Source organism: Sturnus vulgaris, chromosome 3 (assembly GCF_052056855.1).
Source record: "Sturnus vulgaris isolate bStuVul1 chromosome 3, bStuVul1.hap1, whole genome shotgun sequence".
NCBI lineage: Eukaryota > Metazoa > Chordata > Aves > Passeriformes > Sturnidae > Sturnus > Sturnus vulgaris.
In genome coordinates, this window is record NC_142245.1 from 111,009,502 (window position 1) to 111,153,680 (window position 144,179).

The window sequence follows — 144,179 nt, forward strand, 5'->3', positions numbered from 1 at the left end:
CCTTATTGTGGAGTGGTGGTTTATCTTTGAATCATCAAGGTTGAAAAAGATCTCCAACATCATCAAGTCCAGCCTGTGACCAATCCTCACCTTGTCCCCCAGTCCAGAGCACTGAGTGCCATGTCCAATCCTTCTTTGGACACCTCCAGGGACAGCCCACCCCAATCCCTGGGCACCCTTTCCATGGAGAAATTCTTCCTGATGTCCAACCTGAACCTACTCAGGTGCAGCCTGAGGCTGTTTCTTCTTGTCCTGTTCTTGTAGCTTGGGAGAAGGGTGTGACACCCACCTGGCTGCAAACTCCTTTCAGGGAGTTGTAGACAGAGATAATGAGAAGGTTAAGCTCAGGAAAGGTGGTAAACTTGAAGATGTTATCCAAGAAAGAAAGTAATAGAGACAATGGAACACAGAAGAGAAGCAATTGCTTGTCAGAGTTTCAGTAGTTTAGGGGAAAAGCAGCCATGTAAAGCACCAACACATAAAACTCTGTCCCGGCAGGGCCAGACTGGTTGAGCAAAGCAGATTGGCTCTGTCATGCTTTATTCCTGCTCCACAAAGTGGCAAGACAGTGAAAATATTAATCTGGTTACTTCTAGAGCTATAAAACTAATTTAAATAACAATGATAAACAACACCCTCACATTGCCAGAAAAAAACCTGGTCTTCCCTTTCCTTGCTGAACTGAGACTCTTGCTTAATAGCAAAGAGGGATTCAGGGAAACATGGCAGCAGCTAGAATTGTTTGTTTTCCACTATAATATTAACCAAATGTTTCTTTCAGGCAAGGTATTTCTCCAAGGACATTGCTAGAACTTCAGACTATTTTCAGGAAAGTTTAAAATAGTCAAAACTGAAATGTAAAGAAGAGAGAGATGAATACAAATACATTTGGGCTGGTTTTGCTCAGTGGCAATCCCTCTCACAGCTGGACCAGAGTTTTGTTCTGCAGCCCAACAACATCTTGAGGCTGCACTGTGAGTGTTTGAGCTTCAGTTAAAATTTGATGAAGGGGTGTACTGACTCTCCTTTATATCTTTATATATATATATATATATATATATCTTCAACTGCAGAGGTTCACAATCTGTTCAGTGTGATGGAGACAAAGCATTGAGGTTAAAATTCCAAACAAAACTTTGCCAAACTTCTAACGATGTCTAAGTAAAACTTGGACTTTGATTTTATAGCATGATATTAATGTTTGAATATAAGATTAATTTTGTCTTGCTAGGAGACATGAATTTTCCTAGGGGTGTAAACCAAGGGAGAATGTGCCCTATTAGTTGCTTGGGACATTTGAACAGATCAATGGCTCATGTTGGTCAGGTTTAGTGTGACATTCAGCTAAGTGTAGATGTCTACAGTTCAGATGTCTAATGCAGATGTCTGTGTTGGATTTGATTAGATCTCCTATAATGGAAGCAGGGAGGAGACCACTCTGGTGTGGGATGGTTTGCATCCTTAGAAAGTGAGTGATGTAATCACACTCTTAAAACTGTTTTTAAATTTTTGTTTGTTTGTTTGTTTTTCCATTGAAAGGAAGGGAATGTACAGGAAGAAATTTGGAAGTACAATGCAGACAGCAAAAAGTAGGTGAAATGTGTTTGAGTGTCTTTTCTGAGATTAGCAAGTTTGGAATATCCTAGAGGCAAAGTAAAATCTGTCTGGAAATTTGCTTTCCTCTTTTTTATTTTTGTTTGTTTTGTTTCTTCCTGGGGACAGCTGTGAAGAACTGTAGGGAACAGGAGGATATTAATAAGCATGATTGGGAATGTGTTTGTGGAAGGATTGAAAATACACAGGTGAAGCAGGGAAGTCACTGAGGGTTACTGAAAGAAGCAGCAGAACAACCATGGGGTATCAGCATCCCATGTGCCAGTTCTTTCCAGTGGGAGTGAGAAGTTTATCCTGCAGCACAAGAAAAAAAGAGTGGCTGGAGATGTCATATGAAATTTCTTCCCATAAGAGGAAGACAGTGAGGAGAGAGGAAAATAGAGCATGAGAATACCAAAGATAGAGTTGGGAAAAAGTAAGAAATTAGCATACATTGATAAAATAACAAAGATAACTGGAAAAATTATTTTTGTATGGCCAAAGACTAGTTCAGGCTCATAATTTCAGGATAATCATATGTGCACTATCCATAGCTTGTGGTGAAGGCACCTTTTATTCCTAAAGGATATAAAAGAAAATTTAAATCTACCTTATTTTTTTCCATGAATATTACAGTCAAAGCCTTGCTCAAAGACAACTGTCTACAGAGTTTCCAGTGCAAAAAAGGAAACGTGAAGATCTCAGCTTTGCTGTAAGATTCCAAAACTTTTCAGTCCTGTAGTATCCCCTCATAAACAGAACATAGGAGGATCCGTCTCATGTCTGGGGTCTTCAGCTTGGACATGTACTTTCCCTTTTATCTTTTTTTTAATCTTTTTTGCGTTTGAGGTTGTTAGGCACCTAAGAGGCTCTCTTTTTTATTTTTTTAATTTTTTAAATTTTTTTTCCAGCATTCAGTGGTACCTCTCTGATTCCTACAGAAGCAATTCACCCTGTGATTCCTGCAGCAGTGTGTGCACCCTTGCTTCTGCCTGGGGTTTTATTCATTTGCCTTGGGTATAAATAGGCAGCACCGTCGCCAGCTCAGTGTACACAAGTTTACAGAAGTAATCCACATAATAATCCAAATACTTTCAGATTAGTGCGACAGGCACTTTTTACTTTTCAGCATTGCTAATCCTATCTTTTCACTTCCCAAACCATTATGATCATTCAGCAAGATAAGGGTTAGCAGGAATAGATATATTCTCTTTTAAGTGCTGTTTCCAAGTTAATCTCATTGCAAAGCTCTCCATAATTTATTTACTGAAGATGATTTGAAAAATCAGATCAGGGGAGGGTGAGGATGATGCCTAACTTGTGTGCATGGAATAAATAAGCATTCTTATTTTAGTATCTTCTGGACAAAAGTTGATATGACAAAAATAATCCCTGTGACTGGGAATATGAGGGGCCCTTTCTGGCACACCCATCTACAAAGCCAAAGACTGAATGAGGATATGAGGGCAAGGAACTGAGATATTCTTTGATCCTAAGCACCAGGATATAAGTGTAATATTTTGGACAATGTGGGAAAGATGATTGTAATTGCTTCCCATGTTCTGTGATTAAATAAGGGCATCAGTCCCACAGGCAGACAGTTTTATACCTTTCTTAACTTCCTCTGGGGTGGTTGTGTAAAGCAGAAAATATATATTTGTTTCATGGTCGTGAGCTATTGAGTGAATATATTCATTAATGGTTCGTGGCAGATAATTGTTGGGTAGGATGATGTGTCAAAGAGCACCCTGAAAACATTGAATGAAAGTTTCCAAAAATACTCAGTGTAATCTTTTTCTGACTGAGCTTTTTAACACTGATTTGACTGGGAAGAGATTTGTATATCTCTCAGATATTTATGTGAATCACATCCACAAGAGTAAACTTACCATCTTAGATGTCAACTCTGGGCATGGCTTCATCGCAAGAAATTATTTTTAATATTAATATTACAAAAGAAAGGACATTTTACAATTTCTCAGGAGGTATTTGATGATTTTTCAGAGTAAGGCTCGATATGTTATGCACTGTCTCCTTGTTCTCAGTAAGTTTCCCATGTTTACAAATGTAAATGGTCATGCTATTTTAAGGGCTGCTCCATATTTATAATTTTAATGACAAAGATCATAAGAAAGAAAAGCAACTGTTGAGGCTACTTTTCTACCATGTTAATGAGACTGAGAAAGCAGCTAATGTCCAGTCAGAGGTGTTGAAGTTGCAGGATAAGATCTGTGCAGTCACTCTAAGGCCTATTGGAAAAGGATAGAAAATGATTCATCCTGGATCCTAAGTCTCCTCCAAAACAACATTAAAAACAAAAAAGAAGGTAAATTCAAAAATATGTTGCACAACTAGAAGAGTTCGAGTGACAGATTTGGAAATGAGAAAGTATTGCCCTACTGAATTATCAGGTAGATGGGGTATTTATCATGGTTGTTTGATTATTTTTGGCATTTTCTTTTAAATTTCAGATTTAAAACCTTTTAGGTAACTTGTAAAAAAATATTTAATTGTATTTATTTTGTAAGATCTAGACCATCTCACCATTTGGAGGGAAGGTCACATTATTAGCACGTATTTTACTGATATTGTCTCTGCATCTCCTTTTTTTCTGTCCCTATCCTTTCAGATATAAATATAAGCCAATGAGAGCAAAATGCTGCAACCCAAATCCAGAAGATTTTTCTCAGAAAAATAGCATTATTAATATTTAAATAAATGAGATAGACAATAAAAATAGAGACAGTATGATTACAGGTGAGTAGTTAAAACAGAGTAATGAAATATTCTGTGAAATGTCAGAGGCTTATAGAGCACAGAAGAATGATTGCAAATGGGACTCCATTGGGCTTTCCTTTTTTTTTCCAAAAGAAATTAAGCAAAATAAATCAGAAAAGGAAAAACTGACCCACGTGATTGTGAAGATCATTATTATTGCATTTTTTTACATTCCAGATTTGATAAAAGTTTCTCCAAATGAAACTGGATGCTCCTAGCACTGTCCTGGCTTACCCATGAAACGTGCTGGGGCATTGTCTGAGAGAACAGAAGTTGGCAGAGGTCACATCCATGCAAGGGAGTGTCATAACAATTGAGTAGTATAGAAACACAAGGACCCTGGATTAAGCCATGTCCAAACCCTGTTGAGTTTATCAGTCCAGACAGAGCTGAAAAAAACTGTAATCTTAGAGCTAAACAGATTTCTGTTATGGAAATAAGAGCCTCAAAGCTTTACAATGCTTTCTCTGGGTCAAGTTCTGTCTCTTCAGGAAGGAGTAAAATTACCCAAAGGATTCTGGTTGGAGACAGAGTTACTCAAACTATTTTTCTTGCTCTAGTACCATGACTCAAACCTAGGAAGAGCTAAAAGGATCCCCAGCCTTTGTGGGGTTCTGGAAGCAGCCTTTGTATCTCCATAAAATAGGACCTTTTAAAGCTTGCCCATGTCCACAGGAACATTCTCCCATCCACCCCAAGAAATGTAAAATCACCTGCTGTCTGTAAAGGCCAAACATAATTTTTTGCAACCAGTAACACTGCAGAACAAGAGTGGGTGATGCAGTGTCAGCTCCTCGCTGTAGACAGGCTGGAGCTGTGCTGCCCCAGCAGATGAGGACAGGATGATGACCAGGAGCCTCCATTTCTCCCACTGTCTGGAGGCAGTGAAAATTTGCTGTACCACTGGAAGAATAACACTTCTGCATTACCAGGAAGATTTTCCACTTGGTAGAGATTCCTGGAGGAGCCACATTTTAAGCTGCCTCCTATCCCTTCTTTCTTCTGCTCTGTTCCCATGACTTGGGAATGACTGGCAAGGGGTGATTGTGCTATTTAGGTCATGGATTTGTGCAGACAACTTGCAGTACTTGCTTGCTAAGCATTAAGCAAGCTGTATCCCATAATAATATTGTTCTATCGTCTTTGTCTAAATGTGTGTTTAGAGGAGGAGTTGTTTGATTTTTGGAGGAAGAATAAGGAAGAGAGAAAATGCCTACAGCATAATTAAAAAGTTGTTGCTCTAATTTTTCTCCTCACTTTAGAATCCTCTGTTGGCTTTAATTAAGTGCTCGAATTAAGATTGTAAGGCAAACACCATTTGATGTTTTTTTCTTTTTCTGTTTTTTTTTCTTTTTTTAAATGAATGCAAGCTCACTCACCAGGTGGGTTTCTCCTCAGGTGCTTGTTGCTCTAATATAGAAAATCCACATGGGCATCTCTGCAGGCAGTGTGCTTTCTTCCTGAGTGCTCGGGGGCTCCAAGGAGGTGCCTGTCCCTGCTGTCCCCAACTGTGTGGTGGGAAGATGTTGGCAGTTCTGTGAGCATTTGAAGGATGTGTGCAGCGAGGAGGGACAGGGATCCTTGAGGGTGGCTCACGGATTCATAACTGGGGGCAACGAGATGAAATTGAGCAAAAGCAAAATGAGGTTGGATATCTCGACAAACTTCTTAAGTGTCTGTGAGATCATTTGTGAGAGAGAATCCCAGAGGTACCCACAGATGCTCTGTTGGTTGAGTCATTTAAAAGTTTCTGTCTAGGTCATCACATGCTCCCTATTGCTGCAGCGTCTAGAAAGCAATCACTGAGGCTTAGGAAATTGGGCCAGGAGGGACTTGGGGAGGTCATTTTGGCCTCAAGAGATGAATGATTCTACTTAAAACATCCCCAAAAGACGTTTTTCAAACAATAACGAGCAATACAGCCCCTCAAGGGGAAAAGAGCTATTATTTTTCCCATAGTAAATATGAAAAATCAAAAATAAAGGGAAGACAAGTTTTTACCAAGTCACACAGAAATTATAGTGTAGAGATGGGAATTGAAGTCAAAGCCTTGCAGAGTAAATTCAGCACCAAAAGAACATTCTTTGGTCTAGCTGGTCTGTACGAGACATCTTTATTTCAATCAGAACTGTTTTATTCTGTATTTTCCACTAGGCATGCGGACTTCTGGCTCTCCACAGTCCAGACAAAATTTCTTGTTTCCTCATAAATTCTTAAAAAAATTTAAAAATATCATTATTGGTAATTTGCCAATTGTAGCAAAAAAATCATTTATTGCAAACATAATTAATAATTTATGCTTGTGATCTTTTAGGCTTTGTCACTTTAAATCTATTCCTAGGGATGTAGATGTGGGCCTTGCTGGTTTGGTGGCTGGACACAATGATCTTAGAGGTATTTTCTAAACTTAATGATTCTGTGATTCTATGAATTGCCACCTACCTTGCTTTCCCTGACAGCTGAACACTCTTCATTCCACAAGAAGGAAAATATTCCCAGGCAAAACTGGGAACCTGAAAACTGATATTAACTGGCTGATCTTATCCATCTCTTGTTCCTATTCTAGCCTAGCCATACTAGGAAGAAAATCAAAAACACTGGACAATTTCTAAATGAGATTTTGTTCTTCTTGGGATCTCTCCCAGATCATTTAGTGCTACAATAATAGTGAGGTGTTACAAACATTGCCCAAGGATGATGAAGTGTAAACTCTTGGTGGTGGACCATCTAGCCAAAGAGAGAAAACAATGTAAATTGTTTGCTGAGACATCTTTTGGAAATTTAGACGAAACATTTGAATATTTAAAACTTTATTGAGACTTATCAATAATCGTATTCGGAACCTGGACTACTGGATTTGCCAACAGTCCAAGAGCCAGCACCTGTTTTGTCAGTGGAACTATTCAAGTTATTCTGGAATTACACCAATGGCATGAGCTGATGATATAAGCTATGGCTTTTGAAAATCTATATTTTAAAACCAGTTACTTTGGGTGCCTTTGGTTTCTGGTAACAACTTTGCTCTACTTGCTTTGGTGTGGGTTAACATGTGTGATCATAATTTTATGCAAATCAAGCACCTGTTTCACACTCGACACTCAAAATATCACAAGGCCAAAGTGATTCCAAATCTAGATTCCCCTGGTTGCCAGCTTGTAACATGATCTGTGGGGGGATAATATGCATGCACTGATTGCAGCAGGACAGGAATGAAGCACTCAGTCTGTAGGTTGGGAGAAGGAAGGTGCAGAAGCTACTCAGGTTGGGAGACTTGACTGGCTTTTCTTGACCCTGCCTGCTAATTCCATTTGAATTAAAGGGATTTTTTTTTGTTTGTTTGGTTTTGTTTTTTTTTTTTCCTGCTTGTTTGTTTATTTTTTTTTTTTAGGATTCATCTCACCCAAATTTATGCGTCAAAAAATTAGATTTCCATGAGATAGTCACCCCAGACTGTTTAAGACTGATGAAATAATGATCTTTGAAAACCCATTTGGTAACTTGTCTACTATGGAGAAACAAGGCTCTCCAGGAACTGCTTATTTTCATGTGTTGATTCTAAACAAAGTGGTCTAGACTCGACAGAAACAACTAGCTTTTAGATCCCTAGCTCTGTGCAATGTAACTTTTCTGATTTTAGGAATCTGTTTATCTCTTTTTGAGTTAGAGATGTCAGTTTTGAAAACATGGTCAGACACTATTTCTCAGGGAATGAGTTGAGCAGCTCTAATAAAAATACAAGTATAATCCATGCCATCCTCAAAGGCACTCAGAAAATGCAAGCGTGTCTGGTCCTGACTTGTTAACAACCATAAAGACAGCACTTGGAAGTATTTAATACAGCTGTATGAACCATGCACTCTCAAAGAGCTTCATCTGCTATATTTCCTCCCAGTGGCAAATAAAAAAAAATCCAGTATAATTAGGGCATAATTCTGTTAAATTTGTGCAATAAAAGCATTATTAAAAGAAAGAAAAGATTGCCCTAATAGGCTGTGCTGCAGTGGAATCAAGCATAGCTTGTTAGAGTTATTTTTGTTATTATTGCATTACTTGGCTATTGTGTTACCCCTGAAATGCTGTAAAGGAAGGAAAAGGCTGTGTAGATGGAATTTCAAAGTGATTCCTTTATTCAATATTAAAATTTCATTGGCTACATATGTGCAGAGTGAGGTCTTGGAGAAGTTGTTTGCCATGTGTGTTAGTGAAGCTCAGTTCCTTGAGACCAAATTTCCCACTGACATAACCTGCCCACAGACTCCATCAGGACCTGAAATCTGAAAAATCTAAAAAAAAATTGCTTCAGCCAGGTTAGTGATTTTTTGAGGAAGTTAAATTAATCTCAAATCTGCCCCAAGTATAGTCTTTGCAGAAATACAGACACAGACGTCCTGCCTATTAAGGGCAGAGATAGAAAGCTTTGAAAGGCACTGATGCTCATCAGGATGTGACATTTCCTGGGGAGAATAACATTTTACCAGGCTACAGAGAATGTCTACACAGCTCTTCTCACCCCTTCTCTCAGAGAAACACCTTCAGTCTGTTGTAGATACACTGAAGAACACCTGAGTCACATGGACTCAAGTGACTCAGGCATTAATTACAGGAGCATGAAGTGGGATATGCAGAATCTACTAGAGAGGAGAGCCCTGCTGAGCCCTAATGGTGCAGATTTTCCCCTCCCCTCCATTCTTGTGAGACCCCAGCATTCAGCTGTGGGGTCCCCAGCACAGAGAACACATTGGGCTGTTGAACTGAGTCCAGAAGAGAGTAAAATGATTAAAGGGATGCAGCACCTCTCTATGAGGAAGGGCTAAAAAAGAATTGGGATTATTCAGCTTGGAGAACAGGGGGCCTTAAGGTGACCTAATTTTGGCCTCCCAGTACCTGAAGGGAGATGACAAGAAAGATGGAGAGAGACTTTTTACAAGGGCCTGGACTGACAGAACAAGTGGGAATGGTTTCAAACTTACAGACAGTGAGTTTAGATTTGGTATTAAGAAGAAACTCATCCTTGTGGTGGTGGTGGGGCCCTGGCACAGGTGGCTCACAGAAATTTTGGATACCCCATCCCTGGAAGCTCTCAAGGAGAGGTTGGGTGGGGCTTGGAGCAGCCTGGTCTAGTGGAAGGTGTCCTGGCCCATGGCAGGGGCTTGGGATCGGATGTTCTTTCAGATCCCTTCCAAACCAAACCATTCTATGATTCTATGAATCTGCAACAGAGCCCAAAGAGAAATCCTCTTCTGAGCTGACCAAACATGTCATCCCTTTCCATGTTATTTGTGTGTGAGTGCCTGAGAGACCAGTGGGAATAGAGGAGACTTTACAGTAGAGATGCTCACTCCTAAACTCTGAAGAGGAGATTCATCCAGCAAACACTGAGCTTCAATTCAGTTTCAGAGCCACATCTGTCAAAGCAGTGCCTTTACACGAGCTGGGAACTGATGCTCCCATTAAGTCAAGGGAAATTTTATCAGTACAGCCAACAGAGATGGGGCAGGTAACAATCTCATCTTGGAGCAGACACCTCTGTCTGCCCGGGGAGGTTTTGAATCCTTCCTCTCTGGAGATAGTCAAAACTACCTCTATGTGCTCCCAAAGTATTTTGCTTTAGGTGACCATGCCTTGGCAGGGAGGTTGGACTGGATGATCTCCAGATGTTCCATCCAACCCTAATTATTCTGTGATCTGATCATCTGGACAGGCAACTAGACTGTTGGCTATGTTGGCTATGCTTATCTATGACTAGATAAAAGATTCATTTCATTACACACATTGTGCCACTTCTGGCACTGTAAGTTTTTCCATTTGGCCTCCAGTTTCTGCTCCAGACCTTGTGGGTCTCCTGTAAGGCTTCTGCCACATCTGCCAGTGTTGTGCAGATGTCTCAGGAATGTTGGAGCATCTCAAACGTCACTAGCAGCCTGTGTTTAATAACTGAATCTGGAGCTTTGTCTAAATCTGAAGCTGAATCCTATTAGAGTAGCAGAATTCAGTTGCCTTAACACAGGCTTCTCATGCCATTGGAGGCACTTCTGGATATCCAAGACATCTGCACAGCACTGACAGATATGACACAGGACTGATGGAAACCAGCAGCCTTCTGGAGTGGCAGCTGGAGGCCAGAGGGGAAATCTATGAGGTCTCAGATGGCACAAGCTGCTTGTGAGTGAGTGACTGAACAGATCCATAAGTGCTCTACTGGAACCTGTTTCCTCCAGTCCCCTTTTTAGTCAAAGGAGAGAAACAAGGGGCACAACTTATCTTCCTAAATTAAGCTTGTTCTCCCCTGACCAACTGTTGATGATTTTGGAAATGGTTACCACTTCTCTGATACAGTGGCCTTGCATTAGGAAGTCTCAAAAATAGGACCTGCATTTCCATTCTGAAAGGAAAAAAACTTTGCAAGTTTTTCTAGTATCAAAGCCAGACAATCCTGAAATTTGATTTGAAATGTAGTCATTCTTATGAGGATAATAATAATAATAGTAATAATGATAGTAAGAATAATAACAACAATAATAATAATCTGAAATGTTAATTTTAATTTTATATTAGCAATTCAAATTGCATGCTCTGCTTTGAAAAGAGTATATTGCATTATATAGTAATTATAATGTAATAATTAAATAGTAATAATGTTAATCTTTTAATTCATCATGAATTTAAAAGAAAAAGAAGCATGATCAATAGGGATTATTCACTTGAGGCTTGATCTAAATGCAATGTAACTTTTTTCCAGTTTTAAAATTGAATTTATTTTCCACTGTTGATTTGTGTAAATTAAAGCAGGCACATTTTGCACTTTTTTTAGGATTTTCCACCATGATTCTTTGTGGCTTGGCTTGTATATCCTTTACTTCCAAAGCTGTTTCATGGCTCTGCATCTATTTGCAGATGAAGGGTGAGCTAGACCTTGCTGGCCTGGCCTGTGATGGGATTCTTGTTTTAGACAGGGAAGAAGAACTGCACCTGAGCCAGGTTAATGAAACCACATCTTCCCCTAGCACCAGTGGTTCACAGTGATCTGTTTAATCATGTGCTGGATTCCCAGCTCAGTTCTCTCCTCTCCCAGTTTTCACCAGCCCTGTGCAAGCAGGGAGGATGGCAGAGCAGATTCCCTGAGCTGGACAGCCTGGCCAACAGTTCTAAAGTGTAATTTAATGTTTCTCTCTCTCTCTCTTTGCATCTGCCAGTTCTCATGGTGCAGCCTTTTGTTGTGCTACCCAGGCTGAGAAGTGTCCACAGCTATCAGCTTTCACCAAATTGCTGAAGGGTGAAATTTCACCATTTCTGCCAGAAAAAAGCAGGTTTTTTTTTCTTTTTTCCTTCCCCACCACCCCTTCATCAAAGCAAACGGCATCATTTCCCTAGAGAATCAGATCCTCTGTAAGAACAGAAGGACTTTTTAATTCCTTTAACTCAAATGGAAATCTGTTGTACCCTCTCTTGCCTTTTCTCCCTGATACACCCAGACTATTCAGTAAAGAAGCAAATCCTTTCTGAAGCCAGGATATATCAGTGTAAGCACATGATTGGAGGCAAAAGATGTTACCAAGAGGCTGAAGCTCAGTCCTGAGAATCAGGACACCTGGTTTCTCTCCATGGCTCTGCCCCTGTGTCCCAGCCAGACATTTATCCTCTATGAATGCTTATTTACCTTTCTGCATTTGTATTTAATTATAAGCCATTTAGAATTTTCCAGGCATGAATTAACATTTAGTAGTCATTGGATGACTCAGACAAAAAATTATCTGTGCTGTAAAATGGAAAAATATTAATGGAAGTTATTAATATTGATGTAATGTGTTACAGGTATCATTTAATTCATTATTGCAGATTTCTTTGGAGGCTTGTTGCTGAGCTATCATTTAATTTTTCCCAGTTCCCCAGTAGACTGAAGCTGCTTTCTTTCTTAATCCACAGCTTTTATCCAGCACGAAAAAGTGATTTTTTCCCTTTAAGCCCCCTTCCCACTACATTACATTTCAAACTATATTACAAGGGTTACATTATGGGTTGCTGCACATGCAGGCCACGATGTAATTCAGCATGACACATGACAAGCAAAGATGTGTTGAAATACCTGAGACTATTAGATCCAAACAGCCCTCTGTTAAAGTTTTTTATTACCACATAAATATTCTCCTGGCTGACCAGTGTCTCAGAGGAATAAGTATCCCATTAGAGGAAAACCAAAAGCCCAGGTATTGCCCAAGTATGAGGTTGTTAAGAGAAAAAAAAAAAGGAAAAAACCCTGGTTTTGTACATATTCTTCTCATGTTAGAAATAACAAAACCGAGTAATAATGCAAAAAAATTGCACAAGCCTATCTAATCATGCTGAAAATAGATAATAGAAGATACAGACATTAAAGACATAAGAATTTTTCATGAAGAGAAAGCAGATGAAAAAATGAAGGGAACTTGTTGAAGGAGTGTTGGAAGACTGGCAGGGCTTTTGGAATCAAGTTCAACGTACAAAATCAAAACCAGGTGTTACCAAAACAGGATTTTTCACTTTTCTGGTATTAAACTGTAGAAATAATCTGATTTAAGATGAAATCAAGGGAGTCAGGTGGAAGGACTGGGGAAAAAGCAGTGCAGCAAGTCACAGACAAGGAATGAGATGGTGCCTTGTGCTAACCAAAGGTGTGGAGAATGGCTGTGGAAGTTGAAGGGCTGGGAAGGTGCCAGAAAACAAAAAGGAAAAATAAATTATAGGGAAAGTAAATCTTGTTTTAAGCTTTGGAGCTGATAAATGTATTCCCAATGAACAATTATGAGAGACAACTGAGATGATGGGAAAAGTGCTATGTGGAAAATTGCTTTTGTGGGAAGGTTACAATAAGTTAAAAGTTCGTCATCAAAAACAGGCTGGAAAAGACACTAAGAAGCAAATTATTTGAGCAAACAGACCTTTCCACGTGAAGAAATAGGGTAGGGAAGATGCTTGCTTAGAACTTGAGATGTGCAAGTAGCTCCACACTCTTAATTGTATTAGAAGTACTAAGTTGGTTGGAGATAAGAATAAACTATGAGATATTTAAACTAGATTTCTCTGTTCAAAGATCTGCAAGTACAGATGGCCAGTATGATAAACCCTGTCTGTTCTAGGCCAGAAGGACCTAAGGAGTACAAAAATTTAGAAAAAAAATGTGATTTTTTTCTGTCTGCGCTACTTATGAATTGAAAGTAAAATGGTGAGGGCTGGATGGTTCCCAGAACCTTTGCAAGATAAGATGCTCTTTCTTGCAGATGAGAATGAATGATTAAAAATGCAGGAAAGTATGGACAAATTTGTTCAGTTCTGTCAGCAACTAAAGACAATCTCAACCATGAAAAATCTAGGAACACTTCACAGCACACCTCTGTGGTGTGCTTCAGTTTGCCAGTGAGAGATGACACAACAGCACCATGAACATTAACTTCTGGCTGTAGTACAAACTCCCAGATCTTTTAGAAAATGTTGCTGTTGTGTGTTCTGAAGTAAATTTATGCCATTTTAGATTTACAGTTTCTGGAAATACTGGTGTATTTTACTACACCAATTCTGTCTTCCTTTCTCCTCTCTACTGCTTTCCCCCCCCCCCTTAAGATCTCAAGTGACAGAAAAAAATAAACCAAGAATAATGGTGAGCCATGTTTATTATGCACAGTGAGCATAGGTCTCTGACAGGATACTTTGGCCAGATGTTGGTCTTTGCTGAGGCTGTTTTTCAGTTGGAAAACCAGCTTAACCATCCCCTTGGCAGTTCCTTCTGTGTGGGTTAATTCCAGATGGCGAAGAGCAAGCTTAGCAGCTCCTGGATAAACAACTCTTTGGTGTCAAGAGCAAAAGTAAAATAACACTATTTGGAACATTTCTTCAAGCCACATTTTCCTTGTCATTAGAACAAGTTCCTCGTTGTACAAACATAATGGGGCAAATTAGGTAGCTTTGGAGATACTCTAATTTTGGGTCGGGTCCTTGGTGACATGAGGCATTTGAGACTGTTCAAACAAGGAGTCAGGAAAAAAAAATTTATAACTGTCCTGTACTTGGACCAGGCAAGTATCAGACTGGAAAAGGCAGTGCTCTGAACTGTGAAGGTATCCCTGCAAGTTCATGTTTTACTGACTGCACTACCTAAACAAAATATGGTGATGCCAGTTCAGAAAAAAAATCAGAAAACAATGCAAAACCAGTGGACTGTGTCACCCATTCTTAACCAATGGTTCTCTTTTTGTGTGTGTGCATTTGTGGCTGTGTCTCCCTAAGATGAAAATTAAACAATGCTGATGTCCAGTTGATTCTATGGGAAATGTGGTTGCTGATGAGAAACTTAAAAAACATCACCTAAAATGTATTGGATTGAAGTAAAGGGTAACTAAAATAATAGGATTAAACTAGTGAGGCAGGATCCCATTTCAGCACTCTTAGTAAAAAAAAAAAAAAAAGCTTTGATTGTGCAAAAGGCTTTTATTTGATACAAGAACCATTTGATAAAAAGCTGTTGTGAAACACTGGAATGATTCTGTTGTACTTTGTATAACTTAGGGCTACCCCTTCTTACAGACAGAGTTGGAGAGCTGACAGCTGTCCTTGTTAACAGAGGTGGAAAGGAAGATCAGTTTTAGATTTCCTGAATGGTGCGTTCATATTGTTTTTAGCAAGGAGAGCAATGTTTTGGGCCACAGGCTGCAAAATGTGTGCAGCAGCCCTGTTATACCTGAGGTCACACTGGAATGGCCCTTCTAGCTCAGAAAACCCATGGGGCTACAAAACATGACATATTTCTCTGCATTCATCAATAACATCCCATAAGGGTCTAACAGAGAATGAACAAATCTTGCAACCATGTTAAAATATGCTGTTTTTTTGAACCTGGTTTATTGAGATACTTAGGATGCTCTGTCGAGTTGCTTAGCCCAATCATTCTGTGCTTTAAAATGTTGATTTTAACATACTCTAACAGCATTTATTTTATACTTATTTTCAGAATAATGAAATTATTGAGAAACCAAATTAATCTGAAACAGATTTTATTCACTTCTTATTCCTCTATCAAACCTATGTTTCAAATATTTATTGTCCTTTTCTTATTCCATTGAATGCTTGTTTTCTTATAAAAGAATTTCCTTAAAGTTCTTAGTGGGCTTTTTTCTTTGGTGTGTGTTAGAATATGTGGTAGCAATTTAAAATGCCTTCTGAAATATTAAGTTACCTACAGTCTATCAAGTGATTTTTTAATCTTATCACAGAATCACACAGTCAATCACTGATAGTAATTTTTAACAATATTGGCATAACAAAGAAATTCTAGAAAAGGAAAATATGCTGGTGTCATATCAGTATATTTAAAAACAGAGATAAATGAACTGACAAGAAGGATAGATTGATTGCTTTGAAGTTGACCCTAGAAAAAATACTAGAAAAGTTGCCACAAGACTAATTTAATAATGACTTTTAAAATTACAGGATATAGAGCATTCCTCAGTATATAAATTCTTTGAGGATGCAAATTGTTCAAGCCTTATTAGATAAACAGAAACGTATGGAGACCTGACCCTTCACTGTAGGGTTTAAACAGTTTTGCAGTTTCCATTACTAAATGGTTTTATGCTATTTGTAGGATTTAGTTTGTTCCTAATTACTCCTAAAAATTAAGTTCATTGTCATTAATCCTAGTAACCATGGGAGTTTCTTTGATGTCTTCAGCTTCCCTTATCAATTTTCTACACTTTATAATGTTTAATTTATATTGCTGTATGTGTTCGGATCTCTTTCTTTCCAGTTGTCACATGTTGCATTCTTATTTCTAATTAGTGCATTTCTTTTGCCTTTGAACAAAGTTTAACTTTCACACAACTTGGTCTCACAGATTCATAAACTCATCTTGAAAAATCCCAATGTTCATTCTTATATTTTGGATTTTTTCCTACCTTCTAAATCTCTTTGTAGTTTCCCAGTTTTGAGAAATGAATTACTTTGGAGAGTCAAGTGTATTTATTACTGGTTTGTCCTGTCCTCTCTCTGTATGGAGTGCAATCTAATAATAACAGTTGGTCCCTAGGCTACGACCAACTGCCAGCCCATAATTAATTCATCTTTATATTTTTCTTAAATTTGAAGAGAAGTTTACTGCTGGTTGCATATGTCTCCCAAATTGAAGCCTCCCATTAAAAGGATATTTCCTTCTGTTATTTATTTATTTTTTTCATTATGGATAGCTGCTCAGGAAGTAACTCAGACTGTTTGAGTCACTGATCTGTGACATCTCCTGCTTTCTCAAATACCTCAGCCAGGCTTCATGAGACGACAGATAAACACACACAGCCATAACACATTTGTGTGATCAATAGGTGAGACCCCCAATTCCTAAGCTTTCAGAAATACCAAATAAAAACCATTCCAAATGGAACAGAGCCAATGAAGCTCACACCCTGTCCCCCTCTATCTCCAAGAACGTGGTCCCACTTCCCACGTGGCCCCTGGCAGTGTCTGGTTCTTTTCCTGGCCACTGTCCCCCCACATGGCAATCCCAGCTTGATCCCAGTACCTGATCCTTGTCATTCTTCAGCTGGTCTGGCAGCTCAACCAGTATTTGCTGAATTTGGCTTGATTTGGGAATATTTTACGTGATTGGAATATAGAGATTAGCTTTCTCTTATTTTCTTCTCTTGCTACCACTTGATTCAAACAGATGTAAGAATTATAATTAATAATAATTATCATTAAGGATTCCATAGGCTGCTGCTGGAGGTGAGGACTAATGGGCAGGTGACACTTATGGGGCTGTTATGTGAACCACATCTCCTCATGTACTTCCCTGTAGGAATGTGTTTAATAAGAAAGTCACTGTTATGTACCCATAATACCTTCCCTTGTTTACTTGCTCCTTCCTAAACTGGTTATAACAAGAAATTTTAATACACAAGAGAGACAACAAGATTTCAGTACAAGAGATTTTAATTCATGTGCAGTTCTGCAATCAGTGGGAGCTATTGGTTCCTTACCTAAATTCCTTCTAGAGATATTATGTAAAAAAAATAAACTCTGGCTCTTTATATTATCACAGACTTTGCCTAAACACTCAAGTTTGTTAACAGTGGAATAAAGTTCAATATATCTCAGGTCAGTATTTCTCACATCTTCTTCTCACCGATATTACTCTTGCTTTAACTACCTCTTGATTGCTCCAAAAAACCTCCTAATAAAAGTTAGCTTTATTCCTGACATCAGTTATCATCTCCCTAAAATTATACCCTATTTTATATACAAATGCAATCCTGTAATGACAGAACCCAGGCTTCCATAAACGCCAGATCTCAAACCCAACCTGTTGTTCACCTCCTGCTGTTTCTGTCTCCAGCCTGAGGCATGAGGAATCCTGAAGTGAAGTCTGGACAGCAACTGATGCGAATCAAGCCCAGCCTTTGCAAAAATGAGCTAGGGAAAGATTCTGAGTAGCCCTGGGGCGATAAAGCTTTCCTGTGTGAAATATAGGTGAAATCCTACAACCTCGATGACATTGGGTGTGCTTTCCTAGGAGTTTCTGGCATGGCTCTCAGACAAAAGATGAAGAGAGAGTGAAAAGCTGTTAAAAACAAAAAGGCAAAAGGGCTCCTCTCTCAAGTTTATAGCATATGCATGTGCACTGTTACATTAGGAAGAACTCTGGAATAACTGTAATTTGGATCAAAGTCGGTGTTGGCTGTCTGCTCCTTCACAGATCTATAGCCCAAATAATTTTATGCTTTGCTTCCCTGTGGAAGAATCCTTTTGGACTGGTTTGGAAACCTTTGGAGGTTCAGGAATTGTTTACATATGTTTTCTCTTTCAAACTCATCTCTTGACTAATCTAACTTCACTGGAGGTGGCCTGAGCAGTGAATTAGCCTGTAAATCATGTTTTTACCTCACACTGAGATCTACTCATATGGTTTTGATAGCTGGGAGTTTGTATAACTGCAATGAATCCCTTCTTCCCATCTATTCTATATTTTTATTTACTATCAGAAAATCATGGATGTAGGGACAAAATCTAGTGGAGCAGCTCAGCTTGCATTGCTGTAGATGTAGTCCAAAGTTTCCATTATTGCATTTGAAGGAAGCATAAATAATGATGTGTATAAATGTAATTTTGAAAGGACCTCTTACTTGCCACTGGCATCCAGCCACACCACTGTCAGGTTTTAATCTTAGAATTGTCAGGGAAGTAAAGTATGGGAGATCTCTAGAGAATAATTTAGGATGGTACAGTGTGTCTCTGGGTGTATTTCCTGTCCAAATCAGTACCCAAAACATTTCCTAGTGTAACATTAACGAACTCAGTGATCTCTGTGCTACTGGAAAAAATATGGGTTTTTTGTAGGAGACATAACCCCAAAGCTGGGGCTATTTGTGCTGATATGCCCTACTGTGTGTGTTTTTATTAATTTGGTATATGTCTGTTTTACTATTCTGTTTTATGCTTTAAGCACTGAGTACTCATGAGACCTTTACTCAAGTCTGCAATACCCTAGATTCATGAAGCTGTTTCCAGCAGATCAGAGAATTTCTCCAATTCTCTTTTTCCCTTCCTTTTCCTGTTGCTTTAGTTTCTTTGCAGGTGGGGGATTAGAAGATAAACACTACATTGTGCATGCACAGCACAGTGGGGCTCTGACTTCATTCAGATCCAAGCATGGCAATGACAAACAATAAAAAATAATGCTGCACTATTTGACACCTCAGTTTTAACTGAGGCTTTCTGTGCCTTCTCTTCTCTCTCTGGTGGCCAGCAATAGGGCCCAAGGGAAGGGCTGGAGCTGGGTCAGGGGAGGTTTATGCTGGATATCAGGTTCTATCCCCAGAGGGTGTTTGGGCACTGAACAGGCTCCCCAAGGAATGGTCACAGCCCCGAGGCTGCCAGAGCTCCTGAGGTGTTTGACAACACTCTCAGGCACATGTGATGTGGGTTTTGGGATTCAAGAGTGGGACAGATGATCCTTGTCAGTCCCTTCCACCTCAGGATTTTTTATGATTCTGTGGTTCTATCTCAGAAGTGGAAAGAGCACAGTAGTGGTCAACCAAAGGGGGCAAAGTAAACCTCAGGGGCAAGACTGGGGAGTTCCCAATAGCTCTCACCCTGTTTATTAAAGATCTGCACTAAATCCTATTCACTGGTATTTTGCTCTTTCACCTGGAGGCAGAGACTGCAGGCAGATTGTAATTTATTACATCATTGTACTTGCCATGTCTTTTCTCAAAAAAGCCTGAGATGATTCCTGCCTTCTCTGTTTTCAGAACCTGTGGCCCTGAATTCTGCACGAGAGATTTTAGCAGGGATTATTCATTCCAAATTTCTCCTTTAAATGCATTGAGATAAAATAAAATAAAATAAAATAAAATAAAATAAAATAAAATAAAATAAATGGAGCTCCTACATATGGCTTTCCTCTTCTTCTCTAGTTTTTTTTTTAACCTTTTCTTTTTACAGAGCCATTCTCATCTCTGAGCCTCCTTTTTCTTGAATTCTGCTGGTTTAATTCAGTCATTTTAATATCATGAGCAGTAGAGAGAATAGGAGCAGGAATCAGGTTTGTGCTGTTGGATTGATAAACAGATGCTAAGCCGATGTGACACAGATGCTACTGCTGAGCCAGGAAAAGCAGGTCAAGGTTATTAGGAGAAAGTGCAGCACTGTCTCATAGCTGTAAGCAAAAAGGCCCTGCATGGAGCCAGCTTTTTCTCTCTTCCCATCTCTCTCTCTCTCTTTCTCACTCTTGATTGTCTGGTGGCAGAGCATGTTTCAGGATTTTTTTTTAATTAATTCCTATGAAAGCAGGAATTAACACTTCGATTTCATGATATTTGCAGTTGCCCTCACACAAGAAACAAGTGGCTGGCTCCTTTACTTTTTAGGGGCACTGAGTTTCTCTTCTAGAACACAATACTGGGGCAATAATTTCCTAATGCTATCTTGAAAAATTTGAAGGTTCTGTGGCAATATTGGGAAAAAATCCTTGGAAGAAATGTTCTGGCCAGGAAAGATTTCAGGCAAAAATAGAACAATGTATTTGAACTGAAAAAATGGATATATTTTTTCAATAAAAACAACATTTCATATAGATAAGGTTTAAAAATATGTTCTGCACCACAAAGGGGCAATGCAGAATTAGAAACTCTAAAAATAGTTTCCATTCCTGTACAGCTATTCTTCAGGTAAAGCACTAAATATTGGGTTGGATGTGAAAATTCACTACAGGTTGCTGTCTGGTTAATAATAGAGTCCCAGAATGGTTTGTGTTGGAAGGGACCTTAAACATCCTCAATTCCACCTCCTGCCATGGGCAGGGACACCTTCCACTATCCCAGGCTGCTCCAAGCCCTGTCCAGCCTGGCCTTGGACACTTCCAGGGATCCAGGGGCAGCCACAGCTTCTCTGGGCACCCTGTGCCAGGGCCTCCCCACCCTCACAGGGAAGAATTTCCTTCTAATATCCAATGTAAATCTGCCTTCCTTTGATTTAAAACCGTTTCCCCTTGTCCTGTCCCTCCATCCCTTGTTCCCAGTCCCTCTCCAGCTCTCCTGGAGCCCCTTTAGGCTCTGGAAGGGGCTCTGAGCTCTCCTTGGATCCTTCTCTGCTCCAGGTGAGCACTCCCAGCTCTCCCAGCCTGGCTCCAGAGCAGAGGGGTGGAGCAATGGAGACCTCGGAGCAATTTATATGTTTGTATAGGAAACAAAAGTCCATATAAAGTGTAAGAATGATGTTAATCTGCCCTGCATGTGTCCACATCTATCTTATAGAATTTAATGCAATATTTATATTATCAGTCCTGTTGGAACAAAAAAATTCCTGGAATGATATATACCTCGGTGCCCATTTTTCTGGAAACATTAAGTGGTTACATTTGGCAAGAAAAGCAGCTACGCAATAGAATGAGCAGGGATCATTACAGACATCTGTATTATTTCAGCAACAGATTTGTCCCAGACATTATTCATAAATTCAAAAGCTTTAACCTGGAAGAGTCCATTAGATAATTTAGTTTCTCCTCCTGCGTTCTACAGGTCATTGCATTTTGTCCACTTTTCCCTATGTCAATACCAGTAATTTGTATTTGGCTGAATTAGTTCACATTGAGAGACAATTGGACCTAATCTGAAGACATCAAGAACTAGAGGCTCCAAGAGTTGTCCTGGTTGTTTATTTTGGTGCTCAAAAGTCATGACTGCTTTCTGATTTCCATTTGTCTCTCTTTAACTTACAGTCAGTCTTGTTATGTCTTTCTCTGCTGGCTCAGATTGATTCATTTTCTCTGTGCTTCAAAATACATAAAAGTGTGCTTGTGTTTTTCTTTTTTCTCAGGGGTCCTTTTCATTCTTGATATATTTTTCAATTACTGTACAACAGAAAATGATGTGATAATTCAGTATGGAGAATCCGTAATTGAATCACAGTATCACAGAATTTTTAGGGTTGGAAAGGAACTCCAGAGAACATTCAGTTCAAACCCACTGCCAAGGCAGAGTCACTTGGAGCAGGTGAAACAGGAATGCATCCAGGTAGGTTTGGAATGTTTCCATACCAGGAACTCCACACTCTCCCTGGGCAGCTGTTCCAGCCCTCTGACACCCTCAACATAAAGAATTTCTTCTTCACATTGAGGTGGAACTTGATATGTTTTAGTTCATGGCCATTGCTCCTTGCCCTTTGCTGGCACTTCTGAACAGACTGTCAGCATCCTCTCAACATCCACCTCGGAGATATTTATAAGCATTAATTAAATATATAAGCATTAATTAATATAAGCACTATATAATAAGCATTAATTAATATAAGCACTATATAATAAGCATTATATAAGCATTAATGAAATCCTCTCTCAGTCTTGCCTTCTCTATACTAAACAGGCCCAGCTCCTCTCTCCTGGAGAACAGGACTGACACTGAGGAGTAATTAAGCTGGAGGGATGAGCTGGCAAGGACTTCCAGAAATTAAACAAACACACACTCAGAAGTCTGCACTCAGGACAAAGAGATTTAATGAAATTCTGTAGGCTGGGGATTTAATGACTTTGTGGCAGTTCTGTGGCAAGGGATGCTTGAAGAGCAACAAGCCAAAGATGAGTGAGCAGTGCAGCCTCATGGTGATAGAGGCCAGCTTTGTACTGGGTACATTAAGAAAAATGTAACAGCAGATTGGATGGAGTGATTATTCCTCAGTGTTTGTTTTCGGGAAACCCGATATTGTGAGACTGGAGTGTGTCCAGTGAAGGCTTTTAAGGGAGCTGGAGACTAAAGCACATTTTGTGGAAGGCTGAAGGGATTCCACCCTGAGAAAGGAAGGACAACAGGCAATATAATTGCTGTCTTCAGCCTCCTAAGGGGAGTTTGCAGAGATGTTGCCACCAGAGTGTCATCTGAGATGCACACTGAAAAGATAGAAGGCTAACATTACAATAAATGCAATTATAATTAGATATTTAAAAATAATAATTTAAAGAGAGAGTTATCAGGCAGTAGAACTTCACCTTTAGAGATATGAAAATCAAACTGGACAAGACCTTGGTCATCTTCATGAAGTGTTGAAGTTCATCCTGGTTTGAGCTGATATAGCACTATAGCCCTCCAGATATTCATTACAAAAAATAGTTCAATTATTTTGTTGTTTTAATTTTTAACTTCCTTTTCCTTTGGTGATAATAAAGGGAAGAATAAAACTTAAGTAGTGACTGTGAATCTGCTCCCCATTTTTATGAACCACACCTGAAAAAGTGAATTGACATGTTTAGTATTATCTATGGCTGTGTGACTTTTTCTGGGATTTTTCTTTTCTTAGTAGAATTGACTGGAAAATGGAAAAAGAATAAAGTTAATTATTTAGAGTACTAGTCAAAACCTGGATGAAAATCAGCTTGTTTCAGCTGGGGAACACTGTTGTAGTTCTCTGTGTGATCTGTGGAACAGAGGCTCTTCTCTCAAATTAAGGGGCACTGGGCATGTCTTGAGGTCCTACATCTTAGAGTGCCAAGAGAGATTCAATGGGACTGGGAAATGCAAATCTTGCAGGAGGAAGACATAAAAGCCAGAAGCTGCAACCTCCAACAGGGCCCCACAGGCATTTTCAGAGTCAAATTATTATGGGAGGGTTGGTTTTGCTACTTGTTTTTTTTTTTTTCTGCAACTTTTCACACTGATTTCTTGATTCAGAATTTTCCAGTCTTTTAAGAACCTTGTCTGTTCATTTTGTTAGGGATGAGTTTAATATACCAAATCCATTTGCAGAATTGCAAATGTCTGAGAAACAGAATTTAACTCAGTACCTGCTTACCACCAAGATCTAACTCAGCTTTACTGACAGTCAAGTCCATCACCAGACTAAAATCAGTAGGACTTGCAGGGATCTGTTGGCTCAGGGAGATACGTGTGCAGTAAAGCCATAAAATTCCCAGTTCTTACATTAGACAGTAGGTTTTATAATCTTAAAGTGGCAACATTTGAATTCAGGATGAGGGAGAATTTTAGAAAAACAAAACATAAAAAAAAAATAAACTTCCACATCTTCTATTCACCCCTACCTCAGATTTCCAGTAATTCTTTTGAAAAGTGATGTTTGCAGTTTTTCCAGACTGCATTTATCAAGCCTCCTGTATTGTATTGCTGTTGCACTAATGTGATAGTTAACTGTTTTGAGTTAATTGTTAATCCAGCCCAGAATAGTCTCTTCTAAAGAGTCATTAAATGGAGGTGGAAGAGAGAGAGAGACAGAGAGAGAAAAAAAAGCAAATGAGAAAAAGAAATATTGAAGAATGAAAGAACAAGAAAAGAATCAACATAAAGGCAACTTAATTGCCTTTATTATGAAAAAGAGAAATTAAAGAGGATTTCAATTTCAATGATTGGAGTAGGCTCAAAGGCAAAACTGTAGGAACTAAATATGACTTTTCAGACACTTTCTTTCACCTATTAAAAGAGAAGTGGATCGTGGATCCACAACATAAACCTGCCCCCTCTGTGTGGATTCAAGGCTTTAACTCTTGCACCAGCATGTTTCCAAGGACACTCACTGGTTTCTCAGCTGAGCCATTTAACCAACAAATTATCAAACCAGTTAGATGAAAACACAATAGTAGTTAATCAGCTTTTACAAGCTCACACATTGAACCCCAACTGTAAAAACACTTCATTAGTAGCTTCTCATTTGTGTGGCTTTTCTCTACATCTCCTGTGTTCCACTTCGAATATTTCTACGAGATACAAACCAGTCAATAAATGCTTGAACTCCTCCGTGTCTTTACTGAGGGACCCCTCTAGAGCCTATTAACACCCGTTTTATGGAAAACAGAGCAGGTAGCTACCTCCACCATGTGTTGGCACTCTCTAAAAGGCTGTTAATGCTTGTGTTTCAGGGCATAACAAAGTGAGGCATTTCCCAGGGAGGAGGGGAAAAAAAAAAAAAAAACAAGCCCAATGGGTAAAAAGTAAATATGTGAAGATATCTGTCCTGCAGAATAGAACTGAAGAGAAACTGGAACATCTGAGAGAGTAGTTTTGCCAGTACACCAAGAAAAGAAATCATTGTATTTTTGTTGGTTTAGCTTATATGTGTCAGTGTAGCTTCTATATTCCTCAGAGAGAGGAATTACACCAAAGAAAGAGGAACTGTACCAAAAATAAGGTATGACTTGCTTTTGTAAGTCCACCTATTCTAGAAATTTTAGCAGGCTTCACAGTGGGAGGAAAAATATGATTAGTCTAATTTTAAGGGAATATGTCCTGCCCAACAGTGTGTGCAGATCCTCTTCTTCCTCCCTCAACTCATTTTTGAACATCTGGGTTGATTTTAAGCACATTTGACTGAGAAGAATAGATGTCTCAGAGATACGATGTCCTGACAAGTTTTGTGGAAGCTGGCAGCCAGGGAAAGGAAAGATAACCAACAGTGCCCTCACCATGGGAAAGAGAGTTTAAATCTCTTCTTTGCTTGTTCCAAGGAGAAAGCAGCCTGCTGGCCCACCAGCACATGCAACAGCTTGCCCAAGCACATAGAAGTAGGAGAAAGTACAAGATCACATACAGAAGGGTGAGTAGATGGGAAAAAACAAAGTGAAGGTAGGCAAACACAGAAATCAAATTTAATTCTTGGGTCTAGAAGATATTTTACTTGTGAACAGTTGTGATTTTTATAGTAAAACTTTCTAATATGTTCTTTATATTTCAGTATAAAGACAAGAACTGTGTTTCCACATCTGAAGTAGCTGGCAAAGGATATTTGGAGGTACTGGAGGTACATAAAATCAGATCTGCAGCTTGGAGAAATAAAATATAAGCTTCCCAGGGTGAAATTCATGTGCCTTAAGTTAAATAACTGCAAGCAAGTTGCTTAAACCTGAATCTGCCACCCTACAGCTCAGTTTATAGTCACAGAAGAGCAACAAGTTCCTCTTAAGGTGATTCATGTATCCTGAGATAAATAGAATGAATCTGTCTCAGAAGGCTTCCCTCCATTGACTCTGACAGGAGCCTGGGGTAAGGAGCTCAGATGAGGTGTCTGACTTCTCTCTGTCTAAAGTGAAGAGATGCAAATCTTAGCCCTGATGACACAAATGGGTTTTGGTTCACTCCCTAAGTCGACTTGTGGTGCAATGGAACTGACTTCAAACAGGCTGGGAGAAAATAGTTCCAATTTACTGCAGAGGAGAAAAGAACTGTTAATTTCTTGTCTCAGAGCTGCCTATTGTGCAATGTTTCACTTATTGAAGGAAATAGAAACTTGTTAAGGACTTGACTGCTAACAGAATTACACTTCTGCCTAAATGGAGTTTGGTTTTTGCCTTTAATGTCTGTGCCTTTGTGATCAGTGTTTAGAAAGAAACACATCTCTCTCTTCTCCCTTCAAAATATCCATTTGAATAAAAAATAATAATTAATGAATAACCTAAGAGAAGTCACCTTGTCTTTTCTCACAGGAACCCGAATCCTCTAGTATTTAGTGGGTCAAGCAGCAAAAAATGAGTTTAAACCTACAGTATTCTAATATTGAGGGCTGGTGAATTTTAAAATTGTATCTCTTTGCAGTATTTGCCCTTTTGAAGCTGTTGGTTACATGCATCAAATATTCAGCCAGGAAATAGCAACACAACAGCACAATCTACAGTGAGCTGCAATCACAGAGCATTTGAATGACACAAATGCTGGTGATGCTTTCAGTTTCTGTTATGGATGCCAGCCAAATGCTGGAAGGCTGTGAAACTGTGCCAGGGGAGGTTTGGGGTGGACATTAGGAAAAGGTTTTTCCCCCAGCAGGTGGCTGGGCACTAGAACTGATAGGATCTTCTGCAGTTTTAACCAAGGAGAAGTTAAGAATCCAGCCTAGGTTAATGGCTTAGATGTGCCCTGGAATCAGCAGAAAGAGGTAGGTGTCATCTGCCTTTCATGGACTAGAGAGGACTAAATAGCTTTATGGAGGTGCTGATCTGAATTCATTGGCCTAAACATGGCTTTTTAACAGCAAAGATTAAAAAGAAATTAATTCCAACCTGCAAACAGACTTTTGTAATCTTTCTTAATACAAATACTATTTTTATACCTGAAGTCAGGGTGCAAGAGGGACAGAGACAGGCTCTGTGCCAGGTCCCAGTGCCAGGACCAGAGGCCATGAGCACACAGGGAAACCCAGAATGTTTCTCTGAACATCAGGAATTAATTGTTACTGTAAGGGTGCCTGAGCACTGGCACAGGTTGCCCAGGAAAAGATTGGATGTCCCATCACTGGAAGTGTCCAAGGTCAGGTTGAATAAGGCTTTGAGTAACCCCTATGAAATAAACCTCTAATCTATCAAAACCAGTTTTTTTAAGAAAGGACATATTCAAAACTTATTGTAACCAAACAACCTGGTCTGTGGTAGGTAAAATCTGAAACAGGAAAATAAAACTAGAAAAGGTGACTATTAAATAGAATTTTTCTACAAAATACATCTAAATGGCTTTTTCCCATCTGCTACAAGACCTGTACATTCCAATCCAGTGCAGTTGGGTATGATGCTGGCTGCTCACATTCCTTCCTTCTTATTGTGAGGAAGCTGAGAGGGATGACCTAGAACTTGTAAATGACTTCTCTTAAATGAATGTGCACAGTCAAAAGCTACCCAGGCAAAGCAAGATGGAATTCTCTGAAGAAAGGGAACAAGCAAAATAAGTGTATATCTTAATAATTAAGTTAAAAATATAGAATTTTTATTGCAGACTATGTAAGAAAATTTAGTTAATTAATCAATTTTCTTTTTTTATATTCTCCCTGGTTTTAATCTGCACTGATTTGATTACAGCCATAAAGACATTAATTCTAGAGAACCACCCCTAAAGAGAAGCAAACTTCCAAAAACAGTGGGAACATTATTCTATAATGCCCTTTCATTACCCAACCATCTTGCAAACTCTCTAAAGAGTTATTCTGAGGTGTCCAGGGGCTCCCAGGGATTAGTTTGGGGAAATTTAGGGTTGATCTAAGATGTTACCACTCTGGTTTTCCATCCTGCTCCCCCATCAGATGTAATCACCTCCCTTGCAGGGCTGGTGGAATATGTGTCCAGCTGTCTCCACTGCTTGTTTGCAGTCTGGTGAATAAGCTGCTAATGAAGAAATGTTTCAAAGGTACCTGACCAAACTCCAGTGGATAATTACACTCATGAGTTCTGTTCTGCTGATTTTAGTCTAGAGCTCTAGTAGGATTAGTAACTTCTGGTAACAAGGTGGCAATAAAAACTTGGGAGATGTCAGCAACTCTTTACAGCTCAACTGATGTGATGGGAGCCCTCAACATATGAATCTAAATCTCTGTGTGGACTGGAATGGCTATAATTCAATTTGGCTTAATTTACTTTGAAAGTTAATTCAGTTAAATTGAATTAAGCCTCTTTAATTTCAAACAAGGGTGTCCACATTCGAGTTTAAAGTAGTTTAATTAATCCACTTAGAAAAGCTAATTCAGATTAATTTTGGTGAGCATTGTTATGTGGATAGGCCTGTAGGTTCAGTTAAGTAACATCAATTAAGGTGTTTGCTTTCAAGGAACATATTCCTCCTGAGAAAAGGTGGGTGAGCACAGCCTGGATAAGTTGTAAGATGGAGCAGAAATGGAGAGGGAATGGTGGAGGAGTAAAAATTTCTAACAGGGAGAAGTCCACACTTGGTTCTGCTTGGTTTGGACTTGCTGGCTGGGAGCAGAAAGATGAAAAAGCTGATTGAGTGCAAGAGTCATCATCACCAGTTCTGTAAGAAATAACAAGGGCTCAGGGAACAAAGAGTTGAAACAGACCTCAGAAATACTCTGCTTTCCAGGAATTTTTAGTGACAACACATTTAATCTGTGAAGTCATATCAGGAATTTAAAACCACCCCTGATTCCCTAAACAAGTGTACAAATTAGCATGGCCCACAAACACCCCCTTTCTGGGACTCATGGAATGGTTTGGGTGGGAAGGGATCTTCAAGATGACTTAGTTCCAACCCCCTGCCATGGGCAGGGATACCTTCCACTAGACCAGGTTGCTCCAAGCCTCATCCAACCTGGCCTTGGACACTTCCAGGGATGGAGCATCCACAGCTTGTCTGGTCTTCATCAGACCCATCCCAGTATTGCCTGTTTTATGGAACACTCTAACACCAGCTCAATCCAACTGTCCCAGATGGGGGAGTGCATCCCTTATCAATGTCTTTACACATGAAACTCAACAGTGTGGCTGTAGATAAGCAAGAAAATTTGCTGCTCTTCTCCATCCCTTGCCCTCTTTCCTCATCACTTTTCTCAGTGGAGCTGCAGCCACACGTCCCCGCAGGGAGAGAAAGGCACACGCACAAGATGGTTTTCATTGAGCACTTTAAAGGTCCGTTTAGGCTTCACAGGTGGAGAGTTTTTACATTTCCTCCCCTCTGGGTGTGTGAACACTGGGCCAGACTGAGAAGTGTGATGTGGGAAGCTGGGATGGGAGATAGGTCAGTCGGTGAATGGAAAGTGGTGTAAGGGGCTGCAGCTCAGTGGGATTCAGGGCTAACCTCAGTAGGGAAGGGTCTGGAGTTGATGCCACCAGTCTGAGAGAGAGTAACACCTTTTCTCAGCTCAGTCAGCATGAGAGCTCCTTGAGGCTGCCTTTATTCCACTGAACACTCTCACAAATGAGTAACTTAACCACTGAATGCATCATCTCCAGTCTCTTGTCCTTTTTTTTCTGTGCCTCTGTACATGTAGTCTGCTTAGAGACATCCACACACTCACATGCACATTGACTTTAAGTAAAATTATGTTTCTTCATCTTTTTCTTCTCTAACAAGCCCTGGTGATCCTGTGAATGTAAATCAGCTGTATTTCTGGTCTAGCTGTAATGTCTGCTGTATAACTGAGGTCTGTTTGATGTTCTTTAAGTGGTGGAATTGAAAGAACATTTCACTGCTAACTGGAAGAGCTACTAGTTTATTAAATCCTTGATTTGAAATCTTGCTGTCAAAGAAAACACAGTCAGCTGATGCTGTGAAAGGATTGCATTGTCAGTTCTTGCTGAGCCTTAAAACTGGCATCAAGCATGAAGTGACATTAAATGAACTGACAATCTGAGGTTTTGAGTGTAAACCTCCAGGAAATAATAACTCGGCGTTTCAATGTGAAAAAAGAGAGCTTATGGTTAAAAATAAAATAAAGGAAAATAATAAAAAAATAATAAATTGTTATAAAGCAAAACCCAGAATACTATTTTAGAGGATCTTTTCCTTCCCCTTCCCCCTCTTTTCAATTTAATGTTAGCAAAGCAGAGGTGACAGAAAAGATTTATGAGAAACATTTTTAAAGGTGGGTTCACTGTGTGTGTAGAGCAGACAGTGTCTGAAGGGCCTGTAGCATTTGCACTTTACAGAAAATGACAAAAAGTGACTATTGCAGCAACAACCAGCACAGCAGAGGTGGAAATTGATTGCACTGAGGGAAATCTGTAAGAGTGGTGTGTGATAGGCAGCTACTGGGCTTTAATGTCCAGCTCTGAAAAGTTCAGAGGTGAATTAACAACTTGAATGATTTTATTCTGGATTGAATTTAATGAGTTTGAATTGAAACAGGTCTCTTTGTGAGTTAGATGCAGACTGGGGAGAGAGATGAGAAAATGCCATTGTGGAGCAGAAGCCAAATGAAAATCTTGCCACTGAACAAATTGTGTGGTTGTCACAAGGATCCAGACTGGCACTGCTCATCCTGGAAAAGTGAAGGTTCTGGGGACACCTCATTTTGGCCTTCCAGTAAGGATGGGGGGCTTATGAAAGAGAGAGAGAGTAACTTTTCACACGGGCAGATAGTGACAGAACAAGGGGTAACCATTTCAAACTGAGATTTAAATTACATGTAAGGGAGAAATTCTTCTTTGTGAGGGTGGGGAGGCCCTGGCACAGGGTGCCCAGAGAAGCTGTGGCTGCCCCTGGATCCCTGGAAGTGTCCAAGGCCAAGTTGGATGGGGCTTGGAGCAACCTGGGATAGTGGAAGTTGTCCGTGCCCAAAACAAGGGTGGAACTAGATGATCTTTAAGGCTTTTTCCAACCAAAAACAATCTTCTATTTTCTGATTCTTCTGATTTATCTTTCCAGGGTCTACATAGGCTGTAATGAAGTTAAGTCTGGGTATAAGGAAGCAGTAGGTGGGAAGGCGTTTTCAGTTTTTTTGGTTCTACTGTGTAATCCACTGGCAGTAAATTAAATTAATATTTCTCGAATTGAGCCTGTTCCATCTGTGAAGGTGATTTATTGACAGTTCTTCCTGTTCTCATCTTGACCCACCAGCTCTTTTATCCTATTTTCTTCTTCCTTCTTGTGGATGGAATCAGGGAATCCAAATTGGTTTGGGTTGGAAGGGGCCTTTAAGCTCATCTCATTCCAACCTCCTGCCACAGGCAGAGACACCTCCCACTGGACCAGGCTACTCAGGAACCATCCAAGATCAACATATCACATTATGGATGTGCTACTTATTTATTGAATAATCTTGTGCATTTTGTCCTTTTTTTATCTCCTCTTTTCTCATATTCAATTAAGATCTACTTTTGCACAGTGGAGGGAAGGCACTTGCTATTTCAACAAAAGCGTTCCAGATGAAATGCCAAAGAATATTCCATAGGAGTGAGAAGCCGTTATTATTCTGAACAAGGTGTAAGTCTGATTTTTCTTTTTTTACAATGGCTTTTCCTAAATATGGTTTCAAGTCCTTTTCAATTTAAGGTCAAATTGTCAGGAAATATAAAAAAAGTGCCAGTTACCTCCTCCAGAAAACACATCTCCTGCCCACTAGCATTTTAACTTGTAATGAAGGTCCTTTCCTTCTTGAAAATGTCCTTCAAGATTGTCAAGTTCTTTTAGAACAAAGAAACACATGCCTGAAACAGGCTGTGGTGTTTCAGAGGCAACAGGACAGGCTGTGTGTATGCATTCGGGGCTCCCAACTCTGTTTCAGCTTTGTAAAATTCACTTTTCATTTGTTTTATGCCAAGAACCCACTCCTCCTCTGCTATATTCAAAGATAATAGAATGGCTACTTGTGGATATGGGAAGAGCCTGTCTGAGAGCTCTACCTTTGCAATCAGGAGAGAAGCAATTGGATGGAAATGTTCAAGGCCAGGTTGAATGGGGCTTGGAGCAACCTGGGATAGGGGAAGGGAAGGTCCCTCCGTGGCAGGGAGTTGGAATGGGATGATCTTGAAGGTCCCTTAGGATATACACTATTCTACAGCTGGGGGAGCCACTCAGAGAAAACTGTGCCACCTCCTCACCACCCTCACAGTCAGGGATTTATTCCCAATATATCCCATCTAGCCCTGTGTGGAATTTCTGTGAGGAAAAGTATGAGCAAAAGAATCTGTTTTTATGACGGGACTTGACAGGTTCACAAAAGGGCCATGACGTGGGTCTGCTAGACCTGACACTTCCTTCTATTTCTGAACTCCTCTAAAGTGCTGGAATTCAGGGGGTGAATCAGAGATTTGGGATTTCCTACACTTATGTTTTTAATGCAGCATAAAATGCCTTCAGGCTCAGCACCTCTCAGGACTGAGATTTGGGGTTTCTGTTTGGGTTTGGGACACCCCATAGAGAGTTACCCAAGTGGAGAGTTGACTTGTTAAAGATCTTGTCAGTGGCCTGTGGCAAAGCCATAAACTGATCCCTCCTGTCCCAGTCAGAATATAATCCTTGTTTGAATGTGTTAATGTCTGTGTTTAACCAGCCTTCAGTAACTAAAGACACTCAACTTAGTCTCATTTGAATTTTCATTTGTCACGCAGGTCAAAGACTGCTCATTATTGTTTGACCATCTCAGAGAGAGCGTTTGAGCCAAGAAGTCCAATGGGAAGTCAAGTACCCTGTATAATCGGATTTTAAATTGTGTACTGACTCATCTGGATGTCTCAGAAGTGTTTATGTGAAAATAAGTCAGAATACACTGGCCAGGTAGTTTCGTGGGGATATAAACCTTTTCTCAAAGCTAACTCTATATTTGGATCTTACTTTAGATGAAAATATAAATGCTAATTTTTATTACAAATTGCTCATTTAATTCCTCATAACTATTCTGTCCCTGAACTGTAAGTACCTGAGCTCTCAAGCATCTTAAATATACTTTTATTTTGCATTAGCTCCAGGTTTAGATTAAACTACACGATGAGAAAAAGAAGTGATTTCTGGTAAGATAAGTGGAATTAGGCCAATTTACATTAGATGGGAACCTTTTGTCTTTCCCTTAATTGCTCTTTTCTCCCTGGTTATATATAGAAACTCACCATCAAGATGGTTATCAATTTTAGAGAAAGGGGAGGGAAGGGAAGGGAAGGGAAGGGAAGGGAAGGGAAGGGAAGGGAAGGGAAGGGAAGGGAAGGGAAGGGAAGGGAAGGGAAGGGAAGGGAAGGGAAGGGAAGGGAAGGGAAGGGAAGGGAAGGGAAGGGAAGGGAAGGGAAGGGAAGGGAAGGGAAGGGAAGGGAAGGGAAGGGAATCTCTAGCTGAACTCCTGTCTTGTTTGAATCTTTAAGTAAAAGATAAAAGAAAGAAGTAGTTAGGACGTGTTTCTGAGAGTCAGCTTGTGGGGACGAAAGCTGCATTTAACATATTGCTCTTATTTAATTCAGCCAACTTTCCCACCCTGACTTCAAAACGAGCAGGCTTGATGGATGGAAAAGGGGAGTAATTTATTGTGAGCCTACTGCTCTGAAACAGGAGCACTGATAAACTTGGCAGTGGTTCTGAAAGGAATTTTGATTAATACTTTGGGCTAGAGGATAAAGCAATGGATAATTTCACAGAAATTCAACAGCTGAAGGAAAATTGCAGTTAGTCAGAGGCAAACACTCTCATTAGTATTTTTATTTGTATAACAGAATGTGCACCAGTGAATTGAAACATAAAGGCTTACACATAATAGAAAAGCAAACATTATTTATGAAGCTGATTTATATATATTTTGCCCTTCTCTGGTGTTATGAGCGTTCAAAATATTGCACTTTCTCCCCTAAATTCTGTGATAGCTAACAGTATTTTTTTGTTTTGATTTACATGGTTTAATCTGTAATATTTATTTACATCTTGTCTTCCCTACTTCATTTCAGTTTACAGCATTACTGGTTTCTAGATGAACAATCATTTTTCAAAAATCAGATTATTCACAGAATCAAGGAATGTTTTGGGTGGGAAAGGACCATAAATCTCATTGTGTTCCAATCCTGCTGCCATAGGCAGGAACACCTTCCACTAGGCCAGGTTGCTCAGAGCCTTGAATCATCGTGGCCATCTCTGTTGCCAATAGGGAAAAATAACAGAGGAGGCTTCATCTCAAGTGAAACATCTAAAATACCATCAGAATTGGAAATGTCTGGTGAAGAAAGGTCACAGCTGAGTCTCCTGACAGCCTCAGACCTCAAAGGAAGAAGGACTCTGTAATACCAGTTTTGAGCCAGACTCAGATGTTCCTTTGAAGAACACAGCTCTCTCTGCATGGAACATCCCTGAGCCTTTTGGAAATGGATCTTTCAACAGAGACACACTAAAAAAATATTTGACTGAGCAATGTGCAAATAAGACTTTAGCTGTGTTTTCACTAACAGAAATTTGTGCTTTGCATATGGCCTTTCTTTTCTTCAGAAAACAGATGGAAGAAGATATGATGCTAAAAAAATGAGTTTATGCCCAAACATAATATCTACAGATTCTAAGTACACGTTTTTACATGTACATATCATAAATCTTACTTAAGGCAAATTTTAAGATCTTTATTTAAAGATGAAAGAAAAAGAAATTTTGTTGCATTAACCATGTTTGCTATTAACTGCTATATTCATTTATTAGAATGCTTAAAACATGGAATTCTTAGATGTATTTACAATTTATTTATAAGTAAGACTATAACTTATTGATAAGTGTTTTCACAAATTTATTTATTTATAGTTACCCTGTTTGCAATGCAGTCAGAAAGAGCCGTAAAACCAAATTCATCCAAGAACTGTTGCTGGTTGTTAACTGCAAACCTCAAAGTTTGCAATTTAACCATGATCAATAAAAAATTCTGTAGTTACCTTTCCCAAGATGTTTGAAATTAAATATTAAATGATCATTTTTTTCCTAAATGCTGTGGGGAAAAATAAAATCAAGCAATTTAACTACTGATAAGAATTTGCCTGTTCAAATATCTGATCAGAATTATTTAGCAAAACACTGAGGTGCATTGCACATTGCAGAGTCATAGAATGGCCTGGGCTGGAATGGAACATTAAAGATCATTCAGTTCCACCCCCTGCCATGGCCAGGGACACCTTCCACTATCCCAGGTTGCTCCAAGCCCCGTCCAACCTGGCCTTGGACACTTCCAGGGATCCAGGGGCAGCCACAGCTTCTCTGGGCACCCTGTGCCAGGGCCTCCCCACCCTTACAGAGAAAAATTTATTCCTAATATCCAAACTAAATCTTCTCTGCCAGTTTAAAGCCATTCCCCCTTTCCCTGTCACTCCATGCCTTTGTTGAAAGTCTCTCTCCATGTTTTTTTGCAGGCTCCCTCATGCACTGGAAGGTAGATATTGTGTGGCAGTATCTTCCTTGATATTTTTACAAAAAAAGCAAGAAGAAAGAAAGGTGAGATTTCACTTGCAGATTAAGATACTTCATCAAGTATTCAATTGCTGTATTATGTTTCTTAAAAGTAGGTTCAAATGCTATCTAAGATGCCCTAAGGCACACCCTTGTCTCCCAAAGGTGTTATAAAGCTCATCTGTCCCAGGTCTTTTGCTGTGACTGCAGTGTGGAAGCTGTGGGTGCCCTGTGGTATCTTAAACTCCAATCACCCAAGTTTAGGCAGCTGAATCAGGTTGGTCAGTTCAGCAGGAGTTACACTGCAATCGATCTCCAGTGGGCACCACGCTGTGGGGTGGAACTCCACAGACTGGCTCAGTTTCTTGTGAGTGGGTTGGGACCCATGTTCTGCTGCATAGGTCTGGTCGAAAGTTCAATGCTCACAAGATATGGCAGATCCAAAAGTTTCATCTGCCAGCTCTTCAGCTCCCAGAACAGGCAAAGGAGAATGGAAATAGAGTTTCTTCCCACATATGTTGTGTATTTTATGAAAGCTGTAAAATCTGAGATGTTTTAAATCTGAGCTCAATGAAGTGTCATTTTTGAAATATAGGTGTTTTTGAGAGTTTTTCAACTGTTTGTTATTACTTATCCATTAAAAATTGCTTTGTTTGACCAGTTCAGAGTCTGCTTTGAGAGATCAGCAGTCTGCTGGCTTGTGCTCTGTGTTGGGCCATGGAAGAACTTACAAGAAAAGGTGGAAAAACCTGATGATGATTATAGAAATGTTATATATAGCACAACCTCTCTGCACTGTCTTTTAACAAACTATATTTGAAGACAAACCTAATGTCATATGTTTCCAAAAAACATGGGACAACAGTGAAGACTTGATTCTGTCTTTATAGAATCATAGAATCATGGCATATTTTGGGTTGGAACCTTAAGGACAATCTGGTTCCAACCCCTCTGCCATGAGCAGGGATACCTTGCACTAGACCAGGTTCCTTAAAGTCCCAGCATTTGTATATTTTTAAATTCTTTTTGGTCAATTTTTTTTGGTTTACTCAAGAAGGATAATGAAATCTGAAGGTTATAGGTACTTGTATGAAAATCAGATGGTCTTAGAGTTCACTTTGAAATATGCAAACAACAGCTGGCCCAATATCAAAGGCTATAGACAAAGTAGCACATTTTTCTAATATCTCTTTAGGGAAACTTTGCCCTACACTACTATTAGGTGCTATCATTCAGGGACATAATTTTAGCTAACATTGTTATGCTGATTATAGTCAGGTTTATGTTTCGATCTCAGCTGACCCTAGGGAATTAATTTCTGATTCAATTAAATGACTAGGTGACATTCAGTCTGAATTTTTACCTGAAATTAAATCTGAGTTCATCTCAGATTGCAGCCATCTAACTCCTGAACTATGCTTCAGTACCTTGATGAGAACTTCATAAAGCTGGACATCCAGGTTTCCAACCTTGAGACTGTCATTGCCAATCCTTGGGAGGTTGAAGGGTGACATCCAAGAGAAGCTGTGGATGCCCCAGGATCCCTGGAAGTGTCCAAGGCCAGGTTGGATGGGGCTTGGAGCAACCTGGGCTAGTGGAAGGTGTCCCTGGCCATGGCAGGCACTTGGAACAGAAAATCCTATAAGGTCACCTCCAACCCAAACCATTCCATGATTCTATAATCCAAAAACTGCATTCTATCATCCTCTTATTTCCTAAGTGTGTGACAAGGGTTGTTCAAAGAGGATGAGTCTTGTACGTTTATCTGGATAGTGTCTGGGCTGCTTATAATTAATTACTTCCAAAATAAATCAATTTACCTGTTTACAAAAGTTGCTGTTGAATTTTTACAGCAAATGTTACCATTTAATTCCAAGGTCACCATTTATTTTTTTTTTCTTCTTTCTTATAGCACAGACATCATATCTCAACAACCTTCAAGAATCCAGAAAAGAAAACAATTATGAAATCAAAATTCCATGCAAATAAAGTCTCACTGGAAAAATTGCAGCTATGGCAGACAATTTTTTAAGGTGAAGAGTTACTTTTCAGAGGAACTTAATCACAGTTTCTTCTCCAGAAGTCTGTAGAAGTTGAATATCATATATTCAGCATCATTAGAGCATGGAGAACCCTCATTTATCATCTGGAATGACAGCAAGTACCCATATTTGGGCAGCTGAATCAAACCCTGAGAGCCTTCACTAAAATGGTGTACACATGCATTTCTCATTCTCATCTCCCTCTATAATCAATAGAGGGGAAAATCTCATTTCTAGGTGACAATTAAACCAAGACTGTATGCTTGGCCACATTAATCCAACTCAAAATATTCCAGAAGGAACAAGTAGAATAAGGTTATGTTCTCTTCCAGATGCTCGAGTTAAGTTCTTTTATTCCTCACCCTCTGGACTCACAGCTGTGAAATTTTGTGTACTCAAAATCTGGCTTTGACTGGAACACCAGGAAACAATTCTTTTTTTTTTTTTTTTTTTTTGGTGGTTAGAACACTTCTCCTCAAGAGGGGAAATGCAAGTTCAAACTCCACATCTGAATGACCCAAATGTCCCTTTTCTCAAATGAATACTTTCGACAACTCAAATCTGCTCTCAGCTCAAATCTGCCTCAGTTCTCAGGCTCTGAATCCTGCTTTCCTGGCAAGATCTAATCCTAATTTTAAAATATGTGTCTTGGACACTGAAATTCATGCTTTCCTTTCTGGTTTTCCATTTTTTCCCAGTATCTCCTATTTCCTCTGCATTAGCTAAACATGTTGGCTGTTAGTCCTCCCAGTTTCAGTGCCTAATTCTCTATCTCAGAGAGAATCTTTATACTCCAGGTATAGATGTTGGAGTGACAGAAAAAAATAAATCTCTCAACTCAATATTTAATACCTCAGAAAATCCAAACTGTTTATCTACTGAAGTAAGGAGTTACATTGCCCTCACATTCAGATTCCAACCCCAGCCTTCATCCCTGTCCTTTTTTTGATGGCTGCTCTGCAGAACAAGTAGCACATTCTTAATCTGTGTATGCAAGCACCCACAGCAACTTCAAAGATAAGTTGAGCACATGTTAATCCATGATTATCAGCCACAAATTTTCAAAAATCACTGCAGATGCCAAAGTGTCATGACAGCCCTAAAAAATGAGATTTCTAGTTATTTAAAACTGAAGTAATTTTTCTGGTTTTTCCTTGTACTGTTCTTTTTTGTGCCCTAAGGGTGTTCCAGGTTTTTTACATTTTATTTTCTTTACCCAGTAGCCTTAAAACTTAAAATAATAATGAGTAAAGGTAGCACTGTGCAAGGCTGCGATTTAAATATTTCTGCTGATTTTGGTAGGTTTTGTATGAAAGTCATTACTATCCTTGTGTTTCATTCCTTATTTAAAAATGAGGACAACAGCTCTTCTGTATTTTAAATGAGTTTTGTGAGATTAAGTTAATTAATGTCTGTGAGGTCATCTCTTTTAATGGAACATGGGAGGTTTTCAACAGAACTTGTGAATTACTTAGAGGATTAAGAGTAGAATGGAGGTGTAAAATACTCATTATCATTCAAGCTCAGTGTCAGAAGTTGTTTGATTATTGCTTGTGTTACACTGAGTTATTTTGCTCTCATCTTTTCCCTGCAATTCATAGGAGTTTATGAGTTTTTTCAAGGTACTGGGTCTTAATCAGTCTGAGGAAGTTTCTCAAAATTTGATCTTGTTCCTTTCTGCCTGAACACCATTGTGATGTCCAAACTCACTTCATCCAAGGGTAAGGAATTACTTTTCTTCTTGCTCACTCTAAATTCCTGGAAAATAAAATTGAGGGGAAGGCATAAATTTAACTCAGTCATTCCTATTTTTATTACCCATTGCCAAGCTTTAAAAAAATAATTTAAAAGTATGTTGTTTTCAGCTGAGAAAAGTATTTAATCACAAACTGAGATTTAAACGTATACTCGGCTACTCTTTATGAAATTCAGGTGCATGTTTTGCTGAAAAGGTTTTTATTTAAGCACAGACTTAAATACAAACTTATGTGCAAGACAGCTCAAGGCAGAGACTAAACAAATGCCTGAGTAAATGCATGCTTGAATTTATGCATATGCTTTAATTTTAAAATGGAAGTATCATTAAGAATAAACACACTTTAAACACATCATACCTTAGTAAAGGAGGGCTTTGGAACCTACTTCTACCTGACAACTGAACGTGCTTGTCCTTCTGTTTTCCATGGCTCAAGCCTGGCAGTTTCTGCAGGCAGCCTGTGTACAAATGTGTGGAGAAAGGACTTTTAATGAATATTTTGGCAGATCCTAGAAAATGATCCCCTAATCAATCAAGACCAAAGCTGTTTTATCACTGGCAATTGAGCAGCTATAGTTAAAAAAGGTGTTAATAGTGATAGTGACAGTGAGTGATACTGATAGCAATAACAGCAACAACAATAATAACAGAGAAAGAAATCCCACCAAATGGCAGCACAGCTTTCAGTTGATGCCATCCATTTTTATTTCATGTACACTATGGAAAATTCACTGATTTCCAGTCCATTAAAACACATTTCAGAGCTGTGTTGTTTGAAGTTACCTTACTTCAGAAACAGCTCTTTTCAATTAACTCTGAAACCTCTTTCAACAGCCTTTCATAAATAGGCCAACATCAATGGCATGCTCGGAGTCAGTGTGTATCTCTAATGGAAATGCACAATGGGCCACGCTCCATGCCTCCAGGGAGAACATCTTCCATTTCAGACAGATTCAATGAGAAGTTTTGCCAGCTATTCTGGGTCTCTCACTTTTTTGTCTCAGGTTTAGCTCATAGCTGATCAATGGCTGTGCTTTTTAATTACACTGTATGGTCTGTAATGATTTGTCACTCATTGAACCTGGGTGTTCTTTTTAGGCAGCAGAGGGTAAAGAAAGGAAGGAGAAAGAAAGTGGCATTAACCCTGTCAAAGGCAAGAGGTTGGGATGTAACACTACTATTTTTCTTGGCAGCTGTTTGCATGGAAAAGGAGGGAAGTCAAAGTTAGAAGCCAGGTTATGAGAATTTTTCAAAATCTATGACTTGCAGTAAACATCTTCCACTTAATTTAAATGAATTAAGAGTCTAATATATGTTTGAAGCAACATTTTATATTAATATTGATGTATATTATACTTCAGTATAATATTTATTGCATTAAAACAGTTAATTGCCATACATGTGGCTCACACTGACTGCATTCTCTGGAAACATGGAGTAAACTTCTCATTCCCTTGCCCAAAGAGCAGGTTGGTAGCATCCTTTGTATCAAGGAAGGTGTATTAACAAAGGCACAATCACACCTATATAAATCAAACATCTTTTATGTTGGTCTTGTCTTCCACACTTCTGTGTAGAGTGTGGACAATGACAGTACGTGGCTTCCCATGTGTTCCAGATGTATTTCACACATCTGGAAACGTGCTGAAATGCATCTGCATTATCCAGAGGAGCACAAAGCAGAAATTCCCAAGCTAAAGCAGATTTGAGCTCATAAGTCCCTACAATCCCTGTCCCTTTCCTTCACCTTGTCACATCTCCCTTTAGCAGAGGTTTGCATTTAACCATTTGAAAATTCACCCCTGGGGCTTCAAATTCTTATGTCTCCCCCAAATGTGATAATTTTTCGTCTAAAAACAGCCTTTCAACAGACTTTTTTGCACTTAAATGTGAAAAAATACATGCTTACTTCTTAGCCATAGGACTATAGGTGTTCTGGGATTCCTTAGTAGGTTTCTAACTAGAAATGAAACTTGGAACAGCTTCCCCTCAATAAGCTCAAAAAGGCAGATAATCATGTATTTAAGTGCAAGACCTGTTTAGAAAAGGTGCCAGGTATTATGATTCAGTGGCAGAGCAGGAGATTACAGCTGTTGATCTGGGGACAGGATCTCTTTCAGGCCTTTGCTCCTGTGAAATTCAGACCATTTTAATAAATGCCAGAGCACAGATACAGGAATCCCAGTTTCAGCTTTCATTTTGGAACCTTCCTCTCCAAAGACACCTTATCTGATGATACAGGGTGAATATTTGCTGCTATATTCCTTGAAAATGTACTGTGCCTGGCACATTCAAAATGAAGCAATATCATCTGAGTGATTTACCTGTCTCTAATCTTCATTTAAACACTTTTCTCTTTTCATTTCTGAACTCTCAGATAATGACTGGCAAACATTAAGCCCAGTGCAATCCCAGTTTCTGATTGCACATCTAACATTATGTTCTAATGGCAATGATGATCCTAATAGTGGATAAATTAGTGTTTCAGATTTCAATTTGCATCTGGATATTCCAGTGGACAATTTAATATTTTAACAATTCAGAAAGTCTTCACATTAAGATCAAAAAATACTACTTTTAGGATTTTTTCAAAGAATGGGTAAGATTGAATTATATCACAATGGATCATCCCACTTGTCCACAGGAGACAGGACGGGGAAGGAAGAATGAGAGTCAATTGCTTCTAAAACTTCATTTCCCATTTTATTTTAAGTTGCAGGTTTTTAATTGCGAAATAAATTAAGAAGAAAAACACATATAAAAATATATAAATACAAATTAAGAAGACAATACATAAGGAAATGAAAGAAGCATAAAATGAGATACAATGTAAAAAAAAAAAAAAATAAAATTCTGCTTCCGAAAACATGATTTTCAAGAAAATTTTCTTTTGCGGCACTGTCTTGGGGTGACTCCTAAACCAGGACAGGCACTTTAAATTAAAGACAGTTTTCTAGCTCTAAAATCTGATTTTCACTGTATTTCACAATGGTTTTTAGTTCATTTTGTCATTGTTTTCTCCTAGATTATATTGTATGTACCTGAATGGAAGACGAAATTTTTCTGTCTATGTGAAAACCTGAATAGTGATTCATATAATGTTATTTTTTTCCCTGGCCCCAACGATTTTGCACCTCCTTCTGCCGAATACTTGAGATATAAATGGGATGGAAAGCCCCTGATTTCTTACAATTCTTTCTCCTCCTGTCTTCCCTACTTCCAGATCCTTCCTGTGCCCTTAGAATGAGAGCCCAAGAGTGCCCATGGATAAAGCCACATTTCCAGGGAATGGAAGGAATTAGTTTTGATCGAGCCAGGCTTTGCATTCCCTGATGAAGTGCTCCAAGTGGTTTGCAAATATCTTACCCAAAAAAATCTGAGATATAGATCTGCTATTACCCAGTTTGTAAATCTTAACTATGCTTAGATGTGAATCCCAGTTAAAGGGAAATGATTTTCAGAATAAATTCCCTGTGCTGGCTCCAGAACAGGCACACAAAATCACAGGTGCCAGTGGAGGGACCTTTGCTTTGAGGCAGAGCTTGTGGATCCCTCACCTGGACTTGGCCACATAAATCTAACCTGTGTTGTACTTCTATCCTTTGAGGGATCTGGATCTAAATAATTTCAATGAACTTTCAGATATAACATAAATAACACTCCAGCACTCACTATAATTCAGCTGTGGCCATTATGAATCAAATATATCCCTCCAGGCCATGCATTTACCCCAGAGATGGAGTTGGCCTGCAGTTGCTGGAGCTGTGTTAGTCTGAATACATCAGCTTACATGAGAGAGTGAAAATATAAGTAGTTTTGCATGTAAAAGCCTAAATAAAAAAAAAATCTGGTTGCAAGTCTTCAGTTGATTTATTATTTTTTTTCCCTTTTTTGGTGTCTTGGCTCATGATCAAATTTTGAAATGAAAGAACAATATCTTCCATCTGAATCCCAAACCATCAAAACCCAAAAAAAAAAATCATTCAGGACAAGGTAGCTACTCAAGAATGCACCTAAGCTCATTGTAAATCCTGAAGGCAAGCTTAAATTTTGCTAATTTCTATGGAATTTAATCACAGACTTAAATAAAAATCAAGCACATGATTAGGTGCTTTCATGAGTCATTTTCATGAGACAGATCATTAAAGTTAAGTATAGATTTCAGTCTCTAATGAAGAGAAAAATTAAAATGTCTAATTTTATCTAAGTAGTTCCAATTATATACTTGGGTTTCTGTGGTATTTCAGCCAACATGAATGTGAAAGTTTTCTGGTTTGGGGTCCATCATCTTTTTCAATTTAGGCACTAAAGATGAGATGCAATATCTCATACGGGAACTCTGAGAAATTCCTGATTCCCATCCCATTAGTTGGATGGGCTCACAGAAATGCAAATGTTGTGTTCCATGGGAAATTCTTTTAACTTTAAACGGCATTTTTTGTAATTTTTAATACACTAAAGTATACTTGTTCAGGCAGCTTCCTCATTTCAGTTTTATCCTTTTCTCATCTATTAACACTCATAATCTAAAGCTGTCTGGATCACCTGTTCTGCTGAAGTTACATAAGACAACTTTGGAACCAGTTCCTGTGTCAGTGAAAGTGGATATTAATGATGAAAGCTTGGGTTAAAGCTGACAGGTTTTATTCACATCCTCAGAGACAATCATTAAAGAATCTGAGCAGCCCTGAAAAATAATTATTGTCAGTTTACATTGTATTCAGTTAAATTCACTGTTACTACAATTATTACTATGGCTACTATTATGACTAGTGCTGTTACTGCTACTGATGGCAATGATTATAACGAAAATTTTAAAATATTGAGCTTTTAGATATAAATTCTAATCCAAAACTTCAATAAGGTCAACAGGCACTGGCAGGTTGCCCAGAGAAACTGTGGCTGCCTCATCCTTGGAAATGTTCAAGGCCAGGTTGGATAGGGCTTGGAGCAACTTGGGATAGTGGAAGGTGTCTCTGCCCATGGGAGGGGGTGGAGAGAGATGAGCTTTTAGGTCCCTTCCAACCCAAACCATTCTATGATTTTATAATTTAGAGAAATTTAGAATTAATGAAAAAAAAATACAAAGATCAACCTAAAGAGCATTACAAGGTAGGGGTAGGGTGTATATATATTCCTTAAATCAGTGGAATAGCTAACAACAAATAATGAGTTTAGAGATCTAAAATTTAGTTCTGTAAGCAGCCAAGCAAAAACCCACATCAGTAAATCTCCTGTATTTTAAGGTGATAAGTTGAATCGACCATTTTTTATTAGATCTGGATAAAACCCAGTATTATATTCCTGGTATGCCTTTCTAAATCCTGCACACAGAAAGGGCATTAGACATGAAAAATGTCCTTGAAGTAGAACTGTCAGTTCCACTGTATAAACTGTGCTTTTTCTGAGACCATCCAGGCTTTGGCCAGCAACAAGATTTTTTCATCACGAAGGAGCTCACATTTAGTTAGCAACATGTCTGCATTTCCCCATATGGTTCCTTCCAAGGTGTTGTGTCATATACAATGATGTCACATTCTAGAGGAAGAAGGAGAAAAGGCCTCAAGCTGTTTTCTTCCTTTTTTAAAGCTTCACCGATTATGTGGTCGCTTTAAGCAGCCTGCTCATCTCTAGCGTGCAGTTGGTTATCTGCTCTCCTTAATTTGAGCTTGCATGTATTCACACAGCTTTAAAAGAAAATGAACAGCATTTCTTACCAGAGATCCAGTGATTATCTACCCACATTTTCAGTCCAGTGTGTTTCCACTGGCTTCTGAAGTGTGAGATTTTAAAGGGTGCAGTGTAAGGGTTTACATCTTTATCCAAGCTGCTATATTTACATGCCTCGTAAACCTGTGCTGCTTCAGGCTTTCGGCAGCACTGCTTTGATTTCATTTGTGGTTTTATAATTATTGTTTTATTCTCAGGCATATTATTCTTGGAGCACCAGCTTTGTAATGTAATGGGAATGTCCAGGAACATCCTTTGTTCTCTCAGTAAAACTACTTACACATGAATGTGTGAGTCGCACACGTGGCTTACACAGGCCGTTTCCTGAGATGTTTTTTGTTGTTGTTGTTTTAATGTATAAAAGATTTTGTTTTATTCTTGGTCATTATTCATGCACCTCTGCAGTAACAAAATACTTCTTAATTTTTCACCATAAGTTAATTTCATAGAATTGTGGAACGATTTGAGTTGAAAGGGACTTTAAGACCTCAAAGACCTTAAAAATTAATCTTGTTTCAGCCCCTTGCCATGGACATTGCTTATTCAGTGCCTAAAAATACCCTAAATTTTTTTTTAAGAGGTGAAGAAGAATCATTTTGGTGGGAGTATTCAATCCATTTTGAAATCAAGCACAATTAAGTTTTCCTATATTAAGCAGAAATTGTTCCATGTCACATATGAAACATCCCAAGTTTCTTTTTCTGTAAAAGTTATAGGTTCCTTTTACACAGAGGCACTACTAGAAATAGATGTACTGCCATCTGACTGGTGGTTTCAGCAAAAGGACTCTGGTCAAACCAACCTTGTGATCTTCAGGTCCTCCTCCTGTTGTGTACTTTCAGGAAAGTAATTTTAAGCCCTGTGATTTCTTTTGCCATTATTAGTTCTGCATAAACCACATCTTTGTGCAATTTAACAGAACTCTGAAATAGGATGGGTTGGATTTATGGAGCAGAGGTCTGTGCTGCAGAGCTACAGACAGTCTGACTGTCTGTAGTCCCCTAGGAAATTAAAGGAGAAAAGAGATGGTATCTGGGTTCAATACAGATAATCCTTAAATTCTTATCAAGTAAACTGCTCTAAAAGTGACATGTTTTCTAAAAGACAGAAAATTCTTCATGCTAGCTGATTTGGAGATATTTTCACTGCAGAGGTCTATGGTATGGACTGCTGAACACTGTTCCCATCCTCCATGGCTGAGAAGCTCTTGCAGGTTTTTCTACACATGATTATCAACACACATTTTTCATAATTCATTTATTACAATGACAGGGTCTTGTTAACTAAAAGAAATGAATTTTCTGTTTAGACATATGTTAACCTCCAGGTGTGCAAGCTTTTCTACAAGGACAGCTGCATGAATTCACCTGGAATACAAACTGCATAGACTATTTAAGTAATATTTATATCATTGGATATATTGGTCAAACAAGAAGATACAACATGACTACACACAATCAATAGGAATGGAGCTCAAATTGTGGATATAGTGCATGGGATCAAAGCAAAACTGTATATTTTATATTTGTGGTGTAAATAGTGATGTACAGCCAAAAGGGTTAGAGCAAGAACAATCACAGTTTGTGTATTGGTTGTGCAATAAATCCACATGATCCAACAATCCACATGAGATATTCTTTGCTTGAGACAAATCTTTTGGCACCTACCTTGGGGCTCGGAGAGTCTGAGGTAACAACAGATTTGATTCTAATGTGCAAGATCGAATTTATCACTTTTACTGCTGTTTAGCTCTTAATTGTCAGGCTGTAAGAGATATCAGATAGGAGGAGCTGCCACACAGCATGTCAGAGCCACAGCAGCACCAAGCATCTCTCCAGGGGGTATCCAAGGATGGCACAGGTATAAAAGATTCATCACAAAAGTCCACTTGCATCTCCATACTCTTAGCATCCAACCTCCCAACATTTATGACATGTTAAACTCCATTCCTACTCTTTGTCCACTTATTCTTAGCTAGAGCATGCCTGGAGTCCTGTCTCCAGCTCTGGGATCCCCAGCACAGGAAGGACATGGAGCTGTTGGGTCGAGTCCAGAGGAGGCCACTGAGATGATCAGAGGAGTGAGGCAGCTCTGCTGTGGAGCTGGGCTGGGACAATTGGGATTGTTCAGCCTGGGAAAGAAAAAGCTTGGGGTGACCTAATTGCAGCCTTCCAGTACCTGAAGGGAATCTACAAGAAAGAGGAGGAAAGACATTTTACAAGGGCCTGGGGTGATAGGATGAGAGGCACCAGCTTCAGACTGAGTAGGTTTAGATGGGGTTTTGGGAAGAAATTCTTCTCTGTGAGGGTGGTGAGGCCCTGGCACAGGGTGCCCAGAGAAGCTGTGGCTGCCCCTGGATCCCTGGAAGTGCCCAAGGCCAGGTTGGATGGGGCTTGGAGCAACCTGGAATGGTGGAAGGTGTCCCTGAAACTCATAATCAGACTGGTTGTGGAGACTTATATGGAAGATCTAGTTTATTTTGTGGATTAATGAACTTATTTTCAAAATCTCTAATATATATTCACTTCTAACATTTATTGACTGTTTCTGTGTTCGCTTTATACTCAGTTGATACTCATGAATCACCACTGCTGCAAAGGTAAATCATGGAATCACAGAATGGTTTGAGTTGGGATGGACCTAAAATATCATCCAGTTTTAGCACCCTGCCAGGGGCAGGGACACCTTCCACTGTCCCAGGCTGCTCCAAGCTCTCTCCAACCTGGCCTTGAATGCTTTCAGGGATGGGGTAAATGCCACATCTGTCTATTTGTTACTCTTTCCTGCCTTGGAATAAGCATGGAATGCACGAAGCAATCAGCTCCTTCTTTCATCTGTCTGATAGAGAAGACACCCAGATCCTGTGAGCTGCAAGTCCTCCTTTCCCCATCCAGCCAATGTCCCGAGGCAGCCACCGTGCCCGTGTTAGACACACCTCCCACTGCAAATGCATGATTTTCTCATCTGGGTCATATGAATAATAATAGACACTGGTCCTTTTTTCAATTTTTTGTTCCCTTCAATCTGACGTTATTTCAGCATTAAATGGCTGAATTCACTGGAAATCCACTGAAATTTGTAACTCCTTGCAAACCAGACCATATCCCAGGGCTCTGCTGTAGCAGGTTTAAGAGCTGCCATTTGGCTCGGAGATTCTTGGCTCCCCTTGGCTCAGACTCAAGCAGCACTTCCTATAAATCCCATGAATAGAAGAAAATTCCCTTCTCATTGCAATCTCATAAAATTAATTGCCTTATATTTTTATAAAATTTTCTTCCACAAATGACATATTTGACTAATTTTTTCTATTTTCCATGAGAGGGAAGGGGTATCACCACTTCTTTTTAGCTTGTTCTGAAATATTCATGACAAAAGGAGAAAACAGAAAAGAGCAGGCTCTAAAGAACAAGAAAATTGTCAACACTTTGGCCTTTACAAGCCCAGAGAAAGAGCTGATGCTTCACACTTTCATGGAAATGAAAATGTTAATGAGGAAACAGAGTAGAGAGTGAGAAAGGGAAACAAAGAATGTGGTTTCTGGGCCTTTATTTTGTAAATATTTGGACTCGCACAAATTTGTTAATTGAGGCAATTGATTTTTGCCTGAAAATGGTCTCAATGTCTAATTCATTAAATCCTAAAATAACATCCTTTGGGCTAAACGGGGTCATTTCATTTGTAACCTTTTAGTGACATATTAACAATTTGGAAGCATTTCTGTGCATATCTTAAAAAGTGCCACATTAACAGGAATGGGCCTGGAAGAAGAAAAAAAAAGAAGTTACAAACACACACATGCACACACACACACACAGAACACATGGCCTCCAGCCCCTGTCCTTCCTCTTCTGCAGCATTTTAAGGGCTGTGTTTAATATTGCCAAGCCTACTTGAGTGATAAATGCAACTGTATAAAAATTACTTATTACAAGCTGTCATGTTGCCTCACTCACATCGCAGGGCTAGAGGCACTGTACATAAAGCTCGAATCTCCACCTTGACAGCATCGGCAGCGCTTTAAAATAAAATGCTTTCAGTCATGAATACAAAACATAATTTACCTTTTCATAATACTTCAGTTTGGAAACACTTTGGAAAGCTCATGTTACCGTCAAACCTTTACCTGAGCTCTGCCAGCACCCAGTTAATTCCGAGTTGTCAATTTACTTCAGCAATGCTTTCCATCACTTAGCCTTTGAAGAAACATTAAGCTGTTCAAATTGCCATCCCCTTAATTTTTTTTTTTTTTTAAGTTAAATTTATCCTCAGTTCTTTGGCGGTGGGTAGCTGACACAATAGGATTATTCCAAGCATTAAATTACAATTTGGGAGAGTGCCTGCTTGCTATGTTTCTTTTTCAGAGCACCCCTCGCTTTGCTGTGTGTTCACAGAGTCAGAAAATATTCCTGATGCTCATCTCCTACTTTCCCCCCACCTTTTCCATAGAGTCTGGTTACACAATTCCCCTTGTATTGCTCCTCCCTTCCAACGTCTGGCTGAGATCAGAGGTTTAATTCCTTGCTGCAGTAGCCCAGCCACCCATTTTCTCCTGCATTAATACTGTACTGATGCTGGAACATAAAAGCTCACTGTAAGCCGTGAATGTCAGCGAGACGGAAATTGGAAGTGAAGGTTCCAGGGAGACTGGCCGGGTAAGAAGTGATGCGTTGTGACTGTTTTTATAGTTGGTCATGATGCATACAGTATGTGAAGTTCCCATCTGTACTGGTGTCTGCCCACCAGCCACCCTGCCACATTGGCAAAAGTGGCTCCAGCACGGAGCGCGATCGGAACAGAGCTGCAGATGCCTCCCTTTAGCCCAAATTTCTTTTGACAATGTTCACATCCAGTTAGGGCCCAAAGTGCTTGTACTTGTCAGGAGGGATAAGGAGTGAGGAAAGTAGTCCCTTTTCAAAAGCAAAACAGAATCGCCAAAGGAAATATTTTCTCTTCTTCCCCCCTCCTCTCCCTCCTCAGCTGCCCCCGCCTTTGCAACTCCCTGTCCTCCCCCTCCCTCCTCCAGAGATGCAATGTCCAAAAAAAGAAAAGAAAAAAAAAAATAATTAGATTGGCATCTCTGATACAGTTCTACAGCAATCGTCTTTTCTTTTTTGTCCAGCAATTGGTGGAGGAAGGAAATACGACTGGGAGAGAGGCAGGGAGGGAAGATTTTGGATTTGACAGGGCTGACTACAACAGCCCACAGGAGACATTTCGTGCCCACGAGCTCTGGGATTCAGCTACAGGGGGATGTGCTGTCCCTAGTGGGTTGCCTAGCTAGGTGACAGGAATGGGTGCATTTCCTATGCTATTTGAAGATATTTTGATTCCACCCATACAGATATGATTTGCTAGAAACAAAATCTCTTTGCCTTCATAGTCTTATCTTTGTCTCTTTTTAAAAAAAATTTTCTTGATTTTAATTTATTAATGGGTCGTTTAGCAAATAAAGGCAATGATACTTTTGTTTATGACATAGAACTCAAAGGTTTTCTGGTTCTGATAGCTGATGACAAGTCCATGATCTTCAGCTTGCTCTGGCCACATGTCTGTGCCTCAGTTTCCACAACTGTAGAAGAGTGGAATAATGCACAACTGTCTGTAAAAGGCTCTGAAGATGGGTTCATCATCCTTTATTGGGGCTTTTTTGGTGACTGATGCATTAGAGATCAGAGCAGGTTTCAGTAGATAAAGCCATATTAGTGCAAAGGATCACAGAAGAACAGAATGGTTTGGGTTTGAAGGGATGTTCAAAATCTTGTTCCAACCCCTTCCATGGGCAGGGACACCTTCCACTATCCCAGGCTGCTCCTAGCCCATTCCAGCCTGGCCTTGAACACTTCCAGGGATGAGGAAGGCACAACTGAGCAGCCTGTGCCAGGGCCTCACCATTTTCTGACTCAAGATGTTATTTTTAATTTCTAATCTAAGCCTGTTCTTTTCCAGTTTAAAGCCAGTCTCTCTTGTTCTGTCTCTCCAGGCCCTTGTTCAAAGTCTCCCTCCAGCCCTCTTGTAGCCCCTTAAGGTACTGGAAGGTTGTAAGACATTAAGAAGTGTTTCTCATCAAGATAATGGTGACAGCTGTGACATTTCCACTGTACTCATCCTGCAAACTTCCCTCAGCCCAACCCAGTGCTCACACCTGGGCAAACCTCATGTAAAAGGAGCTTCACCACTAAACCCAGAGGACTTGTAGAGATCCTTTCCAACCTGTTTTACATCAGCAGAAAAAGGATGTTAAGCAGAAATGTCCTGTTTACATTAGAATGAAGATTATTTGACAAAGGCTCTTAATTCAGCACCTAAATAAATGACCTTCTTATTAAAAAGAAAAAAAATTAATTTGGACTACAAATGTATCTGACATACTGTCTGATCTCCCCTTATCTTTTAAAGTCAATAAGAATTCAATAGCAATAAATATTGCATTTAAAATATATATTACATATACTGCTTACAGAATTGAAAGTCAACAGAAATTACCTATTAATAAGTAGATACCTATAAAAATTATCCTTATATGTTTAAGCACCGTAGTAAATTTGGATTTTTCCATAGTTTGGTTTTGAGGAAAGTGAGAAATTCAGGGAAATTTAGGCATCCAAGCACTTTAAATATCTTCCCACCACATAAATAATGCTTTCAGTTCTGGTAGGTGTATTCAGCAAACTGGCTGAATTGAGATTAAAAGAGCAACAAAGCCAAGACCACTCTGGTTTCGATATTGAATTACAGCATCATATCAGAAAAAAACCCAAATTTTATAGGAACCTTGAGCTGAATTCAGGTTGGTTAGCTGAAGTCATGGTTATTTCCATGTTATTTTGCCCCTTGTCCAGGGTAGGTGCAGTGTAACCTCTGGAATCTCTGGCATGTGGGACAGCAAGAACACGTTTATTGACACTGCATGTTCTGAAAAAACTTTTGAGCAAAGTAGGCTCAGCTTGACTTTCATTCACTGCCAGCTCCTGAGGACTCAGTTGTGTTTTCCTGGTTCTTTGGGAAGAATTTCAGTTGCACAAGGCAGTCGAAGGATTACATCCAGCCTGTTGGCATGGTGTAGGAACCTGACTGTAAACCTGGAAAAAATCCAGAGGGAATGAAAAAGGGGAGGAGTTTCCCCCAACCACCCCATGCAACTCAAAACAATCCCAAACAACCCAAATCTCAAGCAACCCAAAACAACCTTAAGATCTGGAAGACAGTTATGAACAAACTCATTTCCCAGGTAGTCCTGAAGCCCTGGATTTAGCTCCTGGAATAGCTGAATGTGCTTTTCCTACATGTTCTCTCCACCTCACATTGGATCTGACCCCTGTAGCCGTTTCATGGTCCTCGAGAGGAGACAGAAAAGTTCAGGGAGGACAGAAAACAGAAATCCATGAATCCATATTTAATCTCAGCATGTGCAGGGATGCTCAGCACATACCTTCATTCCACTTTGCAGAGCAACCATCTGGTGGGTGGAGTACAGCTAATTTATCCCCATGGGACTCAAAGGGAAATGAGGCTGCAGAATGGACAATGTGTGGACTGGCATCACACACACACACACAAACAAACAAACAAACAAACAAACAAACCAGAAATAAAGGAAGGGGAAAAAAGTTTAATGGGGTTAGAATAACTGAGATTTTACCTTTGGTCTTAATGATAAATTAACAAGGGTTGAGTCATCTGATTACAAAATTTAATGTACCCAAATGCCATTGAATAATTAATTTTGATATAGTACAAAATCAGTCAAATCCATACCACCCTCACAAAACTATCACCATATATGTTTCCTTCATTGGGAGAACACTCATTATGATGCTGGAATTCCAATATGTGGAGGAGCTGGTGCAGTCAGGTCAGTCACTGGCATTTGGAAAAACTTTAATTAGCAGTTTTCCCTCTTCCTCTGTGGTTCACTGAAGGAAAGGATTGATGGTGAGTGGAACAGGACATGATCACATGGAAGTTCTCTGAGGTCTTAACTACAACCTTGGTTTCCAAAAACATGAATATTCATGACCAGTCCACTGCTCCTTAGACATAAATAAAGTTTTGAAAAGGAAGATATTCTTGTGTTGAGTTATTGAATAACAACTCCAATGGGTCCTTCTTAGACTCCCTCTGCAATCTCAGGGAAGTAATTTTGGTCCAGCTATCTTAAATTTTGATACATATTCTAAAATTATTTACTGAGCTTCCTTCTATGGACAGTGGAGAAGGCAGGAACTGTGGAGTGGCTCCTCACTCTTCCTGTGCTTGCAGGTGAAACAGGGCCAGGAAGTTTTCCTTGCCTCTGATAGAGTTGCCGTGATCCAGCCATCCATAACTAAATTTTTTTTACCGTCTAAAAGGGAGAGACTGCACACAAACTGCCTCTTAGTGTGTTATAAACCAGTTTCTGGATAGCAGCATGGATTTCTTTGGGACAGTGTTGGATGCCTTGGGCTAAATACAGTACAAGTCACTGGCCATTCTAATAGCAAAAAACAAACAAACAAACAAAATTAATAAGTTCCTATTATAAATGACTGGACATCAAAACAAGCAATTGTAAATATTTCCAGACCCTTGAGCAGAAATGAGCAGTGAAATTTCACATTACAACTACACAAAAGCTCTTGTTACAGCACACAGCCAAATGGTGAATTGTTTCTTTAAATTTTACTGGGAATTTTTAGGAGAATATTAGAAGCTGATAACTACCAGGGAATCTTGAGAGGAAGAAAAATGAAAGCTGTGTTTGCACAGGTTTGTGCAATTGGAAATAGCTGAGTTTCACATGCCTCTGGCTCTTATGTTGGATTCCAGATACTGCAGTTTAGTACTTTGTCTTTTGGCTTAAGTGGAGATGTAGGAACTTTTCCACTGACTGCACAAAAGGAAAATAGTGACCCTTCTTGTGACACAATCTCATTCTTTACTGTTTCTTAATTTCTTCCAATGACATCCCCGTTGCTTTGGTGTGCCAGTTTAGTCCTCTGTTTTCTTGGTAGACAGAGCTGGGATTGTGTGTGACACATGAGAAGAAGAGGGCAGGAAAAAAAATGAAACGTGTGAAATTAGCTCCCAGTCCTGACCTGGAGGGACTGTCCGTAGACTGGAAAAGCCCACACACAAAATATTCATCCATCTTCTCTGTGCACTCTGTGAGCACTGTCACCAGGAGTGCCAGTCTGCACCAGCTGAGTGATGTGCCTTTTATCTGCTTGGAATTGAGGCTAACATGTCATTTTGTGTAGCCTAGCACAACAAACATGCATCTGGTGAAAATTCTTCAGCTTCTTACCCAACCCTGGAAGTATCCTCGAGGCCAGGTTGGACAGGACTTGGAAGAACCTGGTCTCTGGAAGGTGTCCCTGCCCATGGCAGGACGTTAGAGTGAGATGAGCTTTAAGGTCCCTTCCAACCCAAACCATTCTATGATTCTATATTCTGAGACAGATTTAAGCCAGAAACCCAAAGTAAAGAACCTGCTATTTCATGATAAATTCCCTTGAAGTCAAACAAGACCATTACAACTCTTTGGTATACTTTATCTGCTTTTAGATTTGTGTACTATTGTTATTCTGTATGAATTTAGGTGTATTCAGGACCTCTGGTATGAATCTATCCATCAGACTTGTCATACTGTGTTGTTTTTCAGATCGAAGCTACAGTGGGAGCTTTTCCATTGACTGCACAGAAGGAAGTGTTGAGCCTCCTTATGACACAATCCTTTCTTCCTCTTTGTTAACTTTTTTTTTACAGGAAAAAAACCCCTTGTGAGTGATATCTCTTGCTTAGCCCTGTCTTTGAATCAGGTTACTTCTTTGGCTGGCTGTACTGGCTGGCAGTGAGTATCAGTCATTCCAGTTGAAGCCCTGGCTGCTTCTCTGGCAACGAAGGCTCAGAGTATAAAATTAAGGTCTTTGAACTCCACCTGACTATTCTCTTTCCCTTTTGTCTTCTCTTAAAAGCAAATGAGAACAAGTTTTTTTGTGCACAAGTATCTCTATAATATTTCTTCACCACCACACAGCACTGCTGCTCACTGGAGATGAAGGATAGCTCAGTCTTTAGGTAGCTTTAGGTTTTGTTATGTGGGCTAACTGCTCGGAAAAACAATCTCATTATAATACAGCAAACAGTGTTTGGTTGTTTTTTTTTTTTTTCTTGGTACTTTGTATCTGCTTTTCAAAACATCAAAATAATGAAGGAGAAAATAGTGGTTAGACCTAGAAAAATTTATCCAGAGAAGCTACTGCATCATCATCCCTGGAAGTGTCCAAGGCCAAATGCAACAGGGCTTGCAGCCACCTGGGACTGTGGAAAGTATCCCAGCCCATGGCAGAAGGATGTTGGAATAAAGAACTTTTAGGTCTCTTCCAACCCAAACCATTCTGTGATTCTAAGATAATTTACAGCAAATTTTGTTTGTTTTGTTTTCAAAACATTTCACTGACACTGAAATAATAAACTGAATTATTTAAACCATGTGGTTGTGGAAGATACTCTTTCTTTGACAGCAGATGAGGTGTATTTCTGCATCTTGGAACAGCAAAGAATTTACACAAACTTCTGCTAATTTCCTACTTCCAGAGTTGAATTTAGGGACTCTGAAAGAATTATTCTACCTTTGTATGGTATTCTACCATTCTATGTCTAAGCAATAGGTAAGTTTCAGTCACTGGTAGAATCTCAAGATCCTCCTTGCTGTATTTGTTGGTATGACAGCATGACTGAAGGCAGGGATTGCACCCTTTTAATGTATTTTAATTTCTTAAAGCTCATGGACCTCATATAAATTTCCTAGTTGGAAATGCCGGTTCATTTACTGAAACCCAGCTGGTCACCTCTGACCACGACTGGGGGTGAATATCTCTGGGACAGCACAGCAATTGGGTGCATACAGAGAGCACAAAATGCTCCTCCAGCCTCCACTGAGTTCTGGATTTGGGCTGAACCAGGTTTGTAACTTTATTTTTAATAGCTCTCTATGAATTTCTCTTCCAGGAACTTCTTCAGTCAATGCCTGTAGGCTTTTAAGATCCAAAGTCCTCTGCAGTAAAACTAAAGTATTCACTACTCAATTATATTTTGGGTGAAGAACCACCTCTGGTAGAAAAGCTGTGCTGGGTGGGTGGTTGGAAGTTCTTCTTCATGTACACAAAGAAATACAATTCTCCACTGACTCTCTCTTGATTTTTAGAGGATTATCACTTCTTCCACATGGATGGATCAATGACAGCCATGTCCCTTCCTCTGTCCCTTCTGATTTCAGTGCACAAAAAAAATGAGGTGAGTAGATTGATTCAGACTCTGGATGCCCACCTGGATAATCCTGCTTGAATTTCTAATTTATCAGTGTTTCTCTCAAGAAATATGGGTTCATATTTAGGTCTTGTCCTTCATAAAAAAATAGAAGATATTTGTCAGGTGTCTTCTCCAAACTTGTTTCATGCAAAGATCTTTCTTTTGACTATAAATGGCTTTGAATGGGTTGCATCCCCCAGATCCTAACATGGATGTGGGGCTCACATTCTCATTATCCATGCGTCTTTAAATCAGTCTCTCCAGAAGTCACCTTGCAGACTGAGGTGCCTACATTTCCTGTGCAGCAACAGTTAATTCTGCCTGACTTCAGAAAACTTGGGAAAAGTTCAGGGCCTTAGGCGGGTACACACCTATTGGTGAAACATCTGTGCCAGCTGAGGGAAGTGGCTGGCATGAAACACCCTCTGTGCCTTGGTTTTGGAGAATTCAGAGAAAGATGAATCCAAGGCAAGAAGCTTTCTTTTGGGCACAGGTCTCTAAGTCAAACTTTAGGGCTCAGACAATGAGAGCAGTGTTTTGACACCTGCCAGGAGAGGTGCTGCCAACACCCATCTTTTACATAATGGTCCCGTGGTTGAAACATTGTCCTGGGAATCTCAGAATTGGAGTAGCAGGGCAGTTTCAGCCTGAGAAAAGCTCAAATCTGCTCTTCCCATACCCCTGCAGCAGGATCTAACCAGATATATCCAAACCATGTAGGGTGGAGAGAAGGAATCTCTCCCCTTTCTGTCTAACACAGGCCATGGGTAACCACGTGCAGAGCCACAAGTAAAGCAGACCTGAAGAGACACATATTGTGGTTTATTGGGTGGGAATCTTTGCCAGGAAAGGGCAATGATGGACTCTGGGCTCTGTTTTTCCTTACTGCTTGATGCAGTCGGTATTCAGCAAAAGTTTGCTGAATGGCTAAAATAATCCAAGATGATCTTTAGTGCTGAAACTTTCCTTAAGGAATAGGTGTGCCTGGAATAAGGTGTTCTGGCTGTTTAGAACAAGGGGACAAATCATGCAGTGAAAATGGTTCAAAACCAGTTCAAATACAGTAAATCTACCTTCAGGATTTCTGGCATTTCTCTGGCAGGATGAAGAAGTCTCATGCACTTCTTAGAGCAGCAAAATGAACCTGAGCTGGCACAAAGGTGTGATCAGTCAAACTTTCATTCAGGTGTAAATCTCATTGTTTGCAGGGAAGCTAAAGGTGAACAGAAAAAAATTCAATATCTGTATGCACTCAGTGCACACACAAATGCACACAAATATTAGATATTAATTGCCTATATGTAATTTTTCAGACAGAAAAAGTCTGCCAGAACAGACTTTGCACACCATTTTGAATAACTGAGATAAAATAAAATATTGATTAATGATTAACTTAGTGAGCAGCATCTGTCCTTAAAGCATGGAATCTTTGGAAGAAGAATAGGCAATCTGGGAATTAAAGCTTCCAGGAGGAAAAGTGCATGACAAAGAAGGTGTATCTGCACAGGTGGCAAAGTTTTGCATGTCTTAGCTTTGCAAAGCTTCACTTCAGTGGCTTTTCTAATGCTCTTTTAATGTTTGTGTTCAAGCCTGGATGGGCACTTATGCATGTGCATGTGGGATAGAACAGAGTGGGCATAAATCAGTTTATTTTCCTTGCAGGTCATAAAAAACTCTGTAAACACACAGGACTGTTGCAAAGGCTCACAATTTGTGCTCCAGAAATATCGTGGGACATATTCACAACAGTAATTTTTTACAGATATTCAGAGGGATTGCTCTAAAGTGCATCTGTGGGAAATGTCATGTGCTCATTGCCACAGTTATTAATAATTTTGGTGGCTTTTATGTAAGAAAAGATTTGTTGTATGTGAACATTAAATCATTGCCTTTCCCAGGTCTCCATTTCTTGAAGTACACTGGATGATAAAACCACTTTTTTTTTTATTTTCCAGCGTAGTTCCCCTTGAATTCAACCAAAAAGAGGAATCACTCACTGTGAATTTCTGCTTTGCATTTGGTAAATAATCTAAATTGAATAGGAATATGAAAAGTAAAATGGAATTGGAAAATTTTGGCAGATATTGGACAAAATCAGAAGTTTTAAAAGTTTGAAAATGGAAGCAATTTATTTCATTACAAAGGAATGATGTGGTTATTAGAAAAGTTTTATTAAGGATGAGCTTAGTAATCAACTCTTTGACCCAACATCAATGAATCCCTATAAGATTAACAGCAATTTAGAAACTCACTTGTTCTTTCATATCACCTGGCACCTTGTTCACAACTGTGTCTCTCCAGGGTCTGCCATAACTGAACACAACTCAACACAAGCAGGAAGGAAATAGAATGGAAAATAGATTTCAAAGTGCAGTAAAATCACATTTACAAATTCATCTACTGCTTTTCTCATTATGGTATTTTACATGTAGGTTCTGTATTTTAAAGGAAATTTGATTGAAATCTATTGGGAAAAATGTGCTTACATTTAGTTTGTTTAAACTGTAATTAAATAAGATAAGAATGATCTATTTTAAACATTATTATTAATATAGAAATTTTAAACAATTCCTATTGCAACAAACAGAAATTTTTAAAGCTTTTTGGTTTTGTAATGAAAGGATAAATTTTTCATCTAACGTTATTATTATTATTATTATTATTATTATTATCATTATTACATATGTTTTTAAATTACTTTATTTTTGACAGTATCAAAGAACTGTGTCATGAAATTTTCTTATGAAAAAAGTGCTTAAATCAACTGAAATTTCACAGAATCACAGGCTGGAAGTCCCCACTGGAGATTATCTGGTCTAAGTCTCTTCCTCAAGAAGGGCTACTCCGAGCAAGTTGCCAATGACCATGTGTAGATAGTTTTTTAATATCTCTAAGGAGAGTTCCTCTACAAGTTCCCTGGGCAAATTTGCTTTGCTTTAAGAAATTTTTCCACTGTAACTATGCTGTTTAACATGACAGGCTAAAAAGTAACCGAAACAGCTGTAGCAGAAAAACTTGTGGATAAAGTGTCAAAATAAAATAGAACAAAAAATCTTGTAACTAACACAGCTACTCCTTGTGGAGATGGAATTGTTCAATCTATATCAGATAAAGACATTTTTCTCTAATACAGGATATGCCTCTTCTAATAAAGTTTGTCAGTACAGTCGTGCTATTTTAATTAGGCTAAAGGCAGATGCAGCCACAATTCAAATCCTAAAATCCCAGAATGATTTGGGTTGGAAGGGACCTTAAAACTTATCTCATTCCATCCCCTTTCCATGGGCAGGGACACCTTCCTCTATCCCAGGTGGGGATACAGAACCTCTTTGGTGGCACAAAAGCTCACAGCATCAAGGCAAGGCAGAGCATGGATTTCCCCTGGTTATGTCTCATGCTCAGGGGGATTTAGGAGCAGCAGAGAGCCAGAGCTGCTCTGTTCTCAGTGCTGGCAGGACAGGTGACACAGCCACTGAAATGCTGTCATTTGTGTCACCAGCTGGCTCTGCAGGCACAGACAGAGAAGAGGCAAGGAATTAAAAGCAGGGGAAGGGATATTCCTTTCTGCAAGAGCCCTGCAGCTCTCCCCGGCCCAGCCAAGGCTGAGACATGCTGTGAAGGGCTGTCCCCTGCCCCGTGGGTTTGTCTGTGTGGAGCCAAACTCACACAGTGTGGAAGGGAACCTGGGCAGAGTGTGGGGCTGGAGCTTGTCTGGCAGGGCAGGTGGAAAGGGAACCTCCCTCCTCCTGGGGTCAGGCTCTAACCTCCGGGGGTTTTGGCTGTTTCACAAGCCATCCCATCATTTTTCCCCTTGTGAATATGAAGCAATAAGAGAATCACAGAATCAATCAAAGAATTATAGAACAATTTGGGTTGGAACAGACCTTAAAGCTCATCTCACTCCACCCCCAGCCATGGGCAGGGACACCTTCCACTATCCCAGGTTGCTTCAACCCCTGGCCTTGAACACTTCCAGGGATCCAGGGGCAGACACAGCTTTTCTGGGAAACGTGAGCCAGGGCCTCACCCCCCCTTGCAGGCAAAATTCTTCTAAACCAGTTGTAATTCCTCTGCCATATCTGCCAACATATTGTCCAATTTCTCAAACTCAAAATTGTGTGGTTAGAGACACATTCAGTCAGTGTAACTCCAGATAATCTCCTTTCCTCTTTTTTTTCTCATCTGAGCTTCAAATTCATGTGTGACCTATTTTTATACCAATGGTTTCAAAAAAGTGATTTTGGTTCTCCAGCATAGATTCTTGCTATAGGATAAACATAACAACTGGCAAAACAGATCTGGAATATCCTGTGTAGGAGACTCAACTCCTTCCTGGTCAATCTGATTCCTGAGTAAAGAAGTCTCTGATGAACATTGTTTTATCAATTGAAATACTAGAAAAAGCTGTCACTGTCTGCTGCCTTGAAAACAAACTGAGTGTAATAAATGGACATATTATCCTGGAAATTAAGCCACCATTCACTGTCTTGAAATTAGGAAAACCAGAATTTCCTGGTTCCAGGCAATGGAAAAAACCAGCTGGTTTGGCATTGCTTTTGTAATATTGGCAAGCCTGTTCTGCAAGTTGTTTGCACTCACCGTCCATGAAAGTCTAAGTGAAACTGCAAACCATCTGTCTCTGGGGTGACTCTGAAAACATCTCTTTAGTCATTCAACCATTAGTCATTCCAGCAGTCTTTGAGACAGATGCCCTATCTGGGTGCAAGGTGCAAGTTTTCTCCAGTCATAGAATCACAGAATTCCAGGATGGTTTGGATTGGAAAGGACCTTAAAGCTCATCTCATTCCATCCCCCTGCCATGGGCAGGGACACCTTCCACCTGACCAGGTTGCTCCAAGCCCTGTCCAGCCTGGCCTTGAGAACTTCCAGGGATGGAGCAGTCACAGCTGTAGAATGCACAGAGTGCAAAGTTGTATATTTTACTGTCACAGGTACTTAAAAAACTTGAAGGGAGGAGGCAATCCTGAAAAGTCCTCCTTAAGCAGTTTCCTTGTGTCCTTAAGCACATGTCACTCTGCTTTCTGTTCCCACATGACACCTGCATTCAGTAAATCAGAAAGTTCTCAGCACAAATTTGTCCATCATTCTCTGTCACAATTGTCAGACTTCATTGTTTAAACTCCCACGGAAGAGTCTCAATGAGAAGCAAGCAGAGAAGATGTGAGTTTCTGTGTTTAATGGAACAAATTTCAGTTATCTTTAATAGAGTAACAATGCTACAAAGAACTGCCCATTGTGGGCCCTCACATTATAACAATTCTTTTTCCAGGACTGTCTGGGCTGTGAATAGTTTTGTACAAGTATTAACAGATGCCATGATGTGAATTTGACTTTAGAGAAACCAGGACCCTAAGTTATTTTTTTAACGACTGTGTAAAGGAGATCATCTGATTGTAAACTAGATACTGCTTGGGATTTGTTTGGTGGTGTTGTTTTTCCTTCTTGCTTTTATTTAAATGAGATTTAGGCAATCGAGTCTAATATTTTTCACAGGCCAAACATCTGAGAGCTTTCTTCTTTGAAGCCCTGGCACCAGTTGGTGGTGGAAACTTGGATCTTACCCCCATCTCCCCCGTGCCACAAACCTGCAGATGCCAAACCTGGCATTTGCATCCATGACAAGTGTGCTGCCTTGCCAGCTTGTTTCACTGAAATTGGCTCCTGCTGGGAGGATCTGCTCACAAACTTGTCGTGCTGGCACCTGACCATTTCTGGGTACTATCTTTAACACGGCACATCTGTTGTAGGCACACAAACTCTTTAGCTGGCTCAGAGCAGCACGTGACCGCCTGTCCTATTTTGTGGAAGTTATCCAGCCTTGACACACTCTTGGGTACACAGCTCAGCAATTCCACAGTCTTGGTTACACTTGACAAGCCAGGCTGACATTAGCAATCTTGTCTCACACCCCCCCCCTTCCACGAGGAGTAATCACAGTTGCCTTCCTCATCCGTATGGCTAAAACACAAGGCTAAGTCATATGGTTGTCGACTTGGAGACATATTGGGTCTGTTTGACAACTCCTTTTTTCAAGGCTCTCTAAATAGTGCAGAAAATTGTGCTGCAATTAATTTTGAAAACGCTAAGTGTTTATTAACTGTGAAAGGTCTGAAAGGAAAGCAAAAATAAATGGTTGTCAGGATTCCTGCTACAATTTCCTCAAAAATGGATGCAACAGCGGTTATAGAAAATCTGGGAGAACCTCTTGTTTCACTTTAGATTGTATCTGATCTGTATTATGAGAATTTGGGTATATTGACCAGTTTACAACTATTATCCTTTGGCAAGGGGTCTTGATAGTAAGGATTATTGATGTTGAAATTACTCCTGCTTCTTTGACAAGACTCAAACTACTCAGCTCTAGAGAGAGCAGTAATGTTCATGGATTTCAATCAGACCAAGACCAAGAGAGAAGGTGAGGGAAACTGAGTTCATGAATGCTGCAAAAACCTCTAACCTGGTGGCACAAGAGCATCCAGAGAGATGTTTAAACCATACTCCATATCTGTGCTCCATTGAGATCCTGCTCTACAAATATATCTGTTGAGTATTTCAGTACTTATTCATTATGTGAAGCCTGAAAGGGAAGAAATAAAACCACAATGTAATATTAGAATCATAGAATGGTTTGAGTTGGAAGGGACTTGAAAGGTCATCTTATTCCATCCCCTCCATGGGCAGGGACACTTTCCATTGTCCCAGAGCCCCATCCAACATGGCTTTGGACATTTCAGGGATGGGGCAGCCACAGCTTCTCTGGGCAACCTGTGCCAGTGCCTCCCACTCTCACAGCCAAGATATTTTTCCTAATAATCCATCAGAAACCTACTCTCTTTCAGTGTGAAGCCATACCCCCTTGTCCTGTCACTCCAGGCCCTTGTGAATAATCTCTCTCCACCTTTCCTGCAGGCTCCCTTCAGGTACTGGAAGGCCACAACTGAGTTACTCCAAATCCTTCTCTTCAGGCTGAAAAATCCCAATTTTTTCTGCCTTTCCTCACAGCAGAGGTTTTCTATCCCTCTAATCAACGTTGTGACCTCCTCTGGACTCTCTCCAGTAGGTCCACATCCTTCCTGTGCTGGGGATGATATTATATTATTATTATATAATAACACATGTTAGTATATATTTTCTATAGATATTAATATAAACTCACATGTATATACACATACACACATGCTGATACCTGTGCCCACCCTTCATTTCCTGTGAATCTACATAATTGTATGTCAGGTCTCATATACTTATGTATAAGTAGGTATAGATATAAATAGGATATAGGTATAAGTAGGTATAGGTATAATGTATAGGTATAAATATGGGGGATGTTAAGATGGTGATAAAACAGTATAAATAAAAAGTTGTACCTATCCTGTACCTATCACCACTTCTTTCTACCCAGCCCTATAAAGCTTTCCTCTTCTCTGCCTTCATGGATTTATTCCAGATCTCCAAATTCCTGTACTATTTATTACTATTTATTACTTATTAGAAAATAATCCACCCATATAAAGATCTCTTTTCTCTTTTGTATGTGGATTTCCTCCTCTGTGCAAGCCCTTGGAAAGTAAAATTGAGTCCTGAAACAGTCCTAAACATGCCAAAATCTTTACAATCAATTATCCGTCAGCCCTGCAGGGGAAGAAAGGGGAGAGTCACAGGGTAGTTTTTCCTTTTTTTCAGAGATGCTTTGCACTTGCTTCTAATCTATGAAGAATCCAGTCTATTAAATTTAAAAGTTGGGCTATTTTTATGCTGCAAAAAGCTGTCCTTGGCCCAGTTTTTCTTCTTCTGTCCTCTCCATCCAGTATATAAAACCACTCAAGCCATGCATTTCCAGTGCAAGGACATTGGAGGAAAGGAATTACAAAAATTAATCCTGATTTTCTTGTGCTTTTCTATTTCTTTGTTTGCTTTTCCTTAAATATTCACGTGGCATATTTCTAACATCTAGAAAGAATGTGATAGGAAGTGAAGTACTGGATTATATTTTCTGAGAACTAGGAGAATAGGTAAAATATCCATCTGTGGTGGTTTTTGAATACCGATTAGATAAGATGTTTTCAAAAGGATTTGGATAGAGCTAGTCTTGCATCTTGGTCTCCTTTTAAGGAGTATAGTAGAGGATTTCATGCAGTCCTGTTCAGCTTAACTTCCTAATGATTCCACTCCTACAGATAAAACGGTGGGGGAGAGACAACATTGAATTTGATTTCTAATGCAATTTCTTGCTTTATCAGGGGTTTTCCTCTCCTGGCTTGTCTCATACAGCCTGAAAAACACCTTGAAGAAAAATGTGATCATATGTGGTCTCTCACCATGTGTAACAAAAATAGGTCTTGCATGAAATGTGTCTTAATAAACTGTGTTCAACAATCATTATTTATACTTTGTTCCTGTCATAAAAGAAAACCAGATCACCTGCATTACATGGAAGGGCAAACAAATACTCTGAAAATATGATTCCAGTCAAGTCATATAATTTTATGGAAAGCATACTAAAATCAGAATTTGTTTAGATTTCGCTTGGTGAGCTCTGAAGTGACACCTTCCTTTGCAAGATGTTCTTGAACCGGTTGTTCTCCCACCATGGTTTGAGTCAACAGATCTGTATTCATCTCACCCAGCTTGAAGCACTCATTCAAGACTTCTGAGGCAGCAGGGACTGCTTCTGGAGTCAATACAAAGACAGGGATAAGAGTATTCATGGGATGGCTTAGATGTTGGGTAGTTTGGCTGAGTCTCCTGAGATGCCTCTGTTGTTCTTTCTTCCCCTGCTGGATAATAGTTCTACACTAACTCAGGCACCTTAGGTCATACAGGAAAAGTCTGGGCCTCAATTCCTGTAAAAGGATCGAGATTCAGATCTACAGGAGACTGTCTTGATGACACTGAAATGTAATTCCACCTCCATGTCCATCTACACTTCAGGCAGGGAAGACCTTGCAAGATGGACTTTTCAAGGACTGCCTCCAGCTGTGCCACCATGCAGCTGTGATGGTGTTAGAGAAGGAAAGGGGGTATTGACAGCTTTGTGTGAGGAAACATGGCCTCAGAAAGTGTCTTTCCTTCATGCTCTTTATCATGGCACTCCTCATCTTTCCCAGTCCAATGGCAAACACTCCCAAACCACACATGAAATACCTTTGTGCACAAGCTGTGACACAGCATGGAAAGATCAAAGGCTGCTGTCTGACTGCTCATCTCTGCTACTGTTGAAAAAATTTCCAGGTGCAGAATATACCTTTAACCCTTTCTTCAGCCTGATTGCTAAAGAAGAAAAATTCAGCTTGTTTCACATTGCTTCAACCCAGAAATTCTGTGGGTTGTGTGTGAGAAAGTTGTAGGGGAAATGGGTTGGTAGTCAATATATTTATTTTATTAAAAAAAAAAAACAAAACTGCTAAGAAAAGCAGTAAGAAATGAGGATAATTAGTGATTATCAGGCCAACCAACATCAAGCTTGTCCAATCAGAATCACAGAATCACAACATGGTTTGGGACTTTAAAGATCATCTCCCATCCACACTGCCATGGGCAGGGACACCTTCCACTGGACCAGTTTGCTCTAGATGTTGATCTGGATTTATAATAAGGCACAAAGAGGAATTTAACAGCCTTGCTCTGCTATCTTTTCTGCATATCACAGTGTGTGTCAAAGGTATGTTGGGGCAGGAATGTGGTGGAACTGGAGAGAAGCAACAGAATTGCAAAACATCTGTCAGCCAATTTCAGCCAAAATTTGACAGATGGGGTACAGATTGCAAGGATGTTACAGACTTAGAGTTTTGTAAAATTGCGTGGCCAGACAGAGGGAAGACTTATCAGTAGTGACCTGTCTGTAGAGTAGACTTGATGTAATCTGAGTCATTATTGATACCAGATAATCATTGGAATAAAGAGAATCTCTGAATTTTACAACCATTCACAAGCCTGAATTGGAGCTTGCACCTTCTTGGACATGAACCATTTGAAAACACAAACTCATTTCTAGACAGGCTTCTCACGTGCCAGTGATTAAAAATAACTGATTTTGTTGCATTTTTTGAGGCATTTTTCTCATGCCCTATTGATTTATTCTATGTCTTCCTTTGTCAGACAGGAGTTAGACTTCCTAGTGGGCCCCCTTCATCTCAGGATATTGTATGATTCTTTGATTTCAGTAGAATTGTCTTCATTTGTCTTACAGACAAGTAAAAGGACTGAAGTGATAAGAGTTGAAATGGACCAAAGAAATTTAAAAAATAAAAAAGTGGAATGATTTTCCCAGTGTCACGTAGGAGAGTAGTAGTAGAGATTGATAAAAAGAAATATTATTTCTGTCCAATCCAAGATAAAAGAGATGAAATCATCTTTTCTTTCAAATGCTAGAGCAGCAGAAAGAAATTATAATGGACTATAGGTCAGACCTTGAATTTGGGACACAGGAATCTTTTCAAATTCAGAAAAGAAATAATTAAGTCTCTGGTATTAAGTACAAAGAAATCAGATCTTAGGTTAATGCCTTGAAATAGAAACCTGGGAATTCTGAATGCCAGTGCTCCATTCAGTTTTAACTGTGATATAACTGTTTCTAAAGAACAGTTCCCCCCCACCATCTATTTAAAATTATCTGTTTCTTTATCCTGCATTTGTGGATCTGGTTTAGTACTCATAGAAAGACTGCATGAGTCAATTGGTGGGAATTTTTCGTTTCTGCTACACCAGCACTTTTCTTTTTCTTTAACAATAATAACTCAGGCCCTGTGTCTCTCATTTCATAACCCAAAGGTATGGAAGCCCTACTTGCATTATGCTCTGTCAGCTGTGCTACAAAAACACAGATTTAAAGCTCTAGTTTTCCCTCTTCTGCATGTTTCCAATAATGTCTGTATAAGAACTGCTACAGGTGCCCTCCTGTTCCTTCAAGAGCAGATAAGCTCAAGGAAAAAAAGATTGCAATAATAAAAAAGAAATGCTGAAGCTCTCAGTTTACAGTGGTTCTGTGGGTTCATAATCTGAAAAATCATCTTTTGATTTCTCTTTTCTTGGAGCAGAGGTCATTGCTCCATCCCTCACACCTGCAGGAGGGCAGAAAAGGGAATAAGAGGAGTTGTCTTATCAGAGCTGTCAGGATGCAAGGGCAGGGCAAACAGCTGATTTTGCAAGTCCCCCATTGCCCCATCTGACTGTGCTGTCCATGTGCACGTTGGACAAAGGGGTTTTTCCTGGAGGACTCTGATCCCACAGGGTCTACCACTGAAAAATAATAAGAAAGGACATTTTGGAAATGAAATGTAGACAGCAAGAGAAATCTTAGTTGGTCCAGTTTATGGTTTATTTCTTGTGCCAGGGATATAAACACGGGATGGGGGGGGAAGGAAAACAAAAAAATAAAAGAAAAGAAAAGGAAGAATTATTTAATTTCATACTAATTCTTATCTAAAAGGAAGAGGGCAAATGATACTTTTCTCATATCATAGTAATACTTTGCCAGTCATGTACCTCCCCAACATGTAGTGTTTCTTGTGTCCAAACATGTTTTTTCTTTCCTCTGATGGAGATCTTCTTAGAAATGGGATTAAGAGCAAGGAAATTCAGTCTTTATTCCCTGTATCCTCTGGCAACCCTACAAACCAAAATTTACTACTTGGTGTTTGGAGAGGGAATCCTTCCCATCATCTATCACCTCAGAATCACAGAATCATAGAATATACTGAGATATATGCAGAGAATATGCATAGAATATCCATAAGGACCATGGAAGTACAACTCCTGGCCCTGAACAAGAGTGCATCAAAGATCCCTTCCAAATACACCAACAAGGGCCCTCATGAGTCACTTCTTTCTCTTCCTAACTACATATCTTCCCTAGGACAATAATCACAGTTATTTAATATCTGTAAATTATGTCAGAAAAAAACCAAACCAAAACAAAACAATAACTTTAATAAAATATGCTTTAGTATCTGGAAAAAAGACAAAGGTGTCTATACCACATATGTTGCCAGTTGTTTTGTTGGCTGTAAAAGGTGTCAGTAGTTGATGGCCATAATTTGAGAACTGATAGGGATAAAGAAAGTCAAGAGAACATCTGTGACTTGTGATGGAGAACAAGCGAATACTGGGGAAAAAAAACAAATACTTGTAGAATTTAATGAGAAATCAAGTGAGCAATGTTGTTAAAGCTCATGTCTGACTGTTGAAGTTTCTACTGAAAATCAGTAGATGCTCCATCACTGAATTCCTTTTCACTGGCTTGGTCAAAACCATTCAGGGCATAGGACAAGAGAAACTCTCCCACTGGCTTTTGGACAAGAAGTTGCCCTCCCTCTGCAGTATCTCCTCCTCTGTGTTGGAGGAGAGCAGCTGGCAGCCCAAATATTTATGTTTTCTTACTAGGTAGTTAATTCTCCAAGTAACATTTGCCATGAACAGAAATCCTTTGTGCATTTCACTGACTTTTCTCAGATTAACCCTATCCACCACTTGCCCCCTGAAGTCAGTATGACATCTCCCGAAAATATATAGTAATTATAGAGTCTTTGATTTGACACTTTTGAGGAAAAAAATTGTAAATAAAAATAGTTTCTCTTACTACCATAGGTGCCTTTGAAACATAAATTAGAATTTCTTGTCCTAATTTGCCATTGACAAGTCTTAGAGGCAGAGTTAAGACAAAATTCTTGAGCCAGCAAACTTGCTTCTACAAGTACAAAGGAATTTAAAGAGTGGCCTCGGGAAGAAATGGATGTAGCTGTCAGTCTCATGAAAGAATTCAGAAACAGAATGCAATGCTTTGTCAAATGGTGGGATTCAAATGCAGCGGCATGTCATTGACCCTGGTGCTCAGCAACACATATTTCAAATCCCTGAAGATTAATAGGGAAGATGGTTACAGCTCTCACAACAGCTGCTGGAAAGTGTCCCTATCTCACATTTTAATTACATGTATTTATACAGTAAAAAAAGTCCTAAATGCAATATAGCCTGTAGTATGCAACAATTTTGAACATTTATGAGATTCAGGCAATTAAGAGTCTAAACTTTCAAATGTTTCCAGATGGCTCACTGATTAACAATTGTGTGAATTTAATATTTGTTTAAATGTGCTGCTCTGTAAAATATTTCTTAATAGTATATGAATGCATTGCAATGAATCCAGGCACAACTTTTCTTCCAGCACAATTTGCCTCATTGCCCGAAGAAGTGGAAATCTCATTAGCTGATTATATAGACCAAAAGCAGCAGCAGAACAGTAGTATGAGATAAAAAAGATTAAAAAGAAACTAAGCTATTCCTTAACTTCTGAAGGATTTTTCTCTTTATATGCAGGTCCTAGTGACAGTTTTCATGCAAGCCACTTACAGTATCAGTCTCTCAGTTCCTGCAAGTGAACCTGCTTAGTGAGAACATTTCCTTGGGGCTACCAGCATTCTGGATGTTGACATCAGTTGCAGGAATGCTTGGACTCAATGGTCTTAGAGGTCTTTTCCAACCTTCTAGGATTCTGTGATCTACAGAATAGTTTGTTTTTAAAGAATGCACTTTAACTTTAGTTTGCTCAATAAACTACTTAAATTCTTAAAATAATCTGTCCATGGTATTTCCAAACCTTCCCTATTTGTATTGTTTTTAATATTGAAAGTTTGAATCAATGCAATCCCTCACCCTCCACCAAAAGAGGTATTTTTGTAGGTGAAATTTATTCTTCAGGGAAGTGATCTTGTGATAATGCTGGCAATCAGAATCACAGAATGCTTTTGCTTGGAAGGGACCTTAAAGATCATCTTATTCCAACCCCCTGGCATAGGCAGGGACACCTTCCACCACACCTTCCACCAGCTTGCTCCAAGGCCATCCAAACACTTTCAGGGATGGGGCAGCCTCAGCTTTTCTAAGTATAGCCATACATCTAGAAATTCCAGATATTTTTGTAGAAGGCTATGTTCTAGTTAGTTTATGTATTTGAACCTTGTACTACACTCAAAATTAAAAGAAACAGCCTGAAAAGGCAATATCAGAAGCCTTATAAACCTTCTACTCTAAAACCCAGAAATGGAAAAACCATTTCTAGAACTATCTATAATCTGTAAAAATATGGCTTCTCTACACTCAGGAGAAACCATCACCTCGATTTGTGCAGTACTTGTAATACAGGCAAGTCACAGAAAACAAGACTTATCTCACCTGTCACCTGAGCTCTGGAAGCTCTGCATTCAGAACTAAGAGGTGCAGTAACTTCCTTTAATAGTCAAGGCAAAAAATTACATATCTACCAAGTCAGGCTCTTTTCCTGTCTTTTAGACTCCAGGAGGAGCTGAACTCTGAAAACACCTCTTGCTCTCCCCTGTGTGTAAAAGGAGCCTGATCTGACTGCTCAACATGAAAGTGTCTAACTTTGCTTAAAGTACTTAAGATAAATCCCAATAATGAACAGAGTTGACTCTGAATTTCAAAATTAAAGTTATTAATTTAAAAACGATGTCTTTTTGTGAGTCAGGATCTAGGAAAAAAAAAGGAAACATTTTCATAGAAATATCTAGTTTTCATGTCTGATGTTCAACCTCAATGAAGACATTTCCATAGTTTTCTTTTTTCTGAGGTACAGTTTAAATTATTAGCTATGACTTTTCCTTTACCATTTCATGCTCTCTCTTCCTTCTTTTTCCTTGGGTTATTTGAGTAGATTGCAAAGATGGTGACACTCACATTGGAGAAGATTTCTATATTCCATATATAAACTTGGGCTTTTGTAATTAAACAAAGAAAGAACATTCATCTCCAAATATCAAAATGAAACAGAATGAAACCCTAAAAATTAAAATAGCAAACTGAAATAGAATGAGATTGTTTTAATAGCTCCAGGAGAAACAATGGATATTTACCCCCAGGCTTTGGTTCTTCGACACCTGTAAATGAAATTTATGTAGCAAATTATGTGGTGAGTTGGGTGTGATTTTAAGGACTGCTCAGAAGCAAGAACAACCTCTCAGTTTGCTTCCACGTGGGAAAAATACACAACTGGAAAAAGTATGAGGAGTAACCAAAAGAAGACAAACCATGAACAGCAATTAAAAGAAAAAGCATTGTGCTATCCTTTTATGAAGCAGGATGGACTTGAGAATAGTTAATTGATTTAAAGCACAGAGCCTGGATATTATACTTGGATTTCCAATTTACCTGACACCTTGGATAAGTCACTTGGTTTTCCTGGGTTTTATTTTACACTACGTTGACTGCTTGGGTTGTAAAAACAATGGATAGAGATGAGATTTTATATTTCTGTGTCTTTGACCACAGCCTTGCACAATGAAGCAACTGGTGAAAATGCCTGACATACCTATAATTCCATTTTGTTGGCTTTGTTTGGTGGCAGAATTGAACTCTTGAAAATTAATTTACTTTCTCCTTGACTGGGCTTGCACTGACTTAAATGAAATTTAAAAAAAAAGAAACTAAAATTGTACTCCATTGGTCATTGCATTGTTGTGTTGAGATAGCATTAGATGAGGGAGGAATTTTTACCTCCTCTATTATTTTTCCACAAATGGTGCATCTGCTTTCACCTCCTATATGTCAAATTCTCACTGGGTACTGATTTTGTTTCTCCCATTGATATGACAGCAGTGAGAGGGTTTTTTTTCAGCAGAAGTCATAAAGACAAAATTTTAAAGCCAATTTTAATGTGTCCAGAGTAGGTGGTGAAGGAGGAAGGGGAGAATGAGCAATATGCTCAGGAGGAGGTGTGACTGGTCCACTGCATAGTGGAAACCTGTTCTGGGTACAGGCTCCCATGTAATCATGGCTTCATTGAATCCTCTTAAAATACCTTGTTTTTTACAAAAATCGTACTAAGATTGTGCTACTGAAAGAAAGACCACAATTATATCTATTGCTATGCAGCCAGACAGTACTGCTAATCTCAGTGAAAAAAAATTTACATAAAGTTATTTCCAGGAAGAAACAAACACTTTTTCAATGTAGCAATGTAATTAGCATAGGCTTCCATATCTGAATTCTAATGAATTCATTCCTATTTTTTAGTGTTTTATCACCACTCCCTATTCCAGATCCTTCGTGTGATATATTAGTCTGTTTGGATTTGATAGGCAATAAAAACAGACCAGTCAGTCTGTTAGTTCTATAACCCTCTTGCATTTAAGAAATAATATAAATAGCATCAAGACAGAGGGAGAAATCAATGTGTCAATTATTTATATAGAAAAAAGTCTACCTAGTAAAATGAAATTGCTTAGTTCCTAAAGGGCAGAGATGAACTTTTTTGGCTGCTTATGCAGAAATGTTATAAATATTTAAATGTAAATAATAAAATCTTTACATGCATAAATAAACATGAGATTGATATTACACACACTACAGCAGCGAAATATGACAACTGCTGCTTTCAAGGAAAATGGATATTTCCTGTGACTGAATTGAGAATAAACTCAAAGCTAATAAGATACCTCACATACACTTTGAATCCACACTGCTTTCAAGGAAAACTTTCCTTGGGTTGGTCTTTTTAAGAAAAGGTCTGGAGACCTCTCTGGAACAAACATTTAGGATGAAACAAAGCATGGATGGTGATTTCATTAAACACAGGATGCTTGGCTCAGTGTGGGCATAGCTGAGTGAATTTTAAGAGTTGGTGATATTAAAGTGATCAGCTATTTTGTCCTTTGTTATGGTCCTTATGACTGCAAGAAGGAAGAGGTTGACCAGGCTGAAGGTCTGCTGCCTTCTGCTTTAAACATTCATGAATCAGTTCGGGGTCATCTCGTTGCACGAGGCACATCTCAGCAGATGGAGTCTGGTCTAAGCACATTATTCCAATTTCAACAAGTTAAAGAAGTTTGGTTTTGAACTTTTGGGTTTGTGTATATGATTTTCTGGAGGAGTCTGTGGGGGAGGCCTCAATGCTCTCTACAACTACCTGAAAGGAGGTTGTGGAGAGGTGGAAGTCAGTCTCTTCTGCCACCTCTCAAGCAAAAAGATGAGAGGAAATGGCCTTAAATTCAGATTAGATATTAGAAACAAATTTTAACTGACGGTGAAATGTCTGGTTAGGCTTTGGAGTATTGGAATGAGTTGCCCAGGGAGGTGATGGAGTCACCAGCTCTGGAAAGTGTTTAAGAGGCATCTGGATGTGGCACTTGGTGATGAGGTTTAGGAGGTGGTGGGTTGACAGATTTACCAGATGATCTTGAAGTTCTCAACCAGCTTCGATGATTCTGTGGTTGTGCATTTAAATAAAACAAGTCATGGATCAGTTAGAGGTCAGTCCCAACCTGCAGGCAAGGATCCTGACAGGCACATATCTAACTTCTCTTGCCCTGCAGACAGTGTCCAAACTTCCTGCCTGGGGCAGTCCAGAGCATGTGCAAATCCCCTGGACCATGCCCAGGCAAATTCTAGGAGAATGTTGGCTGGTACAAGCCAAAACCATACAGGAAGCCTGTGAATCATTTCATTTTCTGGATAACTGGGGGATGGAGATTGAGAAAAGGCTCTGGCTTTGATTTATTTGTGGCCACAGACACAGCCTTTGTTCCCAATAGAGAGTTATGAGGTCTTGAAGAACTTCATGTTTACAAAAATACTCTAGAGACAGAGTCTAAGACTACAATAAAATCTATGATTAGCTTTTTTTATCCCCACAGATGCATTTAAGTAATTTCCCTTTGCTAACAGCAACTTATTTTGTGGTGTATAACTGTTCTAGACTCCTAAGCCAAGTAATCATCTGTAACATGTTGCCAACTGTACACATAATTGTAAAAACTCAGAATACAAATATTTCTGTTCTACTAGGTATGGAAATTCAACATTACTACTGAACATTAAAAATAACACCAGCAACAAAACCAAAATAAAGGCCTTGAAGAGGTCTTGACATCACATCTCTGCCCTTGGTGTTATTCGAGCAGCAGAGTTCAAACCTTAGACCACCTGCCCCAGTGAGAGATGGAAAATGTTCATGACTGTTGAGCACTCCACAGATTTTCACAGTGGCTCAGCAAAGAGTTATTTAACACAAATGTTTAATTCCAACACATCAGGGGCCCCATGGCACACAACACTCCTCAGACTCCTGCTCTCACCTGTGCACTGGAATTATGGCAGCAGACAAGGCTGAGGAAGAAGGTGCATTGCAATGCCTGCAGCTTCCCAAACTGCTCTGGGGCTTTTCCAGCTTAGTGGGAGCAAACAAGCTCATTGAAAAAAAAGCCACAGGCACACACCACATGAGCACAGGTTTAGTGCTAGGTCAGGAAATTCTCTGCAATTACAATGTTTGGAATTGGAGAGCAGTTCATGAGCAGTTTGGATCATGACACCATGCTGAGAGTTTCTGTCCAGAAGCCTAAGGAATGAGAGAATCAGCCTGGAAAAATCAAAGGAAAGCTGCCTGGAAAATTTCCAGTGCAAATATTTTTTCCATCTGAAAATGCTGAGCAATTGAGCATAGAATGTGTGGCGGAAATATTCTAATTTCAATTCATTCTAGTCTACCCAAAACACACAAGTAAAGAATGGAACGTCCTGGTAAACTCAAAATACTCCATTTCAAGCTTTTTTGAGTGACTTTGATTTTCTATTTTTAAAAACTGGAGTTAAATAGAAGTTTGTTCTAAGTTTAACTACAGCTGTTCAGGGTTACTAAAAAAAAAAATTCTCTCTATGAGTCCATTTTCCTGTCATAAAAATGGTTCCTTTTGATTTTTAATTTTTTTTTTTTTATTTTTTATTTTTAAATCACATTCAAAGAAAATTTAAAACCTATTTCCTTCCTAAGTCTGAACACCTAACTGAATGGGTGCAAGTTTTCTGGTAGGAGAACCAAGAGCATCTGACTAAGTATATTAATGCAGCATAGGAACCTGGCTACTTGTAGGTTCCAATTTCAGTTTAAAAACAGAAACTCTTCTCTTCAGAGTCACACAGAGAATGCAAATACTGAAACAAGGTTGGTTTCAAGGTTCCTTACACAATTATGAAAATCTTAGTCATAACACAGAACTTATTGCCTTGATTCCTCCAACAAAAAAAATAATAATATGCACAAAAATAGTTGATAACTGCTCCTCTTCAGGGTAAGCTGCCCAGCTGACAATGTCAATATGATGCCAGCAAAAAGCCTCAAGCTGGAGCAGGCATGAAGGATGGGAAGATGAGGGAGATGAACCACACAGACTGAGGGAAGCTGCACTCCATGGAGAGGAATCCATGCAGGAACAAGTTTTCTGTCAGGAGCTGTGAGCTGTGGGGGAACCAAGAAGGAGTGGTCTGATCCTGCAGGGCTGAATCTCATGGAAAAGCACCCACACTGGAGCAATTCCTGAAAACCTGCAGATTTTGGGAAGGGTATAAGTTGGAGAAGTTTGGGAAAGGCTGTATCCCTTGGAAGGGACTTGGCAGTGGAGCAGGGAACAGCCTGAGAGGGAGGGCATGGCAGAGGCATAAGTGCAATGAACTGACCCCAGTCCCATTCCCCATCCCCTCTGGGCTGCTCGAGGGAGAGAAGGCAGAACACTCAGGAGTGAAGAGCCCAGGAATACCTGGGGAAGTGGGCAAAAGAGCTTTTTCCAATTTTTCTCTTCATTCTCACTATCCTACTCTGCTGTTAATTGACAAAATAATTCCATTAATTTTCCCCAGGATGAGTTTGGTTTACACATCAACTGTGACTGCCCTTCACTTAACTCGTGAGATTTTCCATTTCATTTTCTTTCCCTGTTCTTCTAAGGAGGGATAGTGCTAGAACACCTTGTTGGACACCTGGTGAACAGCAAAGTTTCAGCCACCACAGTGAACTAAATTTGGGTAAAGCTAGTCCCAGTAGTGTCTGCAGGGGAGTTTAATATCACTTAACTTCAGATGCTTAACCAGGCTGACAGTGCAAATGTTCCTTTCTGAGCCAGTGACCTCAGTTTCTTCTATGGCAGGAAGGAAGGCAAAACTTGTTGAGAAGGACGAGTGGGCATTCTAAGGCAGAATTCATTGGACTGATATGATTTTTTTCCTAAATATTTCCATTTTCCCTCATTCGTCATGGAGATAGCTTGGAAAGTCGGTTCCAGTATGAGCTAGCAGTGTTTTATACCTCATTATGCAATCTCAAGAAATTGCAGGGGTTTTTTGCACTACAGGTAGACTCTGATGATCACATGGTGAAGGTATTTGGACCTTAAGCTTCTGTACTTCACAGGAAAAGAAATAATGAAGAGATGTAATATCTCCCCATTTGCCTCAACAGTCACTGGAGTTATGAAACTGCTCTTTTGCAACACTTTCAGGTTTGTTCTTGGAGGAATGCAGATCTCCAGGCTAGGTCTTGCAACAGCTGCTTACTTAGTCCAACACTGTATTAGTGCTCAACAACTTTCTTTAGCAAGAAGGGTGAAAGCTTGGCCTGATGTACATTCCAAAAAGGTGAATTTCCACTCAAGAAACCCAACTGTTCTTAGGCAGACACTGCACAGTCAGGCACTTCACTCTCTATCAGGAATTTATCATTCATTCAAACATTCTTGATCTCTCCTTTGTTTTATTCTTCTTGATAGAAAGGCTGTTTATCAAACAGAAATCTGACTGCTTTCCTCAAAGAGTCGATGGCATGAGCTGAGATCAAAAAAGAATGATGTACCAGCTTTTCCTTTTGTCTGAATTCAGAGACTTCCATGGAGCCCTATGAAATCTTGAAATTCTATCCAAGTTGTAGAAAGTGTGATGTTTAAAGAATTTCCAAAGTTATTCTAATAATTTAAACTTTAAGAGAACTTGACCTTACTTTGTGAAAGCTTGAAATTTCTCAGTTTGAATCATAGAATGGTTTGGGTTGGAAGGGACCTTAAGGATCATGCTAAAGTCCAAGCCCTGTGCAATAAGCAGGGACATCTGCAACTAGATTGGTTTCCTCTTCATCTAATTTGACTTGGAACCCTTCAGAGATGAGTCATCCACAACTTCTCTGGGCAAATTGTGCCAGTGCCTCATCAAACTTATTGTAAAAAAAAAAAAAAGTCTATCTTATGTGCAATCTAAATCTACACTTGATTTTAGCAGTGTGTGTTTATTGGGGAGTGGAATGACATTTCAGTACAACATATGGAGTATTTAGAACATTAATGCAAATCTGAACCATTAATCTCATCTCTCACTGGAACTGCTACATGAGAATGTCAAATATTTCAAAGTTGGTTTTTGGTTTAACTCGTTCTTCCCAGGTCTAAATCTCATGTCTTGAAGACAACTGTCACAAAAGTCACAGCTGTGATTTTAGTGTAAATACTTACATTGCCACCTCCCTGACAGCATCCAGAAATCTGTTCCAATTCTTACTAGAATTATCAGCTTTGTTACTGAGTTCTATACCTTGGTGACAAATAAGGGATGTCTAAGTGCAGGGAAACAGGCATTTCTCAGCTCAAAGACCTTATAATTTGCTTATCATAAGGGCAGCCCATTGGTTCCAGCCTCTGGAAAAGGATTTTTCTGTTTACTCTTAAGCTGTTTTGTGTAGACCACATATTCTTATGATGCTTTTCTGTAGGCTTTGAAAGCAGTTCCTTGATTTCAGCTGTTCTCTTGCCTGGTGTAGAACAGTGACTACACCAACATGGGAAATCAGTATGGAATTCAGCTTCCATGTTCCTTAACAGTGTAAGACTGGCCTCTTTAAAGAGTAGCTCATGCCCAAAACTCTCTGTAGAGGAGATTTTGAGAACTGACTTAGGCCAGATGTTAATTAACAGAAAACTAAAAATAAGCATGATGAATCCCAATAGCAATATCTAATTCAAATCAGGTCAAATTTTACTGGTTACTGCAGTTACATATAGCAAAAAAATTTTCCTGTGTTTACTACTGAGAAGAAATACGATTTGCTCTTCATTATATTCCAGTGCTCAGTAACAATAACACAATGGTGTGACTGTTTAGCAGTGGCGTATGAGGACTCATTTTGTATTTAGTAATTTAAAAGAAAAAAAGGAGTATTTATTTATTTTAATTGGAGAACCCCACTGTTAAACATTTTTCCAGCTAATGTTTAATAACTACCTTGCTCTATGTTGTACCAATCTTGACAATAATTAACCCTAAACAGCTGCAGTTTTTTAATATAGAAACATGTTTACTTTGACAATTTGAATTTGCCTATTAAATAAAGGCTAAAGAGTTAAAATCATGACACTGTTAAGTGAAAAAATGAAGAAACTCTATTTTTTTCCCTTTCTTTGGAGCCTAAGGGCATCTTCCCTGGTGAGGAGTCAGCACTAGGGGTGAGGTTACAACACGCTGGGTTTGGCTGGGACACAAACTGATCTCCCACAAAGATTTAGAGCAGTTCTGAAGCAGCAACAAGAATAAATCACACGGAGATGTTTGATTTGACTGTCTGCTAATCAAAGGCTCCAAGAAGTGCTGGAGTTGATCCTGAGGGATATCATACAAGAGAGTTGATGGCTACAGCCATGGGTAGAGTCCAGTCTCCTTAGGAAAGAAATCTGGGTTATGTGGGATGCCCGCAGAGGCATGAAGGATTGGCAGATGAGTAAGATAAACCAGGCAGCACTAGGATTTCAGCCTTGATGTATGTGTTAGAAGCATAAATGTCTTCTTCAGCCTCTAATTTCCTGGAAAAGAGCAGATGCACTGTCTGGGCATGGCATCAACAGCTGCAGCTGGTGGCCTGGACAGTCAACAGTAGCCAAGCAAAGTAAGTCTGATTAACACATTTCTTTATCTGATATTTTAATCTGCTATTGAAAAGATCATATCCTAAAACATTTTAAAAAGAAAAGAAAACTTGATGTATCATTGTTGAGATCATAATTCTTTGCCAAATCTCCACTATGCTCCAGTCAGACTTAGAGCAGTTTTACTTAATGAAGACATGAATTAAGAGGTGGAAAATAATGTATTGTGCTGTATGTAAAATGAGGAAAATCATGCATAATGCTTCCCCTCATTTGTACGTACTACATTTGCGATTGTCAAAAACAGGATTAACGATCCCTCTTGGGTTGTGCATTCCAAAATGCTTAATCTATTCTCCCCTTGATACAACAAAATAACTCCCATTCATATACAAGCATACAGGAAAAAAAAAATCTAACCTGCTTCCCATCTCTCATTAATTTCCTACTACTTTCTATTAGCACCCCAAATCCCTACACTTCTCATTAGTGGAAAAATAATTTGCACATAGAAAATGCTGCATAATGGAATCCAAGTTCAAGGGTGACAGTGGGGAAAGAAACCTTGTTGAGATCCAGAACACATGCAATAGTTAAATGTATATGATTACATTTCATATCCCTTGAGAGTCATAATCTCCCAGCACAAATTCCTCAAAGTTTCTGACACCTGCTGAAAGGAGTGAAGGAAGTGCAGGGAAGAGTCTGGAGCAGTAATTGTCAGTTGATTCATCTCCTCTTCTTCTAGGCACTTGACCAATTGGGATTACTCTGTTCTCCACTCAGGAGGTGGTGAAGCCCTGGCACAGGTTGCCCAGAGAAGCTGTGGCTGCCCCATCCCTGGAAGTGTCCAAGGCCAGGTTGGATGGGGCTTGGAGCAACCTGGGATAGTGGAAGGTGTCCCTGCCCATGGCAGGGGGTTAAATCTGGTGATCTGGAAGGTCCCTTCAACCCAATAAATTGTGTGATTCTCCTGTTCAAAGTTCAACACTCCAGTATCCTCATTCTGCCAATGGAAACCTAGAAAAACATTCCCACCTGTATATTGGATACTTCAATCTACAGCCCTTGATGGCCTCAAGAAATGCCCAAGAAGTCCATGACAATTTATCTGCTCATTCTTGAATCATTTGGGTTTCTCTGTGCAGCCTGCCAATTCAAAGATGAAAAATGCCTGAAAGAGCTTTTTTGAAATCCATTGTGTAATTTCCTGAGTAATAGCCCTGGTTCTATTTTATTCTTTTCATCAAGTGAACAGAGACACAGTAGGGCAACACTATAAATAGATAATGTCATCTCATATTTTGGAACACCCAAGCTCTTTAATAAGGTTTAGGTTTTCTCACCCAACTTTAGGCACTTTACTGAGAGGCTTAATTCAAGGCTATCATCACCTTATCTTTCCTCTGTAGACATGGAAAAATATCAATGTCCCCAGGGGTAATTCTGGCCAGATTACAGCAGGAATTTCTTTGCTTCTCTAACTTTAAAAAATATCTATTTGGGTCTTATTCTCCAGAGCTCAGACAGTTAAGGTAAGGTGAGATGAATAGCAAGAGGATTAACATAGCTTTGACTATAGCTTTGCTTAAGTCACATTAAGACTCTTAAGAGTTTACAGTCAGTCAAAATGTTACAAATTCGAGGGAATTCAGATAAATTAATCTGCTTTTATCCTGACAGTTTTTAAATTCTTGTTCTCAGTACTCTATTTTTAGCACAGGGAATGTAACTGCATTGGCTAAGAAAAGAGCAGGTTAAACACAGGCTGCTGGGTTTCATTCTTCATAGCCATAATTCAGAATTCATACCATGATTCAGCCATCACCAAAAAATCATGTGAGGAGAAACACAGAACCACAGAATGGTTTGGGTTGGAAGATACATCAAAAACCACCTTGTTTTAACCTCCTTCCACGGGCAGTGACACTTTCCACTAGACCAGGCTGCTCAGAGGACTACAATAAATGTAGGCAGGTGTCTTATGGTCCTGTGAGGCCACTTACCTTAAACAACATGAGAAATTAGTCTGAAAGCAAGTTAGTACAGTATCAAAATATGTTCTAATTATGTCTCTGTTAGAAAATGTATTCTCACTACAAAGTATTTATGCATTCTGAATAATTTTTCCATTTTTGGCCTCCACTCTTTTAAGCACTACAACTTTCTTTTTTTTTTTTTTTAATGTGAATAGGAACACTTTCAGAAAAAATGCTTTAGAAGAATAAATACATAAACATCCATGAGTGCTCCAAATCAATCATGAGAATTTCAGATATATGTCAGCACTGGTACAAAAGAGTTTTATTTCATCTATCATATGGGAGATCAGAATCTTGCTTAGTCTTAGAGTCACATTGAAGTTTACATTATGTCATTGACCAGAACACCTCAGACCATCTGCAGGCAGATATATTCTGCTAAATCTGGGAATGTGAAAGTCCTTAAATGTATGCAATTGTATTAAAAAATGCTTATATTACATTAGGATGCATATGTGATGTTTTATTTATATTCTATACACATTTTGACTATCCACTTTATTAAGCAAATAAAATAGTGCCTATGGTAGTGCAAATTTTTATAGCTGTGTTTTCTCACTCTGCAAACTAATTTCATATCCATACATCAGCAGCAACTTAACAGGACCTGAGACACAGAAACTATGAGTGGACAAAAGACACCTTAAGAACCTACAAACCAACAACCAGAAAAGCCTTTTAGCTGTAAGTCAGCAGACTTTTATGTCAAGCTTGGCTGACTAATTATTGCTTATAATTTGCATTAGGATTAATTAACTAATTAGAGAGGAATGTCTGAAGGCAAAGTTATGGCTCTGCTTGTCAAGCTGAGGACTTTAATTATTCTGATATTTTTAATTATAATCAGCTGCTGAATGAATATTACATTGTCAGCTACTATAGCTGGAGCTGCAGCGGGTTGGGCAGCTGAAGGAATTGTGGGTCTGGTACCCCCATTTCACCTGGAACCATGGAAAGGTAGTGCCAACCAGGCAAATATAATAGAAAAGCCTCCTGGCTTCGGGACTCATGAAAAGCCTGTACACAGCACTATGCAAACTGTGGCAGTTCAGGATTATGTATCCTTTTAAGAGTAAGGGAGCAACTTTTCCTCGGGAACATTCCTGAGCCTGTATTCCTTTTTTTTTTGTTTGAATTCCTTTTTGGTGAGCCAAAATTGTCTCTTGGTCCCTAGACACACATTGCTTGATGCATATTACTTTGGTAAACCTATTGTACAAGGGACAGTAAAGAAAACACAGCCCAGACCTGGTCCAGATAAAAAAAAAACCACTTTTTTCAGCCTTTGTGTCTCTGGCATGATGTAGGTGTTTATTTAAGGCATGCTGAACCATCATAGTCCAATTGCTGAGAACACCAGTATTGAAGTTTGGACCTAGCCCAGGTGACAGGATTGCACCTTTTGACATTTAAAGGCTTAAATTTCAGCAAAGAAACGACCAGAGGAGTTATGGTGAAGTCTGCTCCAGCCCATAGCTAATCTATTCCCCCAAGTTCCCATTTTTAAAATGTGAGTGTTGAAGCAGAGGCTGTGAGATTGTATCTGTTGAGGAAAGGATTTAGGGAACCCCAAGATGTCCCTATTCCAATCACAGAAGATTTTCAGTGCTTCAAGGAGGAGAAGCCCTATCCATTGCAGAACAGCACCATTTCTGAGACACAACATATCTGATTTGTTTGCCAAGACTACTGTGATATCTTGGCTTAAGGGCTTGATCTCACAACCCTGTCAGGAGTAAGTTTGTTCAGCAATTTACTGAGGCCACTCCTCTCCTGAGTCTTTTGTTGATAACCATCACCACAGCATATGGACACTTCATTATCCTCAAGAGATACAATCTCACAGCCCCTGCATCAACACTCACATTTTAAAAATCAGAACTGGAAAATAGATTAACTAAGGGCTGGAGTAGACTTCATTACAACTCTTCTGATTATTGCTTTGCTGAATTTAAGCTTTTAAACATCAAAAGATGAATCCCTGTCACCTGGTTAAGGTCCAAACTTGGATACTCATATTTTGAGCACTTGGACAATGATGGTTCAGCATGTTTTAAATAACCTCTTAAGTTCTCTGTACTACTTCTAAACATTTTGGTCTGCCTAATGGTGATGATTTCCTATTATTGACCAGGCACATTTACGGGGCAGTCTAACCTGACTTTCTTCTGCCAAGAGTATAGGCACTCAGTGTGGAACACCAGATATTTTGGGATGCAATTCATCCCCCTGAAGGGATGCAAATATTATTTTCCTACTTCTGTGTGAGATCGAAATTCAAGGTGCTAAGCAACCTGATGTGGATTAAGCTCATATCTTTCAGCCTCTGAGTATTTTGGTTGCCAGGCTATTCAGAATTTTCTCTTGGGTACTTGAGGAGGAGAGAACACAAAATCCACTGAGTATATAAGAAAAGGATTAGAAGAAGGCTAGCTCAGGCTGGTAGTTAGGGTGTTCAGCTGAGAAGGGGGTCACAATTCTTAAAAAAAACTCCTCCAAATGCATGAGTTTTTCACATTAGGCCTCCAGGGATTAGGAAACCAACATAGTCCTGGAGACAAGACCCTGGAGTACTTCACACTTCCCTTAACTGAATATAGTGAAAGCAACACTTGAAGTTTCAATAGAGCTGAAATTTAAGTATGTTTATGATTAGGCAATCCTAAAATATAAGTGGTCTCTGTCATTGCCAAGGGATTAAAACTTTTGGCCTTTTGGCTTTTTGGTCCCACACCAAATATCTCTTTGCCTAATCTTTTCAATGTCTTCTGTTCAATGTGCAGAGAAATGAGTTCCCCGGAGTGCAAGGAGTCTCACCTAAGTTCCAAATATGATATGGGTGTGTAGATCAGTCTCCACTGACTACAGAGGGACTTTGGGACAATTTCATCCCAATCTGAGACAGTTCAATTAGATGGGATAAACCTAGGTGCACATATAAACCCAATTAAGATTTACAAAACAGTCAATTCTATTAATTTTACTGCTTGTCCTAATTAGTGGAGGTAGGAGTCACCTGACTTAACATTAGCCACACATCCTACCTTCTCTTCACAGACAGTGGGAACATTTTCTTCTATATCTTTACTCAATTCATACTACAGAAAATTCCTGAAAGAGCACAGAAGGATCATACCCCTTATCTGTGAAGTGGACCAGGTAAAAAAAAGTTCTAAATTTTTCAGTTAGGAGATAATTTGAGAGGTGCAAATTGCATGAAATAGAAAATTCCTGAAAGAAAAGATATGTTAGTCTGTAGATGAGATTGAAACACACACCTCTTAGGAAGATTGAAGCCCAAGATCACAAATCACCAGTGACTGTACAAAATCTGAATTTATTTGTGAATTGTATTTTCAAGGCTGTTCTGAATGCAAGTCTAATTATGTAATTCCAAATTTTGGATGGAAAATATGTACAATACAATGCTGAATCTCAAATGCAGATCTCCCAAGGTCCCATTATAAATGTGCACAAGAATGAAGTATTGAATTAAAGTCTCAGAAAAGGAATTTCTAAGGCTTCCTAAATCCCAAAGTAAGTACTTATGAACCATATTCCTCAATTAAAAAATCCCTCATGTTCCCATGTGTTTGTAGGACACAAAAAAACCCAAAAAACCAAACAGACAGACAAACAAACAAACAAACAAACAAACAAACAAACAAACAAACAAAAACAATAAAAAACAACCCAGGAATTGCTTTGGATGGGCACAGAATAAAAAGGTGAACAAAACCTGCTGGACAAGTCTCTTCTTCCTCACTCTCTCTATTAAATAACTTCAAAAGGAAAGGTAAACAAAAAAGTTCTTCCTGATCACCTTACAGATGTAAAAAAATGATCCCACAAACGGTCATCCATTTTAATTCCCTAGAGCACAAATTATCAATTCACACTCTTGTTTGACACAATATTGCTCTCATTTCTTCCCAGTGGGAGTTTTTGGTGAGATTAGCTGTTTGCCAACTTTATGCAATTCCCAAAGTGAAGATATTTGGCTGTGTCACTTTTTGCAACCCTGTATGTTTAGGCAGGGCTCTTGTGTGCCCCAGCAAAGAGGGAAATAGAGGGGAGGAAAATAATGGACGATAGATTGCCATGGGATCATTATTTGTCCATTAGCTTGTGTTAAGACAAAAAAACTCAAGTTTTTTAACACTGTTTGGAAACTTTGAGTAATCCCTATTGAAGAAAAAATTGCTTATATAGCCCTCTCCTCAATAATGATAAGCAAGCAAATGTACTAAAAAAATATAAAAAGAAAAATAATCAAAATTCATAATGTCAACAAATATGTAGCATTTCTATGTATTTGCTAACTAAAAAAGAAGATATTAGTATCATTTTTGGATACATGCTCTTCTCTCAGCACTGTATAAAAGAGGTGTGTGCTTGCACTCCAAAACACCATATTTCTATTTAGGAAATTAAGGGATAACATCATGCTGCCAAGATATTTACTCAGAGCATACCTCCAAAAAGCAGAATATGTTATAGTCCAAATGTATGCACATGTTTAAAAAGTTAATGTTTTAAGCTTTCTGCCTTCTAGCCAAGTATATCTAATCTAATTAGTGCTTTCCAGCCAAACATGGCCATAAGCAGGCCCAGAGTACTTTGACAACCCTTAAAAAGACACTGCTCACCTCAGGCCTTTCCTGCTCCTCAGTTTACCAAAAAGTTTGAATGTACCTTGCAAAATGTGAGTTAGTTTTGTGAGTTTGTCACTGTTTAACTCCATATAGCTACAAGTGACCTTGAAATGTCCAGAGTTAGTCTCTTCTCTCGTATATCAACTGTGCTATACCAAGGAGAGCAAACAGAACACTGGGTATCCTGTCATGAGAGCAATCCAAAATATTTGGTACCATTTGTACACTGGTTTAGTGGAAGATGTTGCTGCCCATGGCAGGAGATTGGAACCAGATGACCTTTAAGGTCCCTTCCAAGCCAAGCTGTCCTGTGATTCTGTGAAAAATTCAAAGGTGCACACCAGCCAGTCCTTAAAAACATTTCTGTTCTGGATATGAAAAGATTATCATGAAATAGAAAAAACAATAGATGAAGTGCAGACATTCATGACTTGGAAAAGAAAATGAAGAAGGTGGAATTCACCTAATATAAGCAAGTAATTGACCCTTTCAGATATCAGTTTGGGATTGTGGGTAGCACACCAAGAGTTTCAATAGACTACACAGATTGACCTGCCCATAGATCATCATCTATGCTGCCAACAAACACAGATTGTTGGGGTAGGTCCCCTCTTTATCCACTGAATATATTGCTGAGAACTAATGTTAATTTGGTTCTAAAAGGTGAGGAGAAGTAAATGACCTTAAATGCACACAGAATCACAGAATCAGAAAAGGATGGAAAGGACCACAGTGGCTCATCTGGTGCCACCTCCCTGCTCCAGCAGGGTCATCCCAGAGCTCAGGGCACAGGGTTGTGTCCAAATCATTCTGGAATATCTCCAGTGAGGAGACTCCAGACCCTCTCTGGACAATCAGTTCAGTGCTCGGTCACTGCACAGTAAAGAAGTTCTGCCTCCTGTCCAGGTGGAACTTGCTGAGATCAGTTCCTGCCCGTTCCTCTGGTGCCATTGCTGGGCCCCTGGAGCAGAGCCTGGGCCCTGCTCTGACCCTCCCTGCACACAGGGACACCCAGGGATGAGGTTCCCTCTCAGGATCTCCTCTCCAGGCTGAACAGCCCCAGCTCCCTCAGCCTTTCCTGGGCAGGGAGATGCTCCAGTCCCTCCATCATCTTTGCCACCCAGCACTGGACACACTCCAGGAGCTCCATGTCTCTCTTGTACTTGGGAACTCAGAAATCACTGGAAAGAAACTTGTGGTTTTGCTTCTCTGAGCTTCTCAGAAACATAAAACATCAATACAGAAAAAGTAAAGGCGTCATAATTCTGCTGCTGCTACAAGGAAAAAAAATTCTTTGGTAGTTTAAAATTTGTTATATTGACTTTTTCCATAGCTTTAGGAAATAAAAACAAAATATTTAGTTAAGAGAAACAAAATACTTTGTAGACTTCCAGAAGGACTTAGGGGCAAGAGAAGGTCTCCACTATTGTCACATTTTGTAATCCAGATTGGACTACAGAGAAAATTCCTTTCAACCTAAGGAATATAAACTAATTGTTTTCAGTGTTTTCTGATTTGTGGTGGGGAGAGGGGAGGAAGTCAAAGAGGAGGAGTTATTGATCTCTGGAGTTTTACCTTTTCGTCAGCTGCAAAAAGTTATATTATTCTGTAAATGTATGTCTAGGTGAATTAGATAAAGATCAGCAAATGGAGCTGATTTCTGCCAAGTGCCAAGGAAAATTGTATGGATTCATTCTGAAATCATCAGAGACTTGTTGCCTTGTTGCATTTGATTGCTGGAGTCAATGACACAGGTGGGTTACTTGCAACTCTGTATTTCCTGATTCTACACATTTTTAATATTGGTCAATTTTGAGATCCATGTGTTGTCCAACATAAATTTCAGAATGCAAATTTCTGAGTTCTTATGAGAATTTTATTTGCCAAGAGGTGATTTATACATCTGAAAAACTAAATAGCAAATCATATCAGGATTATTGTCCATGAATTTGCTGAAGAAGAGAGCCAGGATAAGAAAAAAAACATCAGGGACGAGGTCAGAAAATAATAGTGGGCACAATTACAACCAAACATAATGAATCTTGAAATCAGAAAATCTTTAATAAGACTTTTCTCCTTCATGAACAACCCCAATTTAAGGATTGATATAATATTTGTGTAAAACATAGTTTCAAAATAAGTGTTTTTCTTTAGCTGTTAATATCTATTCTGAGGCTTTTGTTCTGTCATTCAAAACTGTGCTTGAGTATGTGAAATCAGGAAGAAAAATAAAATTATTAATGGATATTATTACTTTTTATTCTTGTTTCCCATCTGATCAGCAAATGTCTAAAATAAGAAGGGAAGCAGTTGTTAGAGCTATCATGTCAGTCCCTATAGGTTCCAGGCAGGAATCATGTTTTCTTTTCATTCTTATTTTGAATACACAATGTTTAGTCTTGCTCTATTTGTTTTGGTTTAAAGAAGATGAAGAAGTAAGAAAGATTTTTTAGCCCATAATTAGACAAACATGTAGAAATTTATGTGAATATCAATGCTTAGGACCACTTCATTCTTTAACTGGTGTTTTCTGTCCTTTTTTTTTTTTTCTTTCTTTTTTCTAACAAGCTGTGTCTTATCTGAAGCTGTTCTTCGCTGCATTGGTAGAACTCTGATGTCTGTGGCTGTAATGAATCTTCTAATTTCCTAGGAAGTTTTAAAAACTGCAAAACATTATTTGATAAATTAAAAAGCCATACAGATATATTTTGATTTGAATTCAGAGACATTTTTAGGGAAAAAGAAAATTGTAGAATTATAGAATCACAAAATGGTTTGTGGTTGAAAGGATCTTAAAGTCTAGTCTGTTCCAGGGCTCCTGCCATGGGCAGGGACACTTTCCACTATCTCAGGTTGCTCCAAGCCCTGTCCAAGCTGGCCTTGAACATTTCCAGGGATGGGGCAGCCACAGCTTCTCTGAGCAACCTGTGCCAAAATCTCACCCTTCTCACAGGGAAGAATTTATTCTGATATGTACAAGTGGAGTTTTCATGTATCTTTAAAAAGATGGCTAAATATATTTCACTCTCCAAAAGAAAAAACTCAGTAAAATCAAGAAGACTTTGAGAGATCTCAGTATCTGACTTTTCAGTTTATATCAGTTTTATGAGTGAAAGAACCTCACCAAATGAAGGAAGATGCAGAATTAACCAATGAACATTCCTTGATATGTTTCCTGGCAATTTCACAGAATCATTAAGGTTGGACAAGACCTCCATGGTCATCAAGTCCAGCCTTTGAAAAGGACATCAGGAGATCTGTGTATAAATAGAGAGGAGGATCCATTGCAGTCTGGGTTCAAAAATAGTAAATTATCAAGAATTTTGTGGAGGGACACTGTGGTTGCTAGACTGGGTGATACTAAGGGAGAAGGATAAGAAGAAATCCAGATGTGTGCAGAGTTAGAAAACAGACAAGTGAGAAGGGGCTGATGTGCAAGTCAAAGGCATAAATTTGTTTCCACAGGTACTCAGGGGTTACCACGCCAATATTCTCTGGTACATTGATTCACTCACATCAGGTTATCACCACATCCTTCTCACCAGGGTGCTCTTTTCCATTGCTAAGGAGGCCACTAATTGCAATATTCTCACAACTTCGGTGTGCTGCTGTCAAACAAAAAGCCAAGGGGAGCCTGCAGGCCATGCCATCCTCACAATGAGTCTCTCCCATCACCAGGAACTCTGGCATCCTTACATCCCTAAAAATTAAAACCTACAAAATTAATCATTTCCCTTAGATAGCGAGATAAATCCTTGCCTGCAAGATCTGTGTGCTGGGGGTGTTCCTTAATGCCATATAAATGCTTAGCCATGGGCTTGCCTGGGTAATCACGCCTAAACTCTGCCCTGGAGGCAACCATCCCTGGCACTGATGAGCCACTGGAAGGAGCATATTGTGTGTTTAGATTAAATATAACTTGCAGACGTTTTCCCTGGAATTATCTGCTCTAAAAGGTTCTGTTTGGGTCTATTTCTGTTTTATTCAAATTGAAAAATAAGATCTGTTATCTACCATAGGTGCTGTTATACCAAATGGACCTTTGGTATAAAAGAGAAATTAGATTTCTAGCATTGGTAATTATAAACCTTTTCCAAAATCTTTGAGCCAACTCACATTCCTTAGGCTGTATAATGAATTATATTTTGTGGTGTGCTGGGAAGGACCTTGGGATATTTTTCACCTTCTTTTATTGCACTGAAAAAAACATCAGGCAGACATTTGCTGCACAAAAGATTTCCTGGGCAGGGATATTGGGGGGACTATTAATTCCTCTCATCTTCAAAGGTACTTCCAATGCATTTTGATTTTCTTTCAGGAAAGTGCAACTAAACAAGAGAGAACCTATTTTATGTGACTTTTGCCCTGGATTCTCAGAGAAGGGATTCTATCCTATAAGATATCTATATAGGATAAAGAATAGCCATTAAAGAACTAATTTTATATTTTCCCCTCTTCAAGCATTCGATACAAAGGAAACCCTTAAAAATTCTCGTCTCTCATATTCTTTGCCCAGACGAAAATTCCCAGCACTTTTGTCCATGTAAACACAGAATTAGTCTCCTGCAAGTTTAGGTGGTGGCAGTTCCTGAACACAGTCATATTTTGCAGATAACAGGATTAGCTTGGATGTGGGTAATAAGTTGGTGAATCTCCCCCTGGCCATTTCTCAACACTGTGAGAGCACTAATCCTTTATGCTTTGATGTCTTCTAGTTTTCCATCAGGTGCAGCTCGGCACTTTTGTCCTGGGGCAGTCAGAGCTCTTATAAGATCTCATAGTGTCCTCATTAGCTGCGCCTATTTACCCAGCCAGCCTGTTGAACCCAATTTATAGTTTATGTGATTAATTCCCAAAGTACAGTAAACCCTAGCTTTAAGGCTCTCTATTATATGACTGCATCTCATATAAGGGCAAACACTAGCTACTGCTCTTTTGTTATATGGCTTCACTATATATATAAAACTGCAATAATTTTGCTCTCAACTGCACTTTAAACATCATTATATGTATGTTCTTTCAGACATAGAGCCTATAAAAATGTTGCAAGTTGTACATAAAGAAACATTCATGCACAAGAGGAATTCTTGGTTGTTTTCCGGTTTTGTTTTAAAAATCCATGTCTTTACCATTTTATATTAAATTTATTGATATTGTAGCATAATTCCCATCATTTAGAACTGTTTACCCATGGAATTGCAGGTGACAAAGGCTTAGTAGTCAAAGTAGTAGCCTATAACCACTGGCAGAGTTTTTTTTCTTAAATATGAGGGGTTTGTAGATAAAAGACTTACGTTGTGAATTTTTATGCAGTCATTTAAGTCAACTGATGACATCTGTCAGCTCTGCTGTATTTCCTCCTATTGGGATATGAACTATGTGAGTTGGTTCTCTGGTAATTTGCATGTGAAAGAACATTGTAGCTTTTTTTAAAATAGATGATCATTTCCAGCTCTCTCTCCTAGTGGGTTCATGGGGAGAGGCATCCTGCAGGTCTTTTTTAACATTTTTCCAGCCTCTGGTTTCAAAAGAAAACCCCACAGCTCCTCGGAAGTCTCAGTTACACTGGATCATCTCCATCACAGAAGCAAAACACAAAACCAGAAAATTTCAAAGTATTTTGGCTACAATAGTCTAAGTGTTAAATAGGGAGGAAAAGAGAAAAGCTCTGTTGAAGGGGACTATTCAGTGGGAGCACAGGTAACCAAAGTTTTTTGTTTAAACAAGGAGATCCAACTTGCCATACAAAGACCGCATCAGAAAAAGTTATGACACCTAACAAAAAATGCTACAAATATCAGAAAGCCAATTTGTTACTTTAAAACACTATACACAAAGGGAAAACATCTATCTCTGGCCACTGGAAAGCTAATTTTGATTTTAAATAAGGGTGGGTTTTTTCAGTAGTCTTATTCTTGTCTGACAACTGGCATGAGATTCCAACTGGCCACAAAATATCCTTCTTTCCCGGAAATCCCAGGAAAGGGAGGCTGGAGCTCTGTGACCTTCCCTTAAGCTACTTAATCAATACATCTTGAACTTGACCTGGAGTGATGAACCACCTGGAAGGGCAAGAGAATTATTTAAACCTGAAGCTCTTTTGGCCGTTGGTATTTCCAACGAGACCAATCTACATTGATGCCTGTCTGCAAAGATCTGGTCTGGGACACCCAACATGGATATGCTCCACAGATTTATATGTATATATGTGTTGGTCTCACAATAATTGATTTTTGGTGAACCAAAACCACTACAATATAGAACCTGATAACCAATATTTATACACATTACTTAGGTGTACATGAATATATATATATTTATGTATAAAATGAAACAAAATAAGAGATGCTAAGACATTTCACAGGAATATAAAGGCTTTATGCGTCACTCTTCCACAATTTATTTTTTTTCTGCAAAAGAAGAATTCACTTTAACTGAGCATTAGTCCCAAGGTGGAAATGTTTGGCTACAAGAAGTTTGCACAGTAAAAGGATTGATCAATGTTCTGGCATATCAGTGAGGCAATTTCTGCTTTTTTCATTTAACTTAACTTAAGCTTTATTGAGCATAAATTTAAGCTTCTTTCAACAGAGACTTTTGATGCAAATGATGTTGTCAGGTCTTGGGCAGATGTCTTGGACATGGCCAGGCATGATGGGACAATGGCATGTGCTGAATATTTCAGCTGTTCCTGCTCACTAAGTCTGTCATACCCTAAAAGCTTGTGTGCATTTATTTCTACACAGAGAGTTCTGGAGAGGATCTGTTTCTTCTTGAAATCTTTGCAACATTTTTTTTTTTTTAATGTAGAAAAGCAGTTTCACATAATTGTATTTATGAATATAATTTTTATAAATAGGCAAATTTAATTCTACAAATAAATATATTTGAAACATATATTTATAAATTTATAGTATAAGGCAGAACACCTCACTAAAGAACAAACTCTTCTATTAATATTTTGAACAAGTAGGAATAAAACAACTTGAATCAGGTCCCAGCTTCTCTGGCAGTAAAATGATATGGGTTAGTTTTTATTGTCCTAGTGACCTTATGCTAAGAAATTTATTTTTCCTTCATTGAGTTGAAATGCTTTATGGGACATAGGCAGGAAACCATGACACTTGAGCTGTCTCAGTGTACATTAAGCTACTTTTTTGAGATACTGAATAATTGCCACTCAGAAATTGTGAACACCAGCAGTTCTGAAGTTCAAAAGATGACCTATCACAGCACTGCACAATAAGCATGTTTTCTTTCCTTCTCTAATGCTGAGTTTTGCATTGACTACTCTGAAGGAAACATCATGTCTTGGAATATATTCAGCAAAATTAATAAGTCCAATAAAAGAAGCAGATAACCTTATCAGTATTTCCTCGTGTCGGATCGTAGACTGAGGAAATGAGCATTTGTATGAGCTTTTATAAAACTCTGTTTCTTCAATAATATTGCTGAGTATATAATGGGAAATGAAAAAAAGGAGATTGCATATGTAATGGAAATTTTCTGATTTGTATTCAAAATGCATGTTCACAGATACTTTGTAATATTTACCAGTTCTAGTGAGCAGCACCTTGTTTCTCAATACTCTGTAAAAAAAATGACCCACAATGAGCTTTCAGTAAATTATTGATCCATAAATAAGAAATATGTTGCAGGGTTTTTTGCAAAAGTTTCAACTGAGATTTTCAAGAATATGTAATAAATTTAAGGTTTTAAATATTTACTTAGGTATCATAGGGAGTGATTAATTTCTTTTTACAGTAAGTGTCCTATTGGTCCTGGTGATGTCAAAAAGTTCCCCCTGTGGGAATGATGTCAAAGAACTGGTATGAAAAAATTATGTATTATTGCAATAAAATTCCTTGTAATCTTAGTACTGCAGGTGCTATGAGTTGAAAATTTAATAGAAAGGGCAGCAAAGATTATTGGTACAATAATAACAAAAGAAGAAAAGTGTTTCATATGTTTATAATGGTTTTCACCCAGCAATCTCTCGGGGCTTTATAAAGGAATTTGGATGACAACACCGCTACTCCAAAAACCAGAAGTAACAGCACCATTCCAGAAGACAAAATGAATTGTTTGGAACCAGGAATCAGGGGAAAAAAAATCTCCTCTCTGTATGTCCCATGCTATTTCAGATTGCAACAATAAATCTGAGATGATAAACTAACAGTTAACATTTATTTCTTTGTGGGGAAAACCTTCAGGATAGTTTGCTCTTGGAAAATTTATTTTTGCTGCTATTTTTCCTGTCCTTCCTGGAAATTTAAGATTCTAGTATAGGCACTGGAACTCATGGTGTTTCTGAATAATACTGTGTAATCAGTGCTCACTTCTAATGATTGAGAATCTACTGAAGATCAGCTCTTAAGCAAGCAGACTGATCTATAACTGCCAGGTATTTATTGTCTGGAGGGAATCTAGTTAGAATCATAGCACCATGGAGTATCCTGAGCAGGAAGGGACCAACAAGAATCATCAAGTCCAACTCCTGGCCCTGCACAGGAAAACTTGAAGAACTCCATGACGTGACAATACTCCTTTTCTTCAAAGGAAAAGGCAGGTCCTTCCCTTCTGAATCCACAAGGCAATTTTGATATACATTTTCAATTTTTATAAACAATATATGTTTTCTTTCTTTCTTCTCCTTTTATTTCTCCTCTTTTCCAGCTTATTTTTCATCTACTGAAACCAATATTGCCTTTATTTAGTGGTCAAGGTCTTATGTTAATAATGATAAATTGAGTCTTCACCAGTGCCAGTTATTAGGGATCAAAAACATTCTTTTGTCCATAATCTTTAGTTATGAAACGTATTTTGAGAGCTCATCTGAATCCATTTGCACATTCTAACAAGTTTCAAAAGCTTCAGCTGTTCCAAGACAATCTCCATTTCAAATCTTTCCAAAGCAATTCCCTTTGTTTATGGCTTACATGTCCTTACAGCCAATGAAAGGGATGATGTAACGTTCTCCAAGTCACACCTCTTCCTTTTTCCCACGTTCTTGATCTTTGACATGAGGAAAATCATATTAAAAAATCCTTATGGCTTGCTATGACACTTTAGGGCCAGATCCTATCAGCTTAATTTGCTCAGGGAATGTTCACTATGTCCATTGGTTAAGGCAGGTGCTATTCCCAGTGTTCAGATTACATGTCTGGACTTTTTTCCCTATCAGTGGAAACCCATAGGTACATCCACAAAAGAACATTTAATTTTTATGACTAAGTAGATTGTGAATATGCACAGACAAGTACACTTCTATCTACTCTGCAGAAAGCCTCTTTCATGGGATTACTGAGGAGGTAAGAGTTTATTCAATATATGAAAAAGAGGGTTATAGAATTGGGACAGGATACAAGTAATATCCAATAATTTCCCAAAGTATTTCATACATGTATTTCTTACTTTTATCTGTTTATTTCCCCAGGGCAAATGTGACTATTCCAGTTTGCATTATCCCTGACAACGTGCAGGAGGATAAAAAGGATGGATCTTTGCATCTCTTGCACATGCATGTTGTGGTCAGCCCAAGTCATGCTAATAAAATTCTGAGCTGTCTCATCATGTGCATAGATACAAACTAATACGATGGAATACAGAGAGAGAAGCTGACAGGGAAATGGAAATGGAAGGCTCTAAAAATATTTTAGTGCACTGAGATGGCTTTGGGAGGATAGTAGGAATGAATTGAGCAGTGGGTGTTGAAAGTGACAGCTCCACTGCTGTTAGAAGCCGAATCAACTCATGCAGCATCAGCCACTTTTCAGTCATCTGCAGGACACCCATGCTGATGATTTTTGTTCCTAGAGGGTGGATGGCTAATCTGTCCTATCCATTGTGGATTGCTCCTATTAAAGATTTTAGCAGTTTCTCTGTGACTCATAATACATAGAATAACAACAAATTTCTATTCAAATTTCTGTTTAGATTTTGGTTTAAAAGTGGCATATGTGAAATTAAAGAATTGCCATCTACAAGTTTGATAGAGTCACCAGCACCACCTTGTCTTTTCCCACCAAGCTGCTTCCCAGCATTCCCCAGTTTGTACTGGCACATGGAGTTATTGCTTTCTGCTCCAAGGATTTGTCATTTTCCCTTCTTGAACTCCAGGAGACCTCCATTGGCCCATTTCTTCAGCTTGTTGAAGTCCCTCTGAATGGCAGCACAACCAATTTGCATATCAACTACTCCTTGCAGTTTTGTACCATTTGCAGACTTGCATGTATTCATCATCTTGGCCATTGAAAATGATGAACAGCAGTGGCCCAGCAGTGACCCCTTGGGCACTGTGACTGGTCTCCTCCTGAACTTTGTGCTGCCAGTCATAACCCCCCTGAGGCTGGGAGACTGGCTCACTTTCAATCCACCTCACTGTCCACTTATCTATTTTATTCTTGATCTACTTGCCTGTGGTGGTGATGTCAGACACCATGAAAAGCTTTTCAAAGTTAAAATGAACAATACCCACTGCTCCCTCCTTGTCTTATTAATTTCAGTGCAGACAGCTACCCAGTTGAGGAGGAATGTTTTTCCCTTCATAAGTCTGTGTTCCCTACACCTTATTGCCTCCTCACCCTTCATATGTTTGCAAGAGGTTTCCAGGATGAGTTGTTCCATCATCCTTGCAGGCTGATCAATCTGTACTTTCCTGGATCCTCATTCAGGCCCTTTCTGGAAGATAAAAGTGAGATTTGCTCATTTCCAGTCCTCAGGGATCTCTGTCAGTGGCCATGACCTTTCAAAGGCAGTTAAGAATGGCCACTCAATATCCTGGGGTATCTCACCAGGACTTCTGGGCTTGAATATATCCACTTGGATACAAGTTCCCTATGCTGGTCCTCATCCACTGATGGTCATTCTTCCTTGTTCCAGATTTTCCTTTTGGTTTCTGAGACTGCTGAAGGCAAATCTTGCCAGGAAAAAATCAAGGAAAATTTGTGGCATTTGTTTCTCTACTTTTCCTGTGTCATCTGTCACCAGATCCTCTGCCCCATTCAGCACCAAACCTACATTTTTCCTGATCTTCCTTTCCATAGAAGCCCCTCCTGTTGATCTTCAAGTGTTTAGTGAGAATCAACTTCCATGTGAATTCCAACCCTGATCCCTGGGTGCTCTGACAGCATCGCTATATTCCTCCTGGGTACCCGTATATGCAAACGGATGACAACTATCATTTGTACCCTTCTATTTTACTTATTTTCATAAATTCAGGCCATATCAAGTCTATGAATATGAAACATTGTTTTTATCATGATTTATTAGGGTACTGACGTCATAAGCAGCCCTGGGCAAGAACTGGATATTTTGCTTTACATAGTTAGTTCTTTCAGTTCTTCCAAAATGGTTTTTCTATTAAGTGAAACTGTAAAAAACAATGTTATGAGGGCATCAAAAAAAAGCTATCACAGAAAAATTCTTTTATTTTGTCTTCCCTAAACTTAATATCCTTCCCCAAAACATTGCTTGCTTTCTAGAAAGTAATCTCAAATAAGAGGATGGAAATATTCCATTCTGAGATTAGGGGGGAAAAAATAAATGAAATTGACAGTTTGAAAAAAGTCTTAATTTTTTATGATAATGGAATTGTCTTTTTAATGTATATATATAACCAATTTCCAACCTGCAGTAAAAAATCACTTAAGAAGAAAGCCAAAGACTATAATAACTGTGTCCCAAACCATAATTTAACTAACAGCAGCAGACTCTTCTTCATGTCCTAATAAGCTTCTTTCTTTCATAAACATTTCAATCCCTTTGAAGAAAATTAACAGTAAAATACAAAAGCACAATGCAATAATTTATTTCCATATATACACATATAGGTATAAAGTGGTATAAGCATCAGTTTGCTAGGAACTCTAGGTATAAATATAGATGAAGTTATACGTGTAGTGTTTTCTCATGGAAAAAAAGCAAACATTTTTTGCAAAGTGCAAAATCATTGTCCTCTAACCTAATTCCTGAAATACTGTAGAATGCAATAGACAAGGTCTGTGCCTGTAGGGAGAATTTCTTTTCATCCCAACTTTCCATGTCTTCCTAGGGCACGTCGTCTTCCACCTCAGAAACTTTGCCTGACTTTTCCAGTTTTCTCCTCCACATTCAGGCTTAATCCATTTCTCATCTGCTCTACCCCCCTATGGCACTTCTGCTTCCATTGCAGACGTTCATAAGTCACAGTCTTTAAGCAACTGTTTTCCCCAGCCATGCCCATGCAACTGACATGTCCTGCTTGGGGGAGTTTTTCCTTCTTGCATGCTTTATAACACACTTTCAGTGATTCTGCCATTTTACAGCCTTTTGCCAAGTGCTCTGTCTTTTCCTGTTCTTTTACTTGCACCATTTGTCAGAGTGGTTCAAAACAAAGAAAGGACTTTTGGGGCCATCCCAGATCATAAGTACTGGTGCCAAGAGAAGCTGCTTCCTTTTTCTTCTTGGTTCAAGCTTAATTTCATCTTTTGTGAAAGATGGATCAGAAGAAAAAGTTCATCTTTTTACATTTGTGCTTATTAAATTGTCCTACTGATTTCAGTTTAAGGATTCCATGATCTGTTTTCCACAGAAGGGTACCAGAACACCCCTGAGATAAATTGCAGAAAATGGGAGACAGAAACTGTGTAATAGTCTGTGTTATAGGCCACATTCATGTATGAAAATAAAGATCCAGTGGCTAAAAGGTTTGCTCATTTTCTATAAAAATGAAATGGAATGGAATGGAATGGAATGGAATGGAATGGAATGGAATGGAATGGAATGGAATAGAACAGAACAGAACAGAACAGAATAGAATAGAATAGAATAGAATAGAATAGAATAGAATAGAATAGAATAGAGCAGAGCAGTCTAATTGGAATGGACCTACAATGATAATCTAGTCCATTATTTCTGTGTTGTTTCCTAGCCTTTGCTGGTCTCATTCCGAACTCAGCTGTTGGAAACATCAAGATACCAACATTTATTTCTGCAATATTATTATGCCCTGGTAGGTCACATCAAGATGAAAATGTTCCTGTTTTAGTTTCCTGTTGTTAGTCATCCTATTGTATCTTATCAATGCTATTTGTAAATCTCCAAACATCAATGCATCTTGCTTTCTAAAATGCCAAATATGTTGCTTTTCTTGGCTGTGCATCAGTCTGCTTAATTAAGAAAAATCTTTTTTTCTTGAAAATATGCCCATGGAAAATACAGGTCAAGCTGATCTGAGATGCTAATGACCTATCTGTGTACAGATACCCAAAGAAACCAATCTCAGGGATACAAGTCATCTCTTTAGAGAGATCTGTTTGAGGCAGAGCTTTTTTCCTTTCTAAGTTCCACATATAGCTTTTCCAAAACTCACTGAAGAATGTCCCATAGAATAGACTCACTTAAAGTCACTTTTGTGTCTGAACCATTGTTTCTGAACACACTGATCTCTTCCATTGCATTTTGGAGTTGAGCATTTAACACAAGTTCCAAAGATCAATTGAATCGCCTCAGTCAACATAGACAGGGTTTCTGTAACACTTGTCCCAGGGAATAAATGACAGAATAAGAGGAAATGGCCTCAAGTTGCATCAGGGGAGGTTTAGATTGGATATTAGGGAAAATTTCTTCACTCAAAGGGTTGTCAAACTCTGGCACAGGGTACTCATGGAGGTAGTGGAGTCACCATTCCTGTAGGAATTTAAAAGACATGAGGGTGTTGCACTTGGGACATGGTTAGTGGTGAACATTTCAGTGTTTGACATTGTTGAAGTTCATTCATGTTTGCAGATCATAAACTAAATTTTTTCACTGCAGTAATTTTCTCAGCAGATCAGGAGACCTCCAATGGCAGAAGGGTTGGAATTAAATTATGTCTAAGGTCTCTTCCAACCCAAACCATTCTGTAATTCAAAGAAAATGTAAGGTAAAAGTTCAGTTGATGTCTTGATGAATCTGCTTTTGACACTGCACCCTGGAGAATATAACTTTCCATCATCAAATATGAGCAAAGAATGGTGAAAGAACCATCAGCCAATGTTTATGCAGTTCTTTGAAGCTGGAAAATGCTTCTCCATGCTTTTTCTTTTACTTTTTTTCTCTACAAATTCTGGCAGGCATTTAAATGGGACATTTTTACCCAAAGCACTATTTTAGCCTTTTATTTTACACGACTAAATTAGACATTTTGTTCCATTCTTTAAAAAATAATAATTAAAAGAATAAAAAGGTCTGATTTGATTCCTAATATGCAGTGAAAGCTTAAGCTAGCTAATAATTGCTAATATACTACTTAGAGCTTCTTCTGACTCACAGCCAACTGCAGAGGGCAAGTCAAAACAGCCTTGGATAAATAATTAAAGCATTTAGAGATGTTAGGCTTATATTTTGATCCTAATCTTTGGCTAGTATAAATCTATCCAGCTCAATGGAGTGAGTGAAGCTGCAGAAACTGAAGATTGAGTCTTATTTTCAAGACTTCCCTAGGTCATAAGTGAGTAGAGTTTGCATTTATTGTATTTATTGATAATTCTACTTCCAGTTATTTATATCTCATTGGCTGATAATTTCTCAAGCATTTTTTTAATGGGATTAAATGTATATTATTATCCTTTAATTTCTGTACCTGCTACACAGGTGAATTCAGGTAGCACTGGAATAAATATAATTGTATTTTTAGACTGGACTTTTTAGACTTTTTATGGATTGGTCTCCTATAACTTTGTCTGTCTGATGGACTAACATCCAGATCTGAGTTACACACCCTGAGTTCCTTTTAGGATCAGCAGTTCTGAAAAATGCTTCAGATATTTAACTCACCTTTCTCCTGGCAAACATCTAAAATATCTCAGAGAATCTGAGCTCTAGAAGCATCTGTTTCTGCCTGCTGACTATTAATTAGAAGATATAGCTAATTTAGACATTATTGTCAATTTAATGTTCTTTCAATAAAGGTGAGATGAGTTTTTTGCCATTGAACAAGTGTGTCACTAAAGTGCACTTGGCTTTATACACAGCCTCTGCACAAAATGGTGTCGTTTAAAGGAAACTTCACAGTTCACCAGAACAGAGAGACAACAGATGTAAAACTCTTCTCTGTGGTAGTAAATTATTTTGACTACTCAACAGTCATGTTGCAACTTTCACCTTCTCTTTGCTTGCCTTCTTCCACCAAAGTTATGTTTTCCTGTGTTTAGCAGACATTATCATACTTTTCTCCACATTTACCATGTACCTTCAACACCAGTGAGGATTCCCTTAGCTCTTATGTTATGCTTTAACATAAGATTCTGTAGGGGCAGTGGTCAAGTGAGTGGGTTATGGACCAGACTAGGACCAGTGACAGCATCATTCCATTATCCCATAATTACATCCTCATCCCTCCTCAACAGGAATACAGCAGTTTGGCAAAGGCCAGAAAATGGCCAGGATTCCCTGTTTTGTTTTGCCTGCAAGTCTTGACTGCCCATTATTATTGCTATCCTGGGGAAAGACACAGTGGATAAATACCACTCATAGGAGTGACCTTTCTGGTAATCCTCACCATTCGAGTGGAAGTAGGATCAGGAAATTCAGATCTCCAGGGCTTTTTAGTCTTCACCTTCCGTGTGCTGCCAGAAAAACCCAAGTCCTAGAGAGGCAGCATTCAGTTTTTCCTGCAGTCCTCTGAGTGTTTGAGCTACTTGTGCTCTGACAGCCTTAAGGAGAATATATTGGCTGCCAAATGGAGCTGGCTTTGCTTTAGGGCTCCACATACTCCACATACTCCTGTTGCTTAAGCTGTGGCCTACAAGGAGCATTCAGAGCAAGAATAAAATGAGACAGGGCTGCTACATCACTGGAAAGTTGAGATTGCCTTGAGATAATGGGTTTTGGGGTCAGAGCAATGTGTTTTTTCGGTTTTCTATTTGGCAATGAGCATTTTTCATTCAGCACTTTATACCTTTGCTACATAAAAGACCCAAACCAAAAGAGTTTAGGAAAGAGACCAATGTAATTTGGTCAATATAAATGCAAGTTTAACCAAAATACAGTGAACTTTTTGTACTAGTTATGGTGATCACTATTATAGCATTTAGGAATAATCAAAATAGCAAATATGATTTTTTTTTTTTTTTTAGCAAACACATATTTCACCCCTCCCAGATATCTCAGTTCCACCATCCACCTAAGCACAGGGATTGCCTTGTTCTTGAATACTTCTTGTCAGAAGGGATAAAATCCTGCAAAGCACATCTGGATCTAAATCCAGATGTCTATATTACCCTAGGATACAACCAAAGTTATATGAGATAGATCCAAATCAGAAAAGGAGATGCATCTACTCTGGCATGACCTGGATTCATCTCTGCTCCAGATACAGCATTGAGAGGATATAACGGGGAGATTACATTTAACAATTCCTGTGAAGACAATTCTATCCATTCATCCTTAGTAAAGATCCTCAAAGAAAACTCAGAGGCATTCAATGTCAATCTTCTTCAAGCAGAATTGCAAACACAAAGGCTCTGAAATTTTCAGAATTACAGGCTCAGGAATCTCCATTTTGTGAAAAACTCTCAAACGTGGTGTTCTTTTCCTCACGTCTCAGTGTCTGTGACCTACTACATCAATACTACATATGTACTGCTACCTGAATTATGTTAGGAGTCAGAACTAGACACTGATCCACAGAATCATAAAATCATAGAATGGATTGGGATGGAAGGGACCTAAGAGCTTATCTAATTCCAGCCCCTGCTGTGGACACACAGAACTCTCTGTTTCTTTGTAGTCTCCAATATAAGTTTCAGCTGTCTAAGCTTTCATTATAGCCACAGAGATCTCATTAAAATTTAAACCAAAGGTGACCAGAAAATGGTTCAGCTTACTCTTGAGCAAACTCTTCAGTTTGGACAACTGAATCTCTGCTTCTGGACTCAAAATATTGCACTGGTGGGATTTCTACTGAGTATTGTGAAATCTTGAGGGGCACAAGGCTCTTGTCTGAACATTGGCATCTACTGCCATTTTAGATGAGGATAATGGCCATGAAACGGGACCCAAGGACAGCTGGCATCTGGAACACAGGTAAGAATATCCCAATGCACTGAACACTGATTAAGCACTGATCATTGGTCTGTATTTAGGGGCAGCCAAGCTGTAGATGAGTTCCATTCCTCCCGTTGTCACTTTAACGACTAAGAGAAGAGTGAATGTTACCTACAAAGAAAAGGCAGAAAGAAGAGGGGCAAAATTGTCTGAAGAAAAGACTAATGAAGACATAATGGCTGTATTCAAACACCTAGAAATTAGAGATAAGAAAAATAAAAGTATTCTCTATATTCAATGAATATGGGGGGAAAAATTCTGAACAAAAACTTCAGTAGAGACATCTCTCTAATGAAATGGATCATTGCAAAAACAGAGCACCTGGAAAGGCTGCAGTGTGTCCATGCCTGGAAGCTTTGGTGTACAGGTAAAGGACATGGACTGGGTTTCCTCCTGAGGTCTCTTCCAGCCCCACTTCTAATGAGTCTGTGACTGTATTTTTCTGTGCTGGGGAATTGGAAAATGATCTCTGTGGGTGGAAATGGACTTACCCCCATCACACAGGCCTCCTGACACCGCCAACAGAATTTTAAATGAGGAGTTAGACAGTCTGCAGCTCTTTAATAGGGCTTTGCTGCCAAGGGGCCCAACATATTTCCCATAATGAGGCAAGGGTAGGAGGAGAGAAGAGGGAAATTCCTCCATTCTTTATATTTCCATAGTATTTTGTAATTAATTTGATGCTTTTACAGAAAATTAATTGGTTTTTGATAATGAAATATAGAGAACTAACCAGACACTAGCAAATTAAAAAAAAATTTAAAAATCACAGCCTAATGGGCCCCCACGTCAGACTGATAATGCTGTCTCCCTCAGGTGCTTAAGGGAAAAATAGCCCAAGAGGAGACACTGGTGAAAGTCCTTGTCAATTGAAGGGTTAATCCGCCTTCCTTCCCCACTCCCCTGCTCCCTCACAACTAAAGCTAAGCAGATTAATTAAAACTTAAAAGGATTCTGATTTAGTTACAAGTAAGAAAGTGAAGCGCTGCAGCCTCATGCCTATAATTCACCATTGCAGAGTAACACTTGGACAGGCAGAGCTGTAATTACCTCATGATGTACTGTGTTCCCTGCAATTCCTCACAAAACCTCCCTTTTAGGTTTTTCCCTGCCTTACCTCCTCTCTCCTCTCAGCCCTCCCTGGCTGAAGGCATTCCCAAGTGGTAAATATTAATTGTTAGGGAGATGACAGCTGTGGGTCAAGCTGGGCTGATGGATCAGCTCTGTAAATCCAACAGGTATCTTCTCCACTTCATCTGTCATCCCCTGGTGAAACAGAAAGCCATTCTAGAATATTTCTACTTAATATTTCATTTTTTTCCTCAATATATTACTGGAAGAAAAGCAGTAAGAGGAGGAAAGAAAAGAGAATCACAGTAATGTGTATCTTCTCACTTCCCACAAAGTACAATGAAGTAGAGCAAGTCATTGATTTTCCACACATGGCAGTCAAATTCACACATTATTTACTATATAAATACACAGTAATTTTGTGTTGTCAGATCTGTAAGCCTTCAAGGCCACAGATTCTAAATGCAATTCATCCTTTGTGGAGTTCCACACAGGTCAGACTGGAAAGGGCATGGAACAACCCGGTCCAGTGGAAGGTATCCCTGCCCATGGAAATGTGTTGGAATCTTCAAAGTCTCTTCCAACTCAAATCAATCTGAGATTCCAGGATTCTATGAGGTCTGGTAAATATACTATACAACTATTTGGATGTCCTTAAAAACATGAGAATGAAAATACTTATGTGTTATGGGTTAGTTTTTTGCATAGAAAGTGATTTTTCACCTATGAAGATGCTCCACATCTACACATCTTGTGAATCCTTCCAGGGGTGGTGACTCCACCACTTTCCTGGACGTACTTTTCCAAAGCCTGACTGTCCCTTCAGTGAAGGAATTTCTCTTAATAGCAAATCTAAACCTCTCCTGGTGCAAATTGAGGCATTTTCCTCTTGTCCTATCACTTGCTACCTGAGAGAAGAGACTGATCCCCACAGGGTTCTAACCTCCTTTCAGGGAGCAGTAGGTGAAGACATCCATGAAATTAGCTGGACAGATCTGTCCAGTGGGATGGAATATGCTGCACTTCCATTTTGGGAAGGTGAAGTTTGACAGGGAGACAATGTTGAAGATATCCTTCTAGAGACCTTGAATCACATAGAATCACAGAATATCCTGAGCTGGAATGGACCCACAGGCATCACAGAGCCCAACTCCTGACCTTGCACAGGGCACACCAAGAATCCCACTGAGAGCATTGTCCAAATGCTTCTTGAGCTCTGTCAGGTGTGTTCTACTTAAGTGGTGAAAATTTCACAGAGGATGTATCAGCACTGCATTAAAACCACAAAAAGAATCAAAGATAAATAAATAAATAAATATCAGGCCATCTGGGCTTCTGATATCTTTTAGACTATCAAGGAGAATTAGGCATTTGTCTGTAAATCTCTCCAAGCACTCGGTTCAGATTACAGTGCCATTTGATATGCAGGGACTCTCAAGCAATGATCCAGAGGTGGTAACATCCCCCAAAAGTGCAGAGTTAGATCTAGCTGGCCCCTGCAGATGTTCAGGATACCTTTGGCTTCTCAAATTACACTTGGTGTATCCATGAGACACCTGAACTGAGCCTCCAGCGCTTGTCAGTGACCAAAAGACCTTTGTAAATCAACTCAGGCTGCATAATTCAAGTATGAAGGGATGGGCTGAAGCAGCAAATTCCCTCACTGACAGTTTAAGGTGGATTCAGAGGTTTTCGTTCATGTCATAGCTTTGATTTTCAATGATAAATTAAAAAGAAAATGCTTTTCAGAAAAAGATTTTTTAACATGAATCAGGAGACAACAAAAGTAGAAAACACACATTTTTCTAATCTCATGTCTGAGATCATGTGGAGATTGTATGAGATCCGAGGTATATAAATTCTTGGTATATTTTATTCTGCAAGTCTACAGACATGTTTAATCAACCTTAATGCTTATTTGCTATACATCAGTTCCCATGTGCTGGTGGTGAGTCCCTCTCAATTCCTTTTTTATCAACTACCAATCCAAAATTCACTGTTTATGAGACCAATCATTTATTTTTCCTTTTTAATAGATTTGTAAAATAGATTTGTTGTCGAGTTTAACCTTTTTCTCTTCAAACTCTTCTTCCTATAGAAATATTATGGTTTCTAGATTTCCAGATCTTGTGACTTCTAGATTTCTTTATAATCATAGAGTTTACACCACTGGAATATCAGAGTTTATATTTAGATCTCTAAACAATAGCAAAAAGGAAAATCAAAATATCTGCTACATATGTTCAGCTTTTATAGTATAATTTCTGCCAATTCAAAGGGAACCATTCCCACATTTAAAGTTGACTCTGCATAGTATTTGGGAAAATGCATCTGGTTTGGTACTCTTATAAAAAATTGGAGCACTTTTTGTGGCAGTTTACAGGGCTGTGAACTTTGTCAGGGAATGGCCTGCTGACAAGACAGTGTCTTTTGCCAATATCATAAATGTTACTTAGATTTGATTGATTTATATATTATTGAGTGATTTATTTCCTGTGAGAGTTCAAGAAGTCATCAATGGCATTAGGGTGCTTATAACTGGGCCGTTTTTGTTTGGTTCAAACCAAAAAAAAGGTAATTTTAATTATTTTTTAAACCATGGATCTGTTTAAGATCCCTGACATCTCATAAACAGCCCTTTTTTTTTGTTAGGGTTTTAAAATTATTATTATTTGTTTGTTTGGGGGGGGAGGTGTGCTTTTTTGGTTTGTTTTGTTGGGGTTTTGTTTGGTTTCTTTGTTTAAGAAGGATTTATAAGAAATGCATAGTGATGGTTCACTTCACAGTGGATATACAACATTCATTTTGGTTTTTCTGGGTTATATCAGGAAGAACATTGCCAGCAGATCAAAGAAGGTGATCCTTGCCCCTCTGCTCAGCCCTGGGAGGCACATCTGGAGTGCTGTGTCCAGTTCTGTGCTCCTCAGGACAAGAGAGACATGGAGCTCCTGGAGTGTGTCCAGTGCTGGGTGGCAAAGATGATGGAGGGACTGGAGCATCTCCCTGCCCAGGAAAGGCTGAGGGAGCTGGGGCTGTTCAGCCTGGAGAGGAGATCCTGAGAGGGAACCTCATCCCTGGGTGTCCCTGTGTGCAGGGAGGGTCAGAGCAGGGCCCAGGCTCTGCTCCAGGGGCCCAGCAATGGCACCAGAGGAACGGGCAGGAACTGATCCCAGCAAGTTCCACCTGGACAGGAGGCAGAACTTCTTTATGAGCAGTGACCGAGCACTGAACTGATTGTGCAGGGAGGGTCTGGAGTCTCCTCACTGGAGATATTCCAGAATGATCTGGACACAACCCTGTGCCCTGAGCTCTGGGATGACCCTGCTGGAGCAGGGAGGTGGCACCAGATGAGTCCCTTGGTCCTTTCCAGCCTGACCTTACCTAGGATTCTGTGATATCACAGAGATGAAAGACTTCCCAACAAAACTAGCACTGGTGGCTGCAGTTTGAAGTTCTGATAGGAAAGATCTTCCCAAATTATCATGAGCATGTGATGTGTTCCTCATCATGTGGCCCCATATAGTGCTGCAAAAAGGAAGAATCCACAGGGGTCTGTGCTAGAACTGCAGCACCACATGAAACCATAGGACATGCTTGTAATTAAAAATAATTTCTTCTGACTCTAGGGCTAATATTTTTAGACTAATTCTCAACTGGTTTGTAAAAGAAGATGCATTCAGTAAGACCACAGACTGTAGAGACAGCTTTTTGGTCTCCAGTAAATGGCCAGTTCCGACTGCTTGTTAGGAAGGAGCATAAAAAGAAAAATATGCATTGATCTTCCCACATTTGAGCTTTCCAGCATTCTGCAATCTGTGGCTATGCAATTTCCTGACCTGGGGGTTATTCCTTTGTCTCTCATAGTCTATGAAGGGTTTTCCTTCCATGTTTGTATCTAATTGCTTTTCGAACCCGTGAAAACTTATGACATTCACAACATCCCAACATCCCGTGGCAATGAGTTTCATAGTTTAATTTTGTGCTGTGTGAAAAAGTACTTTCCTTTAATCATTTTGAGCCCACCTTCAGATAACTTTATTTGATATCTACTAGATTTTGTATTACAAGGAATAGCAAATAATTGTTCTTTCTTTGCCTCCTCCATGATTGTCATGATTTCATAGACTTCTGTCCCATCCTGAAACAATTAGTCTCTCCAGGCTGAAGATATTTATTTCAGTTTATCTCCCTTTACATGGAACTCATTTCATACCTTTAAGCATCTTTGTTGTCCTTTCCTTATTTTACCAATTTTTCTATATTTATACAGATTGTGCTGTGTACAGTTATTTACACCTGTTAAAAGTGATAGCATCATCTTTTCATGCTAATACAGCAACATTTTACACCCATTTTTGACAAATATGTGAGACTGTGGCTAGTCTGGTTCTCTACAATCAGTAAATATGAAGCAGTTTCAACTTAGGAAAAAATCTATTCTGACTTGTGATGAATTCTGCATTCCATGTTTTCTTTAAAAAAAGAAATATTTATTTAATATTTGTTTTGATTATTCCATCTGATGTTCCTCAATCTGGTGGAGAGAAAACAATATGTTCTGCTAATGACTATGTTTTTAATGTCTGATGAATTTTCTTCTGTGAGAGAAGGACACAGCTCTTTCAAACTCAGCAGCTGAATAGATCTATATGCCCTAAGGCAGAATGTTGTCAGGATAATGACACAGCTAATGTAATTAATTAACCCTTTTGAAGTCTTAATGTTTCAAAATTCCAGGTAATGGTATTTAGGTAGCCATTTTATTTTATTTTATTTTATTTTATTTTATTTGGACTTATGTAAGATTGCAATTTGATAGCTAAACAAAAAAGCTCTCCCCCAAAAGGAAGAAGAAAGAAAGAAAAATAAAACATGGTCACTCTGAATAAAAAAAAGCAAAACAAACAACAGGATACCTTACGGAAGCAGAAGATTTTTGAGCTATATAATTTTTTAAATTGCATTTTCCACATCGTATGCTAACCACAAAAAAATCTACAACACAAGTGTTTTATGTCACAATAATAATAATAATAATAATAATAATTTATTTGGACGTGAAGCTTGAAACAGGGGTTCAAAACCTCAGCATGCTATGGATTACAAATCACAATGTGACCTTGGCTGCAACATTTAATTGCTGTGTGCTTCATTCCATGATCTTTAAAAAAGGGGACAATATTTCCTTATCCCTGATTTTTATCTGACTCGTTTATTCACGCTGCAAATAGGGCAGGATCTGGCCTTTTTTTTTAATGGTAGGAACAGCCCTTCATGGAGGGAAGTTCTGAACTTGATACAAACCTTTTGTTACTGAGCCCTGTAGATGAGATGACACTCAGTGTTGATAAATATGTCTGAGCAACTAAGTAATTTGAAGTTGCATTTTAATTCTGTTGAAGTAAGATGAGTGAAATTCTGGTTTGATTTATATCAGTGAAAATCTGGAATAATTCTGTCGAGCTCTCGAGGGTATTTCTCATTTACATTGAGGTGACAAAAACTTGCATTAATTGCTTTTATTTTTATCTTGGAACTGAAATTAAAGCATGCCTGTTACTTTTACATTATATTTGGTGCCTTTTTTAATCCATGGAAAAGCAGTTTTCTGCTGCCACTGAAGATGTCCTTCTGCATCAAACAATCCAGTGAATTCAGAGTCACTGTATAAATGAAAACTCTTGTTGAGAGATGCTTCTCTTCTTCTGTGCATTTTTCTGTTCTTTTAACAAGTATTTCAGTTTGGACACTACATATGTTTAAACTTGTGGTTATCCAGGTTCTGAACATTACAAAATCTCTGTGAACTCTCCTGACATGCTCAAAGCTTTCCCATGTCTGTAATAATGCCTTTTGTAAATGCAGCAGCAGAACTGGCAGCATCGCTGTGAAAGATACATGCTTTAGCTCTCCTTTAATTTTACAGTTTTGAAATGATGTCTGCTTCACCAGAACAAGGTTTGATTTTTAAAAAACCTTATTAAAATGTCAAATTTATTATGATAATATTAAGGTGTAGGATTTGAACATTTTTTTTGGTGTAAAATTAAGAGAAAGTCAGACAAGACACTCCATAATAAAGATCAGTCAAATTATGGGTTTTAAATTACTCAGAATTGATATTTTTATTTCAGTTTACTTGCTAAAAAAAAAAAAAAAAAAGGGTTACAAAAATTCACACGTTGGAGAAAACATAGTCATAGAATCATAGAATCATAGAAAGATTTGGGTTGGAAAAGACCTAAAAGCTCATCCAGTTCCACCCCCTGCCATGTGCAGGAACATCTTCCACTATCCCAGGTTGCTCCAAGCCCCATCCAACCTGGCCTTGGACACTTCCAGGGATCCAGGGGCAGCCACAGATTCTTTGTGGCATTTGCCAGAGTTATTTGTACTCCCAAGGTTCCAGGTGAGCTCTGGAACCTTTCAAGGTGGAGATGGTGCAAGGACATGGTCAGACACAACAAAGGAATGATGCTCTGTGCTGCAGCACGCTCAGCTAATGACAAAAGGAAATGGAATTCCTGTGGCACTGGCAAGAAGGACCCTCCTTGCTCCTCGGCAACCCCACCTTGAATCCAGACCCTTCTGGAGCTGGATGATGAATTGGACTCCAGCCTGTTTTACCTGTTCACCCCTTGTCATGCAAGTTTAAAGTGCATGGGCCAAAGGAAGCAAGGCAGGTGCTGTAAGGGAATCATTCTGCCATTTGTACACCCAGCTGGTTTTCTTTCCTATTTTTCATCCCCAGTGGTATTTGGGTCTGTTGCTCTCTCCTCTCCAGGAACATTTGATCTACTGTGGAGGATATGTATGGCCATACAACAATATTGCATGCAGTTTTTTTAAATCATATGTATTTATTCTCCATCACAGTAGAATTTATATCCTAACAGAACACATTGTGTTTAGGGCTTTGTCAGTCCTTGCAAAGAGTAACCCAGAGCAGTGGGGAAGTGCTGTGCTGTAAAAGGCTGCCCATGGTTCCAGGAATTATATCCCAGATAAGCATTAGAGCAGCTGATTTTTAAGCTACATTAAGGGAAAGGCTGACATAACAGTCAGGTACACCACTTTTACACCAGCTGAGAGATTCTCTGTGCCAAGGCAGCACAAAGATCCAGTCCTTTGGCTGATGCTTGGAGCATCTTGGAAAGAATCCTATTTCTATTCTTCTTTTTACTTTTTTTTTCTCTGGGAATGAGCTTTCCAGTGATTGTGTGTTCAATACCATGCACATACTTCAGTAGCCCAGAATGCTGGCACTAATCTCTTTTCGATCCTGGTAGCAATATCAGAGTATTAACAGAGGCTTTTTAATTATGGGCTTTTAAACAGCCATATTTAGGAAAAAAAAAAAAAAGGAGATATGCCATATAATCTTGCCCAAATGTTATTTCAATGCCAATAAAAGCCAGTGAATAGACTGAAGACCTTAGTAAATAAACCCTGTTATTTTACTTCAGGGATTGCAATTGTTGGCCAGGCTTGGGATTTTCACTGAAAATGAGATTGGTGGGTTTATTTTAGCCTGAGTAGATAATTCACATTGAAAAATAGTTTGATAATTATTCTCATTAGTCACTTAGGGCAGACCAAGATGTAATGGACTGAAGTTTTGGCAGGGAAATTTAGGTTAAATTTTAGTAGTTAAAGGAAAGAAAAGAAGAAATGTAAAAGGAAAGGAAAGAATGCATCAATTCAAGGAAAAATTTAAGTAAGAATAAGAAGATCTACTGTGAAATGCTGAAGGATGAGAAATGACAACCTTACCAGGGAGGTGTCTTGATTGAATAAAGTGTTCCTTAGGTCCACTGAAGACAATAGAGCATTTTTCCTTTATTTACATATTTTTAATTTATGCATTATTTGGACACATGAATGTCCAGAGAAGAGCAATGAAAGTGGTGAAAGGACTGGAGCACAAGGATGATGAGGAGCAGCTGAGGGAGCTGGGAAAGGGGCTCAGCCTGGAGAAAAGGAGGCTCAGGGGGGACCTTGTGGCTCTGCACAACTCCCTGACAGGAGGGGACAGCCAGGGGGGTCGGGCTCTGCTCCCAGGGAACAAGAAATAGGAAGAGAGGAAATGGCCTCAAGTTGCACAAGGAGGGACATAGATTGAATATTAAGAATTTTTTCATTGAAAGGTTTGTCAGGAATTGGAACAAGCTGCCCAGGAAAGTGATGGAATCACCACCCCAGGAAGTGTTCAAAAGCTATGTGGATGTGGCACTTGGGGACATGGTTTGGTGATGGCCTTGGCTGTGCTGGGTTAATGCTTGGACTAAATTATCTTAGGGGTCTTTTTCAACGGAAATAGTTCCATGATTCTATGAATTTCCTTATTATTTCTATACAGCTCAAGAAACAAATCCTGTTTTGGTATTAGTCATCAAATTGGACATTGAAAGGAGAAATATATTCAAGATTGGGTGTGTATTTCCATCCCTTTTCCAGGAGCTCTTGGCATATCTTTATTATATTAGAGTTTATAATTCAGCCTTATGGATTTTATTATGGATTTTGTGGTTTCTTTTCTGTGTGAAGAGTGGAAGCCTCATGCAGAACTGAATAACGATGTGTTAGTGTTGGACACAAAATTTGCCTCTTGAAACAGGAGCATTCTGATTCAGTGATTCTGCTCCACACAGAGACCTCCACATAGCACTGGAAGATGTTTTATCCCTAGAGTCAGCCATGGTAATTTTGAACATTGTTTCCTTGAGCCTCTATCTGGAATAGAGATGCCTTTTGTCACAAAGATTTCAGAGCCTTGGGATAATGCATGACAAGATAATTACGTGCCATACAAAGAAGCAGTAGTGGAAGCTGTGGAGCACTGCAGAGTATTCAGTGTATTCCAGGCACCAAGAACTCATGGATTTGAGAAACATCACCTAATCCCCACTCATCATAACATCAAGAAGACAGAAAATGGGTTTGAAAATGGGCCCATCTCTGTGAACATTCAAGGTCGGGTTGGATGGAGCTCTGAGAAACCACGTCTAGCTGAAGATGTCTCTGCTCATTGAAGAGGGGATAGACTAAAATACTTTACATGTTCCTTCCAACTCAAAATGTACCAAGATAAAATAGCAATAATAATAATAATAATAATAATAATAATAATAATAATAATAATAATTAGTAGCAATAACAATTACATTGAAATTACTAGAATGGTAAGAAAGCTTTCAAGATTGTCTGTACCATGTAATCAAGCAATTAAACTCTTGACCCATCCCACTGAACTGTTCTTTCCTAGAAATAATTTTTCTTCACTAAGTTATCTGTCAAAACAGGCTTCAATGGTCAGCAAGGAGAGACAAGATCCCAGGGAGAGCAATTCATCCCATTACAGAACTGGTGCCTTTTTTAGTTACATTTTATTTATTTCTTGATATTTCATATCTGTCTCCTTTCAACTACAGCAGGTGCATAGCTGACTACTTCAGACTAAATGCCTAATTTTGGTATTGGAAAAGTTAGATATGATGACCTTTGCCTAGACTGGGAATACAAAATGAATTCTTTCATAAGGACCTAAAATTGCAGTAACTGTACTGAATCAACCAGCAGTGATTGATGACTCCTCTTGGACTTATATGAATGTGTCATAGGAACAATATTTTATTTACATCTGAGAACTTGACCTTTCTGAATTGCAGTTTTAATTCAGAGGGAAATAGAATAAGGACAGAACTCTGAATAACATGAGTGAAGTACCGATAGGTCTGTGCTGAAAGTCTTGGAATTGATGTTTGGTGCCTAAGAGCTGAATGAAAATATCTGCTGAGTGTGGTGGCACTGAGAGGGCATAGAAGTAGTGTGGAAAGGTTAGAACTAGAATTTAGATTGTCCCTAGTAAGTAAATTGGGAATTACTGCTGAATCTTTTGGTGTAATAACGAAATCAATTTTTATCCTTTTCAATCTAGTACATTTTCCCAGAGTAGCAGAAGGTTACAGGAGTCCATCAAAGTCTACAGACAAGAGATTTTAAATGCTATGAGGCTGAGAGTGCATTGGATATATCCCAAATTCACTGAGGATAAGTGTAGTGCAATTTACAGAGGGCTGGCACATTGGTGAGCTCTAAAAGCCAGCTTTTCCCCATGACATTTTCTTTCTATGTGAATGAAACTGCATAGACTTTTATTTTTGCATTTTTTATATTTTGATACAGCTTTACTGGGAAGTTTCTAGTATTCAGTAGCTTGTCCTTAGTCCACAATAAACAATAAAAATCTTTGAAGATTAGACTTTTTCTGTTAGGTCTTTGTAAACTTCCAGATAAAATTGGCAGAAAGTGCAACAAAGGCTGGAGTAAACCTTAGAATCTTTCTATTGACTTCTTTGCTCTTTGCATTTGACTTCCATAATTACAGCTGCTCTTGGGGCACTTGAAATACTTTTATTAGACATCAGACAGGAAATAAAATGTGTGTTTGGCACTGTGGAAATCCTTTGGCACAGGCCATTACAGGTGAAATTTGGAAGTAGTTCACTTCTGTTAATTAATTTATACCAATCTATAACTCACAAAAGCAAGAGATTGACATGTTGTTGTGTGCATTCTGTCTATTAAAAGCCTACATGCACAGTCTTCAGGATATTTCATTAATCTGCCTCTTTAATAATATCATAAATACACATATACAGGTTTTCAAGGTACCTACTCAAGTATATTGCTTGTAACACCCCAGTGAACAAAATCTGAAATGGACCTGAGAACTAGTTTTAATTCCCAAATGGAAATAGCTGAGGGTACAGCTGCCTGAGTGAATGAAGCACTGCTGGAAGTGGACACAGGCACTAAACTGTGGCTGCTCACACCGTTCTGTATCCAGAACAGATTTCAGTGTGGTTTCGTTCCAGGCTAACTTATGTTGCCCCAGATGATTTCACTGAATATCTGGGGTCTTGGTGTGGGCCAAGGACAATTCTTTTTAGGCAGTTTGGATGCATTTATGCTGTTTTGGAGGCTGAGGCAATTCACTATTGCACACACACACACACACACACACACACACACACCAGTCTGAGCTTCCTGCCCTGAGGACCAGAGAAAAAGTCCTGGCACTATTCGTTTCACTAATAAACACCTGAATTTTTTTGTCTTCCGAAGGCTGGTCCAGAGTCTTCAAATTTAGGGATGTTTAATATCTTGACTGCAGCTACCTTTCCTGTCTTGAAACTCCCTGCAAGTCCTATATTGGAAAAGAACTGTAAAACCAAATTTTTAAATTAAAAAAACATAGGAGAGCTGTAATATATGTCTGAAATAAAGATGTTCCCAGTTACATTTTTGCTCTCTCACATGATGGAAAGGAAATTACAAAACTTGGCAGCAGGCTTTACTGCTTTTTCATGATTTCAAACAGAATTCTGTCACAGAAGCAGCGTGCTAGAATGTGTATTGCTATCACCTCTTATTTTATGATTTGTCAGTGAGTAACAGGGGTGCTGCTTGGACTTCAAGATTTCCCTCTCCTTGTGCAATAAGCCCTGATAGCAGTACTGAAATGTAAGTTGGACTAGTTTGTGATTAAACTTAGGAGCACTCGGAAACACCTTCCTACATCAGGCAGAAGCAGAATATCAAACAGAAAACAAGTATTATTAGCATCCACTTTGAACTGAAGAGCAAATTTGATAATGTCTGCACTAATTTGGCATCTCTTTTTCCTCTCTGAAACTTGTAACACAAGACCATCATTCCTGTGGCTTGTTTGTTCTCAGCAATCACAAAACAATCTTAAATCAGTAAAGTGTGGTGCACTTAACTGAATACTTTAAACTCATACAACAGTTTGCCATTCATTTTGACACAACTATTTTTAAAATCTTTTAGGGGATGTGAAAAACATTATTGGTGCAAACAGGGGAAGTCTAGGTAAAACTGCAGTAGGTGGTCAACTTTTTCTTCACCCAAACGATTCACTACATGTAGTAGAAGAAAATTTTTTCATTTTCTCACAGCACAGAAAAGTTCTATTTCTTTTCCATGGGAATGATGAAATATCATTTTACTAGGTGAATGTGAAAAAGTATGCATCATTGTAAAAAAAGGAGAAAATTTTTTCACCATGGACTCTTTTTCTATTCCAACATTTCAATATTGCCAGTCCAGAAATTTAAATAATAAATTTCAACTCCAGTATTCCCCTGCACACTTTTTTCCCCCCTTCTCATTTTTTTTTTTTTTTTTTAACATTTGGAAACCTCCTACATCTCTGAAAATGTTAATAGGCTAATTATCACTGAGTTAATTTGCAAGTCATATTCCCTCCTGCCCCCACATTAAAAAAAAAAAAAAAAAAAAAAAAGGAAATCTCCTCCCCCATTTTATTTTTCAGCAAGTTAAAAAAAAAAAAAAAAGGCAAGTGAACTTAGCCACAAAATAAGTCAAGGGAAAAATGAAGTACTAATTAAGAAAGCTGGGGTTTTATGCAAATGACTTCTTCACCGAAGACAGTCTAATGAATGTGCCCTGAGTCGATCCGTGTGCGTTTTCGCCAAGCTGACAGCTGGCTCGGAGGAAGGTCAGACAGAATCAAGCATGCACAGAGCATAATCCTTCAGATTGGCAGCTCTGCCCCCTGGTCACTGTTTGATTATCTCCCAAATTGCTGTATTTCACAGAGATAATGATTTTTTATGGTCACAGATTTGAAGACAACTGCTGTATCCTGAGGGTTGTCGTTCTGCAAGGAGACACTGCTGCTTCCTTCGGAGAAGAAATGGGGGGAAAAAAAAAAAAAAACTAGCTCTGTCTTTTTTCCCCTTTTTGTCTCCCACTTCCTTTCCCCACCTCTCCTTTTTTTCTATTTATTTTTTCTATTTATTTCTCTCTTTGCATTTCTCGCGGCCAAGGAGAGCCCCCATTGCTGGCCATAGTGGTGGTGTGGTGGCCGTGCGAGGAGGGCGATGGCATTCCCGCACCGAGCCCGGCCACATCTCACATCTCACGGACATAACACAATTCTCCAACCAAGTATGAAAGAGCAAACATTCAGCAGCAGAGGCATCGGGGCGGGGGGAGAGCGTCTGAAGGAATTCTCTGCACATGGTTGCTGTTCATTGCTGCTTGGTGACTTGCTGTCCTGATGGCCAGATATGTTGGGCCTCGGGGGGTTGTAAAAAACCATCACGGGCCTGGAAAGGGGATAAATGCCAGAGGCTGCAGTGGTGGGGATGGTTTGTGAAACAGGCCAGGTGCAGATGTACAAACGGCACAGCATCTCCCACGCTTCGCATCCCTGACATTGGCACCTGTGGATGGATTTTCCTTTCAATCTTAACACCCAAAGGGGTAAATGCTTCTAAGAATGTAGGTAATCCAGAAAAAAAAAAAAAAAAAAAGAGAGAGAGAGAGAAAAAAAAGCATTTAGTGCTCCAGGAAGGATTCAGTCAGAAAAACTGTATCCTAAAGAGCTGGTCGTGCATTATCTGATGAAATGCTTTTTCCATGGAAAAATGTTACCAAAAGCAAGCTTTGCAACAGAAGATGTTTGCCAAGATAGGCAAAGGCAGAACTTCTGGAAAAGAAAAAAATATAGTTTTATGTGTAAACAGTGTGTTGTCCTCCTTTGTTTCAAACCATAAAAAAATGTCTTGGTGGTTTGATCTCTTCATGGACAGATTGAGGCACCCAACTAAAAACTATGAATTTATTGATCTGTTTATTTATTAATTTATTTCTTCAATATTTGAGATTCTCATTAATTTGTTTATTAATTTGAATTTCCTTATATACTAGAAATAGAGGATATTTTATGAGTGTGGCTGGATGTTGACTGCTAGACCAACAATTCTTGTTAGATGAGTTATCTCTTTCCACTTAGTGAAAAAAAAATAATGTTTCAGATGAGGGAGAATAGATCAGAGGTAAATTCTCAACATTGTTTCATTCAGAGCCGTAGTTGGAAATAAATTTTCCAATACTACTGTGAAGGTGTCCAAAAAATGCTGTCAAATCTTGCCTCTGGATCAGGGCAACAGGAAACCAATTCTCTAAACATCCACTCTATCCCCAAATGCTTCACATGGAAAGTATGACTAAAGCAGAGCAAGAAAGACTCTTCTTTGAATATGAAGGGATTATTTTGATCCCTGCACTTGGATATGAATGATCTTGAGGGGTGTGCAAGAAACAGACTTTCTGGAAGAGTAAATTCTAATAGGGATGTCCTCAGAGAAAAGAAGATGAATTTGCCTCATGTCTGTACACTTGGAAAGATTGACTGGGTACCCCTTGGACAAAGAGGAAGCCTGAGATCAGGAGTGGTAGGAAGGTCCTCCCAGCACCAGTAAATTTAACATGGGGTAAGAGGGACTATCCAGAGGGAAAAAAAGAAAGCAGATATGAATTGAGTCAGCTCCAGTGAGGATGTTGGTTCCTTTGGAAAAAGCCCTATTTCACAACTAGTCTGACAATATTGAGAACTCCTTCTTCCCTGAGAGGGTGCAAAGTCCCTGGCTCAGGTTTCCCAGAGAAGTTGTGGCTACCCCTGGATCCCTGGAAGTGTCCAAGGTCAAGTTGGATGGGGCTTGGAGTAGCCTGGAATAGAGGAAGTTGTATCCACCCATGGCAGGGGGATGGAATGAGATGAATTTTAAGGACTTTTCAAACCCAAACCATTCTATGACTCTATGAAATCATTGTACCACTGACTGATGGTCCTCAAGCCACAGTGGAGGCAATACAAGCAAAAAATGAGAAAAAGTGCTTTAGAAATGAATAGAACAGCATCAAATTTAGATGTCTGGAAAATCTGGAGCAGTTGCTTGCACTGCCTTGGAAACTCCATCTTTCTCTCAGTCCTCATATCCAGACCTCCATTATACACACTGAACCTGTGGAGGAGCATGGCATCCAGCTAAAATCACAAAAGGGAAATGACTTTTGCTTCTGCAAGTAGATGAGCTGAAATGCACAGTGAACTATTCATGAATCAGAGCATTCCTTTCCTGTCCATACTGACAGGAGCTCGAGCACAGATTGACTTGATCATTTTAGCCTCTGTCTATCCTTGCTTGAATAGGCTTTCTCCTTTATTATCCTCAATATGTTTAAAGGCTTGCAGGGAAATAATGCAAGAGCCCTCCTGTGGCTGATTTTAACACCTACCATTCACGTCCTTACAGCTGTAAGACACCAATAGTCAAGTGACCAGAAGTTTCTGCTTTTAATAATGCACAATATCCTCCGAGTAATGGATGGAAAAAGCTGATTATGCTAAATTATCTCCAAGCCTGGATACAGTTACATCCTACAGCCAATTCACACTTATTTTTCTAGGCACTCTCCTAGCATTTTTTAAATTCTCACACAGTTTCTTACAACACTATTCTAAGCAAACAGCTCACCCTCAAAACAAGTTTATCTAGAAATTCACCCACAATTTCACATGGGAAAAGGGGATCCAACTAAACCCTCTCCTAGTACCTTGTATGTTTATTTTCAGTCTTTAGAACCTGCAATCTTCCAATGTCTGTAGACTATTGCTTCCCCTCAGGGCTGTATGAAGTGCTTTTAATCCCTTCTTTTAAACTGATCCCTCACAAGTCCCCACTCTTCTCCAAATGCATTTGTTTCTTTTTTTTTAAAGTCATAAAGAAATATCCAGATGGATGAGGCACTCCCACTTAGTTGGATCAGAGTTTACTACCAAAGAATGGCTCCTCTGCTGAATTATGTGAGGACATTGCATTGGCAGCCTTGGATCACATAGATCACAGTGACATTTTCTTGACCCAGGACTCATGGCTGGACTTCAAGTTTTGCAGATATATATAATGTTCCTAAATCTTCTCCATTATTAATTTTTGGTTGTAGTATATCTGCTTCGTGTGGTACAGGATTTGGTGTCCTTAAATCATTCTCTGCATGAAGAGAAGAGTAACTTGCCAAGCAAGGTGTGCTCAGTGATATTCAGAGGGGGCTGAGCTGCCTTAAACAGGCAGCTCAGGAATGACAGGGTAGCTAAAGATGTCTCAAAATTCCAGCCTGCATTGACAGCCAGCAACTTGTTCCTCCAGCCAAACTCCCAGGAGCAGAATTCAGATGAGAACCTGTAGTGTGGTTACTATACTCCACCAAAAATCAGAAGGCACAAACAAAGATTTCAACTCAGACAGCACAAAAAGAGTTTTAAGACTCTCAGACTAAATGAGGGTGCATTTATTTTATCATCTGAATCACTCATGGTTACTCTGGCTGCCTGCCTACCTGCCAAAACTTGGAGAAGAAATCACACTGTGATAGGATCCTGGAAGAAAATAAATAAAATCCCTTAAGCTATTAGAATAGTTGGCATCAGCCCTGTAGAAAAATAAAATAATTTCTTTGCTAACTAATAAAGTATATGAACAGTGTGAGCCCTGGATAGCTGTGGTGGGAGAGATTAAGATTCAGGTTAGTACTGTCTTTCATGCAGACTAGGGATTTTTACTGCATTTTTTTCACATCACAGATGAATGCCCCAAGCACCAGCCAAAAGATCTTTCAAAGTGGGTGATCAGCAATTCTGTTCCTGATGCAAGAAACTGCTTCTGCAGCTTCTGTAAGAACAGGTGAATACATTACCTGACAAAATTAATTTTGACAAAATCAAAAATTTGTCTACATATAAGGATTTAACGAGGAAACTCCTGACTTCCTCTAGGAACTTGTCTTTTTATATCATTCGCTTGATGAAAAATTTGAAGTCTACAGGAAAAGTGAACTCTGTTGCCTGTCTCATTTCAGATTTAAGTTCTGCAAGCACAGCATAAGGAGTTGTATATGTTTTCCGTGGAAAAAAAAAAAAAACAACTTACATTTTGGAAACTATAAAAGAAATGGAACAAAATCCTTAATCTGAGTGAATCTGTAAGCACCAGCAGACAATGTTCAACATCATTAATTGACAACAGCACCACTAGATTAGATGAACTCTTAAGAGAAGCAGGGAATGATGCTGCAGGACATGATGAATAGATTATCAGTCCAAAAGGACTTCTCACTGGTACAACACTGGTACAGAGCCAAAGTGATAGTGGAAACACTGAATCTTCAAATGCTTTTTAGGGGTTTTCGGAGTTTATGTCCGAGTATGTCTCAATGAACAACTAAGAGTTCTGCATAAAACTAAATAAATTGGAAAAAAACTAAAGTTGGCCATGGGGTGAAAATTGTTGGTCCAATGGTAGAGTACATCTATTGATACAATTAGCAATTTAATGTGTGGAAATTTATTGTCCTCATTAATGCCCAGTAAGTCAGTTGAAACAGTTTATTGATGATTTCCAGAGGCAAAGAATATCAGAAACAGGGAAATGAAGGAGTCAAACCCTTCAATTCCCTGTGCTGAGGAAATCTAGTTTTAAGACAGAAACTAAAAGGGAAAAGGTGGAGATTCATGGTTTGGGATCATATCAGAACACCTTCCCAGCTGTATGCAGCCGAGGCTCCCAGCTCAACAGCAATGCCCCATTTAGTCATGCTCTGCTCGGTCTAGCTGGCTCCCAGCTCAAGTAGGGCAAAGTATTCCTATCCCTGGAAGTGTCCAAGGCCAGGTTGGATGGGGCTTGGAGCAACCTGGGATAGTGGAAGGTGTCCCTGCTCATGGAAGGGGTTGGAACAGGATGAGCTTTAAGGTCCCTTCCAACCCAAACCATTCTGGGGTTCTGTGATCACTGAAGTTTCTATCATCCCAGTAGAGTCAGTGCAGAAAACCATACCGAGCTCACTCAGGGGCTGTGGTTTGTTCTTCAGAGACAGAACATCCTTTCTTCAATTGAGTCTGTGTTTACAAGCAACCTGAACAGCCTTTTAAAATATCTAAATAGGGAATCTGATTATGATACATTTCTACTCAAAGAAGTTGAATGGCCATTCTTATCACAAATCTTCCCTCTGTAAAGACTTTGTCAGCTGGGCTGCATTTGTTGCAAAGCTCTGTATTATAATAAGTGTACATTATTTTGCTTTATTGATTTTTTATGGCCTTCCTGGTAACAAAATGAAGTAGTTTCTAATCTTGGCTGTGTTCAGAGGATGTTTGCATTGGCGGCTTTGTTTTTATGCAGATTGTGTGTAAAGAAAGCATAAACTTATTTGGAAAAGCTGTAAAGTGAAGGCTCAAGCTGCATCTCCGTGGGGGGATGGGAGAGAAGGGAGGGCAGGGTGATCTATCCCAACCAATTAGGAATACCCTGCAAATTAGGCAGACATCAGTTGCACAACTTCACCCATCCTCCCCAGCCATGCCCCTGGATAAAAGAGAGAGCCACAATGGTAGTTAAAACAATTATCATCCAGTGGAGCTTGATTCTAAACTGCTCTGCTAGGAAGTGGCAAGGAGCATTCAGCTCCTGACGCAGCAAGCAATCGCTGTTTCTTCCCCTTGGGTAGAGAAGCTCCTGGCTTTTTAAGCAATTCTGTACCTCTGAACTAGTCCTTGCAGGGCTTTGGGGTAGCATGCCAGTGGCACTGCATCCCATTATCATCATTGCATGTCACTGGAGGCAACAACAGGAAAGAGATGCAGAAAAGGCTGGGAATGAGAGGAGACATTAATAACAGTGCACTGCTCTGTGCTGACAAAAGCAGGAGAAGGTATTGTGAGGGTTGCTGAAGAGGAGAAGGAAGGAGGAGAGGTGGAAACAAAAGGCATAAAGATGAACTAATATCGGATAGAAGCAGTTGTGCAATAACCTTAGGTAGAAAAGTAGTAGTAGGTAATAACAGGTGTAATGGCTGGTCCAGTTTCTATCATTTTTTGATGTTTGTCAAATCACTTAGGATCAGATTTCAAAAAATTATCTGTGTGTCTCAAAGACAGAGAAATAAAATCTGAGCTTCCAGAAGTTCCTAAGTAAACAAGGATTCTGTCTCAATGCTAAGGGGAAGTAAAAATGCACACCATAAAAATGCTGTGTCTTTGCTGACCCATAGAATCCTGCTGCAATATCTTGGCTTCTGGGCTTCCTTATCAGCCTTCCAAGGTCTTCCAGTCTAGAAGGGCTCCAAGAGAGTCAGAGAGGGGCTTTTAGCAAGGACATGTAGTAACAGGACAAGGGCATGTCCTTAAGCTGCAAGAGGGAGACTTAAATTGGATGTTAGAAAGAAATTCTTCCCTGTGAGGGTGCTGAGGCCCTGGCACAGGTTGGCACAGAGAAGCTGTGGCTGCTCTATTCTTGGAAGTGTCCAAGGCCGGGTTGGGCAGGGCTTGGAGCAACCTGGGCTAGTGGAAGGTGTCCCTGCCTCTGGAAGGGGGCTGGAACTGGATGGTTTATAAGGCGCCTTCCAACCTAAATCATTCCACAATTGCATTCTAGACCAGCTGGCACAGTCTGGCTGTATCCATCTTTGCTGCATATAACCCTCTAAATTTGACCTCATAAACTGTAGGCTGATTCCTCACCAATTGCCCTTGCTGATATTCTCTCCAGCTGTACACTTTCTTCAAGAAAGACCTCAATGCTGATAAACTGGGGAAAAAAAAAATCACCTAACAAAATATCCATAATTTCTGGCCATGTCCTAGGTTTCTTTTCCACTAAATCATCCAGCCTTTTGTCAATTCACTTCAACCACACAGCCAAAAGTTGTAAGGCTTCTGTAGCATTCTTCAAAAATCCAAGTAAAGAGCCGAAGCATGGAATGAAGTTCATTTTCCATCATTTTCAAGATCTCATTGCTGTCGTCTTCCTCATTCAGCTTGGTTCTCAGAATTGAAACTACTAAAATGCAAGTCATGTGATCAATTTTAGCTGCTTTTTAGGCATAATTTTTACCCTCAACCAATTTCACTCCTTTGACTCGTTGAAAATCCAGGAAGTCACCCTGGATGCCAACAGCTGCATCATAGACTTCCAGTCTCACTCCGATGATTCTCACTTTGACATTCAATCCTCAAGGACTGTGCTGCTTCATGACACATAAGGATTGTCTTATTCCCAAATTTTTGTTCTCATCATCGACCTCTACATATAAAATTGATTAATTTCCAGCAGCCAGTTCCAATTATTTCCCAATTATAGGCAGCTCTTAGATATTTTAAATCAAAGAGGACCATTATGATGATTAGTCTAATTTCTGTCATTGCAAAGAAAGTAAATGTCATCCATTTTGTCCAGTTTTGAGTCCCATTAACTGCCCTTTCAGTTTGGGAAATGTAAATTTAGTAGTGGCTGCTGCCCAACCTGAACATCAGGGACTATACAGGTCTGCACTGCTTTCTGAATCTAAATCTTTTTCTGAATCTAAATGGTCCATTATTCCATCTCCAGATATCTTGCATTCCCAGAGTGAACAAAAAAATAAAATATTGAAAGTGGTCAATTTCTGGTTGGAAGATAAGATCCTTAAAGAATCTTGATGTTACAACAACAGCATTTCCAGCCTTTTTGAGGAGGCTATTGAAATGCCAGTGTTCATCATGACATGGACATGAGCCTTGAACTCCTTTCTGGGTGAGATATCCATCATTTTGGTAACTGCATGGGTCCTGTCTGCATTCTTTTCCATGGACGTATCCTTGCAGAATGGAAAGTTCCTTGCAAAGTCCTTGGAAAGCAATGGCTATTATGTTATTGGTTTGGGGGTTTTTTTTTCCCCTATTCATATTCTTATGAAATATGGGAGCAAGGTCTTCCTTCTTTAGTCTCCACAACTTGCTGAGGGGGGGAAGTGGAGAGGTCAGTGCTGATCTTTGCTGTGTGGCATGCAGGGATAAGACACATAGCAATGGTTCAAAGCTGTACCAGGAGAGGTTTACATTGAACACTGGGAAGTTTTTCATGGCCAAGAGGCTGCTCAAATCCTGTAACAGGCTTTCTAGAGAGGGGGTTGATGTCCAAGCCTTGACATCATTTAAGAGGCCTTTGGGCAGTGCCTTAACAACATGTCTTGGTCAGCCTTGAAATGGTCAGGCAGTTGGACCAGATGTAGATCCCTTCCAACTGAAATAGTTCTATTCTATTCTATTCTATTCTATTCTATTCTATTCTATTCTATTCTATTCTATTCTATTCTATTCTATTCTATTCTATTCTATTCTAACCTGGAGCTTTTGTTTTCATATATGGACTACAGCAGAACTGGAAAAATTTGTGAGAATTAGTAGCACATCTTTTTTCCCTCATGACAGTTTTTGGCCAGCACAGACACTTTTTGATACCTTTCATGCACTTAAAACCTCAAGGCAGAAGCACTGGGACAGCTCCATTTAGGCTGGAGCCAGCAATCATCTCTGGCCAAAAAAAGCACACTAAAAAGCTTAAGTAAAAACAAAGACAAAAATCCACCCTGAATTTATTCCTGCCACAGATAATTTAGAGCATGGACAAGGTTTTATTGCCCGAAATCAGGATTACACCAGCAACCCAAAAGGTGTTGGATTACTTGGGATCAGTTAAGGCCTCTACTGACTTTGTCATTGCCTCCATCAAGCTGTCCTTAGCCCAACAGCAGACTCAGCTAGGGACACAGATATTTAATCTCCAGAACATGTCCCAAACACATGCCTGAGCAGACATTTGGGGAAGCTTCTCAAGAATATTTTTTCCATCATTATCATCAGCGTTTTTTCCTTACGGATGTTTGCAGTAAATAAATGCTTGGTATGGGTACACTTACAACAGGGAGGAAGGAAGGGTAGGGGGAGGGTTATGTTCTCATTTCTTGGCAGATATAAAAACCCACCAAACTATTCATATTTAGTTCTGTTTGGAATAAATAAAAAACAAACAAACATCACAATGCACCCAAAGGCTTTGCATAGCTGGAAGCTTTATTGATTCATATACCACCCACATAATCTGCCAAAATGTGCTACAGTTTTTATTTTTAATTTTTTTTTTATATCTTCTTCACAGGAAAGTCTAGTCCTCCAAGCTCATTTATTCAAGGGAAAAGAATTAAATAAATCCTTTAAACACTACTAAGCCTGCTCTGAGAAAGGCTTTTGGTTGTGGCTCAAAGGAAATGCATTCTCTTGTCCTGTGGGAGATGCATGATGTTGGGAACATCATGTCCAGCCCACAGAAAAGAGATGACTTCTGTCTGTCATAGCTGTCAGCAAACTGAGGTTGTTAGAACAGAGTTCCTAGCAAGGGAAAAGTTCATATCAGGTCACTAAATTTCAGTATAGTCCCTGGAAATCATGTCATCCCCAAATGCTGACAGTTCTAAGGAAAATGCAGCCTGGTCTTTTGAAAAAAATTGCTCTAACTTTTGTTTTGAGTGGGAACAGAAAGAGGAAAGATCCCTTCAGATGTGTTGTGTGTGACAGCATGGAGCCTTCAGGGGGTCTCAGTGTGAAGTGAAGAATGGTGGAAGTGGGATTAAGTATGGGATTAAGTACGCAGGACTTTTGCTCTTTCTGCTTAAATCAAGGGTGGTTTTCTGGTGTGGTCAAGTCAAGTGTGGTATTAACTAAGTTCAAAGTGTCCACCTAAATCTTGGGAGTGCTCTGTTCCTGGGGAAAATTGGCAGGAAAGAGTTTTCACGTAATTTTTGTTTATTTTTCCAAAACTGGATGGATGCATCTAGACTGTTTTCTGGGAATAATCCCTAGTACTAGGTTATGAACAGCATCTGAGAGATATTTCACAGGCTGTTTTTGTTGAATGTGAAAAACACTCAAACATTTAGGAATGGCGCAATTTTATTCCAGTGCCAGCACTTCCATAAGGCAGAATAGACAATATTGGAGGGATTTGACTCGTTGTTTGATGTCTCATCCCTGGAATTCTTCAAGGCCAAACTTGACAGGGCTTGGAGCAACCTGGGATGGGGGGAAGGTGCCCCATGGCAGGAAGATGGAATGAGATGATTTTTACTGTCCCTTCCAACCCAAACCAATCTGTGATTCTATGTTACTATGACTCTACTGAAAGCAAAATTCTTTTTCCCTTCCCACACACTGAAATAAAGTCCTACCTGGTGAAAAACAGCAAGAGCTTTGGTTCATTTTCCTGCAGTTAAAAACTTAAGACTAAAGTACAACAAACCTGAGATTGTGCAAATCCAAGCCACGTGTATTAAACAGAAGATCATCCTTCAGAGTGGCTAAATTAGTTCGTCAATAAGATGCTTGAAGGGCAAGATTTCATACTTGCAGACCGTTGCCAGCAAAATATAAAAAGGAACAAGGCATTTATGGAATTGTATATTTCTTGGATGGCAGTTTAAAAATTAGACTTAATTGAAGGCTAAAAAGAAAGCATTTTCATTGTTGGGAATGAAGGGTTTAAAAAAGAATTAAAGAAATTTTCAACTTGGGTGTAGGGCATAATTACAAAAACATTAAAGCAAATAATTGGTAGCACTGTAATTTTTTCCTCCCCAGGTAACTACCATATGTATTACACAGTGAATCATTGACTCTGTCCCTCCTCTCATTAATTACTGTGATGCATAAATAATTGGAAAATTATATGTTCCAAAAATGATTTAGTAATACATTTTATGCATCTAATAAGCACAGGCTTTTAATCATCACTAGACATGTTATGATAAATTTTGCTCTCCGTCTCAACTCTTCTGTTATCTCTCACTTGTACTGCTGCCATCTTCTTGCATGCAAATACCACTAAGCCACTTGACATCACATACTTCCCAGTGGATGCTTTTTACTGGGCTTTATTCTGCTCGACATTTTTGGTGTTGATATTTTGGCTTGAAATTCATTTGAGGGTATTCTTAGCTTCACAGAAACACATTAAACTATTTATCCCTAAACCATAAACTATTGTTTAATTTAAATGGAAATATCTTAATCTGTTTTTTTTTCCCCATCCATTTAAAACAGTCTGTACCTTTTGTTTTTCACAGCGGGGATATTTCAAATCTGCTGCTGTAGATTGAACTGAAATAACTGAAAATCTACACTTTTTAATTAGAAACAGTAAAACATATTTTAACATGTGCTGATCATCATGGTATGTGTTATTTTCTTTCTTCAGGTTTAACACATTATGTTTGACACTCCATCATCAAGTTATATGACTCAACACCTTAAGGAACGACTCAGCCTGGAAAAGCACAAGAACCACTGATATGTCAAGATGTTATTTCAAGTTCAACCCAAGCAACACAACCTGTCAAAACTGTTCAAATTAAATTTGCCACTCTGCAGCTAATCATTCATGCTTACTTTTAGTGCTGTTTACAGTTGTATTGCTCACAGAACCTGCAGCTCTTGCACACAACAAAGAAATTGGGGTTTGTGACTGGCTAAATGAAGGTGATAAGGAAATTATTTGGTTCATTAAACTGTCTGCAAATAAGTACAGAGTTCATAGGAATTTCATAAAATCATATAACATCCAGAGTTTTATCCAATTGTACTTCAAATAGACACTTGCAAAACAATTGTCTACAGAAACTACTAAAAACGCCTTTTTATAAACCAATTAAAACACAGGGGGCTTTGTCTTTGGGGAGCCTAACATCACATTTGTGAACCTTCTACCTCTTCTTCTTCTTCATGTAAATGAAAAAAAAATGAATGTTTCCCATTTATTCATAGCTACTGTCAGACAGTTGAAGGCAGTCTCAAGCTCCAAAGATCTATATATGTAAGAAAATTGATGATAGTTCAAGCCTGGGTTTCTGCATAGAGCAGGCTGTTCCAGCACAAGGAGGAACCAAACACAAGACACAATCTTTATTGATGCACTGAATGTGAAAATTATTAAGAACATGTGATACCATTTCAAAAAAACAACCTGTGCCTTCGTGAGGCTGAAGGGCTTGGAAATATTGGATCAGATTTAGTAACTAAACTGAGAGAGGATTCAGTCCATCTCAGGCTATGAAATGGAATGGTTGGGTTGGAAAGGAGCATCCAGTTCCAACCCCCTGCCATGGGCAGGGATATTTTCCAACGAGACCAGGTTGATCCAAACCCCATCCAGCCTGGCCTTGGACACTTCCAGGGATGGGACAGCCACAGCTTCTCTGGGCAATCTGTGCCAGGAGCTCAGCACCTTCACAGGGAAGAATTCCTTCCCAATATCTAATCTAAATCTGTCCCCCCATCAGCTTAAATACCACATCTCATACGTGTAAAGGGTGCCTTGGTATCTCCTGCAAGTCAGGGACTGGCTGAGAGAGGGGCTTTTTTCTTAGATTATCACATTCCATTCTGAATCCATTCTGAATTCCTGGTAAATATCTTGTTCCTGTTCTGAAGAGGAGATGCCACACCTGGAATCTCAACTCTACCCCTTTGGAATATTTCACATGCCCCTTTTGATTCAGCCAAACTGCTTCTGCTACCCTTAGATGAGGGGCTTGTGGAGGGCAAGTGCTAGGAGCTCCAGGGGGGGATTCCAGGAAAGCCTTTGTATAAAATAACATGTCCTGACCTTATGGAAATAATTCATAGATGGAAATCTGGATTGCTTTTGGGAGGAAAGGCTCAGCCATTGAAGTCAGTGAGACAAATCAGTGCCAAGAGTTCCTGTGCCTGCAGAAAATGTGAGCAAGTAAAGTTGTCTTTTTAATTTTGTTGTGACCCAAATCATGATGGAAAACACTGCCTGAAGTAATTCAGGGGTCTTTTTCACAGTGAAATGCATCAGCATTTGAAATAATCTCTGTCAAAAATATGGTATAAGAAAGTTTGACTTAACTGTAACAACATACACACTCCTTTCATTAAAAACAGCCTTGAAAACAGGTGCTGGAGATGTGTGGAGCACTGAAGGTGGAAATGTGAGAACTGAAATCCCTTCCCCATTTCCCCCACACAACAACCTGCTTGGGCTCTCAGGTGCAAATCCCTCAAAGCAGCTTGTGCTCCATGTGAAGAGGTGCAGTGTCTGACAACGTCCACTCCGTTCCATCTCCTCCCAGGATAAATTGAACAGGTACAGCAGGTCTGACTGTCCTCTCTCACTGAAGTTTGGTTAGTTTAAAATATTTTTTTTTTCTTTCAATATGCATAGCTGTTGAACTTCCATGGCAGGGGATGGAACTGGATGATCTTGCAACTCAATTTATTCCAGGATTCTGTGATTCTGTGGAAGAGTTGAAGAGCCCATGCCCATCTCTGCCACTGCTTACTTTACTATTCCAGACTGCAGTGGATTGGAATCTCAGTAGAAGGAATAGCAGGAGGCAACACCAGGTCAGTGGTATTTTTGAGGGAGTTCCAGGTTTGTAAAGGTTAATATGCCTACTGGATACTGCCTACCACCATAGGGAAATAGTAAGGAAGGAGAAAAAGGGTCTACAATACAGATGTTCTCATGTCCTTAATAGCAGTAAAATAGGTTGGAAAATTGCTCCCAGATAGGTGTGAGAAAACATCTTATCATCAGAGACTTGAAGAGCCCAGACTTATCAAAAAGAAAATGAAGACACAGCAGCACTACTTTTTCAAGGAGAAACTACCCTGAACTAACAGGCTGTTTAATCAGGCAGGTAAAGGCATAACAAAATCCAATGGCTGAAAGCTGGAAGCAGAGAAATTCGAATGAAGAATTAGACACACGTTTTAAACTGTGAGGGCAATGTGGAACTGGAACACATTTCCAGGGCAAGGGATGAAGTTTCCAACATTCAGTGCCTCCAGATCAAGTATAGATAACCTTCTTCAGGAACTTTAATCAAGACACTAAACTGAAAACAGAGGGACATGTTAATGCCTTTCCAAGGGCTTTCATGTAATGAGTGGATTAACAAATGCATCTTCATGGCATGAAGGCCTGTGAATTCTTCATTCTTATCCCAATGGGATCCAAATATGAAAGTGGGCTTCAGCAGCCTTGGTGAGATGTGTAGGACAGGGACAAGGCAGGAGGAATTCAGGGGAAAGGAAAAGAATGACCAGCTAGGGTTACAGGCACAGACTTTATTCAAAGGATTAGAGCCTCCCTTTCTTTTCATGACTACATCCTTGTACTCTTCTTGGCAAAACACTTGGAGGAGAGGATGCTGGTGATCCATCTTCATAAACTAAACAGCTCCAGGAAATATTCTTAAGCATTGAAACTTTATAATCTATATCATTTAACTGTGTGAATGGGAAGTTATTTGTCTCTATGCCCTTCATTCCCACCCAATCCATTTGAAAATGAGAAAAAGCCAAGTAGCTCTGCCAGCAGACCTTAGAGATGCAGTCTCCTTGTGATCAGGAGCTAAGGGAATTCAAGAGCATGGATGCAGGCCATCCTGTGCCAGCTGGCCTTGGCAGTGGGGAGTTGGTTTAGCAATGTTGAATTTATTGGTATGGGCATAATTCTTTTTTTCCTAGGCCAGGCTGGTTATCCAATGGGATATCAGCTGGTGTGAGTTAACTTGCAGTAGAACTCACAGTACTCAGGGAAAGACAGAGGATTGAAAATAAGGTCTAGGGATTTAGATTTTTCTTAATATTTCCCCTACAGCTCTGGAGATAGTCACTATGCCGTAGTTTTTATCTGTGGATCCACTGAAACAGGAATGTCCCATTTTTTCCACCTGGAAAAAGAAAAGCATAACTTTCTAAGACCTTTCCCCAAGGTGACACCGTAGCAAAACCAAGGAGGAAACCCAAGATTCATTTCTTACAAGTCAGGTGCTCTCTTTCTTGGAGTGATCCTCATCTGTGCTCATCCATGTGAGAGAGGGAGGTGATCCACAGGGACTGTTCATGTGAGGTAGGGCCATATTACTGAACTTTCCCTTTGAGAGACTTTGTGCTCTCTTCCCTCCCTTCCCCAAATAAAATCCATTTACTCCTTTCAGGCAGGGCTAGAGTCTCCAGTGTCACATTAGACAGAGTTTTCATTGACCAGCAGCCAATATATGAAGCCAGTATATATTGTTTCAATGAGTCTGTCTAAATGACCTCAAGGAATGGATTTCAGGTCATATCATGGACTGGCACTATCCAAACAAGACAGATCAAGACAAGGTTTTTGGTGTGTCAGATGTGGTTTTAATTTAGATTGAGACATGACAACTTGTCAAAGGAATGTCATCAAACATTAGTGTTTCTTTTCTTGATAATACAATATTGTGTGTTTCTATCAGAGGGCTTGTATAAAACAAGAACCTACCCCCAACTTTATCTTGAGCCTTTGTTGAAAAGAGAATTCAAAAGTGTTCCTTCTAGTGCTCAGAGTAAGAATGACTTACTTGCAATAAATGTAAGAATGTCCCATTGTACTTTTGAGTAGAAAAAAAGAAAACATTGATCACTTATTTATGATCTTTCACCTACAGATATTTGAACCCAAACTTTCCAAACTGTTGTGCAATCAGTGAGCCATGTAGTCACCCATCATGAGCTAATTCTTACTCTTTCTTGTGTAAGACTTGAAAACAGTAGTTCAACATTTATGACATTCAAAGAAAGAATTGCACATTGGATAATTTTATCCATTATCCAGTCTCCTCTCTCAGATGAGGTTCTGGGAACCATTTTACTGAACTACCACTGTGTAACAGCCTATTAAAATGAAACTCCTTCTCCATAACAGAAGACAAGTTAATTTAAATCAGGACTATTCCAAGCTGACTTTCACAGCTGACCATGAGAGAAGGGCTGCAAGAGGCTCGAGAGAGGAACTTTTGAAAAGGGCATTTTATGGTAATTCAAGGGGGAATGGCTTCAAACTCTCAGAGAGCAGGGTTAGGTTAGATTTTAGGAAGAAATTTGTTACTCAGAGGGTGGTGAGGCCCTGGCACAGGGTGCCCAGAGAAGCTGTGGCTGCCCCTGGATCCCTGGAAGTGTCCAAGGCCAGGCTGGATGGGGCTTGGAGCAGCCCAGGGTAGTGGAAGATGTCCCTGCCCATGGCAGGGAGATGGAATGAGATGGCTTTTAAGGTCCTTTCCAAAGCATTCTGTGAGTCTATGATTCTATAATTCTATGATTCCATGATACTTGTGTCTATAGATAAACCACTCTCTGAGCTGCTTTAGACAGTTTTCCTGCCAGCTCAGAAAACTGCTGCTTTTAGCTCACACTTTGGAGAACATTTTTTTAATCTCTGGAGTTCACCAATCCAGAAAGATCCTCAAAGGCTGGCACAGTCTTTCATAAATTAAAGAAAACAAAAGAAGAGGTGATAGGCTTTGGAAAACTACTGTGGTGATCTAAGCTGTGGCTGTGACAACACTGGGCTTGGCATCTGCTCTTTGTGGAGCAGAAACTTGATCTTCATCTGCAATCTCGTGTCCCACCACAAGACCTGTGTCCACATGACTCTTCCATATTTTTAAATCAACTGCTTGATAGTCATCCTGTGTTCTTTTGTGTTTTTATGTGATCTTGCATAAAAGATGCATTTTCTCATTGCACAAATTTCCTGGATCCTTAAAGAGGATAATTGAGAAAAGCTCACATTTCAGATGAGGAAGTCCCATTTCCCAGCAATACCCTACAGCCCACACCTCTTGCTTAAACTGCCACATTTATTTGCACATTTTTCACAAAAAACTCATAGCAGGGGCTAAAGTGACTGACTCTTTCCTTGAAAACTTAGCCTGCACCACCACAGAATCAGAGAATCATTTAGGTTGGAAAAGAGCTCCAGGATAATTGAATCCAACCATTTATCTGTCACTGCCATGTCCACCACTAAACCAGATTCCATAGCAAGTTCTTTCCATAATAATATATATTTTTTTTTTAATGAGGAAGTCTCTGAAGTGACTCGGGTCTTTGAGAGATTATTTTCTTGATAAAAAAAAAATCTTGAATGGGGAAACAGTTAGTCAAAAAATGAGAAACAGGAGAAGGAATTCAAGGGATTGAAAAGATAGTGTGGTGAGTTTCTGGCATGTGATGGTTATTGTTGAGTTAAGGATATATTAACCTTTTCCTTCTTCCTGTTGCAGTGAACCTAATTTCATCACGTTTATTGGGAATCTTCCAAAAATTATTTATGAGATGTGGACTAACAGACTCATTAGTATTTCCATGCATCCAGGTGGATGAGCCTGGTTCCACTCTCCCCAGCTCAGGACTTCCCTTCCCTACCCCATCCCACCTTCCCTGCATCACATCCTTGTGCATGAACAAAATATCAACCCTGCTTTGCTATCAGCTCACCTGTGAATGAGGAAACTGGGAGGTTTCCCTTCATCACTTCAGGTACAGGTTTACTGAAAAATTTATCTCTGACCACAGGCCAGGGCTGCAGCCTCCCAAGTGGGAGAAACCCTCCACTAATTTGAATTTGTCAGAGAGGAGCTGTCTCGTTGCTTTTATAGCTGGGGAGGACAAAGTAATGATTTTTATATTTTTCTTTTACTGTAAGCAGGCAAATATATGGAATGAAATTGGGTTTCTCAAACAGTGCCTGTGAATGAGTTTTTCTGTGCTGTTACAGGAGCTGGAATTGTCAAGCATTAATTCAGAGCTAATATTTTGAAGCAGGAGGTTTTTCAAACTGAGCTGTATTGCTTGAAGGTCAAACTTAACCCCCTGAGATTTATTTTCCCTTTTTTTCTTTTTCTTTTTCTTTTTCTTTTTCTTTTTCTTTTTCTTTTTCTTTTTCTTTTTCTTTTTCTTTTTCTTTTTCTTTTTCTTTTTCTTTTTCTTTTTCTTTTTCTTTTTCTTTTTCTTTCTCTCCTTTATTGTATGTTTTTCCTTTTAATTTTTTTCCTTTTCCCTTTCATTTTTCCTTTTTTCTCTCTTCTTTTTTTTTCTCCTTCTTCTCTGCCTTTTTAAAATTCCCCATAAGTATTCAAAAAACATGTGGATGTGGCACTTGGAGACACAGTTCAGCATGGGCTTGGCAGTGCTGAGTTAATGATTGGACTCAATTATCTTTGAGGGCTTTTCCAACCTTAATGATTCTATGATTCCATTCTTTTTAAAGGAGCATAAATTCTTTAACACCCGCAGACTGGCACACCTTTAAGATGTCTGTGTTTTGGTCATTTATGTTGATTAAAACTGCAAGGATGGGATTAATAAATATATGTGAAATTTTGAAGAAAAATATGAAAAATTATTCCAAAAGGCAAGTGTAAATTTTCAACAATTCCCAACAGTTTTGGAGGTGGGGGAGTTATTATTTTATATTTTTTTACCCCAGCTCAGTTCACCATCTCTTGTCTGAACTGTATCTATTAGAACTTTCATAAAGGAGCTCAGATAAAACTTGGTAGAAGTTAGACAATAAACTTTTTCCAACACCTTCATGGAAAAATCCAAGTTTAGTGAACCCTGTGTGCTTATAAGCCATCCTCACCTATGAACCATAACACTCATGGAAGCATCACAACACTTAAAAATACCAACCCCAAAACCCACAAAACACTCCAAGCCAATCAACCAACAAAAAATTCAATTTTTTTCTATTGTTTTTTAAATAATCTCAAAAATATATTGTTTTCCTAGGTATTGCTTTCTATGTAGGAGCTGATTGTAATGAAGAACTTAAGCATTTGCTTAACCTGAATAATGTGAGAGGTTTCAGTGATAGGTCACAAAGTCAACACCTGTGAGAAAAAGTAACACACTCATGGACAGAGACTACTTCTATCAAGGATAAACCTGATTTTGATAGAAAGGAAGAGGCAATTTTACAGCAACAACAAAAAAAAATGAGCTGAAGAAATTGAACATTGGTCTAAGATGCTGTTTTATGTGACCACTCTAAGAAATGAGACTCTGGTAAAACATTTCAAAGAAAAAATTCACATGAAGAAATAAAAGTCTTCAAATATCCACTTCTGAGAATGAGTGATTAAAATATTTGACTAAATAATTGATGTGATTTCTTTGATATGGCAGCATTGTGCCCTTACTGCTTGAATTCTGAATGTACAGGAGAGTCTGAAGATTATATTAGTTAAAATTTGTAAAGATAAAAGCTCTGTGTATGATTAACACACTTTCATTTGAGGAAATACACTTTCCTTAGTCTGCAGTTGTCTATTCTGATTCTTTTTAAATCCCTTTAGAAAAATCAAACTAAAAATTATGGTTAAATGAGAGTTCTATGGATGACTTATCTATTATGGTGGGAGTCCATCCAATTTGTTTTTGTATGACAAATATGTTTTTGGTTTTTGCAATTGATTGTTTATTAACATGATAATGGATTTTTTGGCCACAATTAGATTCTAGATGGCTAAAGACATAAAAACAAATGATGTGCATGCTGAATATTTCTTATTTCAAAGGGTACCAAAAAGAAACAGTTCATACTAAGAAATGTGTCATACAGACTATTTCACTTCCAGTGTTTGTGATTAGGGTTCTAATGCTGTATTGCTTTTAAGTGTGACAATTGCATTTCCACATTGAAGTGACTTTAGTCAATGAGGAGAGAAAGAAAAAAATAACAAAAAACAACCAACAAGCCACCAACAAAATACTCTGATTATTTAACAAGAGAAAAATGAAAATAATCAGTTCCATCTCCAGAAATAAAAAGGCACAGAGGCAAACACAGCCTTCTACTGGAAATGCAAGCTTTTATTGTTATTATTTTTAAATAACAAACAAAATAGCAAAACATTTCTTTCTTCATCATAAAAAACTGACTTTGATCCCCAGCACAGTCATTGAGTGGAAAATTGAACTACACTATAATTGCTTTCCCTGTGACCGATAAAGTGGTGTAACAAATTTTGTGTTTGAATGATAAAATCAGCAATTGGCCCCCAGCAATTCCTTCGACCATTCCTCCAAGGACACCAGCGTCCCATCAGGCTCCAGGGCTAGAGCAAAGGCTGAAGAACTGTAAACCTACTCCAAGTTGTTGTTGTTGGAGATTTGCTTTCTCTGATGCTGCTTTTAATTTTTTTTTTTTTTAAATAGAATGCTATATGAAAAGCTTTTATGTATTTATTTTCTTGGTTTTAAAATGAGTGGGCTAAATACTTCTAGATTACCTAAAAAATATAAATAAAAACAAAGAATCAGATGGAAGCTTATCGTAGCTATATAAACTAAAACTATCCCAAATAAAATATATTTTACTCCAGAGTAAAATCTGATTAGAAGGAGAAAATGGTTTTCCTCATAAGCACAGATAAGTCCCAGAGCTTGTAGATGCAGAAAACACATAAGAAAAATTTCCTCCCAAGGAAGGGAGAAGAGTTATATTTTAAAGTCATTTTGATGAGGTATTAAGGTAAGAAGTAAATATCTCAGCCACTGAAGCTGCAATTAAAGGAGTTAGAAACAAATGGAAAATTTAGATGCAAAGAAACATTTATATTTAACTCTATTTTTTGTGACTTTAATTAAAGAAAAGGAAGTGTGAACTGAGTGTTGTTTTAATTTACACTTTAAGCTGATTATAGAGTTAGAAACCGCACATTAGTTCCCTATTTTAAAAGTTATTCCTCTTTGTTTACTTTTCTTACACGGCAAATAGGATTTTTAGTGGAAATCTCCAAAGGTGCCTTTAGCTTCTCTGTCAGAAATTCCCAGGAGCTCTTCCCCAGGTGATGCTTTCACCCAACAACCTCTGCAGGTCTGGGTGTCCTGGAATGAATGAATTTCACTTTCTCCTGGCACAGTCACCCTAATTTACAATCACCCACCCTCTTGCAGCTGTGTGAGTAGATGGGAATGAATAAATTATTTCCTTTCTCTCTCCCTCCCTGTTATTCCATGGGTTTTAAAGATATTTTTATACCTCCTGCTATTTTTATACCTTCTACTTTACCCATCCCTAATGGAAGTGCCAGGCTGCTACCTCAGGTGAACTAAAGGTGTAGAGGTGAGTGCTCAGCTGGTGGAAACTGTCACTGCTCTGGTTTCCTTGGTGACAACAGAGATGCAATATCCCTTTCCTCATTTGCCTCAGTTTAGGTCATGCAATGGATTATTTAGCATTCCTACTGTTAAGATAAAATAATGATCAGGAAGCCACCTTGAGATTTAATGTGAGATGTCTTCACTTTGAAATAAAGAAATTAATGCCAACAATTAATGCAAATTAATGCAAACAATGCACATGACTAATGCCATGTCCTGCTGTCTTTATGTCCCTTGCTGTCATTTCACTGATATAGTTTACAACATGATATACAAATAGTTTGAATGCTAGAACTGGTGGTAGGCAGGAGAGTAGATGGCAATAGGAGAAACAGAAATGAGCAATCAGGTTCAGGATCTGAGACTGGATTGCTGTGAATAGGAAAAAAAAAATAAACCCAAACAAATTTAGAGTAATCTGTCAGATTAAAAAAAGGTTCAGAATAATAAAAAAAAAATAGAATAAACCTCAGACAAATCATAAGTATGAGCTTTGAAAGGATTAAAATTTAAATTTTGACTATATCTATAATAGCTAATCAAATAGTTATGGACCAGAGGCATAGGGACCAAACATTGTAATTGTCCAGGTGTAATGTTTCTAGTATTGCCCTGGATGTTATCCCGACACAATCTGGGACTTGGCACGGTCCAGAGATCATTCTCAACAGGTATTTTGGATGCAGCCACTCAGTTTTGGAGGTCCAGTTTAATACTATGGACATAGACCATCCTACACCACGTGGCTCAGTGTGAAAGAGACCTGGCACCATTTAATATACTAATACAGAACTAGTTGTTGCCTAAATTTATTAATACAGAAATAATTGTGGTTCCACATCATCTTCACAGATAGAGTATAAGAGGGACCCTCCTTCCTCTGCTTCCTCATCTAAAGCAAATCTGCTGGGATTTGTGAAGGCTGCTCTGCTGTACTGGTTTCAGAGTGCATTTGGCTGACCATCAAACCAGATCCATAAAATTTTAAATGTCTCTGGAAAAAACCTCATTGTTTAAAATGAGATCTTTTCACTGATCCGGGTTTGGATGTCCCCCCTTCCAACAGCTAAAGGAGTGACAAGGCTAAAGGAGTGCAAATCATCAGGGAAAGGAGGGACTGCAATGAGCCTCCATCAATGGGATCTGGGAGTGGAAACGTCTTGAGCTGGCTCTGGTGGGGTGGGGTTTGCCCTGTGGAGCTGCTCCCTGCCTTACCCTCCCTCCTGTGTGGCTGCTGGGGTGTGGAGCATCTCCTGTGGCTCTCCTTGGTGCTCAGTGACAGCTGGCTGGGCAGAGTTACCAGCTACATGTGGATCCATTCCACCTTCTCCCATGTCTTTCTCCCCATGTGGATGAAAAAATGTTTACCTGCCCCACACACACGCGGGCCACTACTTAAACCTTGTGTCATCAACAAGGAAGGGTCATGAATCAAGACATTTATCACCTGGTAGAATCCTTGGAATCATTTAGCTTTCCATGTTGGCATTGCCTTTTCCCACTGCATCATTACACTCTTCCTCTGGCTCAAGGAACACATAAAAAAATGGGAAGCATCTTCTGTGGGCCACTAGGCGCCACAGCAAACTGAGGAGTTATGGAACAGGAGGAGGTTTGTGACACCACAGCCATAAATGGTTCACACAGTTGAGATTTTGAAGAAAAACCGTGGATCCTGCCCAGGAACATGGATCAGCAATTCCTCCTTTGCCTGCTTATAAGGGGAACATAGTGAAGAAATGGCCAATGTAAATCTCTGGTAAAAATAGTGACATCAATTTTTGTCTTTATCTAATGATTTTGTGAAATCAATAATAAAACCAGCTACCATTGGTACTGGTATGCTGGAAACCAATGCCAGCACTCTGAAGCTGGCCATGTGTGTTGCCCTGTAGAAATGTTTGCTTCTCTGAATGGATTTGAGACACAGAGTTATGTGGGATCAGCCCAGCTGGGTATCCCTGTGGGGAAGAACAGCTTGTGGAGAGCCACATCCCACGTGAAAGGCTCTTCTGTGAACTTTGGAAATCTGCAGTTAAATGGAATATCACAGGTTGATCCAAGTAGGCTCCTGCTGCTGCTTTGTGAGGTAGGACAGAGAGTCCATCTTTAAGGGTGACAGTGACATTGGCCCACTTTCCTCTGGGCAGGATGGGTGCAATCTGTGGCAGCCACTTTCACAGCCTCATTCTATTCCTGGCTGCTTTGGGCAGTCCTGATTTAAACTATTGCAAGCACAATTAGATGGAATCAGAAAACACTGCAGGTGTTAACTTTGCAGAGCAGGCTTGTACAAAAAACACATTGGAGGATTTTATGTATTGATTAAGTGGAGTAATATTAATATATCTTTTGCCTCCAGTCAGTTTCCCTCTCTTCAGAACATCCCCAGTTGGGAACCAAGATATTTTCCCTTATTCCAGCTGAATAATAATGCCATAAACTTTGGTGTTACTGTTTGACCTGTGCCTCTTCTTTCTCCAGTGTTTTATCGTATACTATTTATTTTGTTTTATCTAGTTCTCCAGAGATAACAATTTCACAGGTTTCTTTCCATCTTCCCTCTCACATGTCCTCCCATCCCACCACTGACGCAGCCACTGATGGTAGGCAGCTCTGTCTCCCTTGACCTCGTCAACATCAGAAAGCATTTTCAAATCTCAGTCATCTCTGACAGCCTTTGAGCAGAGAAATGAGACAGTCTCCCTGACACAAAGGCTTCTGGCCTGGGGTAAAAAAACTCCTTTTGAAACAACAACAACAAAAAAAATATTCCCCCGAACACTCCACACACCACACAGCTTTCCATTCATCTTGCTCTGCAGCCCCTCTACACCATATTAGTTTTCAGGGATTACAGTTTTTCTGTTTATTGTTGGCCAATCACCACACCTAAGGTACTTTGTTGCTCTATTCTGCAATTTTGCAGGAAAGAAAAGCACGGGTTTTTACACAGAGTAATTGCAATGCCTGGCTCTGTGCTGGTAATTGGCCCTAGGGTTGATTTCAAAGGTTACTTCTGCACACAGAGACTGATATAAGCATATCCTGAAGAAACATGGGAGGTTTTTGTGGAGTAGAACATGCAGATTTCTTTTGGATGGAGCAAGTGAGGCACTGGAGGTGTTGTGACCTGGTCAAATCTCCTCTTTCCAGCCTACTGTTTCTGTTTTGTGAGATATGTGGAGTACAAGCCTCTTGTAAACATATTAACTATCCAGCACCTTAGGACAGCACCTACAGTCAAGTTAATGTCCTACTTTTCCACTTTCTACTCACTCTAATGGAAAGCTGCTTGCCTGGATGCAAAATTCATCACTTAGCATTCCAAAATATACCCCTATGAATTTCATTGTTATTGATGCCTGGCTTCATAGAGATGGAAATTATGGGCACACCAGTAGAGAGGGGAAGCCAAGTGAATGTATTAAGTCTCTCAATGCTGGCTGAGATGGGACAGCTCAGCTGCTGATTCCCACAGCCCCCAGCCTCCTACAATAATGTGGAACTATTGTTCCATGCTTTTTATCAAAACAGACACGTTTGCTGGGGTTTTGCCTCTTGCCACATTGAAGGCACAGATGTTTTTGCTCGTAATGTGAAAGAATTTCCTTCTATTCTTCTCGACAGTGCTCCATGAAGATTTGTGCTGCTTCTCAGACCTTCTGCCGAGCTGCCTCCACTCACAAATACAACCTGGCTTTGCATTAGAAGAGTTTAGGCAGTCATCAGCTCCCCAAAGCAGCCCAAATTGAAGGGGGAAATCTGAATATTTCACAGTAAGAGAGCAGCCCCTTGATGTTCTTTCTGTTGCACCAATTGTTTATGACAAGAGCACCGAGGGAAAATACCGTGATCCTGATTCCTTATGTTTTCATCGTGTTGGGCTCAGATCTGTTCTGATAAGACCAAGAGCAGCATTTGACTCCATCCTTAATCCAGTCAGACTGCTGGGGAGCAAACCCAGGGGGCTGGAGCACAAGGAAAGCACTTCTGGCATGGCAAGGCAGAGCTGAGCTGCTGTGCCACATGTGAGGGGTGCAAGGGCTGGCTCCAATCCCCAGATGTGACTTGTGATTTCTTTCCCATTTAGTGCTGCAGGCCTATCAAATTTGGGTGAATAACTACAGATACATGTCCAGAAAGACTCATCCTCCTCAAGAATGTGCACGTCTTTATTGGAAAAATAAGGAATTCTTGCTGAGGGAAGAATTGGAAAGTCCTACTCAAAATGAACTGGGAAATTTGTGCCACAGATGGGACCAATCAGACTTCTCTTGTCAATGTTTCTGTTTTCCACCATGGAATAATAAATAATAATTATTACAAAGTCCCCGGTGGTGTTCCCCCCCCCCCCTTCTTCTCCCTCCTCCAATTTATCATAAAGGAAGATTATCAATATTTATGGATCTTGTATTGTTAATGGCAAGTTTGGATTTTGATTCATAGAGCTGGGTCAACCTTTATTTCTGGCACCGTTTTCATGGAACATAAAGCACCAAGATTTCTAGATAAGTGCTTGTAAAGAAGTAAAATAAATGAACATTAGTTCAGCTGCAATAGCACGATTTCCACATTTTCAAATCTTTATCTGATAAAGAAATGAAAACTCAGTTTAATGTCAAACACTAGGAGATTTTTTTCCTTGCCTAAAGTAGAAAAAATAATAAAAAAAGGGAAGAAAAAAAAATTCTGAAAGTTTTAAAGGAACATTTTTTGTTACACCCGGCTTTTGTTAATCAACAAAAGTATATCTTTTATATAAAATGTGATTTATTTTACCAACCAATACTTCAAGAAAAAAACAAGGTCTTCCAGCAATTCGAAAGATTTAGTCATAGAACAAAACTTTGGGCATACAAACTCAATATTTTCATTGACAACTTTCCTCTTCTGTCTGGAATTCTGATAGCAAAGAAAATTCCAGTGGCCACACAACCAGAAATTACTTGTCAGGTATTTACAACTCCACATTTTCATCATTCCTTGATGAGAAGATTGTTTACTTACTTATTTTTCAGCTTTTCTCCTTTCACTACTTAAAAGAAAGCCAGTGAGTACTTCAAGACAAATTCCAGCAGGTATTCAATATCTTTATTTCCATGGCTTTTCCAAGGATCATTGCTTCGGACAAGAACTTCTATATTTTGTTGTAGGTTCAAAGAAGCATGATGGGCACACTGGTTCTTCAACTTCAATAAGTGAATATCTTAATTGAACTAACGTTAATTATATTCTTTGTGAGCCTATTAAAATGATGTCCAATCTGGAATTCATGCAATCCTAACATCATCAAAAAAAAGAAGAAAAAAAATTGCAGGCCCTATTCCTGGAAATGTTGTTCAAGACCAGGTTGGATGGGACTTGGAGCAACCTGGTTTAGTGGAAGGTGTCTCTGCCCATGGCAGGGGGTTGGAATGGGATGATCTTTAAGGTCCTTTCCCACCCAAACCACTTAATGATGTTATGATGGCCTATCAAAGAATGGCCTTACAATAGGTGAATCAAATCATTTTGACTGAGGATGTCTAAGGAAGGATTCCCCCCCTCTCCCCACAATCCTCCTGCTTAGGTGGTTCTCAATCAACTGGTGCAATTATTATAATTTTGGGCTGGATTAGTAGCTGTTATTTAGAGAGTTAACTCCCTCCCTCTGCAGGAGTCACCTATATGCAAGGTTATTTACCTAAGCCACAGATGACAGCAAACAGCATTAAGCTAGAGCTGATTTCCTCTTTCCTCTTCATGTTTCTACTTACTGAAGAATTTTTACTCTAGGGGAAAAGAAAAAAGGCAAACACATGGTCCTCTTCTAACAGTCCAGGCAAAGAAGCCAATGCAGAACAGCAACTAGGGGATGATTTATTGATCAACCTTCATTCTCTGAGCAGTATTTAGCATCCATGCACTAATAAAAAGAAACAGACAGCTCTGCTGGCTCCTCAAATCCTGGCTCTTGCTGTTAATTCCTCTGAATACATTACCTGAATCAAACACATCAGGCTGCTCTTGGCTTTGTCCCATTTTGAGCCCCAAGGTATGATTTCCATGGACCAGCACTGAAAAATACCTAAATATTTCTCCCTGCTGCCATCTCTCCAGCCACTCCCAGCAGTTGGATCACAGTGTCTTGACTGTATTAGGCTCCAGGGGGTAAGCTTGTTTAGTAATAGCCCTGACCTTTTCCTAGTGTTGTCATTCCAAATGACATTTATGGCATAAACAAGCAGTGACACAAAACTGACAGGCCAAGTTGCCATCTGAGAGAAGAATCAGAAAACAGAAAGAAAAAGCCTTGTAAAAGCATTACTTAAGTTAAGAAAACAAAACAAAACAAAATAAAATATCCCTTCAACTTCCAAGCATTCCTCCTTTAAGTTGAAAAAATTGTTTTACTGTTTGATAAAGCTTTTACAGTCCTTATCTTCCACAAAGTGACATTGCTTTGATTTTGAAATTAGGCTTTACTAATTCTGTCTATGAAAAATGTAATTGGATGGAAATTTTCAGGATTAATATTAGTATCATTTAAAAATATTGAAACTGGCCCACAAACACGAATGGAAAGGTAATTCTCCACATTTTTTTCTGTCTACAAGTGCCTCATTGATGCTTATCTGTCTCTGGCTGGTAGAAAGAGGTAAGTCAATGTATGGTCTGAGTCATCCCACCTTTGCATG